The following is a 121,896-nucleotide window of genomic DNA, read 5'->3' on the forward strand; positions in this document are numbered from 1 at the left end:
CCACCAGCTCCTGGGTTCCCCTTGACATTTAGTCCAGTCGTGTCCGACTCTAGGGTGCAGTGCTCATCTCCGTCTCCAAGCCATAGAGCCAGTGTTTGTCCCAAGACAATCTTCCATGGTCGCGTGGCCAGCGCGACTAGACACAGAATGCCGTTACCTTCTCACCGAGGTGGTACCTATTTATCTACTTGCATTTACATGCTTTCAAACTCCGTCATGTGGATTCGATCTTACAACAGCTTTTCTCCCGACCTTGCAGCCCAGAGGCTTCTGCGGTTTAACCCACAGCACCAGCACGTCCCGGTGTGTCTATATACTTCTTATCTAAGGTTGTTACTGTGATCTTGTCTTCCTGTGAACTGCCAAGAGTGGCTTTGTAGCCTGACAGGCAGCACACAAATTAAATAAACACCAAAAAGTAGTGGGGGGCCAGGATGGATTATATTCATTCAAGAGGGGTTGAAGATGATAAACATGGAACAGGCAGCTTCTCATTCCTGCATGGCAGGCAAGTCCAGGCAGAGAAAGTTCCTCCTGAGCCCGGCTTCCCAGAGCTGAACAAGGCCACCCTGGTAAGGAAGCAACGGCTGCCCTCGGGCACTCTCCCTGGCCTTCTGCAGCTGGCATTCATGGCTCCTGGTTCCTTCCTTAGACAGCAGCAAAACATCTGGGGTCTTCGCAAGAGCTGTGGAGGAGGACTACATCTGAGGATCACGTTCAAAGTGAACGCCCATAAAAAAGGGGTGTCCTCCTGTAAATCTATCAAGAGGGACTTCCTGAAGCTTTTGTGGGTTGCCCAGAGCTCAGGGGGAAGTGACTTTTGTGGAGATGGCCATGGAATTCTAGGAGTTAAAAGCCCCCCCCCAGTAACTTTTTTTAAAAAGCTCCAGACTCATAGCAGCAACTGCTGCAGGACGCCTTTCATTGAAGCCCAACGGTTCAGCAGAATTCAATGGCCAACACAGGGTGAGTCGTTTTCTCATCCTTGAGCGAGAGGAAGAGAGATGGAGAGAGAGACTCTCTACTGCTTTAAAGCCAGTGACATGCCAGAGGTATGTATAGTAGAAGCGGCTTCATGCAAAGATGACTGTCACCACTGCTAGCCCTGTCGTTGGGCAGAGTGAGGCCGCCAATCTGGTTGTCGTGACTGGAAAGTAATAGCTCAGTGGTTTAGGTCTCTGGTTGGGAGTTCGATTCCCCACTTGTTCGTCCCGGGAGAAGAGCCAGCCTGGGTAGCCTTGGGCAAGCTGGACAGTCCCAGGGTGCCCCTAGTGGAAGGGAAGGGTAAACCACTTCTGAGTGTTCTCTACTTGGAAACTCAGAAAGGGATCACCATGAGTCAGAATGGACTTGACAGCATACAGTTATTATTAATATGAATAATATTTCATCTGCCTTGTATCCTGCCTGGAAAACCTTTATAACAATCTAAAAAGTTTTTAAATATGCCCTGCAACAGTTGTAAAAATTATCTCTCATTATATTGTAATATTACTAAGCTTTAGTTATTAAAAAAAAAGAGGTAAATATATGGTATTATTTAAGTACTTCTACCCTGCTTTTCTCCTTAAGAAGGACCCCAGGTGATTTGCATCATTCAAAGACAATATTTAAAGCAAGAAAAACAACAAATATACAAATACTCAAAAACATCAAACAAATACCACAGTAAAAGATGGTAAGCAGAAGCAACATCAAAAGACAGTCAAGGCAGTATGACCGAAGAATCTACTTAAGAACTTCATTAAGGCAACCAATAATTTGGGGAAAGCCTGCTTGTAGATAAAGGTCTTCACCTACTTGTGGAAGGACATATAAGATGGGGCCAGCCTGGCCTCCAGTGGGAGGGAGTTCCAGAGTCTAAGGGCAGCCACAGAGAAGGCCCTGCCCTAGTAGCTCGTATGTTACTAGTTACTGTCTAGTTAGAACGAGAAAGCCAGGCTGGCTCAGAACACTGAAGGCTTATCTCGCTCACAATTCTGTTCTCACACAGGATGCCTCTGGGAATCCCATGAGTGGGTCATAGTGCCTGATTAAATGTTATCTCTCTCTAATCCGTACTAAGAAGCACTTGTAAAGTGGATAAACACCACCAATGGACCCCCTCAGACCCTTGTTTCCCTGACATCTTCTGTACGATCATTTTTAGCAGCTAAAGAAATGTGCAGCTGCTGTTCAGTTGTTGTGGAAGATCCAGACATCTGTCTTCAAACCACCACCACCCCCCCACAGCTGTTGGGCTCAGTTGTTTCTGGGTATCGAAATGCGTCCCTTCCTAATAGTGCCTTCTGTGGCAAGGAAATAATATTTTCCTAGGGCTCGGAATGGCCAAAACGGGGTGCCGGGAATTGTACCCTTTCCCACCCATTAGAAGCGTTCCTCTCCTGCTTCTCCTATTCTGTGGCTTTGTAACACAGGGACGTTTTTTGGCCCCATGGCTGGCCGATCCCTCTCTTACTGTATGTGATGGTGCTGCAGGAATGAAGAGTCAAACGTTGGTCGTGGGGGCAAAGTTCCCCACACGGAGATTGAGCGCCGGCATGTGAGGCTCATCTGTAACAAACTCAGCCGTGGCTACTTTGAGCTCGTGACTGTCCGTCTGGGCAGAAGACTGGAAAAGTTACACATTTTCTCGGAAGTGCAAAACCGGTTTGCTTAAAATTGCAGAGGTTAGTTTGTATTCACACAAGAGCAAAAATTAGACATTATTTTAAAAAGAAGCCTGCATTAACAGAAGTATGGTCTCCAAATCCTGTGAGGTACTAGTTCCCTTCTGTTTGGCATTGGTTAGGAATCATCTTGAGCGTTGTGTCCAGTTCTGGACACTTCACATTAAAGAAGGATGCTAACAAACTGGAGCAAATTCATAGAAGAGCAACAAGGATGATTGGGGGACTGGAAAGCAAAATCTAGCAGGAAAGACTGAAAGATCTGCAGTCAAATATGTAAACCACTGAGCTATCAAGTCACTGGCAAATGCAAAGGGTTAAAAAGCAGAGTAATAAATACCTTAAATAAATAAATCCTCATCTCTCCTTTTCAGACCAGACAAACAAAAATAAGCAGAGGCAGAAATGTTTCCTTTTCTGAACTGCAGCTTCCAGAACGCTCCGCTCCTGCCAAACTGACCAGTGGCCTTACAAGCTAGGAGATTCTGGAGACAGTGTAACGAAAACAGAACCAAAATCTTTGAACTCTCAGGAAAATAGATGAATGTGGTCAACTCTCTTTAGCTGACCGTTGTGTCCAGTCACCCACTGGCTTTTAAAAAAATCACATAACATGTGGGGGGAAAGTCATCACTCCAGCTTAATTCTTGCAGACCAAGGCATAAGTAGCTGCAGGATCATTTCAAAAGTTGGTGATCCCAGGTTTTAAGGCTGCTCATATCTTTAAACACATCCTCACAGACAGATAAGATAACCTGGGAAGGAAACAATCTGTGAGGGCTTGGCTAGACAGTGAAATGGAAGCAGGCTGGATTGGGCTAAATCCATCAATTACGGTTGTGTAAAGGTGCAGTAGGCCATTTGTTGTGATCCTTGTATCAACATGGCATAAGCATCTCAAGCTGCCCTGTTTGGTCAGCCTCCCTTTAAAGGGAGAGAAAGAAAAATAATTCCCTTCTTTGCCCCCCTCCTGGGATGAAACTTTTAATTAAAAAAAATCTAAAAGATGCAGCGCATCATCATTTCCCTAACAGCCTTTAAAAAAAAAAAAACACTTTTGCTTCTTCCTCTCCCCCTCAAGGGAGGAGCAGAGGAAGCTCTTAATTTCCCAATATCATTAAGTGGCTATGCTGTTTGCACAAGTCACTTAATGATATTGGGAAAGTGGAAGCAGCAAGGACTGCTTTGGTGTGTTCCCAGTTTCGAGAGGGGGGCTAGGCCAGAACAGATCTATTCCAAAATATAAGCTCAAACGTCATGAGCAATGCAGAAAACTGAACTTCCAGAGTTCTGAAATTGCCTAGAGCCACCATCTCCAGCAGGAGAGAAACTCCAGGCTTCTCTGCTGTTGGTTTTCGTCTTGCCAGTCATTTTAACATCCTAGAGAGGAAAGGCCCTCCTCCAGTTGTTTTCTTTGCTCAGCTGTGGTTTCTCCACTATAAATATCTGAAGGTGGTTAGAAAGAGAGAGCAAGGAAGAGAGAGAGAGAGAACCCACTCTTCTGCCAGTGGGATAGAAATCATAGCCCAGGGGCAAAGACACATAATTACAGTTTTTCTCCTGATGAAAAGAGCAGTCAGTTGAACTCTTTAAATGACAGTGCGCAGAAAAGGCTATTACCAGATTATCACGCAACAGACTCCTTCCAACAGCAGTCCAGTTGTAGGGATGTTTCCATTTATCCGAATGTTGGAGCTCAGCAAATCGGGTTTCCTTTATTAAAGGACACGATAGCCTTTTGGGGACCCTTCACACGGGTTCCGTGGCTGGGATCTCTGCTCAGTATCCAAGCTCCCAGTCCTCATGGCGAAACCTCTCTGCCCTTCACCAGGTGTCAGCTTATACATATGGCTAGATGGGACCCATAGTCAGGGTCTAGGGTCCTGTTGACACCCAGAAGGTTACTCTCCAGCAGCTGGTGCTGAAATGGATGATGCCTCTGAAACAGCAGCGGCCACGCCTTTTCCTGCCCACTGCTCTAATTCATGGTCATTTGTGGTCACCTCCACTGTCTCTCCCCCACACACACACACCCACCCTAGGCTGGGGACGGCTATAATGCTTCTTTAGATGGAAGTTGCTATGGGTTGTCAAGTCATTTCCAACCTATAGCAAGCCATGAATCTATGCCCCCCCCAAAAGGTCCTCTGACTAACTGACCTGCTCAGATCTTGCAAACTCAATGCCATGGTTCCTCTATGGGTCAATTCATCTCACATTTGGTCTTCCTCTTTTCCTCCTGTCTTCCATTTTCCTAGCACCACTTTGTTTCTCAGAGAGTCAGTCTGTCTTATGTGGTGCTCAAAGTACAACAACATGAGTTGCAAGTCTGACTTGATCCAGCAGCCACTGAGTTGTTTCTAAACTGTCTGTGGTATCTCTAGGTTAATTAAGAAATTATTAAATAATTATCACACATCTTGCTTATGTGTTTGTGGAGGAAATGAAGAGTTTCTCAAGCCCTTTCTGCTTGGTCATCAGTAGATGGAACAATGAGATATAGACTCCATTTTGGAATATGCTCTTTGGATGTCTCTGGAAGTTGTCCTCTGAAAGGTAACTTTTCCAAACCTTGGAAAGACTATCTGGAGTGAGTTGCACTTGCCTTAGATTGTAGGAGACAGTTTATAGATTCTTTCAGGAAGTAATGTGTGTTTTCGTTGTTTGCTTGCTGTTGATCTGTTCCCAACTGGAAGTAATGAAATGTTTTTATTCTTTCTCCTACAAATGTCTCAGAGTGAGTTACTGAGACTGTAAGTGCCAGTTGATGAGAGAGGGATGGACTATCTCGTAACTTGAAGCTATTCTCCTGTGTGGATCTGTGCAGTTTTACTGGGCAGTGAAAGGAATTTAACTAAAAATTCAAAACTGTGTGACAGATTACACTATTTATCTATCTATTTTATTATTACCACTTTGTGGCCAAACATTAGCCATGGTGTTTTGTCCAAAAACCCGTTTTCTGCATAGAAAACCTTGTACACAGTTTCCATACAAAAAAACCACAGATCCTTGCAAATGTCATTACTAATGCAGTATACACCCACACACATCCTCAGAAAGTGCTGGTCTGTGTTTCTCGTACAGGAGCAAAAATCTGGCAGGGACTGCTCTATTTTCAATAGAGCGTTTTCAATATGTCAGAATGCCCTTCCTCCTTTCTTTTTGTTAAGAATAGGGACATTTGTGACTATTTACCAGGTATATTTATCAGAAAGTCTTTATGTCAGAGGAGGAGGAAATGGTACCAAAACAAGAGGCCTTTTTAAAAAAAAATCAGACTCGATTCACAAAGTGGTTCAGAAATAGAACTGGGCAGACTAGTGATTGAAGAAATATGAACATTAGAGACACTGAGGCTGTAACTGTTCTGTCAAACGGAACCGGAGTGATTTGGGTTTGCTGCACCTTGATTTGCAGCCTATTTTACACAATTTTGTTTGGATTAGGTGATCACAGGGGATCACCTAACCGAAGATTCTGCCCTCTCCAATTTCTGGCTCTCCTTTTATGGTTCATTGAAAAGCCAGTTGGCTGTCGAAAGTGTTGCTTAGCACTAGAGCAGTGGTTCCCAACCTTGGGTCCCTGGATGTTCTTGGACTACCATTCCCAGAAATCCTGGCCTGCACAGCCAGTAGTGAAGACTTCTGGGAGTTTTTTGTTCTTTAGTCATTAAGTCATGTCCGACTCTTCGTGGCCCCATAGACCAGAGCACGCCAGGCCCTCCTATCTTCCACTGCCTCCCAGAGTTGGGTCAAATTCATGTTGGTCACTTCGGTGACCCTGTCCAACCATCTCGTCCTCTGTTGTCCCCTTCTCCTCTTGCCTTCACCCTTTCCCAACATCAGGGTCTTTTCCAGGGAGTCTTCTCTTCTCATGAGATGGCCAAAGTATTGGAGCCTCAGTTTCAGGATCTGTCCTTCCAGTGAGCCCTCATGGGTTGATTTCCTTCAAAATGGATAGATTTGTTCTCTTTGCAGTCCAGGGGTCTCTCAAGAGTCTCCTCCAGCACCACAATTCAAAAGCAACTGGGAGTTTTAGTCCAAGAATATCTGGGGACCCAAGGTTGGGAATCACTGGACAAGGAAAAGGGGGCAGTTTTCCAGGTTTCTCCATGAAATACGTGTACACACAGAGAGACACACACAGAGAGACACACACACACAACTACCTACCTCCATGAAATATTTATATACACAGAGAGAGAGAGAGAGAGAGACAAGAGTGGAAATATAGTCTCCTGTAATTCATCAGAGTTGTTTCTATCTCATATCCATTTTTATGTCTTTTTAAAAACTGCACACAAGTGGTCTAGCGCTAAACTAGTATGTCAATATAGCTATAAGTTGATCTAGCACTAAAAACAGTACTTTGCTTCATAGAAAAAAAATCAGAGTGACTACGGAGAAAGATTGGGGGTTGGTTGTTCCCACAGTCCAAAACGTCATGCCCAGCCTATACCAACTACAGTCTCACACACACACCCCATTCTTTTGGATAATGAAGCAACTGATCACACAGGGGAAAATTCTGTTTGAATTCTTCTGGCTTCAAAAAAAAGTAGAAGCCCCTAGCAACAGAGAGAAGGGGGGGGAAACCGTCCGTAGTGCGAGCTAAAAGGGCTGGATTGATTCAAATTGACTTTTGTGTCATGTAATCATTTTTTAAAAAAAGAGGTAATTCATCCATTTTGCTCTCACAGCTAATCCTGCGGTATTTGACCATATAGGCTCAGCCTGAAACAGGTTGATTAATACACCCATCCTGGTCTTCAGTGGCTCATGGCGGAGTCTGGAAATGTTCCTTTTCCTGGGCAGCAGAGAATCTCCATTATGCCATTACGGCCACGGAAGTACAAATCCAAGAATAAATAAATAAACTTTTCCAACAGATAACGGAGAATTGAGGTTTGACTTTTTCTCTCGAACCCAACAAACTCTTCTGCTTGCCAGTTGTGGTGTCTGGAACTGCTGATGTGTCACTGGGGTGTTCCCTGGCTTTCTGCGGTGGTATTTGCTATTTGTATCTCTTTTCCATTAATCCTTCTGGATAGTTGCCTAGGACAGGAGTTAACAGAGCCAGCTGTAACCTTTTTTATTTTTAAAGTTCATCCATTGCCATCCACATCCACTTCCATGGAATAAAATAGACTTCAGTCAACATACTTGACTTCTCTGAATTGTAGATGAGGGCTAAGAATTCCCTTATTACCAGCTGGCCAGATCTATATTCTTTCTGTGTGTTTGTCTGTGTCGCATAAAGATTTAAGGACTTAAAGGGGGAAAAGACACCTGAGTGATATTTTATATTAAAAATTATCCAGGATACTAAAACATCAAGGGGAGTGTGAAGAACTTTAGATGGTAGGTGGGCAGATAAGCAGGGTGACAGGATCACAAATTATCAAATGAGCTTCAGTCTATGCAAGAGTCAATTAATCTACATCGGGGTGGGATCAGAACTTCGGACATATGCTGATGGTTGGTGGCAAATGAATGGAAAAGAGAAGCAACTCAGTAAAAACATAAATCAGGTATGCAGAGCAAGAAAGGCAAATCCACTACAAAGGGATGTTACAAAGGAGATGGAAAACTTTAAAATCCACAGATGTGGGATCAATCCACATGTCAGCTGATGTTAAGACATATGAGTACAGTGGGGTCTCTACTTAAGAACTTAATCCGTATTGGAAGGTGGTTCTCAAGTTGAAAAGTTCTTATGTTGAATCTGCATTTCCCATAGGAATGCATTGAAAACCATTTAATCTGTATCTGCTCTTTTCCGTCCATAGAAACTACAGTGGAACCTCTACTTAAGAACTTAATCCGTTTTGGAATGGTGTTCTTAAATTGAAATGTTCTTAAGTTGAAGCAAAATTTCCCATAGGAATGGACTGAAAACCAATTAATCCGTTCTGGCTGTTTTTTTGTTATGTAGAGGTGCGTTCGTACATTGAAGCATTAGTTCCCATAGGAACTAATGCAAAGCTGGTTAATATGTACTCTACCACTAGGGGGAGAAATTTTTTTTAACCTAAAATGACGTAAGGTTAAAAAAAAGAGCAGGAAAGGTTTTTTTTCCTGTTCTTATCTTGGATTTCTGTTCTCAAGTAGAAGCAAAATTTAGCAAATGGAGCTGTTCTTAAGTTGGATTGTTCTTAAGTAGAGACGTTCTTAAGTAGAGACCCCACTGTAGTCTGAATCGAAAGTTTTCCCCTCTCGTCTTTTTTAGATCTGCATGTAGATAGGTATTCTTAGGCTTCCTTCCTTCTCTTTCTCTGAACTGTCTTCCTGTTTCTGGTTCCTCTGCACTACTCACAGAAATGACTTGCACGAAGAGAAATTAGCACTCTGGGTTCAGGTATGTATATTTTCCTTCTGCACTACCCATAAATCAATTTCCTGCAACACAATGAATAAATCTTTTCTTTAGAAAAATTGCTTTCAGGCCCATCTCCAGGGTGAACACTCTTCCTTAACCATCAAAAGGTCAGCATCCTGCTGTTTTTCAGGGAGAGTCCTCCTTAGCATTTTCTACTTCTGCACATCTGGAGTCCTCCCCGAGAGAGCTGGCCACTCAGAGTTATCAGCCTGGGGACATTATGATCCCAGAAGAACAGGGTGGCCAGCCCCAGGAACCTTCTCTTAGCCTCCTTTGAGCCATTGACTCAACTAATACTTCCTTACTGAGTGATGGTTCTGAGCCTCCACCCACTCCTCTCTGGGTCCCTCCAACACTGAGCACCAAAGGAGTTTATTTAATTTGCTCAGAGGTTAGCAGGGGGCTCCTGGAGATATGCTCCGTGGCTTCCCTCCATGGGGATAATGATTCACTGCAATGCACTTTCTGCTCAAGATGGGCCTGGCTTTTGGCCTCTGATTGATCCACAGCCAGAAATTAATTATGACGAGAATCGGCTCAAATGATCAACTGTCATGTACTCCCTTCACTTCTTCCTTTGGACTCCCTCTCGCACAATGCATCTTTGGACCAAAGCATTGATCCAAGGAGGCAGAAAAGGAAAGATTTGCCCTTTCGTCATCTGCTGAAGACCTCTTCCCGTAAACTATCAGAAGGAATGAGGTGGGGTGAGCAGGACAATCAAATTACAATTCTATTGTACCATTTCAATTCAGTATGAAATAGATTACTCTTTAGTCTGTCAGGGCATTTCTTGACTGCCTTCTTTCATTTTGATGCCTTTTTTGTGCTTTTAACAGCAAAAGCGGCTCGTGGATTTTTCCAAATGAAAAATGGAATGTTTTAATAAATGGACAGTATAAGAAGGCATCCTGCTTTGCACACGATGAGTTGCTAATTTGTAGAGCTTGTGCAGAGCTTGTGACTGTTCGACAGAAATAACCACTCTGGAGACCAGTAACAAAGAGGAAACGGAGGGTGCGATCAGAGGGTGGGCAAAAAATCATTGTGTTGGGAGCGATCACCCTTAAAGCAGACCTTCTGTCTGTTGGGAAATGACTCCATCCGGCCCCCCCAAAAAATAATAGCCCAACAGCTGGACCACAAAAGTCCAGCATGGGCATGGATCAAAGTCAGGTTGGAGCACAATTCCTTGTACATTGGGCAATTACTGGGAACTAGTTTACACCACATGGGCGTGGTGGTGCTGCGGGTTAAACCACAGAAGCTTTTGTGCTGCAAGGTCGGAAGACCTGCAGTCATAAGATCGAATCCACATGTTGGAGTGAGCTCCCGCCGCTTGTCCCAGCTCCTGCCAACCTAGCAGTTCAAAAGCATGCAAATGCAAGTAGATAAATAGGTACCACTTTGGTGGGAAGGTAACGGCATTCCGTGTCTAGTCGCACTGGCCACGTGACCACGGAAACAGTCTATGGACAAACGCTGGCTCTACGGCTTGGAAAACGGGGATGAGCACCGCGCCCTAGAGGTGGACACGAGTCAACTAAATGTCAAGGGGAACCTTTACCTTTACCGAAATTACACTGGACTGCTCTCTAAGCAGTCCAGTATGTGATCTATTTCTTTGTGTAATCACACCTGGAGTGTTCACTAATGTAAGAGATCCATGGGTACAAGAGGGAAACAGTGGCTCTATTGGATTACAGAAGCCTCTAGAGCTGGCTCCCATATCTGCAGGCTTGTCTCTGTTGCTAACCTCAGAGAGAGAGAGAGAAAGAGAGAGAGGAAGGAAGAGCCTGGGAGTTGGGATCCGCATATAGATTTAGAAAAGACAAAATGGGAAGCCGGTCCCAGATTATCTGTCTGCTTTCCCATTCTTATTCAGATCGTTACATTATTAGTGTAACTCTAGTTCAACAGCAAGGATGTAGTATATTTCTCTTTAAATCTGTGGGGAAGCTCTTTCAGGGGACGGCATGCATTGGCCTCTGCTGAAACCCCCCAGAGCTCGGTCAATGTGTTTTTACCCCTATGTATGAATTGCCACAAACACATTTTGTACAAATCTGGGCTTTCTTTTAGATCTCCAGGCTGTTGGTTTTTTTCCCCTCCCTCCTGTGATGATGCATTTCCTTTCTTTTCAGTACTGTAGAAGGGACCACCAGATAGATATGCAAAGGGCCAAATCTTTACATTGACAGAGAGACAGAGCCCAAAGACTACCCGAATCTCAGTAATGTCATTGCTGGACATCTTCCATAGAACCAATGCATTTCCTTGACATAGGAGGAAACAAAGCAGGGTGCTTCATGCGCCGATGGAACCCGTGCATCGGTCAGTGCTAGATTTATGCACAAGCCAACTAAGCTAATGTTTACAGCCTCTGATGACAAAAGGGCTCTACAGTTAAATGGGCAAACACACAAAGGCAGTATTCTGTTGGGTTTACTGTGTCGGTCATCAGCCCGGGTGCATGATGGATACCACAAAGTGGCAAAAAGCACTGATAGGATTGCTATTTCCATCCAGATACTTGTGAGTGACAGTGTGGGTTCTCTTAGGATGGTGTCTCTTTGTAATAATGCCATGGGGCCCCTTGATAAAGTTCGCAGCACCGACATGTCCAGTTCTTCTATGTAGGGAACAAGCTTCAGAGCAAATGAAGACACACACACACCCCAAGTCCAGCATTTCAGACTTCTGTGAATGGCCAATCCAGAATTTTGGTCCAATTTCTTCTTGGACCACTGAGGCAACCAAGGTCTCTCTGAAGACCGGGGATGCCATCTTGAACCAAACTTTGGCCAAAATCTTGTTAGTGTAAATTTAATTTCATTCATTCATTCATTCATTCATTCATTCATTCATTCATTCATTCATTCATTCATTGCGGTGGAAGCCTGTGATGTCATCAGCACATTCTGCTAAAATTTATTTTCATTAAATGCTTCATATCCCCTCCCTTTTTGGTTCCAATGCCTTTAGGAGCTTCAGAAAGTGGGGTGAGGAAAACCTTTAATGGCCAGAAATCACCACCAGTGCTCCAGCAACACCGATCAGGCAGCTATTCTGGGCAAATAAAGGCTCTCCCGCCTCACATCTTGAGGCTCCCAAAGGCTTAGTCAGGGCAGAAGGGAACCTTAGGGAGCCTCGGAACTCCAAAACAGGAAACACTTAATTAAATCCAAATAAAATTTTAGCTGTGCAGCCTGAGGACCTAATCAGTTTATATTGCACAAAGTTTCATGAGCAGGATTTGAACCACTCTCTTCCTGGATTCAGCCAACCATCTTAAATCTCAGGGTCTTGAGCGGTATAGACAAAAGGAATCTCTGGGCCTGGTCAAGCAGCAACAAGAGGCTGGTTCCAAACGCCCAGCTGGGGTGCTAAATCAACCCCCTGCCTAGATGCTAGCTTGATGGGCTTAAAGAGAGATAATGAACATTTAACCCAGCTGCAAGAGAGGCAACGAGCAGGATAATAAGTGGCTCCCTTCCTGGGCACTTGAGAGAGAGAGGGAGAAGAACATTAAGTGCTGGTCTGGCTACAAACACCACCGTGCAACTGTCTGGTCTGATTGTTCGTCTGCAGACAATAAACCATCATGTGATGTTACTTAATGAGCTGCTTGGTGTGTGACAATTGCAGGCTAGTTCACCTCCCGCCTGGCCCAAGCTGATGCTTGCTCTTTCCTGGAACTGCTTGCTTTTGCATTTTGGACCCGCAGTAGGACCTGGGTTTATTTCTTCTGTCTCCTTCCACATCTTCACCCGTGGTGTCTTGGTGGGAAGCCTACCATACCGGTTTCTCTGTCCATGTAATTTTTCCCAGCGGCTCCTTTAGTAAGCGAGAGAACACCCCACCGAATAATCCATGTTAGGGGCACATTCTTTCGATGACTGTGGGTAATGGTGGTGGTGGCGGCTGAAATTAGAAAATGAATATGAGTGAATAAGTGAATTGCCCAGCTTCGAAGTCAGGCCAAGAAGGGAGCAAGCGTGGTCTTCTGGGTGAAACCAATGTTCTACTCTCGATTTCTTTTCCTTGGTCACATAGTAATGTGAAGTTCCTAGGATTTGCATCCAAACTTCCCTCTAAAAAAACTACTACTCTTCACCAAAACTGGCTTCCCTTTTGGAAATCTTTTTTTCCCAACCACCTTTCAAAATATAATTAAGAAATCCACTTCTCTGTTGGGTTCGGGGAGTGATGATTGAAAGCTTCCCATCGGGAACCTCTGAGCAGAGAAATTAATTCCCATGGGAAGCAACCTAGTGCTCAGTTCCTGGCCACAGAACAAAATGGGGGATAAAAATAAACAATGCTTGCAAAAGAGAGAAAAAGAAGAAAGTCATGGGAAGCCGCAGGAAAAAAAAGTCACTGTACTAAGTAAGGCAAGGCAATATTGTGGGGAACGTCCTGATAACACCAGTGGGCAGTCTGACCCCTTAAGGCCGTGGTTCCCAACTTTGGCTAAGCCAGGTGTTCTTGGACTGCAATTCCCAGAAATCCCGGCCAGCACAGCTAATGAAGGCTTCTGGGAGTTGCAAGAACATCTGGCTTACCCAAGGTTGGGAACCACTTCCTTAAGGAGAAGAAATGTTTTGTCTGGAAGAGCCCATATGTGCTTGCAAAGAGTCAAGGGGGAGGGTTGGGGACCCCCGTGAACTCCTTTGTGCATGCAAGCTTCCCACTAAGGAGCCAATAGCTCACAACATTTCACAGGAACGGATTTTTTCTTTTCTTTTTTTCCTGCTGCTGCTTTGCTCTCCTGTTCTTCAGTCATTTATTGAATCCTGTAAAGCTGTACCCAATCTGTGAAAGGCCGAAAAACAGCTCCTGGTAGACAAGGAAAAACCCAAGTTGTTACTTGGGGATACACTGCTTCTTTGGGCTCGAGTTTTACAAGGATGCACAAATTGCCTGGGCTCCTCGCCTACAAAGGGAGGTGCAACTGTACATGCTCGGACATATTTATGCCCCAAAATGCAGGTTTCCTGGAATTGGAACAAAGTGATTGTCTTTCACAATGGTCCAAACACTTTGGTGGCTGGTAGGGGTTCCATCCTGCCTGTTAGATGGGAAACATTACTCTCTTGGAACAACTGCTGGGGTGGAGTCATAATCGCCCCCTAAAAAAGGTACAGGATCAGAAAAGATAAAGGCCAGTGTTACCTTTTTACTCCTGTTCCAAAATGGATCTGTTTCCAAGATCAATTCAAAGTGTTTGTTTTAATTAATTTTCTGCATACTTCCTTTGGAGGAAGCCCCATCAGACACAGTAGAAATTAACTGAGTAAACATGTGTAGCATTATCCTGTTAACAAATGCCATCCATATTTATTCATTGCCACCCTATTTTTAAGGTTAGGAATATCCAATGTTGCGTATGTTAGGAATTTTAAAACAAGTAACTTATCATTTGGAATAGTTCCAACATTTCTGGAAAAGCTTTCTGAAACTCCTGAGCATCTAAGAATCAATGGGCAGGCATCATGTCTACTTGCATTCTGTATAAATTAGCAAAAGCAAATTAAAGGGTATGCTATCAAAGGTGATGATTTATTTGTTTAGTTTTATATTTATATCCTGCCCTAGATCAAAAGGTTGCAAAGCAGGTGAGAGACAAGAAAACCATTTAAAACATGAAAGATGTTTTTAAAATGTGCAAGAATATAAAACAACTTAAAAGAAGTTTAAAAGGTTAAAACCGTATTGCCGGCCCTACCATTAGGGAAGCCGAGGACACCAGGGAACAGATGCTACAGGGGAGAAGTGAGTCCAGAGCTATGACAAGATGTGAGAGGCCACAGTTGTATAAACTCTTCTGCTGACACCCCCCTAAGGTTCCTTGCTGCCTGTTGAAACATTACAGAATACCATTCTATAATGAGAGTTTATGAAAACGCTCATCACAGGATAGCATTCTGCACCATACCAACAGATGACGGGCAATTCAGCCATTAACCTAGTTGGCTTTCGTGTGGAATTGGTGGGTAGTATTAGGTAGCCAAATGTATGGGGTGGGATCTGTCAGACCTCACTTGGAGGCCAGCCTAAAAGCAGACCCTACAGGACAAATCATACAGCCTATACTGGTTTATAGCTGAGAAATGTTTTCCTGGTTCATCAGAGCTGACATTATCCCAGTAAAGAGTTAATTCCAGAATGCAACCAGACAAACACTGACAAGCATTTCCAAACTTCATCTGGGTTTCTTAAGTACAAGTATTTTCTTTCTTGCAATAATGCCAGCCAACTTCCAAACTCATAAATCTACAAGTTTTCTTTATCTACATTGCTTCTATGCTTTATATTCCAAACACAACAGTAAATGTATTAAAATATACATAACATTTGAAAAGTGACACACATGTTTTTTTCATCTTGCAAAAACCATCCTTACTATTATGTAAACAGGTTGGCATATATCTGGAAAACCACTTCTAGTTTGATGCCATCTCTGGTATCCCAGGAACAATATTCTGGGTAACCAGCTCCTGGAGACACGAGCCTGTACCATGGCTGACATATTATATCCTTGTGGTCTTGCGTGCAATCTTAATCCTTCTGTTTTATAGAAATGTTTCAGTTATTGACCTCATTCTTATCTGTCCATGGGTACTGCAAGCTCCTGTTCTAGATTTACTAGTGAAGACTTACTAAACCCTGTAAACAAGTGGTGAGCAATATGAACTGTCTAGCACCCTGGCTCCCCCAAACATTCCCACGAACCCCAAAATGTGACTTTCAAAAAGGAGAACAAAATGTCACCTTGTAACCTTTTGAAGGCACAGGGCCATTTTGGCATGTTTTGACCCCAGCCACCCATACATATTTTATTTTTTAAAAAAGATTATTTCAGCCACTAGATGGCGTAAGGGGTTAGTTCAATTAAAACTCCATTTTTTCTAAGAATGTTTTTTTGAGGGGGGAGGCAAAGGTCATGGGAATTGCACTCCAAGGTGTATGCAGCCCTCTGGAAGCTGCCTTCTTCTTGCTGTGATTTGCCCCAAGACATCTCTGACTGAGGGCAACCTTGAAAATGAGGTTCCTTCGGACTTTCCTGTCCTCTTGTAAACTCAGAGCTGTGGCTTCTTTTAGGGAGTCAATCCATCTCACATTTGGAAGTTGCCTACCCCAGTTATAAACACCTATCAGCTTTATACCAGTCCAGCCAGCATTGATTATCCTACAAATATCCAGAAAATTATAGTTAGGTGAAGGCACTGAGAATTCCAAAAGAGACAATTAACTTGCTTTATACTTCCCAAGCTTCCTGAAAGAGAGGGAATCCCACCATTGACAAACTTTCTAAAGAGAAGCAATAGCTGCTCCAGCTTTAGCCACTGGTAGAGAACATACCTTACATCTCTCACAGGTGTAATCTGGATGCTGAAAGGGAAACAGGAAAGGTAGTAATCTCCTTTATTGTTTAGATAGATCATCCTCCCACAGCTTTCTGATGTTCAGCCAATGCCAACAAAAGACCTGCAATGTCTGAAAGCAGGCAAAAATGCCCTTCAATGTGTTCTGATTAGTTACTTATTAGTTCACTCATCCGTTTCCATTTAGGTTTGGGCTGCTTTCCGTACTGTTCTGAAAGTTCCCTCTAAAGTCCACAAAAATATTCTGCGAGCTGCAGCCCACATAAAGGTAAAGGTAAAGGTTCCCCTTGACAATTTTTGTCCAGTCGTGTTCGACTCTAGGGGGGGGTGCTCATCCCCGTTTCCAAGCCATAGAGCCAGCGTTTGTCCGAAGACAATCTTCCGTGGTCACATGGCCAGCGCGACTTAGACACGGAACGCTGTTACCTTCCCACCGAGGTGGTCCCTATTTATCTACTTGCATTTGCATGCTTTCGAACCACTAGGTTGGCGGGAGCTGGGAAAAGCGACAGGTGCTCACTCCGTCGCGTGGATTCAATCTTACGACTGCTGGTCTTCTGACCCTGCAGCACAGGCTTCTGCGGTTTAGCCCACAGCGCCACCACGTCCCTTTCACAGCCCGCGTAGAACCATGCAAAATTGGCTTATTGTGTCCACATCCAAGGCAGTTTGTGGCAGGTGGCAGAAAATCCAAAAGGTGCCCCTTTCCTTACTAATTAACCTAGGGTTCAATTCACTGGATGCTGTTCTGCAAGAGCCCCTCCGAAATACGCAGGAGCCGAGCAGGAGCCCTTGCCCTAGACCAGGCACGGATTCTGCCCGGTGTATCCAGACTGTGTCCCAGAGATGTATGATAAACATATAAGGTGCCCTAGGCAGGCTCCCAGATGAAACCCTGTTGTGGTTACTGTTTTCTCCACCCTCCTGAACAGGTGAGAGAAGTCTTCTCTGCCTGCTTCTCAGCATCAATGAGTTCTTTGCTGGCATCGTATGCCTCTCAGGGTTATGACCTGGCAACCTAGTTCTGCCACTCTTAATTATGCCCAAATCTGCCACCAGAGGCAGCTGACTCCTGGGACCGCCCATCTGGGCTGCTGACAAGCAGGCAGTTTGCCTGATCAACTAACTCGCCAAGGTTCTTCCAGAAGGGTGGAGGAAAAGGTGGCTTTGGAGTTCACTGGGCATCGGTTCCCTCGACAAGACCCAGATTCCAGGAGGATCAGCAGATGAGTAGTCGTACTTAGATGGGCTTCTTAGTCCATGCTTTCAAACACTGTATGAATCAGGCCTTCTCCTTTGTCAACTGATTTTTCCCTTTTTTGGGGGGGGGGAGGAGACACTGCTGGATAACTCAGTGGTTGGCGGGGAGTTCGATTCCCCACTGGGCCTCTTTGAAAGGAGCGGGACACCATGATCCAAAGGGTCCCTGCCAGCTCTGCTGTTCTAAGAGGATGATGGTGATGAAAAAAAATGGCTGCGTACCAGATCAAAATTGCAGCATTAACTCGGCAGCCACTTTGGCAGTCTACCTCTCCCTAAACCTTGGCTACGGAGGGAGTAAGACAGACCGCATTCCTGCGAGGAATCATTTTACCTGCCGAGAAAGAAAAGGAGAGGATTTTCCACCTTCCTGCTTGGCCCTGTCTTTACTGGGGATCAAGGAAGAGAGCCTGTCCTGAAGTTTAGGGACAGCAGGGTGGGGCTGGCACTTGATAAACAACTCAAGGCAGGCTTCCAGTTCCTCCCAACCAACACTTGTATTGGGCAACATTCTTCCCCTCAACAGGCAGCTGTTTTTCTCCAAAGGTGAGCCACTACGCTCAGCAGGTTTGTCTGGCAGAAAGTCTCCAGGAATGATACAGGATGGATTGGAACATTGACGTTGGAACTCTTTGCCACTGGCCCAAAGGATGGGCAGCTAGGCTTTCAAGTTTTAATAACCCCCCCCCCAAGACCCACAGGCAACTGGATCTAAGGGGTGGCGTCTTGGAAGACAAGCCCATTTGCAGCGAGGGTAGTCCCACCTAAGCCTGCGCACAGGATCGCTTCCTGCCTAGCGCATCCCAATCCTCCTCATTCCTCCTGGCTCCCGCGAGCGCCTTCGGTGCTTTACCATAAGACAAAACCCCGCCCCAGAAACTGGCCGTCTAGACGTAGCGCACGCGATTCAGGGCACATACCGGAGAAAATCCCCTGGAATAGAGCTGGGCTTCCTTCTGAGCAAACCTTCCCCGGGGTCCACACCTATCAAGGTAGCAACCCATCCCTCCACAGATTTCCGAAGCTAAGCAGAAAGGATAGTACTGGGTGGTTGTGGAAGGGGAAACCGCCGGGGAATACCAGGAATCTCCCGGTCGGGCGACATACACGGACCGAGGGTCTGGTTCAGTATAAGGCAGTTTCCTTTAAAAAAAAAAAACAAATTAAAAGCCTACACAGGTTTGGGAAGGAGTCCTGCTGGGATCGGCAAGGCTTCCTCTCGAGTAAATAAGCAGATGTTCAGCTTGCACAGAGAGAGAGAGAGAGAGAGAGAGGGACGGAGATTTTCTTTTTGCCAAGCCCGGCTCGGTGCGGGCGCCCGTTTGCATCCAGCGAAGGCGCAGCACTGCGGTACGGGGGAAAGAGCGAGCGAGCGAGCGAGCGGAGAGACGGAGGCTGGAGCAGGCAGGGCGCCGAGGAGAGGGAGAGGGGAGGAGAGGAGGGGCCGCTGGGGAGGTGTGTGTGGGTGGGAGGGACTCCATCCGGCTCGCTCGCTCCTCTCCGGCGCCGGGGCTCAGGGAACGGCTCGCGTCCGGCACCGGCACCCGGAGCCAGAAGCGGGAGAGGCGCTCCGGAGCGAGTCCCCCGGCCGGCCAGCTAGCCACGCCGCCCGGATCCCGCGCCCCCTTCCCTTCCTCCCGCCGGACTTCGGCGCTCCGGCGCTCCGCCTGCCCGCCCGCCCGACTTCTTTTTTCCCCCTCTCTCTCTCCCTGCCCCCCCCCTCGGATCGCGGGGCGGCGTTTCAGGGCCCGCGACCGCCCGCCGATGGAGCCGAGCGGCTGAGCCCAAGCGAGGAGCGCCCGCCGGCCCGCCTATTGTTTGCCTGGGGGCCCCCGGCGGCGGCGGTGGCGGCGGCGGCGGAGCTGGTCTCTCGGGCTGCTCGGTGGGGCCGATCGCGCGCCCCGCGGGATTCGGAGGGGGCGATCTCCTTTCCCCCCCCCCATCACTGCCTCCTCCGCGGGAGAACAGGAGAGCGGTAAGTGGCCGCGGCGGGGCGCGTGGGGCTCCTTGGCGGCGCTTCGCTCCGGACCAGCCATGGCTGGAGAAAAGTTTCTCCCGCGGTTCCCCCCCCCCGCCTTCCCTCCGCCCGCCTCCCAGGGCCGAACTTTCTCCGGTTGAGGCCGGAGAGGCCGGGATCGGGGAGGGGAGAGGGTCCGGCGCCATCCTAACCTGCTGCGCTCCTTCCCTACCTACCCCCCACCCCCCCACCCCGGCGCGCAAAGACGCACTCGGTTCTTGGGGAAAGTTTTCGCCCAAGGGGCGGGAGCGCCTGGAAGTGGGAGCCAACCTGTCCGCCTTCCCGCGGCTTCCCAAGCGGAGGAGCCCGGTTCTCCATCGCCCCCGGCGTTCGGCGCCTGGCGGTGCAACCGCGAGTGCGGCTCCGGGGCCTCGGAAGCCGGCTCTCCCCGCCGCCCCCTTCTCCTCCCCGGGGATCGCCTGTTTCCTCCCGCCGGCTCCGGGGAGGCGAAGGCGCGCAAGGGTTCCCTCGCCTCTGGATCGCGGGCAGAGCAGCCGCGCAGGGCGGGGAGAGAGGAAGGGTTCGTGTCGGCGGTGGAGAAAGAGAGGGGAGCGGGCTGGCCTCGGTGATGGAGAAGGGGGACCCGATCCGTTCGGGGGGTCGCTCCGCGTCCTCTCCCCACCCCACCCCCCAGCCGTTGGAGGGATGGAGAAATGGCCGATCCTTCCAGAGTCTGCCCTTAGTGGCGTTTCTCAGAAGGGAGGGATGCTGGCCACGAGCCTGCTGGCTTTCGTCCTCGGGCAGTTTCTGCTTTTTGGCCCACCCCGGAGAGTGGCGGCTTGCGACGAGCGCTCTCCACATGCCCGGAGGCGCCCTTGATGAACATCCAAGCTGGGTGGATGTTTTGGGACTGGAGCCACTAGTAATTGGGGGAAACGGAAGGTCTGTGAGGATCCCTCGCAGCCCAGGGACCTCCTGGTCTCAAGCAGAGCCTTGTATGCCGGAGGCTGCGGGGAGGAGTGGAAGAAAATCTATTGAAACCTTGAGCATCTCAAAAATAATTAAAAAAAAGCAGAGAAAACCGCTGCACGTTCCTCCCTTTGTAATCCTTGCCTTCTCTCTGTCGTCAGAATTTGGAGATTCCTCGAGGCGAGAGACTTCTGTAAAATGACGTCTGTTGCTGACGTCATTTTGTGCAGGATGGAACAGGGGTAGCAGGGTATAAACCGTCCAAGCGGTTGGTGGTTATTCATCGCACCCCTGAGTGGTAGCGATTCTGGTTTTGCTAATTGAGAGCAATGAAGATGTGGTTTTTTCTGATGCTAAGGATGAGCAACTGGAAATGGTGGATGCATGTCCACATTCCGTTGTGCCAGGAGAAGCCAGCTGCCAACTGGGGGAGTTCAAAAAGAGCAGGCGCTGCAGCCATGAAACCGGGTGTCAGCCGGCCAACCAGCCATCTTCTGCCGGCGATAAGGAGATCTCTAGCCACTCCACCCTCCCAACCCTCCCCAGTTTCCTCCTGTAGCACAAACTGGGGACCAGCCTCAACAGGACTGTAAGGCGGAACAGAGTGGTGTGGGCGGCTTGTGTTAAGCCACAACCTGGACTTTGCTGTGCATTGCCACTAGTTAAAGTTTAATACAGTATATGTTTGTCCTGGAAGGATGGGGTGGCGTTGGGGGTGTGGATGTTGACCAGACCATGATAAGTTGGTGAGGGCAGGACAGGGGAGAGAGAGTCTCTGAAGTTGGTTGTAAGTTTGTTTGTTTTTTAAAAAAGATTTCCTTCCCCCAGTTATTGACTGAAATGATTGCTTTTGCAGAAATTTATAGTCAGGAAAAATTGTAAGAGAGAGAGAGAGAGAGCAAAAGAGAGAGAGAGCATGCATCTTGGCATTTAAAAGATCGAATGATTTGTTACAGCATTAGCCAAGAGATTTTGTTGCCTGGGGCAGATCACTGCTTGCATACCTCAGGTGCATGCTTCCAGACAAGCGATTCTGTCGCATGAAGCACAGAACCCTATAGGCACCTTTATCTGTCCTTGGCCATAAAAATGCAGCAATAACAAGTGAAAAGGCTAACCGCTGGTTTCCCATTGATGAAAATCAAAATCTGAAGCCACTGTCTCATTCTGCCCAACGGTAGGACCGGCCCTGCCTTAACATGGGTCAGAGTGAGCGTTGCTCTCTGTTGCTTTTTTTTTTTTTCAGATGTGTACAAACAGTCGGAAGGTTTTGCAGTGTAGGAAAGGAATGTGTCATTCAGAACTTAAATATGTGCAAGATGACAACAGGGTCGCTTTTTCCCTTACGTTGTGCTTAAAGCAAGCTCTGGCCCAGGAATGCTGATGTCCCCATAAATCACCATTGGGGTCCCAGTGGTTTCTTTGCTTCAAGAGATGCTACCCTTCTGGAACTGGCTATATGTACAGTTTGGTCACAGCCTGGTTGAGTGTGCATCTCCAAATGTGAGATAGTGTGGTTTAGTGGTTAGAACGGGGGCAGCAGTTTTCACAGAATGATGACATTAACTAGCTAAACTTTGTCTAGTCACTCCCTGTGAGTTTAGTTCTATCTCACAGGTGTGTTGCGAGAATGGAGTAGGAGGGGAAAATGGTGAACAACGGTTGACAGCCCGGTCTTGCCTCTTGTTCTGTCTTCGTAAAACGTAAAACTACGTTTTCTGGAGTTGAGTGGCATTTCGTGCCGGGCAGGCGGGTGTGGGGTTACAGCCTCAATATCGTTTGTGCTTCCTTGTATAACACCTTCCACATTGTTGCTTTCTACCTATTGAGTTGTTAGCAGATGAAATAAAGAAAATGAATCAGGAAACTTGACAAACGTTTGCAAAGGGTTCGCCTACGTTGATCTCTGTTAGGTAGAAAAGGTGTAAATGTTTGAAAGCAAGGAATGTGCTCCACGGATGACTTTTCCTTTTCTTGCTGGTTTTTAAAAATGCCAAACTCTGAACTGATTCACCAGCGTTGCTGGAAAGTTTGGCCTGTCCTCTCAGGAGTGAGTTTCATGTTCTGCTACTGGTCCTGCACTGGTTGAAATGGGGCAGGTGACACTGCTAGTTGCATCTGTTTATTTTGGAGGGCACGGTAGGTAGACATTTCTGATTGAGGTCGTATGGTGTTGGGGAAGAGAGTGAAAGAAGATACAAAGCCCAGCTAGATATGGAGCCTGAATTACGTCAGTACATTTTTTAAGGAAAAAAAAAAGTTCTTTGAGGTTGTAATTGGAAGTCCATGAAAAGTACATTTAGTCTTAGATCGATCCCACGTAAACATGTATCGGGTCTGTGTTGATGTCACTCAGAGTACTTAGACAGGCAGTCTGATACACGATGTAGCAAGGGAAGTAGGGTTTTATACAGCTATAATAGCTAGCGGAGGCTTAGCAGCAGTTGTCACATCCTGCATCAATTGAAAATTTGCTACAAGATGCCATTAAGCCAGGCAGAACCCTCCCTGGGTAATTCAGAGTTCTTTTTCTTTCATCAGCAGTGTAATTCCATCCAATAAAAGAGTATGGAGACCACCCATTTTCTATCTTTTCCTTTTCTTTAAAGTATTAAAGTATTTAAAGATTAAAGTAAGAACGCTTCTCTCGATAAACAGATGGTTTTTATTTTCCCAGACAGAAGCGACAGAACAGGCAGGATTGCAGAGTAGCTTGTGGACCAACCGGAGGAAGGCCGTACCCCAAAATCTCTGGGCCTGACCCCCTATTCACCAACCACCAAATGCTACTTTTTTTTCAATATAGCAACTAAGGACCCTGTTCTCAGTGGCAGAGGTAGCTCAGACTCCTCTCAGGGCAGGACTGGGCACCTCCTAGCCCTTGGAATATTACTGTTCCCATCGTCTCTCTCAGGGAATAAGCATGATGGGAACTGGAGTTGAACGCTCTCATCTGAGCCTCAACTTTTCCAACCTTGTCCCAAATGTTGTCGGAGTGGAGCTCAAATCAGTTCGACACAGCATCCCCAGTGGTGAGGAACATGGGAGTTGTAGTCTAAGCACATCGGGGGGGGATGCATTTTGCCCACCCCATGCATAAGTTAGAAATTGCCACATGGTGGTGCTAGGATTTGGCTGCATGTGTAACGTGTGTTCTTCTTGTTACAACAAAGGAATGAGGACCTCTCTGTATTTTGGGTAACTATTATGATGCCCTCCCTCCCTTCCCTCTGCTTTGCCATTGTTGTGCGATGCAAAGTTGTCTCAATATCACAGGAGGCATGTTGGACAGAAATAGGAGGAAGGGCCTTCATGCACTCATCCTGTACCCTGGAATTTCCCTCCAAGAAACAAGCAAAGGCATATTTATTCAGACAGATTCTGGATTTTTAAGCTGATTTGTTTGCTCAAGTTGGTTTTGGCTGCGAGATAGTGTTTCTTTTTTTTTAAAAAAATGCTGCGTTTTGAATTGATCTGCTATCATGTTTTTATTGTGTTTCCATTTTGTCTTGCATTTCGTTGCCAGCCACCTGGAGCACCATTTTGTAGTGGATAGCTTATTGAGTCTAGTGGGGCTTACTTCTGAGTAGAAATGCACAGGACTGCACTGTATTTGCAGAAGGTAGCAATGCTAATCTGTCAGAGCAAAATCATGTGGCTTAATCTACTCTAGGGCAGGAATGGGTTGGAGAAAGTAATCTCAGGGGACATGATATGTCCTAAACCCTGGTCAGACTTTTGCTAGCAGGACAGAAGCACTGGCAGAGCTGATGATTAGCTCTGTTGGTTGGAGGAATTTATTTTTTCCAGGAAAAACAGGGTGGGGGAACCTCCCTTGCAAACAACGGGAAGGAACGTGGTTATAACCAGAAGAGGCAGTCACTCTGTTGTACCTCCTGGAAAAAAAGAGCCAGGTAGCGTCATCATGGCCAAGCTGCATTGCTTAAGAATGCTTCCAGAAGGAGGGACTGGTAGACCTCTTCTGATCTCCCCCCCCCCCAAACCCTGGAAGTTGTAAATGTAAATTGGAATTGTCTTGATGGGAAAGCCAGTGTGGTGGATAGCTGGAGAGCTGGCTTCAGTTCCATGTTCAGCCATAGGAATTTGCAGGGTGTGGTGGCAATGCTAAACTACTCCTTGAGCATCTCACCTATTCAAGAACCCTCGTAAGGTTGCCGGAAGATAAATAATGATTTGAAAGTTGGAGAGCCCTGTTGCTTCCATAGTGGCTAGGAAGGGCCAGGAGAGGAACTCTGATATCTGCGCTCTCTTGGCCAGGCCATCCCCCAAGCACCATCAAGAACCTTGGGGAGTTGGGGGATTCTTCCTGTGGCTTTTTGGATTCTTTCCAAGGACTAAAATATTGGAACCAAAGTATCTCAGGAAAAGAGTGACTCCTAAATATGTGGAATTCAGCTGTCCTGATTCATACTCCATGGACTGATTCATGGGCAGAGGGTTGTAAAGGCTGCAAGAAGTGTTTTTTTCTGCCTCTTAGCATGCTGTTCATTGGTTTGGTGGGCCTCCTGGATTCTTCACTTCAAGTGGCTGATTCACACATGAATGTTCATTCCTTGGTGTGACCAGCTTCAGCATGTGACCTATCAATGAGTCATCTCAGGTCAAGCAACCCAGGAAAAAAAAAGTCATGCCATCTTCCATTATGTCAAAAGCAGTGCTTTTTGAATTGAATTGTTTCACATGGCCAGCACATTACAAACCAGTGCTTTGCACACCTCATGTAAGAAGAATGTATCTCTGGTGGTACAAGTAAGACAAAGGGAATCTTTGGACAATGTTTGCTCAAATTCTGTTGAATTTGAGAACTTAAGGGCTTCTTTTAACATGGTGGCATGGAAACTTTGCAGTTTTAGGCCAAGGTCTTTCTCATGACTGGGTCCCTGGTGTTGGACATTGAAACTGGCACCTTCAACATGTAGATGAGACGTCCAGATTCTGAGCTTTCCCCTGCCACGCTACCAAGAATCGTTCATTGCAATCCTATGGACCTTGGAGTTTGTTGCCTTGAGTTTAATTGGACTTGCTTCTGCATAAAACTGCCCAGAACTGAAATCTTCGTTTATGAGAGGGTGTAACTGTTTAAGTTTGCCGCAGCGAACACAAATTAGAATCTTGTTTAGATTTAGTGTTCGTGGATGGTGAGCTGGGCTGCAATGCACAAAAGCTCCTGCCAAGTAAAAGCACTTGATTTTCAAGACATCACAAGGCTCTTTGTTTCTTTGAGCACATTCCTAGTCCTTTTGGTCACAAAAGTAAGCTTGAAAATGTATGGCCGATGGCTGGTGAAAAGTCAAAAGCAGGAGTAGAAGATTATAGTGTCTGTCAATGTAAACTTGCTTCTTTATTGCAGTGTTCTTCAAAACATGTAAAGAATAGGTAGAATCATAAAATATTGGAGTTGGAAGGGTCCTATAAGGCCATCAAGTCCAACCCCCTGCTCAGTGCAGGAATCCAAATCAAAGCGGATCTGACAGATGGTTCTCCAATTTCCTCTTGAGTGCCTCCAGTGTTGGAGTGCTCACTTCATCTCTCCTGAGGTCATTATTCCATTCTTGTACTGCTCTAACAGTTAAGAAGTTTCTTTTCGCTGATAATCAATCTAGATCTGGTTTCCTTTCACTTCAGTGTCCTGCCCTCTGGCATGATTGAAAACAGATCCTGTCCCTCCACTCTATGACAGACTTTCAAAGTGGAAGTATTCTTAAGGTTGGCTGCCATCCCCATCTCATTTATCTGAGAATAAATACTCCATTGAAGTAATGGGGCTTACGTCTGAATTAATACATGCATATCCTGTATCTGTAAACACATTTGTTTTGTTTTTCTGATGCACTATTCTGGGTATAAGCAGCCAGGTATTATATGACTATTGCATAAATTCGTTTCAGATTGTGGAACGTATAAAACCAGTAATTTTTTTCTTTCAAACTGCTTGATTTAATTTTTCGAACTTTCTTTCTCCTGCATTTCATTTAATTTCTCTGCACTGTGACCAGTTTTTGCAAAATATTTATTCCATGGCTCTGGAACTCATAAGGGAAAAACTCACAAGTGCCCCCAGACCACAACCCTAGTCATACATTTGGAAGTAGGTCTTATTGCTTTCATTAGGACTTGTTTCAATCTTGAAGTGTTGGGAGTAAACCAAATGTTAATTGGCAATCCCCTTTATAAATGTTTGACCTCTCTGTACCATGAGAGTATTTCTGGGAACAGTTTATGAGACGTATCAGGTCTGTATAAATTGATTTCTTGTTCTTTTAAAATCCCAGTGGTTCCTTACCATGGGTCTCCAGATATTCTTAGACTACAACTCCCAGAAATCCTGGCCAGCACTGCTAGCGGTGGAGGCTTCTGGGACCCAAGGTTGGGAATCATTGCTTTAGATCCTTCTTTACTTAGTTCAGCTAGTCTTGATTTATTCGTTTCTAATGGTTTAAACTGGGAAATTGTTTTAATTTTGCTTGACCAGAGCCCAGATTTTCCTGGAATTTTTTGCACGTCTTCTTTGACTTTGTCCCATGTGACTTGGATTCAAGCTGAAGAGGGGGGTTCAAGAGTGAAGCCTGACATCCTTGTGAAAAGGGGCAGCTGTTTTTGCCTACCGCTCCCAGGACTTGTGTGTTAATTCGTATGTGCTTGAAATGTACAAAGGGCAGAGCAAAGCAGATCCAGTTCCTAGTGTAATTTGACTACTACAATCAGAAGTAGTGGAAGATGGGAATTTTTTTTAATGGATAGTGGTCTGAAAACCCCAGCGGTTCCCAGATAATGTAAAAGAATGTGAGACAATGCAAATATAAAGCATAGGCATTGTAGTGTCCTCCACATCTTCTGAATTGCATCCCCACAGTCTCTGGCTATTGGCTATGATGGTTTTGAGTTTATGGGAGTCATAGTCCAAACCATTAGGCGGGCACCATGTTGATTACTCAGAAGACTTCAGATGCTGAACAAAGAAAGCACACAATGAGCTTCAGAGAGAGAGAGAGAGAGAGAGAGAGAATGCATCATAGTGTGGGAAGAGGAAAAGTGAGGTTATAACAGAAGTGCGGGGAGAAAACAGAATAAATTATATAGTGCAGAGGAAAAAGGAGCTTAGCAGAGTGGGCTGGAAGAAAAACACTAAGTTAAATATATGACACAAGTGCTTTTGTCTGGCTTTTTCATGGAAGGCAAGGTTGGCCTCTCTGGATTTTTGAGTGACTCTCATTGGCCTTCATCAGTATAACCAATTAGGAGGGGTGATAAAATACATGGAAGGTCTTGCATTGCCCACTTCTGGTCTAGGGGTTAGGCTCTTGTTGAAGATATGAGATCCTACCATGTTGGCTTTCAACCTTCTGGGACTAAAACTCCCAGAAGCCTCCACTACTAGTTGTGCTGACCAGGACTTCTGGGAGTTGTAGTCCAAGAACATCTGAAGGCCCATGGTTGGGATCCAGTGGGGGACTGGCTAGCTGGGCTTCTTGAACGTTGGTGTGAGTAGTGCAGGAGCACATGCTTGACACAGAAAAGTTACTCTACTCCAGGGCTTCCCAACCTTGGGTCCACAGACGTTCCTGGACTACCACTCCCAGCACAGCTAGTGGTAAAGACTTCTGGGAGTTGCAGTCCAAGAATGTCTGAGGACTGAAGGATAGTACTGTACTCTCTTGAGTTGGAAAGACTCTGGCCTAGCAGTTCTGAGAAGGACCTTTTCCTTGAGATGGTCATCTAGTGATACAAATCAGCCATAAAGCAGTAATTTCCAGACTGGGATACTCTGCGATAATTACTTGCATTGACATAAGAAATAGAAATGAGAGGCTCCTGAGAATCTAAGGTCCTGCTTGTTTGGGAGGCTTGCCAGCTGTGCGTATTTTTTACTGGATGGCCCGGCTTGGGTGGAGATAGCTAACAGTGCTGTGTGTTTACACTGCAGGCAACAACATCATTTGGCTACTTCTGACGCAGAGATGCTGATCTGCAGAAGAGGCTATTTGTCGCATCGCTTGGGGAATCATCCTCATAGTTCCTTCCATTTTCTTTTCATGGCTGTTGAGTGAGTTGAGTCAACTCAAATATTATTTAGATGCCCTTCCTCCCAAATTCCTCAGCAGACCTGGGAAAGTAACTGGTCAAAGATAGAGTTCATGGCCAAGCAATGTTAGATCCTTCCCCATATTAAACAATTGCATTGTTTTTCCATTGTTATTCCACTGTTGCTTTCTTTTCTTCGATTCATGTGCCATCGAGGCCATTCTGATTTACAACGATCCTTTACAGGGTTTTTCAGAATACAGAGAAGTGGTTGACCCTTCCTTCCCTTCCACCGGGGGCGCCCTGGGACTGTGCAGCTGGCCCAAGGCTACCCAGGCTGGCTCTTCTCCCAAGAGGCACAAGTGGGGAATCAAACTCCCAACCTCTGGCTCAGCAGTCAGATGCTTAATCCACTGAGCTATCCAGCCAGCATTGATCAAGCCTTGTGGGTAAAAGTGGTGGTTTGAATAGGCTGAAATCTGAATATGTGTGTCCAGATGCGGGATGATGAGTTTTCTTTTTGGAATAGGGTGGGCTTGAGGTTGTGGCTTAGATGAGAGACAGATGTCCAGGGACTGGGTTTGCCAAAATGTTTGTTGGGTCTGCATTTTAATTTGAACTGACTTAATTCACACTTCTTGAATCGGTACGCCAACCGGAATGCTATTTTCATTTCACTTTCAGCATTTGTGTTACTATTCTTTGAACAAAGAGTGTGTACAATTCAGAAAATAGGCTACAAAAGACATTAAGGGAAATTGCTTTTTTTTAAAAAAAATGCCATATGTTTGGGGAAAATCGCATACAGCTGTATGTGTGTAAATTTTCATATAGAAAAAAAAATCTGGTGTGACTCAGGCAACTGTTATCAGAAGCGAACCAGATTCATCTAGCCCTACCAAAAAGTACTTAAGATCTTTTCAAGCCCATATGTAGAGCACTTTGAAGACATTTTTATTCTCTTGCTCTGTCTACATTTACACTACAAACATATGAGAACTGAATCTTCTGCTTGATCCTGCCTTCTCCCTCCACTTGTGCTTTGTTTCTTAGGAAGTCTGGCTACTTTAAGACTCTGAAATGTGTTGCACAGATAACTTTATTCAGAGGGACTTCTAATGCGCTGCTAATCCAAAACATATTTCTGTGAAGTTAAGAAGAAGAAAAATCCCATTTGAACAGCCTAAAGTTCTTTCTGTGTAAATAAGCTGAGAGTTAGGACGGTCAAACTGAGGTTTTCAAAGTGCTTCATCGACACCGTTTCTCTCGTTGCTGCAACAGCCTGATAAGGCAGCTCAAAAATATTGTCCCTATAAAGGCTTACTGGCCCCAGTGCATCGTTCTATCCACTGCACCACATGGAGCAGGGTGGATAAAAACCCATAATTTAAATGATTCAAATTGGTTTAAATCACAATTAATTTTTTTTAAAAAAATAATTTTTTAAATTTACCGCATTTTCCATGTATAAGACTATACTTTTTCTCTAAAATCTTTAGACTAAAAATTAAGGGTCGTCTTATACACAGAAGTAAGCTGGAGGGGAAATCAGGGATCAAAGCGATTCTGCAGTACTTTTATTTATTTATTTATTTATTTATTTATTTATTTATTTATTTATTTATTTATTTATTTATTTATTTATTTATTTATTTATATCCCACCCATCTGGTATATTCTACCACTCTTTTCTCCCTTTCCCCCTACACTTGCTAAGCCCCACTTAGATTTCTTAATTTTGGATTAGAAAAGTGGGGGTGTCTTATACATGGGGGCGTCTTATACATGGAAAAATACGGTATATTGTCAAAACAAATCTGATTTTCAAAATTTAAATCACAATTTCAGTCAATTTAAATCCAATCCACCCTGACAGGGAGCATCCCATATTAGCAGCTAGAAACCACCCAATACATTAGGTTTCAAGTGGAGAATTTCTCTGTCGCTTGTAATCTAATAATGCTAGTAGAGATGGGTATGATCTGCTGGTTTGACAGACGGCCAAAGAGGTGTTCTGAGGTTCAGGGCCTCAACCCCTCCAGCGAGTGCCCATTCGAAAGTACTGCCCTAGCTTCCCTGTCCCACCTCCTCCGGGCACTGCCACTTAAGTGGGTGCCCATCAGAGGGGGAGGGGGTGCTGAACCGCAGAAGAGTACCTGTTCAGCCATTCGCCCACCTGGCACAAACCGCCGAACTAGTGTTTCATTGCACGCACTGGCTTTCAAACATCTGGACATTGTAGATGATTCCGGAAAAATGTTCCCGATGGATCTCTCTTTGAAAAAAAAACTTTCATGAAGCTATGTATAAGAAAGAAGTATAACAAATAGTACTTAATTAGCATATATTAGATATGATACGAATATAGTCATGACGGAAAATGTGGAGATAGAAATGGCTAGACAATTCTATAAAGAAAATTATTAGTGTAAAATACAAAGTTGGTTGGTTAAATTGCCTCAAAATTATATACATTTGAAACCAGAATTGCTTTTATTAGGTATGTTATTAGAGGATTTTGAGAACATTGTATACTGTGAGAGCAATATTATGATAGTAGCCAATATGGTACACTAAAATATACATATGATTGGTTCAAATGTTTAAAAATGTATAGATTCTGAAGGGACAATTAAGAAGACACCAAGACTTAAAAGCAAAGAATTATAAGCAACCCATGTAACACGGTGTTTAACAAGCACAAATTGAATGTAGATATATTGAGAAATTAATAAAATGTTATATAAAAAAAACTTTCTGAGCTTTCATTTGCAAAAGCTGCGTCCTGCATCAAGGATAGTCCAACCTTTGGACCTCCAGCTGTCTTGAACGTCAGCTCTTAGAAGTCCTTTGTATCGGCATGCTAGCTGGAAATTGACGTCCTAGGGATCTGGAAGAGAAAAGGTTAGGAATCGTTGCCCTAGATCGTGCCTGTCCTTTCTTTGCTTGGTGGAAGATCTGAAGTTTGGGGTCAGCCATTTTTTTTCAGAGAAGCATTTCTGCCATGATTGAGCCACCTAAGCTTCAGTCACAGCTTTCACTCAATTTTTTTTTGGGGGGGGTGTCCTCCAGATACATTAGGATAGAACGCAGACCTCCCGAGACCAGCCTGGCCATACTGGTTGGGGATCATGGGAGTTACTATCTAACATTTCTGGAGGGCTTCGAGTTGAGGGAAGCTGTTCCAAAAGAAGCACACGCTTCCTAGGTTCCCATCTGAAAGCCCCTTGGTTTAGATGAAAATGGAGTCCGGGGGAAGAAGGCGATCTCCCGAAAATCCAGCAACAGAATGCTTGCGTTCAGGCTGGAAGAAATTTCTCCTTCTGTAGGGCGGATGTGCACCCGGTATGAAGTCTGTCGATTAATGAGCTTTATTGCTTATTTTAATGTTGGACCGCCCCCTCAGGTGGCTTTGGTCCAAAAGACGACTTCAGGAATCCCATAAATAAATACAATTAATTAGATCTCCTCTTGTTAAAACAGCCAGAGAGGGTGAGATGATTTGAAATGCGGACTTAAGCTTGAGCAGACAGATTAGGGTGGGCTGTGCCCCTTTCCCCAGCCCTCCTGAGTGAATGCTGAGGCAGAGGAGAAGGAAAAGAAAGGAATAGGGGACCTTTCCAAGTCTCCTTCTCTCCCCCCCCCCATCTCATACACACACACACACACTCCTTCCGTAATCTCAGGGGTGGCTGGCATGCATTGGTGCTCTCTATTGTCATCTTCCGAGAGGATTAAAATACATCAAGACAGTCCCTGACCGGAATAGAAAAGAAGACACAGTGTGGAAGCTGGATGCCGGCCAGAGAGCGAGGGAAGAGGTACTCCGTAATGTACAGCTTTTTTCTCCAAACGGATGGGGGGGGGGATTGTCCAGGGGCTAGCTCTGCAGTAAAACATCATATCTGGCTTGCCACCGTCGCCTGCTCCCCCACCTCCTAGTTCTGCTCCTCCGTCATGTCTCTGCTTGAAAATCAAAACTGAATCGAGACTTGGTTCAGAGATAACCCATTGTGGGGCCATTTGGGGATGTGGTTAATGACAACATTAAGCCTGCCTCAGGCTTAGCTTTGGGGCAGAGTCTGCGTAGAAATCCCCTCAGGCTAGCCCACCTGCCGTGAAGCTGAAGTTGGTTTCAGAACTTTCTACAGACAATTGCTCAACGGATTATGGTATGTTCCATGTCCAGGGATGAGACTTGATAAGATGGTTGCCCCAACATTTTTAGACCCTCGTTTTCTTTCTGGCCCAGCCAGTTGGATACGTAGAATGCCCAGTCAGACATCACATTAAACTATGATTTGTATAGTTATATGCAACTGTGGTTTCCATATATTATTGGATGGCAGCTCTGATCAGACCTAGGATGAGAGATCATGTCCAGTGGCAAAGAATCATGGGGGAGCTACTCAGTAGTATTTGGATGGCCATCGTTGCCTAATCCTGAGTTTATTGTGACGGGCAAGTCTTAAACCCACATAGCCTTGTTGCAGAGGTGGGAAGCATTCAGTATTGATTTTTTTAATTAACTAGGGTTCAGCGTTGCATTTGAGCGCTTATTAACTATGGTTAATTCAAAAAAGGCTAGCTTTATAAGCCATGGTTTGCAGTTGGGCTGTTTCCAAGAAGCAATTGTTATAATTAACCATTGTTTGTCAGATCTGAATGTAATGACAAGCTGTAGTTAAACACCTGTCATGTGCAATGAGGTTGCTTTAGAGCAACCCTAGTAGGTTTTCTTTCAGGTATATTCAGGGAGTGGTTTGCCATTGCAACCCACATCCCAGCAAGTTTCTGTGGCTGAGCTGAGATTTGAACCCAGATCCAGCACTCATTCCTCTGTTGGCAGTCACTTTAACAGAAACAGAAATTAAAGCATCCGTTAGTTTCCTCACAACTACATGAGACAGGAGTGGGGAGTGTTCCTTTTTTCCTGTCGTAATAAAACGATGATTTATTGGAATGTCGATACTTTGTATGGCAATCCACTGTGACAGGAATATATTTCATTGCTAGAGCAGTTTAAGTCAGCCCAGTATGTGGGGTTTTTTTAAATCTGAAGCAAAGAGAAAGAAGCTCTCTCTCTCATTTCCATGTGCAGAAAGCAAATTGGACAGAAACTTGAATCTCACTTCAGCACTGGTGGGTGGGAGCATCTTCCGTTACATCCAAAGCTGCACAGAAGGCAGGATTGACGGCTGTTGCTCTCCTACCAGTAAGCAGTGCCTGAGAAAGCTGCCTCACTGTGCCTTAAGGCAGGGCCGGCCCTAAGGCGCTTTTCTCTGGCCACTCAGCAGCTTAAAGCTGGCGCCAGGAAGCTGCATATACATGACGCTTCCCAAGCTGCTCTTTGAGAGTGAGGTGGGGGGGGTCACACGTTTGTTTTTGTGGGGTTTTGCTATTTTTTTTCTTTTTCTGTTTTCATTTTAAATTTGTGCGGGGCGATTCCTTTCAGGCTGTGCTTCTCCCTCCTTGGCCTGTGTGTTTGTCCCTGTCAAGAGGCTGCTGGCTGCATTTTGCATAGCGGGATGTTGACTTTTCTACATCTGTTTTAACCATAAATCGGTGTGGTTTCCTCCTCCTGTCTCCAGTGCAATTAAGTATGTTTTATTTAAGCAAATCATTTTTGGCCTGACCTGTTTGCCGGTATTTTTTTAGCAGTGGCCTGTGTGGTAATGCCTGAGGCCTCAGGCACTGCTTTCCATGCATTAGTTCAATGCTGCAGGTTTATTGATGCCAGCTCAGTCAGTTGGACACCTGGCTGCAGAGCCGGCGGTCAGGAGTTAAATTTACCCATTGTGCTTCCTAATGGAAAGAGCCAGCCTGTGTAGCCTTGCCCAAGGGTACCTACAGAAAAAAGGGACGGTAAACCACTTCTGAGTACTCTTTACCTGGAAAACCCTAGAAGGGGCTGCCTAAACCATAAAGAAGGCTGACCGCCAAAGAATTGATGCTTTAAGAGAACAAACCTATCCATTCTGAAGGAAATCAACCCTGAGTGCTCACTGGAAGGACAGATCCTGAAGCTGAGGATCCAATACTTTGGCCATCTCATGGGAAGAGAAGACTCCCTGGAAAAGACCCTGATGTTGGGAAAGTGTGAAGGCAAGAGGAGAAGGGGATGTCAGAGGATGAGATGGATGGACAGTATCATCGATGCTACCAGCATGAATTTGACCCAACTCCGGGAGGCAGTGGAAGACAGGAGGGCCTGGCGTGCTCTGGTCCACGGGGTCATGAAGAGTTGGACACAACTTAATGACTAAACAGCAACAAAACTTAGAATCGAATTGATGTCATAAAATTGTTTTACCTGCGCCCACACACCTGATGTCCTATGGTGATGATTTATCTCAAGAACTTCTGACACTGCAAATTGTTAGTGATTTTGGTGGTTTTTTTCCATGTCAGGTTCTCAGTGAGGGATAGTCACATGATAGCTAAGAGTCTGAGCCATGACTCAAGGTTCCAGTTTCGAATCCTTCCTCTGTCATAGGTCCATTAGCCATGAGGTGGGCGACTTTGGGACTCTTGAGGATCAATAAGCCATCCTTGAGACTCATTGGGGGTACAATAAGCCCCCCAAATGAGGGGCAGAGATGGAAGAGGGGGCAAAATGGCAGAAGTGTCTGGAAGGCACTTCCAGTTTGGTTAAAAGAAAAACCTTTTTAGGATGTTTCAAGGAGGCGCTATAACTTTTTTTTAACAGGAGAACTGCCAGTGGAAAAATCAGGGGGATGAGCTTTTGGTAGTGTTAAGCAGGGTCAATATGTCTTCTGTCAAATTGCAAACCCTATTTCCACCCAGTGTTTGCTGGAAAGGGGGTAGGAGTTTTTAAGCATAAGCCGCTTTCTTTTCTGCCCTCCAGCAACCCCTTGTTTCGCTGATGTTGACGTTTTGTAGGTGAACAGCATTTCCGGGGAAAATGCAAGAGGTGGGCTCTCGCCTCCCTATGGCCTTCTCTGAAGCGTTGGGTAGGTTTCCATGGAAACCAGGATACAGGATCTGGGTGAGCCTCCAGTGAGTCCGATCCAGCACAGCTTGTCTTATGGAAGGGGGTGAAAAACGGGTAAATGCTGTTGTCCCTTCTCTCTTTGGGAACTGATCTCTGGTCATGGAAGGTTGTGGGTGTGTGACGGTTGGTGGACACCGAAGACCAAAAGATAAAAATAAAAATCCATGTGATATTTATGGCATCTCTATATCCTCTCCTCTTGCCTCTTCGCCCTCATTTTTACCTCAGAATATTCTTAGACCGGTCCTTTTGTCCTGTGGTAATTGGTATATTTCTTATTGTAGGCTTCCTGTGGGCCTATTTAGAAGTCTTGTTTTTAGCATCGGATCGGATCAGATAGAAAAGAGCCAGGTGGTGAATTAAAGTTTCCATTGCCACTGAATCACCCAGCAGCCTCTCTCTCTTCCGTTTATTTTTCTCTTTCTTCCTAACCTCCCTCTGCGTGAAATATTCAGAGTTAATTCTGTAACCAAACAAAACCAAGCCTCAAGGCTGTTTGTGTTCTAGGTGCACAAAGCCACTTGGCAGTAGAAATCGGCTGGATTTATTTGTTTGCTATCCTTGGATTTCCCCCCCCCCATCTAGAAAAGAATCTGCAATGGGGTGTTTGTGGCAGCTGGAGCATGCAACAAAGCTGGCCCTGGGTTCAACCGGGACACTTTGGATCCAAAGGGAAAGTGGCCTCCATAAATTCTGTTCGGTCTAAAATATACTGTATTTTTCTGTGTATAAGACGCCCCCCACTTTTTTAACCCAAAATTAAGAAATCTAAGTGGGGCTTAGCAAATGTAGGGGGAAAGGGATCAAAGCCATCCAGGATCGCTTTGATCCCTGCTTTCCCCTCCACTTGTTTTTTCTCTCCTCTGCTTATTTCTGTGTATAAGACGACCCTCAATTTTTAGTCTAAAGATTTTAGTCAAAAGTATAGTTTTATACATGGAAAAATACGGTAGCTGCCAAAAGATCATCTGGTGCTAAATAGAACAGAGTATAACCAAGGTCCCTTTTTATTCCCATTAGTTACCCGTTTCCAGGTTCCTACAAGACCCTGTTTCTTACACGTATAAAGCCATAAATGGCTACCATTTAGCACACTGTTTAATAATTGACTTAATAATTTATGTCTCCTTGCTGTTAATCATTTTGAGTTCTGCAGGGCTTAGTGGAGTGAAGGTTGGCTGGGACCGAGATGAAAGGGACTTTTTTAGAAACTAAAATAAATAAGTAAACAGTTTAAGCTGGGAGGCAAGAAGGTGATTTGCCTTAATGTTTTATTTTATTAGCTTTGGTGTTATTTTTAAAGCATTTGTTATGAGTATTTTTGTGCTGCCCTTCACTCATATTCCAAGGGCAGTTTAAAGAAAAAGGAGAAAAGAAGTTAAAATGCAAATGGGAAGCAAAAAATGAACCTGCCAGCTCATAAAAGCACTATAAAAGCAATTGGCCGGACCAGTCGTGTGTGGGAGCAGGGTGTGTGTGGCTGACATTCGGAAATGAAAAGAGGGTTGTCTGACAATGAAAGGCTGGTAATTTAGGTGCCAGGTAGACTTGGTTGTGAGTTCTGTCCAGCAGAAATTACATATGCCATCTCAGAGCAGCTGCTTTCACTTGGATTTCTGCACATGGAGGTGGTGGTGGTGAGGAGCCTTGTGGTTAAACTGCAGTACTGCAGCTAAAACTCTGCTCACCACCCAGGTTTGATCCCAGGTAGCTCTCTCAAGGTTCACTCAACCTTCCATCTTTCCAAGTTTGGTAAATTGAGTACCGATCTTGCTATAGGAGAGGGCAGCAATGTGTACCCTGCATAATTAAACTGTAAACTACCCAGAGATTGCTTTAAGCATTGTGGGGTGATATATAATCAACACACTTTGCTTTTTGCTTTTGGTGCTAGTTCATAACTCACAACTTAATATGCCGAATGAGAGAATTATGGTGTTGTTATTCCTAGTAACTGATCCAGTCACCGCCCTTTATCAATCTTTCACTGGTCCATCATTATTCTCTGATGATGACAGAGGGGGAGTTGTGCTTTCCAGCTATGTGAGATGCTTGGTGGTGTTATATAATACAGTGGTGCCTCGCAAGATGAATTTAATTCGTTCCGCGGTTAATGTTGTCTTGCGAAAAATTCATCTTGCGAAATGCATTTTCCCATAGGAATGCATTGAAATCTAATTAATGCGTTCCTGTGGGCAAAAAAGAGTCAGAACAAAGCCTGGGGTTTACAAAGGGTTTATTAAGTGCTCTTTAAAGCCATACATATTGTGCAGATGATTTAAAACATGTCAGCTAAAAAACTTTAACTTTTTAAACATCACAGAAAAACATTTAAAAATCAGCAAACATGAGGCAGAAACAAAAAAACAGAAAACGTTCATCTTGCGAAGCACGGCCATAGGAACGTTTGTGTTGTGAGTCATCAACCCCCCATTGCCAAAACCATTTGTCTTGCAAGTTTTTTTGTCCTGCGAGGCATTTGTCTTGCAAGGCACCACTGTAATAATTCTGTTCAACCCCTTTTCTCCCCCTGACTTATGGTGACCCTTTTCAGGGTTTTCTAGGTGGAAAGTACTCAGAAGTGGTTTACCCTTCCCTTCTTCTGCGGCCACTTCTGGGGCTGTGCAGCTTGCCCAAGGCCACCCAGGCTGGCTCTTTCTGGGGTGCACAGTGGTGGAATCGAACTCCCAACCTCTGGCTTCCCAGCCAGATACCTAACTCACTGAGCTATTCAGCCAACTGTGATGTTATATAGAAATATAAAAAGATTGTGTAAATACCAAGAAGCTCTGCACCTTTATGCTCCTAAGGTTCAGAGGGAAGGCTGGGGAATCTGCCCTGCTCAAATTAGGATTAGGATTTAGCGATCTCTTTCCTCAAGTGCTTTCTTATTTTCACTGAAGATCAGACCCTAATCTTTAATATGTCTATAATAATATTAGCCTAGCTCATTGGAAGGATTGTTGTTATGTACAGCATGATGTATATAAAATGGTTTGAACACTATATGAGTTCTGTATAAAAGCAATCAATTGTTGCAATCAGAAAAGGAAGCATTTATTAAACTGGGGAGCATGTTGTCCCTCCCCCTCAATACTATCTCTTTTAAGTCTGTTGATGTGCCAGAAATGACCAGCCGAAGCAAGGAAACTGCTGCTGGTTTTCTTTGCATTTGTTTGTTTATGGATTTACTTATAAGGCTGCTGGACAGAATACGACTGATCCAATTCCTGCCTAAGGAACATGTGAATTTTAGTTTGCTAGCAAGGAGACATGCATGGGGTTTGCATCTGTGAGTGCCAAACTAGTCAATCACGCTGTGAATCTTCACTTAGAGTTTGCCTGTCCTGTTCAAAGGCGGGAGGCTGCCTGCATTTCCTCCATGATGACAGCAGAAGAGAAGGTCACTCATAGAATCCGTGCTTTCTGGAGGCCATAACCGAAACGCGCAGAAAGCATTCACTCAAGGGATTCACTTCTCTTCTCTCAGGAATCGTACCCTCCGAGGCCACCCTAAGGATATATCTGCACTAGAAACTTAAAACGGGTCTCATAATATCTCCAGCTATCTGTCTCGTTCTGTCTCACTTATCTTGAAAGCCGTGCTAGGGTCATTCTCACTCAGTTCCAAGTTGACAGTACATAACACGAACACTAATGGAAACTGGTTGCAGCTGGATGGATAGCTCAAAGGGCTGGAGCAGCAGGTTGCGGAGAAAAAGCTTGGGGGTTTGATTCCCCACTTGTGCCTCCCTGGAGAAGAGCCAGCCTAGGTAGCCTTGGGCAAGCTGCACAGTCCCAGGGCGCCCCCTGTGGAAGGGACAGGCAAAGCACCTCTGGGAACTTGAGACATGGAAAATTATGGTGAGTGTTGTCATAGATGAGAACTGACTATGAATAGTTAATCTTCCGCTCTACTGCGAGCAGCTGTGATGTGTGTGCGATGGGAAGATAACCAGGCTAACGTGAAGGACCGCTTTCCCCTTGCGCTTGTACTTTGTCACCCGTGCAACTTCGTAACAGATTAACCGTCTGATTGAATTTATTTCTGTATTAATGTTTGTGAATTTATTGAATGTGAATGGACCTCCCTTTTGAACTCTTTTGTCAGCCACCTTGGATCCCAGTTCTGGGAGGGAGGGAGCAGGTAACCTGGAGTAAATGAACAAAGAGAAGGAGTGAACAAAAGGGGTGCAGGGCTGCTGAGGTGTCTCGGGCTGGAAAGAATTATGCTCCGTCCAGCTGCAGTTCAGAGTTGTAAGGCTTAAAAAGAGAAAATGCAATTTGGAAGCAGCTGTAAATGTTTTCCAATACCTACCCTGTTTCCCCGAAAATAAGACCTAACCTGAAAATAAGCCCTAGTATGATTTTTTCAGGGTGCTCGTCATATAAGCCCTATCCCCCAAAATAAGCCCCAGTTCAGTGAAACCCTGCCCTCCACCCTTGTGCAGCAACCAGAAGATGACATGACTGCATCTGAATAAATGTAGATGGTTGTACATTAAAAAAAATTAAAACATCCCCTGAAAATAAGCCCTAATGCATTTTTGGAGCAAAAATTAATACTGTATAAGACCCTGTCTTATTTTTAGGAAAACACGGTATTTGAGTGTCTGTTCCCTTGGGGGGCCTTTTTCTGCATGAGGTGGTACAAAACCTACACATGACCTGAAGCATTGGTGGCTGGTCGTTTTTGGTCACTTCCTGTGTTCTCAGTGGAACTTTCTGAAAATGCCACGATTTATGGGAATTCCATATACTGACATGTGTGTTTACTTGGAACTTGACTGGTGCTCTGTCCGTGTGCCAGCGGGTGTGTCTTGTCTCATGGAGAGAGGAGAAGCTGAGTTGGCCTTTCTCCAAACCCAGCTCTAGGCCTTGAAAATCCCTCCTGAACAGTTGAAGCCTTTTTAATGAGGAGGATGTGCTGAGGGCCGGGAGGGAGGGGGTGGGAAAACAAACTGGAGGTGAACGGCAGGCAGGTTCCCACACACACGGGAAGTAAGCAAGAAACTGAAGGACGACTCTGTTTGCTTTCCAACCTTGAGAAATGAACGGTGGTGCTGTTTGGGTTTATATAAAGACTGTGTAAATACCAAGAAAAGCTGTACCTTTATGTTCCTACAAGCTTCCTTTCAGCAACCCACCATGTCTACAGAACAGGCAGGAAAACCAGAAAGGAAGTTTCAGGTTTTCAATCGTATTTCATGGAAGCACACCTTAAATATCTCACATACTATTTGGGTAGCCATAAGTCAGATGTGACTCCACCACATATAACACATAAGGCAGGTACTCTTTGGGAATCTTTGATTTCCGTCAAGAACAGGCTGGGTGGAGCATCTGCCTTACAAAGTTGTGCTCCGGGCTTTGACTCTTGAAAAACCAAGCTAGGTTTTGGGTCTGTAGAGTTGGATCTGCTCGTTGATTAGGTCACGAAAGGCCAACTGGTGCCCCCACGACTCCTTTGGTGGCCCTTACCATCAGTTGAAACGGCACAGTGGAAATGTCAGTGCTTTTTTTGCACTTCAAATTGCCAAGCCCCTGAAGAGGCCCACTCCACCATATCACAGATTCAAACTTGAAGGAGCCTTGATCGCCAGGAAGTCTTCCTTTAGATCCATTCCCGTCGATCACTCATGCGGGGAAACGAAACAAACCGGAGTAATCCTACCTGCAACAAAAAAAAGTAGAAGACCCCGCCAGGGATTCAAAAAGGTTCAGGGAGGACTTCTTTAGGGATGGCTTGGTTTGCTCCATCAATTACGTCATTTGACTGAACAATGAAACAAATGCCCATTTGATCAAACCCTGAAACTCCAAAAGATGTTTCTTGTCAACGCAGACAACACTTAGAGCAGTGGTACCCAACCTTGTGTCCCAAGATGTTCTTGGAAAACAACTCCCAAAAATCCTGGCCAGCACAGCTGGTGGTGAAGGCTTTTGGGAGCTTTCTCAAAAAGAACATCTGGGGACCCAAGGTTGGGAACCATTGACTTAGAGGCTGGTTGGGTTAATGGTCTCCTGTTTGGTACACAAAGCAGCTTCTTTTGTTGTTGTTGCTTCTGGATTGTGAAGACTGCAGGTGTGCTTCTGTTTGTCTGGATCAGTGTTTCCCAACCTGAGGGTCATAACCCCCAAGAGGATTGCAAAGTGTTTCCTGGGTGTGTGTGTCATGGGTTGTAGCTACAGTGGGGTCTTGACTTGAGAACTTAATCCATACTGGAAGGAGGTTCTCAAGTCAAAAAGTCTGTAAGTCAAGTCTCCATTGACCTACTGTGCATTGAAAACTGATTAATCCTGTAACAGGCCGTTTTTGTTCCATTTTGGTTTTTTTCTGGTCTGTAAGTCAAATCTCAGTCTGCAAGTCAAACCTAAATTTTGCGGCCAGAGAAGTCTGTAACTCAAAAAGTCTGTAAGTCAAGCCATCTGTAAGTCAAGGGTCCACTGTATTTATGTTGTAGCTCTTCTAAATAATGTATTCCTTGCAGGCTACTTGGCTGTTCTAAAAGGGGGTCACGACACAAGAAAGTTTGGGAACCACTGCTTTAGGTCTTCACACTACCGGTCTCTTAAATCCTTTGTAGGGGAGACTGCAGTCCTGTGCATACTTACTTGAGAGTAAATCCTATTGAGTTCCGCAGACCTCCTGCAGAGAGAGAGAGAGAGAGAGAGAGAGAGAGAGGATTGCAGTATAAACCCTTGTGGTTTGACTTAGCCTTCTCTCTTTTTCTTCCTCCTTGTTTTCTCCATGAATCTGTTCGGTGCAGAATTCGAAATGCTGGATTTGTTGGGGGGGGGAGGCGAGGAGGGGAAGGACATTTCCATCCCAAGCAGCACAGAACCTGCTCCTGCAGTTGTTCCTTGCACTGCCAGAAGGGCAGTCCTCGCCTCCCTCCTTTCTCCCACTCCAAAAACGCTCCGTTTGGCTTTGGCTGCAGAACTGCATGTTTTCCTGCTGACGCCAGCTAGCCGTCTTTCCAGTGACTCTTTTCTGTGCTGCTGAAAGGACAGACACCTCACCGCTGCCGACTCGTCCTTGGGATTCATGCTTGAAATATTAACCTGGCACTCATGGAAGTCCGGATGGGCTTCCCTGTGACTCTTCCCTGAGCCATCTTTGAGGTCTTTCAGGGGGAAAGAAAGCAGGGGGCAAGAAACCGCTCTCTAGCTTCTGCCCTCCCTACTTCGACCAGCTTTGCGAAACTTCCTCTCTCCTTCCCCTCAGCAGCTTTTCTTCTAGAAAAGGGCCGTTCCAGCAAGAAAAAAATGTTCCCCGCTAGCCGGTGCCCTGGCATGTGTGCTTAATAAACAAAACCACTTGGAGATGGGGCAGTCCTTTTCCCGAAAATATCAAAGGCTCTTCAGCCACGTATTCAGGCTTCTTAGCAAAATGTTTCAATATTTGGTCAGTTATTTTAAAAATGTTCTCTCCAGTCCAGGCAATCGCTCTCCAGCTCAGACTCTGCTGCCAGCGTTTGTTTAACTGTCTAGGTTGGCGCACAGAGGCCCGGCGCCATGGTTCTTGATAACCATGGGGCATTTTTGTCTTCAGTCCAGCTAAGAATAGCTTCTGACCTGGTGGTTTTCCCACCGTCTCTGTGCCCTTACAAGGATGGCAAGTTGGCTGCCTGAACCCTCCCTACCTCCCCGTATCAACCTGTTGCATCAGGCTGCCCGTACACAGAGGTGAGCTGCCAAGAGGTCACCCATAGCTACACCTGCCATCAGACTTAGGTCAGGTGGCATCTAGGGAGAAGGATTTTCAGTTATGCTACATGTTTTCGTGCTGTCAGGGCAGGGCTTTGGGGGGCACAAGTCCAGGACTTTGTTCAACAGAAGAACCAGGAGGGTCCCCCAAATTCACAAAAAGCTTAGCACATGCTGAATATGATTAGTAATACACCAAACTCCTTCCTTCCATTCCATTCCATTCTATTCCATTCCCCTCCCTCCCTTCCTTCCTTCCTTCCTTCCTTCCTTCCTTCCTTCCTTCCTTCCTTCCTTCCTTCCTTCCTTCCTTCCTTCCTTCCTTCCTTCCTTCCTCCCTCCCTCCCTCCCTCCCTCCCTCCCTCCCTCCCTTCCTTCCTTCCTTCCTTCCTTCCTTCCTTCCTTCCTTCCTTCCTTCCTTCCTTCCTTCCTTCATTTTAGGGAAGGAGGATCTTTCTACTCTCCCATATTTTAGAAACGGTTTGATGTGAGGTTTGTACTGCTTTGAAGTGCTGCTTTATTCCTTCGTGTTGGATTTCTTCCCCTTCCCTCGTGTTTTAAAAATCATTTCTAAACCTTTGAGCGACTTGGGACGCTTCAAAAGGAAGGTTGTTGCTACATTGAGGGGTAATAAAGAATAAAGCCAAGCACGGGGCCTTCCCGGTGGTGGCTCCTGCATTCTGTAGCTCTCTCGCCAAAGAAACTAGCTAGGCAAACTTTCAAAAGGCTGGCAAAGAGTTTTTCAGAAAAAGGGTCCTTTGGCGGAATGTCCTTCATTCTTCGCTTGAATGAATGCTGGAATATGTAGCACTGTGACAGGTTTATATTTATTTTAACTGCAGTTTCCTGGTTTCTAATTGTTATTCTGAGTAACTCTTGAAAATCTATTTTTAGTAGCCAAGGAACAATAATGCAGTAATGTGGCAAATTCTGTACCATAAAACAAACACACACAAATTCCTGTCTCTTGGCATGTCTGTTCCCTTTCTGCCCATCAGTTTCAACAGATCATTCTCATATTGATATAGTGCCTGTTTTAAAGACTATTGAATCACCTAACTAGCTAGCATGGTCTTTACTGCGCTCATAATAAGTAAGAAGGAACTTCCTGCTGGATTTCTTATTCAACTTTATTTGGCATTTCCATACAAGATGATTCTACAATCTCAGTGATTCCAACCTAGACAACTGGTGTTTTCTCACAGGTCTGCCATAAGCCGCAACATATACTGCTGATAGTTACATTTTCCAATACCTTTCTGAAGAATGTGGAACACTGAAGTCTCTTGACTTTCCATAGCAATTCTTGGGTTGAGAAAGACATTTAGCTGTTTTCTTTTTATAAGAGTCCAGCCTAGTAAAAGTTTATAATTAGAGAATTCCACGTTGTACTGAAACCTGGCATTGAATAAGGCTTGTTCCAAAAAACACTTCTGGGGTTCCACATTATCTCCATCCTAGAAGTATAATTTAGAGTTGTTCATATTGTCAAACTAGTCATAAGCAGAAATCCGTCCAGTTCGAGATTACCTGTAGATAATTCTACCTTCTTTTTTTGTCTTTCTTAAAATGTCAGAATAGATTTAACCTGTTGAGAAACCCACTGCTAGGACTATGTAACTTTCCTTGATTGCTTTTCTCTTTAAATATCCTGACCCTAATAATATATGGTGAATTATTAAATAGTAAAGGTATGCTGTTAATCTACAAGAGGCATAACCTTTGCACATGAATCGCCTCCAGTTAAGAAATCTGCGTAAGCATAGAATCAGTAGGCAACGAATCATGCCTATGGAACTTTCTTAACCTGAGTCAAAAGTTACACCTTTTATGGAATAGCGCAACAGGATTTCAGCCACTGAGTCTTTGTGCAGAGGAAATTAAATGCTCACCCTCTAACCTTCTGGATGACAGTTGTAAGGAAATTATTTTTTCATTATTTTAAAGAGTGGCGTTTCAAATGCTCAAAAGTTTGAATGATTCCAGTCTTAACTGTATCTCCAGGCCTTCCTCGGCCCTCTCTCCTTATTTGGGCAACATGTCTGTAGAAGTCCCCTGTTGCCCGCAGCAAAACTGCTGCCAGCTTGCACTGAGTCAATCTCTCATTCCTGTTTACTTTTCACTGTGGGCCTAAAGCATTCGATTTAATTGACGTGGATTTAGAATATTGACCCATTAACCAGTCTTGCTTTCACTGGATCCTATGCATTTGCGACAGTGTTCAAATTAACTCTTCCATCAAATGTTACACTTTTCCCCCCTTTGTTCTCGAATTTGTGACTGCTGGTTGAAAAGGAATGGCATGTTTTTTTGATCCACAGTTCCTGCTGTCAAGTGATCATCCTTTGGATTTATTTTTTTCTTACTTCGTCCAGCCTCCCTGCTTTATACGATATTCCCCCAACCCAGGTGGCTTTAAAAATTAAAGGACTGTGGCCAAGTTGAGATGCAAGCATAGGCTGTGTTTGGTGTTTCACACATAAGCCTCAGTGTCTGGCAGAGACCCGATTTTTCTTCTCTGGTTCAGAACAACAAAAAAAGAGGATCTGACACTGTCATGTCCTGTTTTAAAAGAATTGAATGTTTCATTAGGGCATTAATATGATTAGTTTAAGTTAGGGATGGAGAACCTCAGGCTCTGGAGACTGAATCTTGGCATCCTTAGATGGCCACATCAGAGTTGGAAAAAAGGGTTAATCAAGTCTATTATTTCTCATCTTGGTATATTGCTATTAATAAGTATATATCTCTGGAGACAGGAACCCAGTTCAAGAAGCACAAATGTTGATGATGCTGTCTGTTAGACTGAGTACTTGGGGAAAATATAACAATTAACCTAAATAATCTGTTCAGAAGCCTCCTAAAATTGTCACCCCTGATCCAACAACTTTCACACTCTATTTGCAAAACTTTTTTAAAGGGTTATGTTAATACATTGTCTCACAATATAGAGACAATGTATAATGTGTTCCTAATAACAGCTTTGATCTGTAACATACTTTGAGTTACAAATGTCAAAAAGCACTTTCACAATAAACATTTCTTAAAAACCCATTTTAAATTAAACCAAATCGCTTTTTTTTAAAAAAAAAAAATCATTTTTCCCATCCACTCTGTTTTCCACCAAAAAGCAATCTCACCAACCCTCCGTCATTAGAAAAGGCAGCAAATGCATGCAATAAACAAATAGTAACAAATGGCAAATTTAATAGACTGTTGTCTGTCCAGAAATGCAGAAAAGAAGAAGGATAATGTATTTAGATTCTACTCAGTAAGAAGCCCCCAGTGACTCCAGCTGATATTTTGAAAAAGACACATGGCAAACTGTCTTGTAAGTCTGTCAGCTTTGTTTCTATGGATAGTGGCTATGATGTTCTGAAGAAAAAGTGGCTGTTGATCCATAGAAATCTTTCCCACTTACGGAATATTCTCAAATGATTGCTCCATAATTTCTCTGTGAGTGTTCGGACTTGTTGAAGGATGCACACTAATCACTTAATAACGGAAATGTTGAACGATACCAAGTACAAATAAGACAATTGCTGATGAAACACTGCCGACAATTAACAGGAAGTAATGTTGTTCCATTGTGGAGGGATGACTATCAAAAATCAGAAAAACTGGACTAAGGCTGAGCTATTTTTCCGCATTCAATACCTTACGTATTACTTGTGCACCGATTTTTAGTTGACTATAGTTAGTGCCATAGATTAGGAAGTCACTGTTGCCAAAGACTTATTAGAATCAGTATTGTGGTGAAAATCTGAGAATCCAGTTTAGGGATTTATAGACTTTTCTCTCCCCCCCCCCCCCCGCCCCAGTCTCTGCCGTGTCCAGTATGATGATTCTATCATTCTTGGAGAATGTCTGTTAAACCAGTTTTAAGTCTGCAATGTGAAGTTGTCCTTTTGTGCTTGGAAGCATTCAAGGTGTGTCATGTTGTTCATGCGTAGTGTTGTCGTGCACGGTGAATAAACCATCTTGATGGTGAAGAAAATCATCAACACATTGGGGGCAGTGAAAAATTTAATTCCTCTTACATAAATCCTTTTCTCTCTCTTATTTTTTTAAATCCACAGTGTTTGAACCTCTGCGCTTGGGAGATCCAGTTTCTGAGGAACACCAAGGGAGAGACCCGTCTCCCATCTGTGAACAGGCATCCAAGCTCCAAGGCCTGATGGAGTCTGAGAGCTCAGTTGTCAACCAGTAGCAGGAGAACTGGGATGTTTATGTGGAAGTGTCTCATTCTTTGGGCTGTGCTGGTCACAGCCACGCTGTCTACCGCGAGACCAGCACAAACCCTGCCAGAGCAAGGTAGGGAGACCTCTGCTACTTTTTAATCCTATTGTGGGCTTCCATCTTCGTCTGAATTGTAGTCCCATGTCCTTGATGAATTGAAAGAAGGATACTGGAATAAATGTGTCTTCTTTTATACTGTGCTTATGTACAGGTGTGTTACGGCTAGGTGTACGCTCAGGAAACAATAGAGGAAAATTCAAAGGACATACCTAACTCAATTTAAAAGCTTTGGGTTGCAAGACATGGGAGTTGAAAGATGGCTCTGTGTGTGTTCCTCTTCTTTGATTGCCCGGTGTGTGTAAAATGGGATTTGGGCCTGCCGCTTCGGACTCAGTATCAAATTCTGAAAGAAATTATATATGATAACACCATCATCACTTTCATTTGCAGACGGTTGTCCGATGTACAAATGTGAATCGAATTTTTGCAAGGCGAGCTTGGGTGTAGTAGGCAGAACATGAAGACTTTTTCAATGTATTTTGAGCCAAAGAAGATGGGTTGTGAATACATGGTTTTGATCCGCCTTGCCTAAGCATGCCCTTGAAATGGTCCCATCTTATCTTGACTGGCTTCATTGCTTTTCAGAAGCCAGTTCAAGCAAGATGACCTACTGCGGGCTGGTGATATTTGGACATTGTAGTCATATGGTTGGGGTAGTAAATGCAGGTGGTTTTAGTCTCCTTGGTCAGAATGGTACCACATCAACTTAAAGCTTGACGTGGCATGCCTGTGGCCATGATGAGCAGCTAGAGCAAGAGCTTGAAATGAAGCAGATGGATGTTCCTCTCTTGTTGACCAGACAAGGACAAGCTTCAAGGAGACAACGACTAAAGAAGGAGCTCCTTTCAAAAACTGGAAGGAAGGCAGGTCCTGCTAAGTGTTTGGCAGCTGAAACACTGAGCTTGTTGTTGGTAGCTGTCTGACCCTGCGAGAAATGTGTTCCAACATGTCAAGCATGGTGGAGCTCTGCTGTCGAAACCATTAAAATAAGTGGAGAGCCTTTGGCTTTACAGATGTTTTGCCCCACGGCTCCCACCAAAGCACAGCCAACGGTAAAGAGTCCAGGGCACTCCGGGCTGTAGGTGCAAAGTGGCCAAGCTGGTATATTTTTACAGGCAAAGATTTCATCATAAGAATGCCTCTCGCCACTACTATTTTGTCTCAGGAATGAGATTGGGTGCCGACCTGCTTGGCCTAAAACTTGACAATGAAATATCTGGATTCTTGAGGTCCTAATTTAAGAATTCAAGGATGTTTAGAGTGCGGACTTCAAAAATGCAGATCAGCTCGGCCCATATAAATACAGGTAATCTCTTATGTGCCCTGAGTAGATCCAGAAGTGGGTTTATCACATACCTTGGTTATCTGGATTCTAATATGAAGATAGCTAAGTGTTCAAATTACTGCCTTGAGTAAATTACGGTTTGCCTCTGTCTGGTTTCGGTCTGTCGGTGAGTGCTATGCACGTCGGAGATTAACATTAAAAAGAAAAGAGAACCAAGATATGATTTGAAAAGGCCAAGTCATTCTTGCTTGGCCATGGAAACTCACTAAGGTCAGACGGCACGCATAATGTCACTCCTTAAATGTTTCATGTTCCTTGATAATCTTATTTGATTGCCATAAGACAAATGTGCACAAAGTAGTATGGGATTGTTCAAGGAGCTAAGCATTAGGGTCAGGCCCTCTCTCCCCACTTTCCCCCTTTCCTAATGGCACAGGATCACCAATGAGGTTTAGGGTTTTGATCCTCTCTTTCGATCTAACTTGGTGTTCTTGACTACTACGCAAATCAATGAACTTAACAAATTATTGTAAACGTATTAGACCTCTTGAGCCAGGTTGCCAAGTAGACGAGGGAGGTTTTGTCTTTGATTCCTCGTTCCGTCGAGCAAACCTGCTACTTAGGAATTCTACTTTCCTTGTATTAAAAAACAGCAACAATGTTTTTATTGATAACTCTCCCAAGTCAAAAGCTTTGGCTTAAGTCAAATGGCTTAGTCCCAACTAGAATGCCAAGTTCCAATGGGTCTGCTCTGGTTTGACGTAGCCGTTGGATTTTACAGAATTATTGCCTTTTACAGAAGCTGAACTTTGGAGGTAGTAAATCGATCCTCATTTTTTGTTAAAAAAAACACCATTTGCTTGCCTCACAAAGCCACCCTTTGTATGGGAAGAAACGCAGAGGAAACTTTGATTTGGCTCTGATCGTTGTCATCCTGCCATGTCAGGACATCGCTGGTGTTATTTCTGCCTCCCTAAGGTCTGTGGTGCCCCATCAGAGTCATCAGAGCAGGTCAAGTTGAGCTGTCTGGTAGCCAAAATGAGGCAGTCCTGGCAGCCTGGGAGGGAAAATCACATAATATTACACAGAAATGCATTAAAAAAACACCTTAGTGGAATGTAACATATTGCATTGAGCTATATGACTTCAGTTACAGGTTGGCTTGACCTTGTATTGTATAAAACGAACTCTGTTGGTGTGAAGGTATGGGAAGATGATACCGTTTTATTGTCCTTCTTTTGTTTCAGTAACGTTAATCCATTCTGTCATAATGTTCATGGAATTTATTTCTCCACTCTGGCCCTACCAGGACAATGGCAGGTTTCCATGTTCAGCTTAGGTCTCTGGCTGCAGAGCCAGAAGTTGGGAGTTCGATTCCCCCACTGGGCCTCCTTGACAGGGGCTGAGTTTGATCATCCATAGAGTCCCTTCCAGTTCTGCAGTTGGATGATGATGATGATGATGATGATTTATTTATTTATTTTATTTATATCCCACCTATCTAATCAATTAAGATTACTCTAGGTGGCTAGAGGAGGAGGAGGAGGAGGAGGAGGATGATGATGATGATGATGATGATGATGATGATGATGATGATGATGATGATGATGATGATGAAGAACATATTGTGCTGGCTGTCATTCTATTTGAAGACTATCCTCGTTAAAGCTCATGGTAAACGGGAAGGAGCCTTGCAAGACTAACATAAAAGCTGAGGACTAGCAAAGTTTTCAGGTTTTCTTTTAAAAAAAGGTGATTTTTTTTCTCAAGCTCTGGGAAGCCAGACTGATCTCTGCTCCCTTCTGTCTGTTTCAGCATTTGCCGAGGGCAAGCAGAGAAGGAGAAGCACCAGCTGGGCCGATGGCCAGGGCGCATCAGTTACTGATTTGCGTTTTGCTGTGATTAATTGCTAGGATGTGGTCAGGGGAGCTGGTGGTGTGGGGAGGGGGGAGCAGTTACTGAACAACCCGGAGGTCAGAGATCATGCATTACAGCTGGGGCCATGTTTTTACAACCCCTTTGCTCAAGAGAGAGAGGAGCAGAGGTATTGCTTTTATACTCTCGCGATGCTCAAGGGTGAACTCTTAGGAACAAAAAAAGGGTCCGTGGTGTGTCGCCTAGGCCAGCGGTGAGGGTGATGATAGAAGGGAGTCTGCCTTTAGAAACCAGACCCTGGGGAGGTTCTACAGCTAAGCTGTGCCCAAGCTTCACAGTGTGTATGGGGCGGGGCAAGGGGGCAAAAGTGTTCTTCAAAAACAGTAGCAAAAACACAGAATAAACAAGCTGGTAAGGGAGCATGTAAAGGAACATTTTCAAATGAATCTCAAGGAAAACACTCTAAAACACATGCATTTCCCATTTCTGGGGCAGATCCTCAGCTTGTGGAGTCCACTTCAGAAGACATTTTAAAGGCAGGGTGTCCTCTGAAGTGGGTGTCCTCATTTTGCTAACAAAAAGGCACTCCCTTTCTCCACTCCCCTCCTTTAAGATAATGAGAAAGGCTGCTTATTTTGCCCAAAACACAGAAGGATCAACCTAGGTCTTAGCCAGGCTTTTGTTTACTGAGAGTGTAGAGACTGTAAAATGATAGCTTGACACCTTTGCTTTCCTGCTGAATCGTTGATCACCATCTTGCCTGGAAAGGAACATGCCTTCAAGAACAATGGCCTTTCGGGTTGTTACTGTCATTGTTTTTGGAGGGGGCAGTTTTTCCCTCTTCCCTGTTCCCAAATTTTGTACCATCTGAGGCTGGAGAGGAATCCTGGAGAATTCCAAAGCTCACGCGTGTTTTCTAAGGTTTTAGAGCCTTGATTATGCCTCTGTCGATCCTTCACACTGCTACGTTTGTTCTATACAGCTGGAGTACATGAGCCCTACTTGCCTGCCCTAAATAAAAGTTACTTTTCAGAGTGTAAATCTGCAAAGGAAAGGTGGGTAAACCAGCCTGCAGGCCTTCCTGTCGAGAAAGTGCAGGGTGGCTGGATGTTCTTGATAGCTCATTGGTTTAGGTATCTGGCAGGAGAGCCAGAGGCCAGGAGTTTGATTCCCCTACTGCAGTGGTCCCCAACCTTGGGCCTCCAGATGTTCTTGGACTACAACTCCCAGAAGCCTTCACCACCGCCTCTACTGGCCAGGATTTCTGGGAGATGAAGTCCAAGAGCATCTGGAGGCCCAAGGTTGGGGACCACTTCCCTACGGTGCCTCCTTGACAGGGGCTGGACTCTGTCAAGTCGAGATACATGGCTCTCCGTCCCCTCCTTATCTTCACAACAACCCTGTGAGGTACCTAGATTAGGGTTATTTGAGAGAGTAACCAGCCCAAAGTCGTCCAGTGACTTTTAAGGCTCAAGTGTGGATTTGAGCTTGGATTTCTCACAGGTCTTGCACCTCATCACCCTCACCACATTGGCTTCCAGACAGGATAAACCTGAAGGAATGCTATTTGTCCTCACAAGCAGGGCAAAAAGCAACCCTGTGTTTGTGTCTCCTAACTGCTAACCTAGCTGCTGAAGTAGATCGAATACTGCTGTGGGGCTGATACAAGGCATGGAGGAAGGTTTACTCGGAGGGGAATCTATGGAGCCACCTCCGTAGTGGCATCTTTGCCCTGCTTTGGATTTATTCCAGACATGGAGCATCCTGGAGCACCTTTCATTCCGGCCTTCTCGCCCTAGACGATACAGATTCGAGAAAATACTAGCGGATCTCCCCAACATGCCTCTTTGAGTGTGTGAGAACCTTTCCACTTCTAAGGACAGGGCTGTTTATCTAAAGGCATGTGTTTCTGATATCAGTGTAGTCCTCTTCTTCTTGTGTTACCCCCCCCTTTAAAAAAACAACAAGAATACTCCTTTTCTTTTTCCTCCCTCTCTCTTCTTTTTTTAAAATCTTGGCACGGTTTCAGCAGGCTGCTGTTGGACCTCTGCCAGCTGGTTTCTGTGGCATAAGCATATGCCAGGTGGGGAGCTAGGACAGGGGTGTGTGTGTGTGTTATGTTTACTGTCATTGCATAGTAAATATTTCTCCTGGACTGGAAATTTGAGATGGTGCACAGGCTGGCTGGCTTTTGGTTGCTGATAAGCTTCTTCTCTACTTGGTTTTATCCCTAGATAACTGTATAGACGGAAGGACAATTTAGAGGGTTTTGCAGTTCTGAACCAATATGCAAACAAACCACACTTCTTCATATTTTGGAAGTTTAGACTGCACTTTTCCCATTAAAATGCATGCAAAATGTGTGTGTTACGGAATAGGGTGTAAAAAATAGATATGGGGGAATAACATATATGAAAAGGGGCATTTGCTTGGAAAATGCATGTATTAGCAAGCAATGTACTAAGGAGATGGACATGGAAATCATCATCATGTGCTGTCAAATCAATTCTGACTTACGGTGACCCTTTTCAGGATTTCTCAGGTAGACAATACTCAGAAGTGCTTTACCCTTCCTTTCCACTGGGGGCGCCCTGGGACTGTGCAGCTTGCCCAAGGCTACCCAGGCTGGCTCTTCTCCCAGGTGGAGTGGGGAAGAATTGAACTCCCAACCTCTGGTTCCACAGCCAGATACTGGAACCACTGAGCTATCGAGCCAGTTGGGCATGGAGAAAGATATATATTTTTGTTATTTTGAAAAATCTGACTTTTCTTGCAACTTGTTGAGAATGAGAATATTTTCACTTTTAAGGACAGTGGGAAACTGATCTGACAATGGAATGGGATGGATGTAAGATTGGAAAAACTGGAATGGAAGTGTCCGAAATTGACTTTTTTTCCTCCCTCCTAGATAACTCTGTTCCCCTATGTCTCCTACACTTGTTACAAACAATTAAAGCTTTTCAGCTATTTCCAAGCTTAAAGGATGCCCATAGATAGTAGCTGCCTTGCTTTGTGCCAAGCCAGAAAATCTTTGGGAAAGGGTTCAGTAGTAAAGAAGATGGCCTTTGTTTCTTCTTTCGAAGTTAAGATGCTGACTGTACGGGTTATGATGATCCTGTGCTGCCTCTGAGCTCAGAGACAGTATTCTGCTGGATATCAGTTGCTGGGAAGCTATCCTGGGAGATGTCTGCTGCCACATCTTCCTGCTTTCCGAGTGGAGCTGGTTACCCAGAGTAAGAGACAGACGACTAGATTAGTCGGATCTGGAAGCAGGGCTCTCGAGCCCTTGTAGGAAGCTGAAGTGCCACAGATGGAAGGAACTGCTCCAGCTTGAACCAGCTCCTAATATTTATACTAATCTGGACAGAGCTAGCCAGTGCTGGCCAGCCTGTGAGGCTACAGCGACTCGTCCAGCCGTGGTGGTGGCAGAGTCCCACTTTAGAGCCAGCGATTTGGGCTCAGCCCTTTCCCTGGGAAGCTGCCCTGCCTCTTTGCCATGACAGATGTCAGCTATCCAGAGGACCTGGAGACGTTTTCATTCCTGGAGATCGGGCGGTGCTGGCAAGACATGAGGGCCTTTCCAGTGTAGGCAGTGACCGATCTCATATCATGGCTGAATCTGGAAACTTCATACTTGTGAATCTGGTTGCAGGGGTCATCTCAGTCCTGCTGTGTAAGCTGTGATACTTTAAATAGTATAGATTTGCATATGGATTCTGTGTGTATGTTTATAGTCTGTCTGTCTGTCTGTCTGTCTAAGATTTCTTAATTTTGGATTAGCAAAATCGGGGGGGGGCGTCTTATACACAGAAAAATATGGTATATATCTGAGAGCTCCCAATGTGGCCCAGTGGACAGAGTGACTGACTAGGACTGTGGAGAACAGGGTTCAAATCCCCGCTTAGCCATACAGACAGACTGAGGTAGTGAAACTGGTAAAACCGCTTACTTTGAAAACCCTGTTAGTGTTGCTATAAGTCGATTCTGACTTCGCTGCATGTAACAACATCTCTCTCTCTCTCTCTCTCTCTCTCTCTCTGCATACATATTTTATGTAAAATTTGTATATAAAATCTGCTATAATAAAACAAGAAAGAGGTAATTGATATAATGCGTCAGCCATGTAGCTGAAAAAAGTCATAAAGAACTACAAGTACGTACACACACACACACACACACACAGAGAGAGAGAGAGAGAGAGAGAGAGAGAGAGATTCTCAGCACCTACAGACCATTCAAGTTATGGATGGTACTTTCCACCTTACATGTCTCTTTGGCTCAGTTCAGTCCCTTTGTGAAACACAAAACTGCCAAAGATCTGGAAATATCCTTACCATGAATGCAGGCAGAAGTCTATAAAAACTGATGTTGTTCAGGAGTGCAATATTTGTGGCTGTTCTCAACCACTCCTCTACTAGGCTTCTTTCCCTCTCTCTTTCCAAAACTTATGACTAGTACAAATTTTAGATACTGCTTTTCAGTCCAAAGGGCTTCAGAATAGTGAACAACACTTCAACATATATTAAATGCAAAATCCGGTAGGAGCACAAAAGACCAATCAAAACAACAGCATGAGAGAGAGCACATAATTAGGGGAAAGAATAAAAGGAGGCCTTCTGAAACTGAAGTAGCCCGTGATTCTACGCATGAGGCTTCTGACATAACACAGTTTTCCCTTGCCTGCACGTTGCAGTGCAAGGCCATCCTTGTGACAGACTGCCTTTCAGGAAAGTTTGCTGTTTCTGGATTATGTACAAGGACCACACTTTTATTTATTTTTTATTTTTTGCCAGCTATGAAAATTACCTCGAACAGCTGGCGCCCAGGGCACCATCGGCAACCGAGAATGGACACGGCTATTTTTAAGTTTCTCGAGGAGAGAGCCATGAGACTCTTCTAAGAAACAGTTCCCCCCGAAAAAACATTTGAAACCCCCCCTTTTTTTTTGGTATACTCAATCGGTTTTAGTGGAAGGTTGGAAAACTACCTCCAGCAAAGGGTTTGGCCATTAGCTGTTGTAGCCCCCCAACAAAGGAGCTTTTCACATCGGTATGCCTGCCGTTACCATTGGCGTTTCTGGACTGTTTTCAAAAATGTCCCCTTGTTAGGTCAACAAAAAAAAACTTGCATAGGAAGGGATAAATTAGTGCTAACTTTTACGACTGCACCACTCTTTCGATTGCAGGAACCGTGTTCGGGAAAATCCCAAGCTCCTGTGTTTCTGCACCAGAATTGCGGTTATAACTTACTCCCAGGTCTAGGTAGATCTCAAGGGATCGCGTGTGATGTGACGGTCACACATTTGCCCAAAATTTTTGGAAACTCTTGAGCGACAACGGGACTCCCATTGTGGCACTTTCTCGTGCATTAAACGGCTTCCCTTCATTCATGTTTGGCCGAGGCCAGAGTTTATCAACCAGATTCGTCTGGAACATATCCATGTTATGATTTTGAGAAGGGGGTTGTTTTGCAAGGTTGGGGGAAAAAGAGAAGAGGGGGCAGCCCCTCCATTCACCCGGCTGGACCAGCTCACCCACCGGAACATGGTTTTGCCTTGACGAGAAACAGAAGTGATGCTTTTTTTTGGGGGGGGGGGAATGCATATGTGTGAAGTGGGACATTTTGGGGAAGGAGGTGTGGGATTCAGCTGGATCAGGCACTCAGCAAGCCCTCCCCCCCCAAAAAAAAGAGATCATGGCTAGCCTTGAGGAAAGGCCAGAGGAGGAGGAGGAGGAGGTGGAGAGGGGGAGACTTCCCACCCACCCCCCTAAAAAAGGAGGCCAATCCCCAGAGGCCCAGTAAGCGCTTCCTGTTGGGATTAGCAGAGCTGTTGGGCATGTGTGTGCTTTTTTTCTTCAGGAAATACCTTTAGTAAGCCTTGGTAGGGTTTCCATGGCGACCGGCAAGGGGACCTGCTGATCTCAGCCATTCAGCCCTTTATTGTTGGCTGCATTATTGCAATCCGGCCCTGGCAAATAACAGCAGTTTGCACTGTTTTGTGAGGGCCTTGAATGCAGAAAGGGTGTGTGTGTGTGTGTGTGTGTGTGTGTGTTTTAACATTCAGATGGGCCTACCCTGGCAGAGGGCTATTTGCATGCAAAACCCCTTTCCCCATAAATGCTGGTATTGAAGCTCTGGCTGAATACCAAAAGACTAAAGGTTAATCTGTGCTGCTCCTTCTCTTCCCCCCCCCCACCACAAATTTTCCTGTCAATAACTGCTCTGCTGTGTCTCACTTCTTCTCTACCCCCCTCCCCCAATATATTGAGATGAGTTTTGGGCTAGTGGGTGAGGGGCTCTCGCTCTCTCTCCCTCTCTGGGATTTCTCTCCCACCCCCAGTTCCAGGGAAAGTTAGTGACAGCTCTAAAAACCTGTTGAGTTTGGCCATCTGGCCTGTCCTGGCCAGACGAAATTTGGGGGTTTAATTCCATTTCAGAGCTGCAGTTAAAAAAAAGAAGAAAAGAATCAGAACTGCAGCAGAGGACTTTCGGACGTTGCATCATGCCGTAATTTTCGAGCTTGCTTCGAAACCATTATGTAATGTTTCTGGCAGGCGCCGGCTCTCCCCGCACTCCACTCCTCTAGACTTCATCTGGTTCTGGACAGGCTCAGGGGTGCCCCCTCCCCAGCACGCTCGGAGTAGTCCCAGAGTGAGCGTTTCATGTTACACCCTCAAGCACCGGGTATTAAAAGACACTCTCTTGCAAATCCTTTGAGGGATGCAGCATGGAGGGGGGGTTGTCCGTGGACCCCATCAATCATCGTTGTTTCAGTTTCTCTGTCACTGAAAATATATGCGTGCATGTGGCTAGAGATTGCAGGCAATAATCTGCTCTTTTTTTGCCGTACAGGCTGCTTATAAAACATTAGTTTATGGAGACCGGTTGGGCTTCTGATCCATGCGGAACTTCAGAAGTTGCTCCTTGTAACAACATCTCCCTGAATCCCCTGCTCAGCAGGGACTTGGGATGTTGTAAACCGAACACAGAGCTTCTCCAGTCACTGGATCCGTGCATTGTTCTGGATTTGGTCGAGAGGGATAACAGGTTAGGATTTGCCTGGCCCGTAACAACATCTGAATAGGGACTGAGCACAATAGGAGACGCCCAAGAAGGCAGAGACCCCAGTGGGTTCGGACAAAATGTCCCCCTATTCCTGGACCCTGTTTCCTGGAGCACCTGCCAGATGCCACAATTGGATCTGAGCATATCTAAAAGAAAGCAAAAGGGTGGTGGGATCTTTAAGACGAAGAGATTTCAAGGAGCACTTTCCTGGATTAACCACTCCTTTCTCAGATAAAGGGATTTGAGGACCCACGGTGAATTGAGCTGATGCCGGGAAAGACCATAGCTCAAAAGCAAGGAATTAATAGCTTTCCATGTGTTGTGGGCCATCTTCCCCTGGTATCCCTCACCATTTTCTCTAATGGCGGATGGTGGCGCTGTGGGATGCTGATGGGAGCTCTCGGTCTGCAACGTCTGGAGGGCCAAGGATCCACTAGTCCATCATGGTAGACATCATGGCTTTACCCCACCCACCCAAACACAAACTTTTCCATCCCTAGCATCTTCAAGGTTGGAAGGTTCCTCTCTGAAAATTCAGAGAGTTTCTTCCGGTTGTGGTAAGACAACATGGCACCCTCCGGAAAGCTGGGGATGTTGGGAGATGTTGTAGAAGAACCCATCCAGAGAGCACCCAGTTTGGAAAGGCTGATGCAGACAAGAACTGAGCTAGAGTTGCCCATGGTTTGGCTCGATGTAAGAAAGCTTTCTGCCTTGACTTTTCTGCAGCTGAATTCCTGCATGTTGAAGAAGCCTGGAAGTATAATAGGGATATGCTCACTTCAGCTGGGTATTAGTTGAGCACAGCTAAAATGTACCGTATTTTTCGCACCATAAGACGCACTTTTCCCCCACAAAACAGGGGGGGTGGAAAGTCTGTGCGTCTTATGGAGCGAAGAAAACATTATATTTTCCTGTTTTCTTCTCCTAAAAAATTGGTGCATCTTATGGAAAGGTGTGTCTTATAGAGCGAAAAATACGGTAAGTTGCAGTAACTGTTGTTTACTGCATTTTTGGTGGTCGGTGCTTCAGTCGGCTTACATAAGCTCGGCTTCCAGCAGGCATTTGTGTTGGTCGGTAGCCTCAAAAAAGATCAAAGAGCTGGAGGCTCCAAACATTTCCATTGTTTTGTTGTATTTGCTCAATAACTGTTACAGCAGCCTTATGAAATTTTGATCTCTATGATTATCCCCAAAATAAAATGGTCAAAGCCACAAGTACATATCCTGTGAGCGGTCGTATTATTGCCTTAAAAGATGTAATTGTTTCAGCTGCTACAATATTTTCAGTTTGTTCATTGCAGGGGAGTATTTTATATTAATGTGCTCTCCACTCCTTTCTTAGTTTCTTTTCTTTTTTTAAAATTCTCAGCTTTGTGTAACATTAATCCTGTACATTGTGGCTATTAACAGAATTTTCTTAGGTTGGGGTTTTATCTTTCAGATTTGTCTTCCTTCTTTTTTGGTGGGTGTGGGGAGCTGTCCTGTCCTTCTGCTGTGTGGTGTTTCTTTAGCATTACTCCTGCAGAAAGCTAAAAGTACGCCTACAATCTTGTATACACTTGCCTGGAAGTCCCATTGGACATAATGAAACTTCCTTCTGTGTAAAAATACCTATCTTTGAGTGGTGTGTAGGGGTTTGCCTAAATTCCCCATTACGTTTCTCACATAGTTGTTGTTCTTTAGTCATTTAGTCGTGTCCGACTCTTTGTGACTCCATGGACCAGAGCATGCCAGGCCCTCCTGTCTTCCACTGCCTACCGGAGTTGGGTCAAATTCATGTTGGTTGCTTTGGTGACACTGTCCAACCATCTCATCCTCTGTCGACTAAATGACTGAACAACAGCAACAACCATCACTTTAACCCAGGTGTCTTAACCCACCCATTCTGGCTGGTACAAGTTGACTGATTTATCGGCATGGGAAGCCAGTCATTAATTCACTGTCCTCGCCCCCACCCCTACCATTAAAGCACCAGAAATGGATATTCTATCAGAAGTAGGCTCCACGATCACTGCAGATGGTGACAGCAGCCACGTAATCAAAAGACGCCTGCTTCTTGGGAGGAAAGCAATGACAAACCTAGACAGCATCTTAAAAAGCAGAGACATCACTTTGCCGACAAAGGTCCACATAGTCAAAGCAATGGTTTTTCCTGTAATGATGTACGGAAGTGAGAGCTGGACCCTAAAGAAGGCTGACTGCTGAAGAATTGATGCCTTTGAATTGTGGTGCTGGAGGAGACTCTTGAGAGACCCCTGGACTGCAAGGAGAACAAACCTATCAATTCTAAAGGAAATCAACCCTGAGTGCTCACTGGAAGGACAGATCCTTTGGCCATCTCATGAGAAGAGAAGACTCCCTGGAAAAGACCCTGATGTTGGAAAAGTGTGAAGGCAAGAGGAGAAGGGGACCTCAGAAGGCAAGATGGTTGGACAGTATCATCGAAGCGACCAACATGACTTTGACCAAACTCCGGGAGGCAGTGGAAGACAGGAGGGCCTGGCGTGCTCTGGTCCATGGGGTCATGAAGAGTCGGACACAACTTAACGACTAAACAAGTCATGCTGGCTGCTGTACAGGTGGGGGGGGGGAATGGGGAAGCATCCTGAGAGTGCCACTTTTCCTAGCTCCACAGCTTGGTCCTACAGACCTCCTACATTACAATGACATTCAGACAATGTAGCCCCATGCATATTTTAAGGGGAAGAAACAACACATACACAGGAGCTCTTGAAAGTCTCCAACCCCTACCCCCACCCTCCAAAAATACAACTCTGGGAATGAGAGGAGAGTCTTGTGATTTGCCCACTGTTATGGTAATTTCCTGGATGCAAACTGTTGGGTGATTAAAGACTGACGCTTTTTCTCCCTAGCCTGTCTCTTGAGTCTCACTATACAATAGGAGCAAACACAAAGGACCGCAAAGATCATCTGGCTTATTAAACATTTGTAAGAAACCGGGAGGGGGAGGGGGCCTGGTTCAAGAGCCGCCAGAGGGAGGACCTGCACTGCCCCCCACCCCACCCCTGTGTTGTCACCGGCCCGCAGGGAGGGCTGCTCCTGATCAGGAGCTGCACCTGGCCTCAGCCTTAAATTACAAAAGCGGGCGATGGGGTATGAAAGAGACATTTGAGCCTGACAGAGCCCAGCGATCAAACGGGGTTCCCCCTTTAATTAACATGCTCCAGCGAGAGCGGCAGCATCCATCATGGCTCGGGCCAGTCTCGAAGGAACAGAGGGAGTTTTTATGGTGTTTCAGGGAGTGGAGTTAGTGATCTGGGAGAACGTTCCTTGGTGCACGCTCACGACTCGTTTGCTCTTCTGCCGTTTGAGCCCAACTAAAAGCTTCTTGAAAAATTGGGTTCCGACCCAGCTTAGTTCTAGGTTTGTCAACACTTAGCAAAGAGGAGCCAAATCCATTATCTAGGCTTGTAGGTACCCAGGTATTTTTTGGATGGAGACTCCCAGAGGCCTTCACCGCTAGCTGTGCTGGACAGAATTTCTGGGAGTTGTAGTCCAAGAACACCTGGGTGACCCAAGGTTGGGAGCCACTGGTCTAGGCAACTCAAAGAGCAGTCCAAAGCTCCGAAGCTAACATAGGAATCCAGGTGGCTCCTACCCGCTTGCACCATTGTTGGAAAAAGTGGCAGCCCTAATGTGCTTTGCTTGGATTTGGTATTCATTTATTTTATGCATTTGTATACCGCTGACTTTGTGCTTTGCACCACTCTAAGTGCTTCACAGCAACGTACTGGTGGCAGCGATCCAATCACCCAGCATTAAATGTCTCGAACAAACAAACCATAGATATGAACCCACAATGACAACAACACTGGGAACACAGGTAGAATAGCTTCGGAGAGAATGCCCTTTGCGTTGTGGTTTGCTTGTTTGTTTGCAGAGTGGGTCCACCAAATCTATTTCGATTTGGATTCCTGCCTTGAGCAGGGGGTTGGACTTGATGACCTTACGGGACCCCTTCCAACTCCATGATTCTAGTATTCTTTTTCTTGCCGTAGGAACAAAAGACAGATATTTGGCAGGTACTCATGTTGGATATTCTGAAACGGGGAGAACACTCCCTGTTGGCTTTCTGCCCATCATGAAACTGAGACTTTATTGGATGAAAACGGCACTGGTGCCTTCAGCTTGGAGAACGGAAGCTGTTGTTGGTATCCTTCTTTGGTATAGCTTGCCTTCCTCACCCACCCCATTTCACATGTAGCCAGCTGTTTTGCTCAACAAATGGTAACATCATCGTCAAATATGCATTTTTGTCACATCTGCAACTGGTTGACTTACACATTCACACATACCACCTCATGGGAACTGTGAGCAGGCACAGAACAAATATTGGGAAAGTTACTTTTTCCGGATTGCCTTTCTAACAATCCCCGAGCCGGCATGGCCCCACTGGCTCAGAGGATTGTGGGAGTTGTAGTCCAGAAACATAATTGCTCCAACATTTTGACGCAGAGTGTGTGGTAGGTTGTCCGCCAGGTGATGCCCCGTCAGCCATATCCTGCATTTAACCCCTGCCGTCTCTCATCCAAAGGATCAGGTAGGGAGCGATGGGGAAGACCAGTTTTCGCCTGAGGCTGTGGATGGTCCATGCCAAGAGGAAATGGTTCCAGGGGAGAAGGCATGGAAGTCCAGCTGACTCAGCAAATTCTAGCTTCCAATGCAGGCACGGAACCCAGCAGATAAAAAAAATATCAGTTTTGCTTCTTGCCACTTCGAATGCAGTGCTTTTTAAAACAGTGTGCTCAGCTTCCAGTCGTCCTGCATGGAGTAATTAAGTTCAGAGAACCCTAGTGATGTATATATGCATGTTAATTGGGTCATGGTTTCCTTTAACCTCAACTTCCTTCTCTGTGCACTAAAACTAGGGAGGGTGTGTTTGGAACCACTAATCAATTTAAGACCCGTCAAAGCCGGCACCCCCTGGCTTAGATTGTGTTGTCTCCTCTTTCCTGGAAGGGCCAGCGAAGCTGGATATGGTCATTAGCCTGTGAATGCATTCTCTCCCAGTTCCCACCGTGCCTCTTTACCAGCCTGTGCACCGGGTTACCAAAGGCCAGCAGCCTGCCTTTGCCCTCTGACTCCCTTCTCTCATCAGCTGGTCTTGGGAGGGAAGCCCTGTCCATCACACAGAGAAAAGCATCTCTGCAGTTTTGAGTGCCCATTGGTCATGGACGGTTAATGCAGAATGTTGCCAGGAATGGAAGGCTTATTGACATGGAAGCCACATGACCCTGGCTGCGTTCGTAGGCGCCGGTGCCTCGTAGCGCTCAATCGCTCCCTCTCTTCTGGATCCTGGGAAGACCAGACGTGAAGGGCAGGTTTACAGGTGGAGAAGCATTTTACAGTATTTAGATGTTCAAGCAGTTGAGATTCCAGCGAGTTTGCTAAGAACACAGGCAGACAAGTTCTATACAGTACTTATATTTCTATACAGTCAACCTTTGACTTACGAACATCCCGACATACAAACTTTTCGATTTATGAACAGCTCCGTTGGCAAAAATTGGCATCAATATGCGAACAAATGAGGTTGAGGCTCCGTTCGCAAGTCAATGCCATTTTTTGCCAACGAAGCCGTTCGTAAATGGCTCCCTGCAAAAAGGCAGGGAGAAAGGGCTGGAAATTCGAATTTCCTGCCCTTTCTCCCTGCCTTTTTGACTCTGGAGCTCTCAAAGGGCTTTCCCCCCACCATCGGAGGAAGCCCTTTGAGAGCTCCGAAGCCAAAAAGGCAGAGAGAAAGGGCAGGAAATTTGAATTTCCAGCCCTTTCCCCCCTGCCTTTTTGCCTTTTGAAATGCTGGAACGGATTAATTCCATTCCCATGCATTTCAGTGGGAAATGGTCCTTCGACTTACGAACTTTTCGATGTACGAATGTCATTCCAAAACGAATTAAGTTTGTAAGTTGAGGTACAGCTCTATTTAGATGTTCAAGCAGTTGAGAGTCAAGAACACAGGCAGACCATTTCTATACTTCACGCAGGGGGCAGTTTCCACTGAAAATCAGCCCAGCCGCAGCCCTACTCATTCTTCCGTTTCATGATCATCTAAGTGGCATCTTCAAGGGCAGAAGCATACCAAGTTCTGGATGATAGTCGCCACTTTTAGGTGCTGCTCGTGAGTGCCCAGACACCTCCAGTGAATTTTTAGAAACAGAAATTTGGACTAGATGGGCTTTGGTCTGATCCTGTAAGGCAGCTTCTGTTAGGGATGCTTAAAGAAGGCAGTCTTGGTGAATCCTGATCCAAATCAGTTTTGGAAGCTGATGTCTACAAACACAGCTCTGGATTCAGTTGCTTCTTAGTCACTGATTGGCTCGAAGAGGTGAAATTGTTTTGTCGGATTGTCATAAAAGAAGCTAATTTTTATTGGTCCAGGGGAATGCCGCCTTAATGTTGTTAAAATAACTCCCAATAGTAACCATTTGTGGTTACTGGGCACCCAAAGCATGATCTTGTTTGGAGAAACAAGACCATTGGTGGTTTAAGGGTCAACAGCCTTGTGGATGGTTGGAGAAAGTTGGTCCTTCTGATGGAAGCTGCAGTCTATCTGTGTACAGTGTACAATGAGGAGAAGGAGCAAAGAAATGGTTCTATGTGGAGGCAGGCTGCCATTTGGGAAGAGCTGGTGGAATGGACAGTAGGGTTTTTTTTTTTTTTTGTTTTTTTTTTTGGAGAGACGGTCTGACAGAGACACTCCCAAACCAGAAGTCATTATATTTCAAATTTCAGATATAATCACCAGAGAAGGAAGGTTTGAAAGAGGGGGCGGGGCATGGGGATTGTTGTGTTTATTACGACATAGTATGGCTGCTCAATTGTAAAAAATAAAATAAAAGCAATTTTAAAGCGATAAAATAAAATCTATTTATTTACATATTGATTTAAAGTATTTTTACTCTGCCTTTCTCCTAAAAAAAGGACCCAGAGAGGCTTACGTCATTAGAAAAAAAAGTCAATACTGAAAGATAAGAACAGTAAGTTACTTGAATATTTAAAAAAGAATTAAATAAACATTATATTCAAAATATTAAAAACATTACTAAGATAGTTTTAACAAGACAAGTGCCTGGCTTGCAGTCTAAAGTTGGAGATCAAGAGAGAGCTTGAAAAGAGCGAGCAACTGGAAGAAGAGGCATGAATGAAGGTTTTCAAGGGATTAAGAGTGGTAGAAATCAAGTGATGCAGAGTTTTACCCAGGGCTGTACAGTAATTGGAAGTAATGGTAGGAAGTTAAGCATGGTTGGATAGCTCAGTGGTTTAATCATCTGGCTGCAGAGCCAGAGGTTGGGAGTTTAATTCCCCATTTGTGCTTCCTGGGAGAAGAGCCAGCCTAGGTAGCCTTGGGAAATCTGCACAGTCCCAGGGCGCTCCCCAGCGGAAGGGAAGGGTAAAGCACTTCTGAGTATTCTCTACCTAGAAATCCCTGAAAAGGGTTGCCGGAAATCAGAATTGACTTGACGGCACATGGATCGTGGTTTGCCCTGGGTGCTGGAAAGACAGGGAGCAGTTGTAGGCTTAGCAGTAAATGCCAGCTGTATAACAAAAGAAGAGTTAGGAACAGGGGGGAACCAAATGTGCATCTTATTTACATTGTTTTTCATTCAGACCTTGGATTTGAAACTGGCATGAAGGATGTTGGACAGAGTTAGATTCAGGCTGTGCCTTCTACATCCCAGAGCCCAGAATAGTCTCCTCTGGACAGCACCTGTGTGCTGCTGCCCCCTAATGGACGCCTTGTAAAGGGATAAGAAACATGTGTCCCTCCAGATGTTGCCATATTGCTGCTCCCATCATCCTTCACAGCCTGCCATGTTGGCTACTGGAGTCAGCATAAATATAAAAAGAGAAAACAAGTCAAAAGACAGATTTTAGAAGTGAATCAGAAGAGAGACCTGAAAGCACAGATGGGAAGGTTCAGAGAAATTGAAGAAGCTTTTTCACTACATCTGTCAGAAATCTCCACCCAGTAGGGTCACAGGGAGGTATATTCTGGGAGTAGAAGTCTTAAAAAAGGTAACTTTTCCACATCTCTGCTTAAGAAGGTTAGGACCGGGAGAGATGAGAAGGCAGGTTAGCAGGTTACCTTGCCTCTCCTTCTCAGAATAACCCTCTTATAATACTAGTTGCTAAAAAGGCAACAGGGAATGACAGCAGTGACTTAATGGCCAAGTCTAGATCCCGTGGGGCTTTCGGATTCAAATGGGCAGGCACCTTGAGCCTAATACATCGGACCTAACTGTAACAGAATGAAGAAACGTCTGGGTTATTGACATTGCAATTCAAGGGGATGCCAGAGTTGAAGATAAAGTATCGAAAACATTGACAAAATGCAGAGACCTGTTCACAGAAATAACTCACTTGTGTATGAAACACATGTTGGGGGCCTCATACTCATTGGGGCATTGGAAACAATGCTGAGGAATTTAATAAAATATTATAATCAGCTGCAGATCTCTAAAATTACATGGGCTGAAAAAACCAGCAATACTAGGAACAGTAAATATACTACACCAATATTTAACGGATACCTAGGTTTTTAGTTCACACTTGTATCTGTTATATAGTAGCAGTCAAAGATGGTGTCTTGTATTTGTTGTTGTTGTTGTTGTTGTTGTTGTTGTTGTTGTCGTTGTCGTTGTCGTTGTCGTTGTTGTTTGCTGTCATGTCAATTCTGACATGGTGACCCCTTTCTGGGTTTTCTTTTTTTTTAATTTTTATTTATCTAAAACATACATATAAACATAAAATACACAAATCAAAATACAATATAACTAACTGTGTGTTACATAACAGCACTGATGTTACCTGTCTGTCATGGGTTTGGAGGGAAAGTTCCATCCTATGGGGAGTGGAAGGCGGGACATCAGGAGGAGGGGCTGTACTGTATAAATATGTGAAGCGTGTGTGGAGAGTTTAGGAGATGCTGAGAGACACTGGGTTGTGACGAAGCAGCAGCTGGGAAGAAGAAGCTGTTGTGGGAGTCTGTGTGTCAGATAGGGTACTACTGTGTGTCAGAGTACCAACCTGATAGGTTCAGGTGTCTGTTGGTTAGCCAGAACTGATGGGTTCAGGGTCTGTGCTTTAAGTTAAGGGTTCTGGGTGAACCAAGCTGTATGTTTGTATGAGTGAGAATAAGCCACGTTACTTTATCCTATTCACCTGATTGTTTATTTACCCTGTGTGTGTTTAAATAAACCTTATTCTTTTTATTGTTTAAAAATCCATCCCTGGTCTGTGTGACTTCTTAAAGGGAATGGTTGGTGGCAGCTTAGTGTAACTGTGTGACATATCCCAGTAGGTCTGGGTTTGTCACATTGATTGGTGGCAGCTTAGTGTAACTGTGTGGCAGATCCCAGTAGGTCTGGGTTTGTCACATTGATTGGTGTCCAGCGTGTGGGATACGACTGGTCCAGTTGTCCAGTGGTCCAGCAAAGCCTTGGCAAGTGTGCCCAGAGCAAGGGGGGTCTAGTCAGGGACAGTCTGAGGCGCGTAGGTAATCTTCTAGGTGTACCTCACGGGGAGGTGCGCTAGTAGAAGAACGTGCCAACTGGGGAGACTTAGATTAAGGTGCTCTGAGGCAGCCTGGTTTTGGCGGGAAAAAGCTGAGGAAAAACTGCGTAGCAACAGCGAGCTAGCTTGCCAGCTGAGAGGCCCAGCAGAGGGGGGTAGGCTCTGACTCGATACTGTTGCAAGTTTAGTGCTGAAGAACAGCAGCAATCTCTAGGGAGAGCTGGTTCTGAGGCAAAAAGGAAAAAAAAGTGGTCGTTTTATTTTGAGGCTTGACCTTTTTAAAGCAGCCTGTTCTGAGGGGGGATTATGCCCTTGACTCGAAGCCAGATAGCAGACATGAGTGAAGTGAAAGACCCCCAGATTGACCAAGGTTCTGAGGATGAATTTGGCTCAGTGCAGGGTGACAGCACAGGAGAGCAGAACCCAGAACTCAGAAAATTGATCCTAGCCCAACAGCATGAACTGAGGGTGAGGGAAATGGAGGAAAGATTAGAGAGAGAGAAAATGGCATTTGAATTAGAGCGAGAGAGAGAGAGAATGGAGAGAGAAGAAAGAATGGAGAGAGAGAAAATGGCGTTTGAATTAAGAAAACTGGAACTGATGAACCAGAACAATAATAATAATAGGGATTCTGAGGGAGGCCAACTGTCTAAAGCTGACCTGAAGAAATTCCCTGTGTACCACAAGGGAGATTGTCCTGAGGTGTTCTTTTCCTTAGTGGAAAGAGCGTTTGTGGACTTCTCAGTGAGGGAGACTGAGAAGATGACCATCATGCGGTCTTTAATCAGTGGTAGCCTGGCTGAGGTTTATGCCGAGATGCCTGAGGAACTGATGAAAGATTTTGCAGAGTTTAAAAAACTGGTGTTTGCCAGACATGGGATAAATGCAGAACAGCTGAGACAAAGATTCAGGTCCCTCACAAAAAAGCCAGAGCAGACTTTTACCCAAGTGGGGGCCCAATTGGTGAGGCTGCTTGAGAAATGGCTATCGCAGGAGGGAACAGAGACCTATGAGCAGCTTAAAGACTTGATAGCACTGGAACAGTTCTATTCAGTCCTGCATGGGGAATTGAAATTCCAGGTGAGGGAAAGGAAACCGAAGTCTGTGGCAGCAGCCGCAGAGATCGCAGATTTTATTTCCCAAATAAGAAAGCCCTTGGGTGAGGGGAAATCTGTAGGTAAACCCAAAGAAACCTACAGCAAGTACTCTCAGGGACCAGGGAAAAGCCAGCAAGGGGGAGGGGCCCATGGTGAAGGGAAGCCCTCAGACATGAAACCAAGCCCTCAGAATTTGGAGGGAAAACCGAAACAAGAGGAGAGAGAATCCAAATACACTAGAAAATGCTATTTCTGTCAGGGAAAGGGTCATCTGATCTCAGAGTGTGAGAAATTGAAGCAGCTAAAAGGGATGGTGCCTCAGAATTCTAGTGGGACCAAGCCAAAAGCTGTGTTCTGTGTCCAGAAAGAGCAAGGCTCAGTGTCACAGAGGGAGCCTGTTGCCATGGCTACTCAGTCTGGAACAGCTACCTATGCTGATCAGGCTGAGGAAAATGGTCCTCTTGTGGAGGTAAAGCGCTGCTTGCTGATAAAAACAGATTCTCAGTTGTTTGAGACAGCAGGGGTGGACGTAGGAGTACTTGACCGTCAGTATAGGGGGCTGCGGGACACTTGTTCCCAGATAACCCTGTGCCATCCAGATATTATTCCTAGGGAGTTTATAATCCCAAATGAGAGCATGAAGGTGGCAGGGATTGAGGGGCAGATAATCTCTCTGCCAGTAGCAGAGGTACCTGTCAACTTTCAAGGCTGGAGGGGAGATTGGCGGCTAGCGATTTCATCGACTCTGCCAGCAGCCGTGCTCGTGGGAAATGACCTGGCTGAACATGTGAAACGGGTGCTAGTGATTACACGCTCACAAGCCACCACAGGGACAGTTCAGGGGGGTAATGATGAGCCAGAGACGGAAGCAGAGGGGAGTTCAGAAGCTGTGGTGGAAACCTTAACCACAGACAGCAGATTTGGACAGGAGCAAAAGGCAGACGCCACTCTCCAAAAGTGTTTTGAACAGGTGAATGACGCCCAGCTAACATCTGAAACCCCAGTGAGATTTCTGGAGAAAAAGGGGATTTTAGATAGAGAGACCCTGAGGAACATCTCAAAAGGGGGAGATGGGATCAGAAGTCAGCTGGTGGTACCTGAAAAGTATCGCCCCATGATCTTACAAAGGGGTCACTCTGACATGTCTGCTGCACACTTAGGGGTGAAAGGGCCCCTTGATTTGATCAAACAAAATTGGGAGCAGATCACCCAGGATGACCCACAAGACGTTGTGACATACATAGACACCTTGATGAATGACCTAAGGAGAAATCTAGAGCTGGCAGCAGAAAACCTGCAAGCTCAGAAGGTCAGACAGAAAACATGGTATGACCACAAAGCTAGAGAGAGGCACTTTGACCCAGGGGAGGAAGTGCTTTGGCTTAGGCCCTGCAGAGAGAACAAACTGCAGCTCAAATGGGCAGGACCATATAGGGTCATTTCCAAGATGTCAGACCTGAACTACCTTATAGAGCAGGAGGAGAACCAAGCAAGGAGGGTGGTTCATGTGAATGCCCTAAAACCCTACTACAGAGGGGAACAGAGGGTTTTATTCGCGATAAAAGCAGCAGAGAGTGAGGAAGCTGAATTACCCTTCTGGGAGGGTAGAGGGGAAGTAAAATACAACCCAGAGGAGGTAAAGATCAGTCCTGCACTCACCCAAGACCAGCAGCAAGAACTAAAAACGCTGCTTAGTAAATATCAACAGGTGTTTTCCAACAAGCCGGGGATAGTGAAGGGAGTGATGCATCGGATCCATACAGGGGATGCACCCCCGCAGGCAGTATCCCCATACCGAGTAACGGGACCCTATAGGGACAAGGTGCGGAAGGAGCTGGACGAGATGCTGAGGGAGAACATAATCGTCCCCTCTTCTAGTCCTTGGTCCTCTCCGATAGTCCTTGTGGACAAGCCTGATGGGAGCATAAGGTTTTGTGTCGATTACAGGAAATTAAACCGTGTAACCACTCCTGATGCCTACCCAATGCCCAGGCTAGACAACCTGATTGAAACCATAGGGGGTTGTCGGTTCATCTCATCATTGGACCTGGTAAAGGGATATTGGCAATTAAGAATTGATCCCAGGGATCAAGAAAAGACTGCCTTTTGCAGCCCTTTTGGTCTCTATGAGTTTCGAGTCCTGAGCTTTGGTCTCAGAAATGCACCAGCCACATTCCAGAGGCTAATGGACCAGACCTTGGCAGGGCTCAGTGACTTTACAGTGGCCTACATTGACGACATAGGGATCTTCAGTAATACCTGGGAAGATCACCTGATACACCTGGAGTTAGTGCTGCAGAGGTTAAGTGCAGCAGGGCTAACAGTAAAGGCCAGCAAGTGTCAGCTGGGTAGCCCAGAAATAAAATACTTGGGTCACATGGTAGGGGGAGGAGTGATAAAACCCCTGGAGGCCAAAATAGAAGCTGTTCGTGATTGGCCTAGACTCAACACCAAGAAAAAAGTCAAATCATTTCTTGGGTTGGTGGGCTACTACAGAAAGTTCATCCCGAGGTTTAGCAAGATTGCGGCTCCGCTGACCGATCTGACGAGGAAGAAGGCTGATGACCGCATCCCGTGGAACAGCGACTGTGAGGCGGCGTTCCAGAGGTTGAAAGAGGCGTTAATCAACTATCCTGTCCTGCGTGCTCCAGACTTCGACCGGGAGTTCATCATCTACACCGATGCGTCTAACAGCGGGGTAGGAGCAGTTCTGTGCCAGGAGGATGAGAATGGTGACCAACATCCAGTGTCCTACCTGAGTAGGAAACTTCAAAAAGGTGAGAGACATTTGGCAACCGTGGAGAAGGAGTGTTTGGCCATAGTCTACGCGATCCAGAAGGCCAAGCCTTACATCTGGGGAAGACATTTTATTCTGTGTACTGACCATTCACCATTGCAATGGTTAAAGACAATGAAAACCCACAATAGCAAACTTATGAGGTGGGCTTTAAACCTACAGGACTATGACTTTGAAGTGAAGGTGGTCAGAGGGTCAGTGAACTGTGTTGCTGACGCCTTATCAAGAAGACCTGAAGATTGAAGACGGCGAAAGAACATGGACTATGTGTATATAATGATGACAAAAAGTTAAATGTACCTGGTTTTGAATTGGTTTGTATGAATAAAGGTAAATTGATGTAATGTATATGGTAAATGTTTAAATGCATAATTGCTATGGTTAACTTAGAATGTAAGTAAGTATTATATGGTATGTATAACTGTTGTTGTGTATTTTATACAGGTTGTTTTTTGGTGAAAAGCACGTTAGCTTTCCCCCTACAAAACAACTTATAAAGAGGGGAGGTGTTACATAACAGCACTGATGTTACCTGTCTGTCATGGGTTTGGAGGGAAAGTTCCATCCTATGGGGAGTGGAAGGCGGGACATCAGGAGGAGGGGCTGTACTGTATAAATATGTGAAGCGTGTGTGGAGAGTTTAGGAGATGCTGAGAGACACTGGGTTGTGACGAAGCAGCAGCTGGGAAGAAGAAGCTGTTGTGGGAGTCTGTGTGTCAGATAGGGTACTACTGTGTGTCAGAGTACCAACCTGATAGGTTCAGGTGTCTGTTGGTTAGCCAGAACTGATGGGTTCAGGGTCTGTGCTTTAAGTTAAGGGTTCTGGGTGAACCAAGCTGTATGTTTGTATGAGTGAGAATAAGCCACGTTACTTTATCCTATTCACCTGATTGTTTATTTACCCTGTGTGTGTTTAAATAAACCTTATTCTTTTTATTGTTTAAAAATCCATCCCTGGTCTGTGTGACTTCTTAAAGGGAATGGTTGGTGGCAGCTTAGTGTAACTGTGTGACATATCCCAGTAGGTCTGGGTTTGTCACATTGATTGGTGGCAGCTTAGTGTAACTGTGTGGCAGATCCCAGTAGGTCTGGGTTTGTCACATTGTGTTCCCCACCACCGTAGACAGGACCTCTTGCTATAATCTTCTTCTTCCATCTATATTCTTCCTTTTCTTTTATTGTTCTCTTCTCCAGAACTGCATTGATTCTTGATTTGGAGCTTTCCCCTTTCCACTTGTTAATACATATTCCAAGAATCTGCCCCATATTTCATAAAAACTGTTCTTTTTCAACTCTCCTTTCTTAGCCTTTATATTACAAGTTAATTTATCATTTAGAGCTATACTCCATACCTTTCTGGGTTTTCTAGGTAGAGAATACACAGAAGTGGTTTCCCATTTTCTGGGGTGCCCTGGGACTGTGCAGCTGGCCCAAGGCTACCCAGGCTGGCTCTTCTCCCAGGAGGCACAAGTGGGGATTCGAACTGCCAGCCTCTGGCTCTGTAGCCAGGTGCGTTACTTACTGAGCTGTCCAGACAGGTACAAACAATAATAAGGAAATATATAAGGAAGGTGTGACCTCTCACTGTGGAACCAATGCAAACTAAGTTACATTCCAGTTAGGAAATGGTGTTATAACCCATTTATGGGCTGTGGGTGAGACAGAGCTAGCTTGTAAAAGGATCCATCTTTCCAGGTAATTGAAAAATAATATTTTCATTACCCTTCTTACACTACCAACTTTTAATTTTGAGTTTAGGTTCAAGCTGGGAGGTATCGGAGGAGGGAATGAAAACTTTAGGGCTTTTTCTCTGTTGAGGTGAATATTCTGTCTTTGAGAAGCCTTTGGTGGACAAGTGGACCATTTTTTAAATCAGCAAATGTAAGCATAGCTAAGTAGTCATTTTGACAGTAATTCTCCCACCGTCATAGCTCCTACTCTGCAGGTTATCTTCTGAGCAAGGATAAAACCAAGGTAATCTTGGCTCACAAAAGAAGACCAAGTTAAATTAGTTTTTTTCCCCTCCACCGTTCTAAAATTCAAGAGAGCTGTTCCTTTGTAATAAGCAAGCATACATGCTAGTCAGTAGCTATAACAATTAAAACTCTGGCTTACAACTAAACTGAGCTTATTTACCCCCGAGGAATAGAATCCAGAATATTTGGGGTTACACAGCATGTACGTACAGTACTTCAGAATTATAGCTACACAGAGATCAGACAGATGTGTGCTTCGTTGTGCTTATACACCATCAAGTCACTCCCAGCTTCTGGTTTCCTTCATAGAGATTTCAGGGGATGTCTGATAAATAAGGACATAAATATAAATATTATCCAACAGACAGCAACAGAGCATGGACAGAGTTCCTACTCCAGTCCTCTGAAGATGCTGGCCACAGAGACTGGTGAAACATCAGGAAGAACAACCTTCAGAACACGACCAAAGAGCCCGAAAAACCCACAACAACCATCTGTGGTTTTACCGTTGCTACCCTCTCCTGAGGCTCCAGTACTTTGGCCATCTCATGAGAAGAAAAGAGTCCTTGGAAAAAACCTTGATGTTAGGAAGGTGTGATGGCAAGAGGAGAAGGGGACGACCGAGGATGAGATGGCTGGACAGTGTCTGCGAAGCAACCAACATGAACCTGACACAACTCCGGGAGGCAGTAGAAGACAGGAGGGCCTGGCGTGCTCTGGTCCATGGGGTCACGAAGAGTCGGACACGACTAAACGACTAAACACAAACACCCTCTCCTGTAAGTCTCCATGGCTGAACAGGACTTGAACCCAGGTCTTTGGAGTCCTAGTCTGTCCTTCTACTGACTACATCCTACTGGTTTTTACAATACAATAGCTCCCTATTTATGACCAAGGGCAATAATTCAGGTCACTTACTGAGACTGACATCATATTTACCCTTGGTTAGAAGAGCACCTATTAGAGAAAATGGGATTTACAGTCTGGTCTTATTCCATGTTACTTAGAAACAAATGCCCAGAATTTCAAAAGTTGTTTGCTGGTGAAAAAAGCAGATGTCCACACTGTGTTTTGAAGAGTTGTAATTGCTCAGTAAGAGAGGTGAGATCTCAGTCTGACTTTTAACAGGCACTGCTGAAGAACTGGCGGAGTCTGTGGAAAGACTGACGAAGATGATGGCTTGTTTTTGTCTTTAATTGGGTGGAGATGTCCTTGCAATTTCACATATAAACCAGAGAGGAGGAAATACTTGGGACAAGGAGTGGAAGAATAAAAGAAGAAATTATCACAAACCCAGGGCAGGATGTAGTCCAGTAGCTTTTTCTTGGCCTTGAATCTGAGAATCCAAGATGCGTAGCTTTAGATCTTCAGTTTTTAACAAATACAGGGAGCCATTGTGGGCAGAAAAGAAATGAATGCACAATTCTGATTAGTAAAATAATAATAATAAGCATGTCTGTATTTATTAAATCTCAGCTCTGCCGTGACTTCAGTGGATGGTGTGGTGTAGTCTGTAGTATTTCAGCTTCAGTTCTATATCATCATCACCACCACCACCATCATCATCTTAGAACTGCAGAGCTGGAAGGGACCCTCTGGATCATCATGTTGAGCCACTGTGAAGGAGGCGCAGTGGGGAATCAAACTCCCAACCTCTGGGTCCATAACCAGAGACCGAAACCACTGCGCTATCTGTAAAGCAGTTGGGGTTATAAAGTGCTGTAAAGGACATTGTGACACATCTTAATGGACTGTTAAAGAAAAGACATCTGTATAGGCAAATATTAATCAGTATCTGAATGAACAAAATACAGGCACAGAGTTTATCATTAGAGTTTTGTCCTGAATCTTACACTCACGGGTAGGTGTTCAGCAACGTCAGCCTCAGCAGAGAGTTGCTGCTGGTGCTTTTATTTGGTTTGTGACAAGAAATGCAAACTTTGGTTTCTTAATGAGCAGCAATTTGCCACAGAGATGTCCTCTATTGAGTTTACCGGTGATGCAACTGATGGGGTTCTGGCCTTTGGTTATTAATTATGGGAATATCTTGATCCATGTAGGATTCCTAGCTCCAGTGCATGTGTTGCAATGTTGATCCACCCAAACAGCCTTTTGATCCGAGTTGTATGTCTTGGGAACTTAAAGGCTTATGGGCCTTGCAACCTGTTAGTTATGCTCATTTTTTGGCCCTCTTGGGCTTCAATATGATGTCAAAAGCAAAGCATGAGAACTTTATATATAATAATAATAATATAGTAATGTTTCCAGGATCTATTCAAAAGTGAGACGATAAGTGAAGGATTAAACAGTTTGGTAATTTAATGGACATTTAACAGATTTGACTTGGGAATTAAGAGGCACACTTGATACGTTACTGTATCAGGCAGGAAACAAAACAAAAATAAAATAAGAGAAAAATACATAGTGGCACCTTAAAGATAAACTGCTTTGATTTGGATTTCTGCATTGAGCGGGGAATTGGACTCAATGGCCTTAGAGGCCCCTTCCAACTCCATGATTCTATGATTCTATATTGAACTGCTGGATTGCTCAGTGGTTGAGGCACCCGGCTGTGGAGCCAGAGTTTGAGAGTTTGGTTCCCCACCGTGCCTCCTTGACAGGAGCTGGCCTCGATGATCCTTAAGATCCCTTCCATTCTGTGGTTCTAAGATTAATCTATTATACTTTAATGTAACAGTGAATGAAAAAAAAAGGAAATACTATATGTCCCCCGAATGTTCTTTTTGTGGCCAATCCGAGTGTTCATTATCATCCCCAAACCGCTGTTTGTCCACCTCGCTGCACGAGCTGCTTTAGAGAGAAGTTTTCAGCAGAGTGCTAAGTCACACCGTCTCCCCTTGTGCCGCAGGAACAGAGCCAGTGTGATTCCTAATGCAAGATTAATGCAGATTGCTTGGCGATTCTTTGTTTGAAGAGATGCGAAATAAATTCCGAGATGCTGCTTGGGGAAGAATTTCCACCCCTGCACCCACCTTTACAAGAAAATGTGCCTGGAATGATCAACAGCCATGCCATAAAACTTTGGGACTAACATAGATAATTTTTTTTTCTTAACAGTGCACAGCCTGAGGAAGATGGATTACCATAGAAAGCTAGATGTCTACTTGATTTTTTTTTCACCAGTGATTCAGTAAAGTATCAACAGCTTATAGAATCATGGAATAATGGAGTTGGAAGGGAGCAAGAGGGCCATCGAGCCCAACTTCCTCAGTGCAGGAATCCAAGTCAAAGCAGATCTGACAGGTGGCTGTCCAATTTTCTCTTGAAGGCCTCCAGCATTGGAGTGCTCACCACCTTTCGAGATCATTGGTTCCGTTGTCGTACTGCTCTAACAGTTAAAAGTAGCTTCTGAATTTGTATTGTTTTTTGTTTGTTTGTTTGTTTTGGAGGGACCACATGCCTTTTTTTCTGATTCCCGTCCCCATCCCCTGTAATCTCTCTGACCTTTCAGCCTCATGAAAGATGGAAACTTAGTATTTGGAAGCGGGTTGCCGGGGATCCAAGGAGAGAAGGAGAAACGGATTTTACAGGGGGAGCGGAAGCTGAGCCGATTCTTGCATTGCTCTCGATTCCTCTTCCTTCCTCAGCCCTTGTTTTTCTTTGTGGGTTGGAGAGGAACTGGCAGGGCTGAAAGCGAGCCGAGCCAGCCAAGCTGGAGAGCTCTGGGAGTAAAAGAAAAAGGATCTTTGTGTTCCCCCAAACAAATGTTTGGTTTTTCGGCAGCTGCTTTCCTTCTCTCTATAAATATATCATCCTGCTTGGAACCGTCGGGATGGCACCTCATAACAAGAGAGAGAGAGAGAGAGAGAGAGAGAGAGAGAGAGAGAGAGAGAGAGAGACTCCCCTGGGGGTGACCCTTCCTGCCAGCAAGGCTTTTCCGAACTTTTTGCTGCCACTTTTGCTGTGGCTCCAGCACGGGACGGTTTGAAGGGGCTGTATTGTCCGGAGATCCCAACACTTGAGATAACTGGAGTATGCAGGGCGGGCAGGAGGGTGGGTGATGGCGAAGAGGCCTCCGCTTCGCACTTTCTTTCTGCTGGAACAAATGAAATGGAAAAATCCAGCCTCGTCGGTTTCTCACCTTCACCGTCTCTTTCCTTCACATTCTGGGGACAGGGTGGGACGAAGTTTCCATGGGCCCCACCCTCCTCCTGCAACGGCTACAGTACCTCCCAAATAGGTTGATCGGGTCAAAGGCATGTTGGCAGATAATATCTGCAAAAGATTTTGAATGCTCAAAATGCTGTGCATGAGTGCACACCGGTTGATTGCTGTGTAAGCTAAGAAGGGGTCCCCAGCGTGGGGCCGTGGGTAGAGTGACCGAGCAGGACTCCGGAGACCTCGCTTGGAATCCATGGATGCTCACTGGGGTTGTCGAACTGGTAGAACCGCTCTTTCTATGCCTCGCTTGCCTTGAAAGCCCTGTTAGGGTCACCTTAAAAAAAATCCTGCATTTCAGGGAGGCCTTCCAAACTGACCCTGTTTGGTTTTGATTTTATGCTTCTCTTGCTCCTGTTGTATATAGAGATTTGCCTGCGGTGCCATATGTTTTCCAGATGAATGTTTTCATTTTTTTTTGTTTATTTGTAGTTTCATCTGTATATGGTTTATTTACTGTTGCAAACTGCCCAGAATAATGCATTGCGTTAATGGGGGCGGTACACAAATTAACAAAATAAATAAATAACAGCTGGTTCTGGCAGGACGGCGCATAGCCGACTAACATAACAGGACAAAATGTATAGTAGTTGGATATGAAAATGTTTGGAACATAAGCAGCTGGTTTGTTTGTAGAAGTACATATGCAGATTTATTTGGGGGGGGGGTGTTGGACTACAGTTCCCAAAATTCCCCAGACAACTCAGCTGCTAAAATTGCAAATCTGCTCCCCTTTGTTTGCCTGATTGCTTGGTGTGTTTCTCCCATTCTGGCCTCTCCTTTGGACTTCGGGTGTCAAGAACAATTAATACATCAACTGAGAAAGACATTCTCTGAATTAAACCTTCTCCTCGATGAGAGGGTTAACTTCTGTGGGAAAGACATCCTGTTCTCTGCTCTGCTTAGGATAGTAAAGGAAAGATGAGAAGTACAAATGAATATACAAAAGATTTTTATATGCCATGATATGCAGTATTTGCATCTCTACACACATGTGCATTGTTTTTCTGTTGGCCTGATAGCATCAGAGGATGTTTGCTTTTCCCCTTTTTCTGAGCCTACAGAGGAAGACTTAGCATAGGCACAGTGCTTGTGGCTGAATATTGTTAGCTTTCTTTCCTGTCTATCCCCTCCCACCGCACCCCACCCTTACAAGCTCTCTACTCCTGGAAACAAGACACTCCTTCTGCCTCTCTCCTCCTGGCCGGCCAGAGCCAGTCTCCATCCATGTGGCTGGTTTGCACCTGTCTTCGTGAAATCCGTTGTGAAATCTCTGAAAGTTACACCTTTAACCCTTTTGACTTTGGAAATCAGCCCTTCAGAGCTGAGCAAATCAGAAGGGAACATCTGAGGCTACCTTTCATTGGGTCAAGTGACTGGCCCAGGTCATCGTCCTTGTAATTCAATCGACCGTCACTCTCCGAGGGGCCTTTCATAGCAATCTTACCCGAGAGTGTTCCAGATAGAGATGCCAGGCAGATCTGGGAAACAGTTGCCTGCCTGTCGAGCATCAGCTTTGTCGGTGGGAGACTCCATAACAGGCTTTCTTTTTTGGGTGTGTGTGTGAATATTGTTGCGATTGCAACCTGGAGGCAAGCCAAATGGCAGCTTTGCTCCTTCCTCTTCCGAAACGCTCTCCTGGGTCAAATAATTTTGGTATGACATTCCATCACAATACGCTGACTGCCTTTTCCATAGGGGTTACTTAAAGCTGTATATATTCGAGGGCAGCGCAGAATCTGCAGCAGCCGTGCAGAATTCATTGTGCCCCTGAACCCCAAGTTCGTATTTATATTTAGATATATATAAATGGAAACCCCCAGTGCTACAGCTGAATCAAGATGGGTTACACTAGGGGTAGGGGAAAAACCTTAAAACCATTTTGCTTGCTGTGTCGTCCTTGGGCATTACATATAATCACTGTGGTGAATAAGTGTCAAACATAGACAACCAGGAAGAAAAATACAGGACTGTATTATCTGGATGATACCTCGTGTGGTGTAGTTGGTAGAGTGATGGACTCAACAGGTCTGGGTTCAAATCCCCACTCACTGGGAGTGTGTAATTGGTAAAATCACTCCATGACTATCGCATTTACCTTAAGAGCTCTTTTAGGGTTGCTGTAAGTCAGTTTCCTCTTGATGTCACTGAAGATAACATTATCTTGATATCTGGCAGTTAAGCATGAGATGTAAGTGGGGGGTGCTTTTAGTTACTTAAACCAAAACACCCAAACAGGCCTTCTTTCGGACTCTGTGCATCCCAAATACTCTTCATTCTGCCTAAGGGGTAGAGAGAATATTCTTACAGAACTTGTGTGTTGCCCACTCTGGTCATTAAGATATCTTTGGGGCCGAAAGCACCAGCATTCACGTCAAACAGCAATTTTGCTGATACATTCAAGGGATAAATCTGAAGTTGAAAGGAACAGTGATTCACTCAGCCCAGCAAGATCATGTTCTTATTTCATCCCTTCTCTCGTTCTGAGATAAATTGCCCTATAAACAATTACAGGGTGCTGGCTGACGGCTACTTCTCACTGTTGTATAAAGAAAAAAAGCCGATCATCCAACTTGTAGACATGGCAAACTGTGCGTTGCAGCCAAACTCCGAATGAATTCCTTCTTTGGAGGGTTCTGATTCTTTGAAACGGCAATGAGGTGATAAAACGGCAGGTGGAAAGGGAGGGTCACAGGGTTAAGTGTCTCCCCATGAGAACAATTCCAAGGACATGATGGAACTGTTTGCTCTGAAATTTAATTTTTGCTGCCCGTGGAATTCTTTTCAGGAGATGTTGAAATTGCAACCCTGCTCTTCCCTTTGTGGTACGGTCGAGAAGCAGATGGTCGGCAGTTTGTGTGAACTCTCCCCACGCAGGGGAATATTTTTAAACGCTGGTCCTGAGCAGTGCTCAAATAACACTCCGAGAATCCTTGTGGGGTGGCATTTAAAGGGTTCGACTAGGACTAGGACCGTGGATGGGTTGTTATTTCCTACCTTGACCCCTACCTCTGAGAGTGGTTGGGAGGAATGAAGCCATACATGCTTCCGCTGAGTTTTTGGAAGGAACATGGGATTCAGAAGGAAAAGCTTAACGGGAAAGACTGTAAGCATTGTGGGTTATGCAATGAAAGAAGGGAAGGCCTGCCACCCTCCTGCCATCGCTTTTAACCTTTGCCTCTTCTTCACCCTTGAAAAGGCTGAGTGCCAGCCGGCTTGTGAGCTGCTGAGCTTCAGGGAGGCGGAGGCAGCTCCTTGCCCGAGCTGAGTTCCCTACCTCGCCCGCGCCATTTGGCCGTCTTGCCCGTGGCCTCTCAATGCTTTGTGGCTTCAGTTGTTTTCTAACAGCATTTTTAAAAAATAATAATAATAATAAAGCGCTGAGTATATATAAAAGGCACTGGACTGATGGATGACATGAGAATCGCTGTTCCCCAGCGCTTGCTTCTTCTGCTCTTCCGAAAGACCCGCATGGCGGCCGAGGCCCGCGTCGTGCAGCTGTGTTTGCATGCTGCCACTAGGAATGCCTCTGCAACAGACCACTCACGCCTTGCTTTCCTTCCCCTCTTTCTCTCCCCTTCCTAACATTTCCAGTTCTGCCCAAAGCCAGCATTGAAGTGGAACCTTACCCAGCCCACCCTGGCGACCTCCTCCAGTTGCGCTGCCGGCTCCGGGATGATGTTCAGAGCATCAACTGGGTGCGAGATGGTGTCCAGCTGTCCGAGAACAACCGGACGCTCATCAAAGGGGAGGAGGTGGAGGTCAGGGACGCTGTGCCCGAGGACTCGGGGCTTTATGCCTGCGTGACCAACAGCCCCTCGGGAAGCGAGACCACCTATTTCTCCGTGAACATCTCAGGTTTGTAGCCGGGCGTTTTAGGGTGGTGCGATGTCAAGCCAGTTTTTTGGTACCTGGTCTGTCTGTGAGAAAATGCCGGATTCCTTTCACTGTCATAAAGAGAGTCCCAGTGTTTCTCTTGGGGTTTGTGGCGAAGCTGGGTTTTGAGTGAGGCCGGATTCTTCAAATGAGAGGTCCAGAGGAACACCTCCCACTCAGATCTGCTTGTGGGGGGTAGAGAGGGCACTTTTAACAAAAACTTGGAGGAAGCTTTATCAGGCTAAATCCAAAGAAACAATACAAAATAAAACGAAAGAAGACAAAAACAAGTAGCACTCTAAAGACTAACTACTATCTTTTAATGTGAGCTTTCATGGACCAGTCCACTTTGTCAGACATATGCGGGGGGGGGGGGATGAAATGCTGGATGCAAGAAGCTGTCTCTTCACTCTCATTTCACGTGTTCATCCTTCATGTGAAAATGGGCCAAGGCCCCAATAGCCCTTGTGATAGATGCAAATCATTGTCGTCATGGACAAACTGCAAAGAATTTAAATCCATGTGTGCAACTGCATGACATTTGAGGCTAGCTGGTGCTGAGCATCATCTCTGAGAGCTTCCCTTTCCTGTTGACCTGATGGTTACACTTACCCTTGGAACTGCATGCCACTGCAATCATGATAATGGGCAGGTTGGGGCGGGGTCTTTTGGGATCAGCGGGAAGTGGGAAAATAGACCCTGCCCTTTTCTCTGGTTGCCATTTGGTGACCAGACTGTTTGTCTGCCCTCTTTACGATCATGCCAACAGCAAATGTATGGCCTTACAGTTTCCCTGCAGTCCTGATGTTAAAGACCAAGGGACTTCATGGAATTGTTCCAGCTGGGTTGATTGTCCATAGATGATCCAGAAATTGGGGAACATGTTGACACACACGTTGAAATAGCACCATGAGTGCTCCAGATTGTAGTTGAAGAAAGAAGTGTTGCTTATCAAGGGTGTGACTCACCATGTTGAGATTAGAGGATATGGTGAGTCAGGAGAGAAGTGAACATGTGATTGATAACTCTACAATACCATCTCATAGTTCCTCTAGAAAAAAACATCCATGTATCCAGCACCAAAAACATCCAGCACCAAAAAAGTGCAGAATGCATTATTATTCTCAGTTTCATGAGAATTGTGTCTTTAATTTTTGGAAACAAGTTTCTAGTCCTTATACCCTTCCCCCCCCCCCGAAAATAAGACCTAACCTGAAAATAAGCCCTAGTCTGATTTTCAGGATGCTTGTAATATAAGCCCTACCCCAAAAATAAGCCCCAGTTAAGTGAAACCCCGCCCTCCACCACCATCAGAAGAAGAAGACATGACTATAAAATAAAACATCCCCTGAAAATAAGCCCTAATGCGTTTTTGGAGCAAAAAATTAATATAAGACCCTGTCTTATTTTCGGGGGAACATGGTAGCTACAAAAATGCAATGGAACACACAGCGCAATACCTGCCAAGAAGAGAAGAACTGAAGATTTCCAGTATCCTATGTAACCATTTTCTGTGTCTGGTCCATTTGTTGCAGAATAAATTATGGAAATTAAGGAATTAAACAGATTTGGTCAATTAGCCTAATGTGTGAGGTAGTGCATTCCACAACTGAATCATTCACATTATGATGATGAGGTTCCATCAAGACAATTTATCACAAAGATAAAACTTTCCCTGGCCTGTTCTACTTCTGGCTAAAAGTAGAGAAGATAATGCATCTCGTTGTATTCTTGTGTTGGACAAAAGGAAAATTCCCCGTACAATAAAACAGATACTCTCTTGGCATCCTGTCAGGGAAGGATGCCAGAATTGAAATGATGGTGTAAACTGTAGCACTGAATTTCCACTAATTCACAATCCCGGTTGCATGCCAGTTATGTGCCTTGGCATAAGACCAGAACTACAAATGGCATTTTGTAAATCAGCTGCTGCATTTTATACAGTCGCACTTATAATGGCACAAATCTCCCATAGGATTCTGGCCATTCAGGAAGATTATTCTAAGCTTATCATAGTGCCATTTCCAATTTTCTCTCTCTTTTTTTTTCCACATGGGGAGCCGTTCGAACTTTTATTTTATTTAGATGAAAAACATTATACAGTTGAACCTTGCATCTGAAGGGGTAATGATCCAGGCACGTTTCTATCATGTGATTCACTCTTGACCCTGATTCAGTCACTAATGATGAGTGAGGCTGTGTATCATTAGGGGGAGCATGTTAGCCAACATGTCTGTTGTCCTCTAAACCAGTGGTCTCCAACCTTGGGCCTCCAGGTGTTCTTGGACTGCAACTCCCAGAAGCCTTCACCACCACCTCCGCTGTCCAGGATTTCTGGGAGTCGAAGTCCAAGAACATCTGGAGGCCCAAGGTTGGGGACCACTGCTCTAAACCAGTGGTCCCCAACCTTGGGCCTCCAGGTGTTCTTGGACTACAACTCCCAGAAGCCTTCACCACCACCTCTGCTGGCCAGGATTTCTGGAAGTCCAAGAACATCTGGAGGCTCAAGGTTGGGAACCACTGCTCTAAACCATCCCTTCTCAGTCCGGGCCGTATGGCTCCCTGGGAGGCCCTGGCGCATTTGAAGGAGGCCACAGGTTCATGTTCTCGTGTTGTCTGAAGACAGCCAAAGGCTGTGCTTGTTTGGCAGGGTGGCCTGGAATCTGAGAAGAGCTTCTAAAAGGGTCATGGCCAAAAGGAGAATGGCTGCCTTAGACAATGGCTGCAGATCTGAAGTTGAGGATTCCTGCAGCCTTTGAAGGCTTTCTGTACGAGGTGGAGCCCTAAACAATCAAAAACCTGCCCCCTGGGGACATGGGCCAGCACGCTCCCCCTCCTCACACGTTGAATAGATGTGCGTCAATAGCAAGTGAACGGGGCTAAGAAGTGCGAAGTTCGAAACTCCCAAAGGACTGTGGTTAACCACAAGCATCCACAGATTTCAGCTGTCTTTGGTCAGCTGCCAAAATGTGTGCTTGGCCTTCCAAGGAAGAAAGGATGAGTCTTGATTGTGATGTGAGTCAATCCTTGGGAGGCCTTCAGAAGCCCAGAGCAGCTACGAGGACCGCCTCTCTCTGACCTCCTTCCTAGTTTCAGCTTTGCTGTGTTGATCCTGCGGGAGGCTCCGTAAACTGGGATGTGTTTGTGAGATTCCTTGTGAAATCATCAAGGTAACCAACCTTTCTAGAGGCTTTGGGCCTCATCAGCAATTGGGAAGGAACTCACCAGTGGCAAGTGCATTTGTGAACCTGTAGTCCCCAAGATAATCTACCCCTGAATCCTGTTTTCACTATCCTTCTAGTCTTTCGTTCCCAGTTACTGTTCTGCTGTGTGCCACAGAGTGTCAACAGGCAACTGGTCCTGTCATCCAGACCCAGTATTCCCAAAGAGAGTGTGTGTTGTGCCGTGTATGTGTGTCTGAAGGGAGTCACAGCTGTTTCACCGTATTACACACTAAAATGCTGTCAACTCAGATACTGTATGATACCGGCTTCTTTCCCCCTCCCCTCCTCAGATGCTCTCCCATCTGCTGAAGATGACGACGATGACGATGATTCCTCCTCGGAGGAGAAGGAGGCAGACAACTCCAAACCAAACCGTACGTTGTGAGAGTTCTCCGTTCCAGTCATTTCTCCTTGCACACCTCCCACCCAATCAGGAGCGTCACTTGGCAAACCCATTTGGGAGAAGGGATGTTTTTCCAACCACGTTCCTTTTCCTGTCCAGTTTCCTGCATGATTCTGCACATCTTTTATTTATAGACATTATATACTCCTTACTGCTACCGATTTTCAAAGCAGTGTCCACAAACAATAAAGTATAACAGGAAAGCCGGTCCTTAAAAATCTATATACTATATATATAGTAATCTTCCTTATCCACTGGAATAAAAAGAATGGTAGGCTAAATTACACCAGGAAGGCATCCATAACTGGATGGGTCTTCAGTAGAGATGGGCATGAACTGCTTGGTTCATGCTGATTTGTTTATTGGCTGAATTCGGTGTTTCAAAGCCCCGCCTTTGCTAGCAGGCTTCCTCTAGGCGCTGCCTTTGAGTGGGGCTTTGAAGTGCCAATCATGTGTTCGGCCAATAAACGAACTCGTGCGAACCATCAAAATGGCAGTTCGTGCCCATCTCTAGTCTTCAACAAATGCCTTCGAGTATGATTTATCAGTGCATGTCTTCTATCAGAAGGAAGACAGTCTGCTTAATGGCTCTACTGTGTTAAATGCCCTCCTTCAAGAAACCGTGCAGCTCACCTCAGGAACACGAGGAAGTCACCAGGAGGGACACATTGGACTGAATGGTTCATAAGGGAGACAGGCGGTTCATGGGTCTCTTATGTCCTTCAAGTGCCCGAAACTTGTGCAGTTGGGAGTCACTTTTAACGGTAACAACCCTTCACACTTCCGTACTTCAGATTTCAAATGTTAATTTTTCCCAGTTTTGAAGGGGGAGAAATCCAGCCAGTCCTAAAACAGATGGAGGGAAGGAAACTATAACAAAATTTCTCCTAGAAAGCAAAAAGGGCATTTTTTAAAAAATTCAAAAGGAAGTTGGGGGTGAAATCTGAGGTTTATTATGAGGTGCCCACCCTGGGTTAGCAGGAGGCTTTCTCATATCATATTCTACCTTGACATTAGAGACACTGCCTATCCTATTTGAATAAATATGAATGCAAGGAACCTTTCTGTCGCAGAATAATGAATAATCTCACTCTCACATGCTTCCACCAAGGGCTAGCAAGCACCTGGAGCAGACCAACAAGCCCACTGAAGTTGAGTTGTGCAATAAGTGTGCTTTTAAGTGTTGATTGTTAGCTAGTGCAGTGATTCCTGATCTTGGGTGCCCACTTGTTCTTGAACTGCAACTCCCAGAAACCCCGGGCAGACAGCTTCTGGGAGCTGCAGCCCAAGAACACCTGGGTTAGCCAAGGTTGGGAACCACTGGGTTAGTGGCTGTCACCAATCCCAGTTGTTCTAGACTATGGGAAGGTAGCTGACTTGGCAGAGGGTTGGTTCTCCCGTGTCACCTGATTCCCAAATCTTGGAAGAATCTGGCCATTTAAGTGCAAATGTCCTATAATGACCATCTCTGATCAGGGACCCCAGGCAGGGCAGGGCAAGGAGGGAGTAAGTGCCTGACCAGCAGGGCTCTCAGTTCAAATCCTGTTGTGCTGATTGTTTTTTCCCCCTTTATTTCTCACTTTTCTCCCAAAGTTGGAACTTAAAGTGGCCCACCTTGAAAGCCTCCTTAACGTTAAAGAAAGAGTGTGAATCAACTGTGAGAACAGAATTAAATTAAATAAATTTTAAAACACTGCTTTGAAAACATGCCTATAAGAAATGTGTAGTCATGAGCCCCATCTCTCAGCCGGTGGCCAGTTGACAACAGCCTGCCTTACTAAAAGCAGTTATTGCGTGTATATCCTTTTCTCCACACCCTGTGGTGAATATTGCACTGAAACCCATTTTCTTTCCGATCTCCTTCAGAAGCCATTCCGCCTTACTGGACCTACCCAGAGAAGATGGAAAAAAAGCTCCACGCAGTTCCTGCTGCCAAGACTGTAAAGTTTAGGTGCCCGTCCAGCGGAACGCCCACCCCTACATTGCGCTGGCTGAAGAACGGCAGGGAGTTCAAACCTGACCATCGTATCGGTGGATACAAGGTGGGCGTCTAAAAATACAAAATTATTCATTTACATAGTGCTTGGGTAAACTGTGGAACTCACTGCTACAAGAGGTAGTGATGGCTGCCAGCTTGGCTTTAAAGGAGGATTAAATTCATGGAAGACAGCGGAACGGGTGGTCGCTGGTCAGGATGCATGCCACTTCCAGGATCAGAGGGAGGTTGCCTCTTTAGATCATTAGATGGAGACCAGGAGAGAAAATGTGCATTCTTAGTGGGCTTACCATATGCAACTGGTTGGACGCTGTGTGAACAGAATGGTGGACCAGATGCATCTTTATTTAATACAGCACTGATCTTGTTATTCTTATAAGTCTCTATTGCAGTGGTTCCTCACCTTGGATCCCCAGGTGTTCTTGTACTACAACTCCCAGAAATCCTGGCCAGCTGGTGGGGAAGGCTTCTGGGAGTTATAGTCCAAGAACATCCATGGACTCAAGATTGGGAAGCACAGCTCTGTCATCTTTCAGTTAACCCCTGTAATGATCATTTAGAGAACAGAGAATTAAAAAGGGCAAAAAAAAGAGAGAATAAAAATATTAAAATGTTCGTGCTGTAGTTACATTTTCAAACTCTTGTTGGGCTGAGGTTCGATGTTTTGGGTTTTTTTTTCTCATTCCTTTCTTTCTTGTTCTTGCCTAACAACCGTCAGAAGCTTTCACATTAAAGCCAACTTGTTCACATTGCAGGAAATTCTTCAAAGTTTCCACCACAGGGTTTTGTTTGTTTGTTGTTGTTGTTGTTGTTGTTTGTTTGTTTTTGCCAGAGAGGCAAGCTGCTGTTTAGGAGAAATGGGTTGCCTCTTTAGCATATAGTGGAAACTTTTAAAAAATAGCAATTAAGAACCAGCTCTCCATCATTTGGGTTTAACGTTCAGAAGCTGGTTTCAGAAGATATCTGAAAATATAGCTGAGGCCTTGAACTGCAGTTTAAGCCTCCTGCCTCACTTGTAATGTTCTGTTAAATCCGAGCACTGATTTTCACTATGTTGTGTTTTTTGAGCACAAAAGATTTCTTTGTGACTGTAGTTCCCAACCTCAGGCCCTTAGATGCTTTTGGATTACAATCCCCTGTAATCCTGGCCAGCACAGCTGGTGGTGAAGGCTTCTGAGAGTTTTAATCCAAGAACATCTGGGGACCCAAAGTTGGGAACCACTGCTCTACGCCATTTTAAATTTGTCTTATCAGTGAATGCATTAACTTTGGAGGATAGGTTGACAGATACCATGGACTCCCAAAACACAAAATACCGTATTTTTCCATGTATAAGATGCCCCCATGTATAAGACCCCCACACACTTTTATAACCCAAAATTAAGAAATCTAAGTGGGGCTTAGCAAGTGGAGGGGAAAGCAGGGATCAAAGCCCTGCAAGATCACTTTGATCCCTGCTTTCCCCTCCACTTGTTTTTATTCTCTCCCTCAGTTTATTTCCATGTATAAGATGACCCTCACTTTTTAGTCTAAAGATTTTAGACAAAAGTATAGTCTTATACACGGAAAAATACGGCAAGTGGGTGCAGAGCGGAATTGAGCCAGAACACTCTAAAGAAGTGACAATGACTAAATTGAGCCTATTACACTTTGGACACACCATGAGGAGGCAAGACTCACCTGGAAAGGCAACAGTGCTGGGAAAAGCTGAAGCCAGCCAGAAAAGAAGAAGACCAAATATGAGATTGGTTGACTCCATGAAAGAAGCCACAACCTTCTTTTTGCAAGATCTGAGCAGGCCTACAAGTGACCGGACCTTTTGAAGGTCACCAGTGAATCCACATGAGACTGGTTTTAATGCTTGGCTGCTTGACTTTTTGAGAAGGGCGAGAAAAAGTTTGTGGGGATGGGCAAAATGTCAGCTGGTGTGTGTGTGTGTGTGTGTGTGTGTGTGAGAGAGAGAGAGAGAGAGATTGTTGTATAAGATTTAATCCATTAGCTGGTTGTTTTAAAAGCAGATGACTAATCCACCCAGAGTTTTGTCATCATTCAAAGGTCTAATGCTGGCTAGGGACGGTCAGATCTACTTGGAACCTCGTCAAAGCCCACTGGAGGCGTTCGGCTGTACATGTGACAAGGCAGAAGCCCATTCTGGCACTTGCGAGCGAGTGCTTCTGGCTCGCCTAGGATGCCTCATCCGTTCGCCTCCAGTTAGAACAACTTGTTTCCATCCAGAGTGACTCACTGGCTCAGCGTGGCTTCTACGCCTCCCATCGTGAGCGGAGCCTAGCCCCTTGTGTTAATAATAAAACTCCTGTAGCAACCGCCACCGATACAGACAAGAGCCATCCTGTTCTATGTTGCTTTTTCCTTTTTAATCTTCTGGCCTCGCCAAACAAGCTTCGTCTTAGGAATCAATAGCGGCTTTGATGAATCCGATGGTCCCTGTCATTCTTTTCCCCCCACCCCCTGGCTTGAAGCTGTCAAACAGCGGCTCCTTGTCACCTCCTCCAATATATGCCTCTTGGCTCTTCCTAACAATTAGTCGTGCTGCGGTTGCTTCTTGTTTCTCTCTGGCTGTCCTTCGGCAGCTCTTTCGTTGCTGCTGGAAGAGGCCTGAAATCTTGGCAGACAATCTTGATTGCAACTGCCGTGGGCGGTGTGATGCACCCCTTTGACTTTAGGGGGGGCTGTTCAGGCTTTGGCTGAGGAAACGCCGGCCCTGCTATGAGGCAGAATGGAGCAATGGCACCAAGCTATACATGCTATGGGGAAGGGAGCAGTGATGATGGCTTGGCTGCTCCTCCCAAGCCCCCCTGGGCAGTTCCCTTCCTGAAAATGCAGTGGTACCTCGACTTACGAACTTAATCCATATTGGAACGGCGTTCGTACGTCGAAAAGTTCATAAGTCGAGGCAAAGTTTCCCATAGGAATGCATTGGAAACCATTTACTCCGTTCCAGCTGTTTTTCGTTCTTATGCCGAGGCGCTGTTCACAAGTAGAGGCATTAGTTTCCATTGGAACTAATGCAAAGCCGGTTAATCCGTCCTCTACCGCTAGGGGGAGAATTTTTTTTCTTTTTTCTTCTTTTGACCTAAGATGAACTTAGGTCAAAAAAAAGGGCAGGAAAGGGGTTTTTTTGTTTTGTTTGTAAGTTGAGGCTCTGTTCGCAAGTCGAAGCAACATTTTGCGAACGGAGCCATTCGTAACTCAAAATGTTCGTAAGCGGAGACGTTCGTAAGTCGAGGTACCACTGTATAGAGTTCTGTGTGTCACATTGTAATTAATGGGGACTGGCAAAACATCAATTGAGGGGGACATGAGAGAGGGCCTTCTCTATGGTGGCTCCCAGGCTATGGAGTGCTCTCCCTCAGATGGTCAGGTTGTTGGCCTCCTCACTTTTATCCTTCCACCAACAGCTAAAGACCCACTTTAACAGGCAGGCTCTTAACAATTTTAACAGTCATGATTGAGCCCCTGAATGCCATTTTTAATTAAGATAAAATTTAATGCTTAACATGTTTTTAATGATTCGATGTATTTTAATTAGTCTTAGAGTTTAGTTATTTTTTTAACGTGTATCTTACAGTGTTTTTAATTCTTCAGACACCTTACCGGGTGAAAGGCAGCCTATAAATAAGATAAATAAATAAAATAAAATATTTATTGTGCAGCCTGGGTGGCCTTGGGCAAGCTGCGCAGTCCCAGGTCACCCCAGAAGAAGGGAATGGGAAACCGCTTCTGAGTACTCTGTATCTAGGAGACCCTAAAGGGTAGATGTAAACTAGCCTGCTGCTTCTGGGTCTGGCTGAGGATAACTATCCCTTCCAGCTCTGAAGTTCTAGAATTATCATTAGAGATGGGCATGAACTGGTGGTTCGTGCTGGTTCGTTTAGTGACTGAACTTTGGTGCTTTAAAGCCCCGCCTCCTCAGGCAGGCACCCAATCAGAGACAAGTGCCCGGAGCAGGTGGGACAGGGAAGCCAAATCTCCAAGCGAGCGCCTGCCAGACGAGGCAGGGCTTCGAAGTGCGGAACACCTCTTCAGTTGACAAACGAAACGGCACAAATCCCTGAACTCATTGTTTGTACCTATCTCGAAGTACTATTATTTTTATATTACACTGTTACATTATTATATTTTTTATTTTACTTATTTATTTTGGGTTTTTTTTAAACTTGGCTCTTATCACCTCTTACACTAAATCTTGTGTGGGCTTTGTGTTTTCGCTACTGCTGTTTTTAGTTGTTCTGATTTACAAGGCTGTGTTTTCCATTGGTACTGTTTTATAAGATGCCTTGTAAAAATTTTGCAAAGCAGGAAAACGAACACAGAACATGCATGCATGCACCCATGCACAATCGATGGAAGTGCCCAAATCCCACCCCATGAGCCAGCTTTGGTGCTGGTGCAAATGAATCCACACACGACACATATACTGCGCAGCTCCCTGTGGTTAGCTTGGGCTATAGTGAGCCTTCCTTTATGTGGGAGAGGAGTCAGTTCCTGTGCTGGCGCAGAGTTCTCGTCCCACTCGTCGTCCGTAATATCAGTTTCCAGATGTTGCTGGCTCTGTGGTCAGCTCAGCAGCTGGCAGCAATTACTCCCTCGGTGGAGCAAATAGGGGAAACATGACCTCAAATGGCAATTGTGTGCAGTCCAGAAAATATAGCATAAGAACTGTCAAGGCCTTTGGCCTGCCTTGGAGAAGGGTGTGTGTGTGGGGGGGGGGACAGTTTTACCTCTGCCACCACCACTTCCCTCGATCAGAGCTAACCTTACTGAGCTGTCTGCATCATCTTTTTTCCCCCAAAGGTTCGTCATGCGACTTGGAGCATCATCATGGATTCGGTCGTGCCGTCTGATAAAGGCAACTACACCTGCATTGTGGAGAACAAATACGGAACGATCAACCACACGTACCAGCTTGACGTCGTTGGTAAGGAGACCTGGACACCAGAGATGAAAAACGTTCTGCTCGTTTTGTGGAATCTCTCTGAATCCTGCTATCCTTTTGTCTGTGTTCCTTCTAGCCTGGCAGGCCATGCCGTCTTTTTCCTGTGCATTTTCCCACTAATACGTGTGTGGGTGTGGGTGTTTGCTTTTACCCCCCCACACACACACACTGAGAGCAGTGTATTTCTGCTTGTTTTTCACTTGTACACGTTTTAGCCATTTGTGTCCTTTTTTTAAAAAAAATGCATGTGTGGTTTTCTGAATATTTACTTGAAAAAGAACTGCAAGTCTTCTTAGGGTAAACATTTCGAAGACATTGTGTCTTGGGATAAGCCTGCAGAAGGGCAAAATGGGGGGGCTCTGTCAAGCTTTTTGGGGAGGGGTGGTGTCTTTGTGTTGTGATGGGACATTTCACCAAATGCTTAAGTGCCTTGAATAAATATAACAGAAAAGGAGGGTACTGATATATGAAAATAAAATAAAATAAAATTTTGCCCCATTGATGTCCTGGAAAAAGAGAGGTACTTTTCTTCCAGCGATTTAGGTGCCTGGATGCAGAGACAGAAGCTGAAAGCTGGATTCCCCCTCTTGTGCCTCCTGTGAGTAAAGCCAGCCTGGGTGGCCTTGGGCAAGCTGCACAGACCCACGGCGCCCTCAGTGGAAGGAAATGGTAAAGCACTTCTGAGTATTCTCTGTGAAACCCTGAAAAGGGTCGCCATAAGTCAGAATTGACTTAATGACACATGGTGATGATGATGATTATATACTCTAAGCTTCTCTGTCTTGCTGTTTGAATTTTTTTTAACCTATGATTGGTGATAACAAAACATGGGTACTCAGACGTCTAAATGAGATGGACCTTGACGTCATTCAACAAAAAGATCCTTATGTTCTCATAGTAGAGTTGTTCATTATCGCTCCTTGGAAGATGCTTGGTTTGTGTGACAGAGGTTGTCGTAAGTAGCCCTATGTATGGGGTTGACTGTGTGGAAAGGGAAGGGGGAAATAGCCAGGCAGATGTTGGTTTTTTCGATCTGTAATTAATTAATTACCTGTTTGGCTGGATTGACACTGTCCTGAGGGGTGCACTTTTGCACTGTCCCCCCCCACACTGGTTTCTCTCCATGGGACGGATTCAAGAAGCTATCTTTGCAACCCAAAATGTGAGGTTTTGTTTCATTGTTCATGTTAGACTTATGATCATTTAGGGAGCTAGAGAGAAACACTCATTCCTCCTTAACCACCCTCCCCAATTAATCTCCTTATTAGCCTTAATTCCCAACCCAGGCAGACTGGGCTCTGCTGTTCCACTTGTGGAGTTGCTCTAAATGCCACTAAATGAACCATTAAGAATGTAGTTTAATTTGATTACACTGAGCAAACTGAAGGGAATCGTCGGCAGTGGGGAACAAAGAAGTTTGTTAATGCTCGCTCAGTACAGTGGCAGGCTCTTTGTTAATCAGCTAAGCCCTCATTAGGTTTGTTTGACCTTTGACCTCCAGTGAATAGGTAGCCATGTTTACCACCTTCTCTACCCCCCTGAACCCCATTCCCCATTCCAAGGCAAAAATTTCACCTGTCCAGTTCTCACTCACTTCTATCAGTATTTTAAAAAGAGAGAAAAATCATGGGTGTTTTGAAGTTTGGTAAGGGGGACCCATTCAGCAGAACCAGTACCCCAGAATGTGGAAATAGAGAAGTTATTTCTGGGGGGTTGCTTCTTGTAGACCCAAAGCATGGTGGCTTGCAATAACATCATGTGCTGGTCAACTACCTGGACACTCTTCTGTATGTAGACCTTGAAGGCTTCTTAAAGGAGAGAACAGCATCAGTCCATGTGACTGGTCATCAGTAAGAAATTAAAGAATTGGCCAAAACTGGTAAAAACACTTGAACCCAGGTGTTTTCCCATTCCTGATAAACCAAGCAGTTTCTTCTACCCACCATATGTCTAAGTTCTGCTCAATATTGTGGTTAGCATCAGATGGTCAGAGAGCCTAATCTGGAGAAGACTATGGTGACAAGGTCTTGGATTGCTTTAAGGCAATAGTTCCCAACCTTGAGTCTCCAGATGTTCTCGGAGTGCAGTTTCTAGAAATCTTGGACTACAAGTTCTAGAAATCCCAGAACTGCTCGTGGTGAAGGCTTCTGGGAGTTTTAGTCCAAGGACACTTGGGGACCCAAAGTTGGGAAGCACCGCTCTTAAGGAGACCTATGTCTTACTGGGAAAAAAGGGATAGCAATTGCCTAAAATAGTGTCTGCTGGTTTATAGGTGAAGATGGGACTTTAGAAGTTACGTTTAAGGTTAAAACAGAGTTACAGTGCATCTCACCTAAATGGATGATACAGTAGCCAGGTGACCTGCATGTCTGCTGATTCTGTTGTCCAGGAGCTGCTAAGTTTAGATAGGCAGCGTCAAGGTTTCGCCTTTCTCTCCTTCTGGTTCTTCATCTTTCAGTCAGATTTAGACTGGAGAGCCTTTCCAATGGAGGACATCTTCAAAGGGACTGTAACAGAAGCTAAGTGGGCACCCTAGACCAGTGGTTCTCAACCATGGGTCCCCACCTACTCTTAAACTAGGTCTCCCGGGAGCCTTTACCCGCTCCTTGTGCTGGCCAGGATTTCTGGAAGTTGTCGTCCAAGAACATCTGGGGACCCAAGGTTGGAAACCACTGCCCTAGATAGACCGACAAAGCTTTCGAACAAGCAACGCTTATCTTGTACCTTTGTTCTGATGAAAAGCTAGGCCTTTAGTCATTCCCCCGCTTCATCGGATAGGAAGACAAAAGGACATAGAGATCATTGTTAAGAAATGCAAGCTCTCACATCCTGGACATATAATTCGTCACTATAGATATAATATACCGCAGTGCATTGCTGAAGAGGAGATCAAGGGTAAACTTGGAAGAGGTAGAAGATGGTTTTTCCTGGATGAGTAACATCAAAGACTTGGCTGAGCCTTAATAGAGAACAACTAATCCACACAGCAAGAGATAATGCTGGAAACATGCCATGATGGTAGCCAGTCTCAGCCACTGAGACAGCACCCGGAGAGAGATTTCCATGCTTCAGATGTTCCTCATCCAAATTCTGGGAAGGGTTGAAGGAGCTAGAGTACAGGAAAGTTGAAGGTGGAGAGTGGAGAGAAAGCAGTTTGTAAGGGAATGGGTTAAAACCTTCTCTCTTCTATACAGATTACCCCGTCCTGAGAATATGGTGCCAAAGAGAAACAGCAGGAAGACTTCCTACTATGCATCTCCCAAGGAAAACTGCCAGGCTGCTGGGTGCCGTTTTCGGTTCTGGCCCCGTTTGTCATGGAGGTCACATGCCTCTGTAGTGCCGGCTGAGCTAGAAAGGATCATCGAGCCATCAATGAGGGAGAAATGTTAGGAGATCCTCATCATGGGCTTCAGTCTGAGTGGGCTTCCCCGGAGTCGTGTGCAGAACACCCGCAGTTTGGCTCTTTGCCGTTCTGCTTATCCCACTTCTTAACTGTCCTTTCCGCTAAACGGTCCCTCTTCAGAGACAGGGGACCCTCCCCGTACCATTTCACTTCTACAGGGCTGCAGCAAAATCAGTCTTAATGAACGTGTTTGCAAAAGACCTCCAGATTATTTTCGCCTTTCCATGCATTCAGAGAGCAGCCAGGGGTCAGTGGGAAAAGCACGTATATATATCTCACGCAATCCACTCCACGTTTCCAGTCAAAATGTCTTCGGGTAGCCGATCCTTTCCAACATCCATATTATTTTGGGGGATGGAACCTTCATGAGGTGATATAAAGTGGTGCATTTAAGCAACAGTTCTGCTAAGGAAGAAGACTGTAGCTCAGGGGTGGAACACCTGCTTTGAATTCAGAGGGTCCTGTGTTCAAGTCCCAGCATCCCCAGGGAAATGCTGCCAAGAACCCTACCAAGGACCCTAAGAAGCTGCAGCCAAACCAACATTATCAAACCAGTCTCTGCAGAAGCCTCTTAGGACTTCTCCAGCTCCTCCTGTGTAAAGTAGCTTTTGGTTACCCATATGCTGCTGCCTCTTTGCTCCTCTGTACTCCCATTCCATTCCAAGCATCAGAGAGTTGCTTTTTTAGGGCATTGTAATACAGCCTTTGAAGAAATAATGGACATTTCCATGAGCATTTTTCAAAGCCGTGTAAGGAGTGCTGTGTTTGTCTTTTCATTCTTATTGGCTGTGAGCGACCGGGATATTTTTTTACGTCAAATGGAGTTAACGTTGATTTGACTCTTCTGCAGTCTCGACCCCTTTACCTGGGTCAATGGAGCCCAGGTGGCAAAGGCTTCTTCGGGCAATACCTGCAAAGAGTCTGGGTGCATGTAAGGATTCTTTGGTGCAAATTAATTGCCCACTAGAGAACTTTTAATTGCCGCACCACACATCACAGGATGGGAGAAGGACAGATAATTTCTGCTTTTTTATTGCTTACAGAGAGCTGAAGTAGACATTCTTATCCGTGCTGGCTTTTTAAATACATGGGACTCCAGAGTCTAGAATTCTTATACATTTAATTAACTTGTCCAATTTTCTCTTGAATGCCTCCAGCGCTGGAGCACCCACCACCTGCCAAGATCATTGGGTCCCATTGTTGTACTACTCTAACAGTTAAGAAGGTTTTTTTATTGATATTCAATCTAAATCTGGCTCCCTGTAGCTTGAGCCCATGATTACATGTCCTGCCCTCTGACATGTTTGAGAACAGATCCTGCCCCTCCTCTGTTCTCCAAAGGTTTAAATCTATCTCCAGATATAGATATCTGAAATAAAAGTGTGATCCATATATTCTCACCATTGATAGAGTGAAAACAAGATCCTTTGACATGTCATGGTTTTCAAACAAGCCATGGGGCTTTTCCCTCTTCTAGGCATGTTGGAAGTTACTTGATGGTGTGACCATTATCTTGAAATTGTCCCTTTTTGTCTTTTCAGTTGTCGGGTCGAATTGTTTTATTTGTCCATCTCCTATGTATCATGAACGTTATACGTCGCCAGATGCTCGGCGACTTGAGGTTTCAGTCCGTTTTGTTGGGTTGTGTTTTGGAAAAAGAGATTAAGCAGAATGTTTTTTTAAGAAGTGCAATCTTGCGTGCGAGGCATTGGCCTGTTTTTGAAGTGCCGTGGCGGCCGTCTCCAGCGCAGACCCCAGAATTAGGCCTCCGACAGCCCTGGGAGGGGACGGGAAACACGGCACAGCCTCTTTCTGACTGGATCAGATGAGGACTGTGAAGCGCTGCAGAAAGTCCGTGCTCTAATCTGAGGCAGCGAGAGCCTTTGGCAGCCAAAGAGCTGGTCCTGTGATATTTACCTCAGGAAGCTAAATATGATTTTTAGGATACAGGGGGGCTTTGCTCATCAAGGATTCTTAGCCGAAAGGATTAGATGGGGAAGCTTTCCCTTCGTATTTTTAATACGTGACTGGCTGGGATGAAGGGTGGGGGGTGGGGGGGAGAACTTGCTTCCACCTTCTTGCAATGAAAGGTTGGGGGAAGAGCATCTTAATCCCCGCATTGTGACATCGCAAGTTAAGACGTGAGGGTTGTAGGCTGGCTGCAAGCTTTCCTTTTCATGCCTGCCTAATTCTCTTTGTTTCTCGGAACCTGGGGTTCGGGTTCCGATCTTGAGCTGTTCACGTTCGTTAGATTGCTCCATGACTCCCTTTTTCCTAACAGGTCTCATTTACTGAGCCTCAATTTTAATAAAAGCATAGCTCCTTCATTTGCTTCTTGCACAATACCTGTTTTGCACAAGTAATGTGTGTGAAGAATGCCAAGGTGCCCCTAGCAAGTGTATATATCATCACCATCATCATCATCATCATCATCATCATCATCATCATCATCATCATCATCATCATCATCATCATCATGATGTGCCCTCAAGTCAGTTCTGACTTACGGTGACCCTTTTCAGAGTTTTCCAGGGAGAGAATATTCAGAAATGTATTTCCCTTCCACTGGGGGCGCCCTGGGACTGTGCAGCTTGCCCAAGGCTACCCAGGCTGGCACAGGAGGCACACATGGGGAATCGAACTCCCAACCTCTGGCTGTGCAGCCAGATACCTAAACCACTGAGCTATCCAGCTGTCTAGTCTGCAAGTGTACATACAGGAATGTTAGGTGGGCTTATGCCCGCCAATATAGCCGGAGCTGCGACATGGCTTCTGAAGTTCCTTTGGGTGCTCAAATTCAACATTTGTCCGATTTTTCAATATTTGATCTTACTGGCTTTATCTGTTTTGTAAACGGCTTTGTCATAACCCCCTGTCCCCCCCTTTTTTAAAAATCACATTGCCAGGCAACATGTGGATGTATCAAAGGAGCTCATGGAGATGCATGTCTCCATGCTTGGTGGCACCTATCTGATGCCCTCTTTTCTTCCAGAGAGATCTCCACACCGCCCTATCCTACAGGCCGGGCTGCCAGCAAACAAGACCGTTTCCTTGGGTAGCAACGTGGAATTTGTTTGCAAGGTCTACAGTGATCCTCAGCCGCATATCCAGTGGCTAAAGCACATTGAGGTCAATGGGAGCAAGATTGGGCCGAATAACTTGCCTTATGTGCAGGTCTTGAAGGTAAGGGCTGCTGCCTTGGATGTTGTGATGTTTTTGTTAACACAGATTAATTGCCGCTCTTTCGAGTGTGATATTTCCAATGTGTGGGAGCAGGTCTTATTGGTTTAGGACCGGGAGAGAAATCCATTTAGAGCCAATTTGCCCTGGCAGACTAGCCACGTGGCACCAAATTGGCTCTGTCTGGGATTTGATGTTCTCCACCCTGTTGTGGAGTTGTTACGGTGAATTGTGGGAAAGCAAGAAGGTTTTCCTCTCCAGTGGTCCTCTCCCAAACAGTTCTGCAGAGACACTACACTAAAGGAGTGAACAGGAGGTAGATCAAGACTGACAGAATTGACATTGACCAGCCACAGTCCCTACCTTTGGGACTGCCTTTGAGTTGGGTATATTAGAAGTAGTACAAGTGGCACAGCGCTATAAGGAGAAGTTGGGAGCACACAGAATGATGAACTTGGAAATGGCCTTTAAGGCGACCAAGTCTAACCCCTACATATCTTGACTGGTGGCTGTCTAATTTTCTCTTGAATGCCTCTAGCACTCAAGAGAATTGAGCTCTCATCACTTCCCAAGGTTATTGGTTCTATTGTCATACTGCTCTAACAGTCAGGAAGACTTTCCTGATATTCAAATTCTGGCTTCCTGTAATTTAAGCCTATCATCACATGTCCTGCATTCTGGGATGATCATTAACAACATCTTGAGATTAAGCAGAGGACGTGTGGTTTTGCTGGTTATGGGTTGATGCTTTTCATTCAAAGAGTGAGGAAGTGTCATTGCCAAACTCAGTGGCTGAAATCCCATTGCATAGTGTAGGAAGCCACACTAGGTTAGACCCATTGAATCAGTGGTAACCTACTCCTTTGTGAGTAGGTCCATTGATTCAAACGGAACACTTTAGCTGTGACTTACTACAGGTAAGAAACGAGAACAGTCCTAAAATAGACTTATTAAATCCCTGTTGAGTCAATGGGCCAGCTCTAGTGTGACTTACTACTCTAAGCAATAGGATTTCAGCAATTCTTGTGTCCTCTGCAGATCTAAATCTCCATGGTTCTAAATTCGGACACAGCAGAACCCAATATAGATACCGAAAGGTCATCAGTGCCTTTTAATGTTCTTTCATAGGTGTGTTTAGAGAGGTGCTGAAGCCTTTCAAGAAGATAGGTCGAGAGGAAGACTTGAGGGTTCCCTATTGTTAAATCAGCAATAGAGATGGAGGTATTCACAAATAAGAATATTCCCCACACAGGTGGCATTAATGAGGCTCCAGCCCCATGGGTCCGGACAGTCTACTCACCGATCCGCCACAGATGGCGTGATTCTACCAATGGCTCTGCAGCACACGATCCGTTCGCCACTCCTGGCAGGAGGCAGGAGGACAAGCCTCAATGCCAGGTTGAAGATTGGCAACCGGGTGACACATTGTGGAGCTATTGATAGAATTGCACTGTCCACATCAGATCAGTGAGCGAACCATCCAGCCCCATGGGGCTGGTCCTTCGTTAACGCCACCCATGCAGGGATATTCGTATTAGTATACGAATACCACCCCCCAGGGACGTGGTGGCACTGCGGGCTAAACCGCAGAAGCCTGTGCTGCAGGGTCAGAAGACCAAGCAGTCGTAAGATCGAATCCACGCAATGGAGTGAGCTCCTGTCGCTTGTCCCAGCTCCCGCCAACCTAGTGGTTCGAAAGCATGCAAATGCAAGTAGATAAATAGGGACCACCTCGGTGGGAAGGTAGCAGCGTTCCGTGTCTAAGTCGCACTGGCCATGTGACCACGGAAGATTGTCTTCGGACAAAACGCTGGCTCTATGGCTTGGAAACGGGGATGAGCACCGCCCCCTAGAGTCGAACACGACTGGACAAAAATTGTCAAGGGGAACCTTTACCTTTACCTTGATACGAATACCCCATCTCTAATCAGCAAGCCAGGCCAAAAGACACAGGGTTAAGGCAGAGGAGTTTCTGTCTGAGTGATAATCTATTATTCCTACATTAAAAAGGTAAAGTGCTAGACATAAATACCTAAATGGAAGCTAACTGTTACATTAACATATTGATAAAGGTGGAAAACACGATGAATGGTAGAAACGGGGCTAGATTTATAATTGTTTTTAATAACAATTTTTAATAATAAAATGTCTAAATGGCATGTTTGTTCTGTGTCCCAAAATGGAGAAGATATAGAGATAGATGTCTTTTTAATAATAGGGCAGGGTAAAGTTCATCAGCTTCTCTTGCAGATATTAATTGCCACACAGCCAGTACACCAGACTCTCCCAACACAATGTTTTCAAGATGCTTTGGACAAGAGCTCCCATCATCCTTTGGCAGTATGGCAATAGCCGTGCCAGCAGGGGACAATGGGAACAGCCTGACATTTCTTAGAGCATGCAGTTGGCAAAACAGGGCTTTATGCTAGCGGAGCTCTTCACTAGCTATTAGCATGATTTTACAGCTGAGAGAGGAGCTTGTATCTGGTGCCTGCAGAAATGCAGATGGCTGTGGGTATGCCTCGAGGGGTGGGACGTGGGGAGGGGGCTGGGGGGGCAGAGGCCTTGAGCTCCCCCTCCTTGGCCTCTGAATGAGGGCAGGGGGGGAGACACTGACGTGATGGCCGGGGGGGGCTGATCTCGGAGCTGCGATGCCCCTCCACCGGGCTGCTAAGTGATCCCTGTTGTTATTGGTGTCGTTCTAGCACTCGGGAATTAATAGCTCCGATGCGGAGGTGCTGACCCTGTATAATGTCACAGAGGCGGAGAGCGGGGAGTATGTTTGTAAGGTTTCCAATTATATTGGTGAGGCTAACCAGTCTGCGTGGCTGACGGTCACCAGACCCGTGGCTGAAGGTAAACGAGAAGAACACCACTTTCGGGGGCGCTTGCTTGGACCTAAGTGGTGGAAAAACCAAACTCCTGTGGATCTCCTGTTTCTTCTCTTGTTTCTGGTGTCGTAAGCCATGGAAAAATCCTTGGATTGGGGCTGATCAGTTCCGTTTCATGTCCTTTTTCTCACTTTTTCCTAATGCAGCGTTCTTTTAATCCTTCCTTCCTTTAAAAGTATCCCAGTACAGTGGCGCCTCGCTAGACAGTTATCCCGCATGACAGTTTTTTTTGCTAGACATTGACTTTTTGTGATTGCTATAGGTATTTGCAAAACAGTGGTTCCTATGGGGGAATTTCGCTGGACAATGTTTGGTCCCTGTTTCGCAAACCAAATTCCACTACACGACAATTTGCTTTTCGCTAGACAATGATTTTGCTAAACAGCGATTTCAGTGGAATGGATTATCATCGTCTAGCAAGGCACCACTATATTGGACAAAACAGAGAAATTATCCCCGAATTTCTTTTCCTCCAAGTTCTTTTCTTTTTCACACTGCTTTCCGTATAATTTTCATGCTACAGCGGCCAGAGAAACACTTTTAATTCCCCGGTTTGTAACCAGTCACTTAAGTGGATTTAAATATCATCGAAACTTAAATATGGGTTTCCTTTTTGAGAAAAACCAAAACAGCGTCAAAGGGCACGCTTGTGACTTTTAACTATTCAGCCCTGCCCATTTAAGATGGCCCAGCGGTGACTCACCGATTAATCTGCTCATTAAACTCATTAAAATAATATCATAATTTTAGAACTGCAGATCTGGAAGGAAGTTATGAATCAGGGAATCCAGCCCTGGCCAAAGAGGCATCGTGGGGAATCGAACTCCCAACCTCTGGCTCCACAGCCAGATGCTAAACCACGGAGCTCTCCAGCAATGGGCAAGGGCTCATTTCTGTACTTCAGACTTTGAGTGCTTGGAGTGTTTGGCAGCCTCCCTTACGAAGCAAAACGGCTGTGTCTCTTGTGTGTGAGAGTGTGAGCGTCCCTATATATGAAGCTGCCTCGCCTTTCTCTTCTCTGAATAGCTTAACCTTCCTTTACTCAGGTGGATGTCTCTGTTTCATATAGTTCCATCTCCACCTATCTCTCTCTCTGCTCGTTCCTGTCTCATGAAACTGAGCTGGTCTTTTCCCTGTTCAAGGTTAGTTTTTCCATGTGGCCCATCACCAGCATGTTCAGATGGGCAGGGAAATTCAGTTTGGTGAAGGGTTGTCGTTGGTTTTAACATCCTCTGTTTAGGCCTGCCTGGATCGGAGGTTGTCCTAAGGCTCTCTGTTAAAATAGGCCTGCCGTGGTGTCTGTTGCTCCTTAGGAGGTCTCGGGGGGCATGTCATCCCCTTCCCTCCTCCTCCTCTTGCACCTTGGTTCCTGAAGGGGTCTTACGTTTGCTCGTTCTATTTCTCCCCTCCCTTTTATTTTCTCCTTTTCCTTCTTGCTTCCATTTTTTCCCCCTTTCTAGACGGCTGGTGTTAACACAACTGACAAAGAAATGGAAGTCCTTCACTTAAGAAATGTCTCTTTTGAGGATGCTGGGCAGTATACATGTTTGGCGGGTAACTCAATTGGGATCTCCCACCACTCTGCATGGTTGACGGTTCTAGAAGGTATATACGGGTCCTGTTCCTTTCTCTTGAGTCCTTGCTCTACCTCCCTTCTCCGTTTTGGTGACGAGCGTGTCGTGGTTTGCAAGAGCCATCCAGCCTTCTCAGAGGCAAGGAGGAGAGAAGAACAGAGGGTCCCTCATAAATTGATTCCCTCTTGGGAAGGAAGAGCTGTTTTTGCCACCTAACTGATGGGCAACTGGGCAGGAGAAAAGGTGGCAATCTGAACTCAGACTAGGAGCTCGTTTGGCCAACCCATGATGTCCCTCCTCTGCCAAACTGAGGTCGTCTGAAGTCCACATCGGGCAGCTCTTGCAGGCCAAGCCACTGGGGATTTCCAGCTTGGATTGGGTCCAGTTTTTTTTCCATAGGTCGGCTCCATTTTCTTTGACCCTGCCTGTCATACTCCCTCTGTGCTTTCCCTTCCGGCTCGCATCAGAGAAGCGTGGAAGCTCTCCTCATACCTCTTGGTGCTCGAGCTGTATCCTCATTGTGCCCTACAGGACTCAAAAAGTTTTAATCCTGATAGATAGGTGTGGGTGGCTTTAGGAAGACTACCCATACTCCACACAGATTAGAGGCAGTGCCAGATGTACAGTCCTGGGTTGTTTCATGATCGCAGCTTACAAAATGGGAGATGGATTTCCACATGCATCCTAGCTCTTCTCTGATTCCCACCAAAAATAAAGCAAGGTATGCTGCTTATATACCGCCCCATAGTACTTAAAAAGCCCTCTCCGGGCTGTTTACAATTTAATTATGCAGACAACACATTGTCCCCAGGTAAACTGGGTTAATTTACCAATCTCAGAAGGATGGAAGGCTGAGTCTAACTCAAGCCTCAGTCCATTAGGATCAGACTCAAGTCGTGAACAGAGTCTTCCCCGCAGCAAGGCAGTTTAACCACCGGGCCACGAGGCTCATAACGTGTGGGTTTTAAAAATAGGATACAAAACCAGTGAATGGACTGCAGTCACTATACCTTGTGTACTATTTGAGCAGGTTTACCTGATTATGCTTAATATCATGGCGTGCAACCCCTTCTCTTTTTTTTCCTAGAGAATTTTCTGTGTTGGGTGTAAAGGGATATCCACAAGCTTGTGCTTGGGAAAAGTCCTACACGTTGAATGGCCTCTTTGAAAAAAGTCCAAAAACTCGGCTTATTGTGAAAGTCAAAAGATCCTCATTTGAGACTGAGGTCCACTCTGAGGCCCCACTTTGCCCACTGTGGGTGGGAGATTCATGGACCAATTCAGATCTGAGCCATAGGCCTCTGAGCAGGTGCTTCGAAATAGAAGTGAGAACCTTTTGACCCTCCAAGAGCTTTGGCCTCCCATCAGCTCTAACTAGCATCATCATGCAAAATATCAGGATGGTCCAAGGTTTCTTGCACCTTTTCTTAAAGGATGCAATGCCCATTGAGTATGAAGTTAGGAAAACCGTTCAGGATGGGGGCTAGCCAATGACCATGCCTTACATCAGAGATTGCATCTCAATCTGGCGTGTAAAGATCTTTCATTGTTTTTTAAAAATGATTTCATTTTGGGTTCATGGTGCTTACGGAGGAAGTTCACCTCTTCCACCTTGCACCATTTCCCTCATTTAAATCAGTTTTCCTCTCCCAGCTGCCGTTCATCACCAGGGTGTGGCATATACAGATATATCTTTTTAAAGCAATCAATCAATCAATCAATCAATCAATCAATCAATAAATCTGATGTTGACAGATCTCTTAGGCCATTATGCCTACAGTAGTTGGCCCTTTCTTTTCGATTGTGATCTACCACGTCTTTGTGGGAAGCGCTAGATTGACCTTTCTCAACCTGGCAACCCCCAGAGGCAGAAAGATCACAACCTTCATCATTCCTGTTAGTATATTTGGAGTATGCTGGGTTGGGGGTGGGGGAGGCTGGATAGCAGTCTGTTCTGGGAGCCAGATTCCAGACCCTTCTGGTGGATGCCAGATGGTGATCCAAAGATGACTTGAGTCTTGGAGAGACAACCAGTGCTCCTCCTTTGCTTTGCCCATCTTTGGAGGCCATGTAGGAGATGGGAAGAATGCACAAAAGCATTGGCGCCCCAATGGGGACTGGCTACAGTGGTGCCCCGCAAGACAATGTTAATCCGTTCCATTGAAATCGCTGTCTTGTGAAAACATCGTCTTACGAAATGCGATTCCCCATTGGAATGCATTGAAATCCGTTTAATGCATTCCAATGGAGAAAATAGTTGTCATTTTACAAAAATCGCCCATAGGGAAGCTATTATGTGAAGCGCCGATCAGCTGTTAAAATCGCTGTCTTGTGAAGCATCGGTCCCAAAAACACCCATTTTGCGAAGCACCGATCAGTTGTTAAAATCGTCATCTTGCGAAGCATCGGTCCCGAAAAAAAAGTCTTATGAAGCACAGACCGAAACATTGTCCAGTGAAAATCGCCCATAGGAAACACTGTTTTGCGAAGTGCAATGGCGATCGCAAAAACTCATCGTCATGCGGATTCATCATTTTGCGAGGTCATCGTCTAGCGGGGCACCACTGTATGTCCTTCCCTAGCTGCTTGGGGGCACCTCCAGCTGCCAAAGGGAGTGAGGACAAGACAGGCAGGGCACCTGACTTTCCTTAGAAGGGCAAACCCACTTTTTTTCACCTTGTTCTTGTTGTTTTGACCTCATTACTGTATACATATTGCCATTTGGGTCTCTTTTGCGCTCACGCTGTCTTTCCTCCAACCCAGCCATCGAAGACAAACCAGCCATGATGACTTCCCCTCTTTACTTGGAGATCATCATTTACTGCACAGGGGGTTTCCTCATCTCTTGCATGGTCGTGACCGTCATCATATACAAGATGAAGAGCACGACGAAGAAGACGGACTTCAACAGCCAGCTGGCGGTGCATAAGCTGGCCAAAAGCATCCCCTTGCGCAGACAGGTAACAGAAAGTAGATAGGGGGTTTGATTGCACCCTACTGCCCCCAACCCTCAACCCTACAAGAGGGCCCTGCCTGCCTCTCTAGCCCAGCTCATGGTGTTAAAATCCCAGACAGATTTCTGTGTGAATGCCTTCTGGCTTTGGGGAAAGGGAGAGGGTCTTGGGCCTAGCGAGGCTGTTTGGGTCACGATGGCAACAGAGATTATAGCTGCGCACACCCAAGCCTTCAAGACTTAACTGCTGTGTTCGAGTGTGAGCTTTCGTGGACAAGTCCACCTCTTCAGATGTGAGAGTGGGACGGCCGTGATGGGTGGTTTGCCCTGCATTCGCAGAGAGTTGGGTTCAGGGTACAGCCAGACATTGGGCTGCTTCTTTAATCCTTTGGTTGTCGAACTGGGAGCCCAGCTCTGCTGGTACGAGAAGGCAAGGTCACTCTCGAGACAGGTAGAAGAGGCCGCCCTGTCTAGCTTTTGGAGACAGGAGTGGAGAACGCCTCTCCTGGCTGGCGCAGGGTGTATGTGCTTAAGAGGACACAAAAGCATAAACAACAGGAGCTTTTGTTTCTTGGCATTGTTTTGCATTTTGGCAATACACATTCTAGCCATCCACAGTGCAGTCAGTATTGTTACTATAACTATTTGCACACTGCACTTTGAATAAGCAGGATGCTGCTCTTACGGTCTTGACCTTTCTCAGGTCAATGAACTTAATGCACTAAAAACAAAACCACGTTAGGTGCCAAGGAAAACTGAATCCTTCCAGAATCCTTCACAAGTAATGCAGATTTAACCAATGTGTATTTATCCCCCATCAACCACTGGGAAGGTTGTCGTTGGTTTTTCAGGCTGTGTGGCCGTATTCTGGAGGTTTTTCTTCCTAACGTTTCACCAGTCTATGTGGCTGGGATCTTCAGTGGACAGGAGGTAGAACTCTGTGTTCTGGTGTAGTGTGTGGGATAGTTTTGCAGCTGTGGGATCAGCTTTTTTTGTCCTTTTTAGGTGATCAGGGTGTTTTTTGTTATGGATGTATTGTTGTGATAAGGGGGAGATGATCTGTGATTGATGGGTGTCGTTAGCTAGTCTATAGTATACAGTGATCACCAGTCCTTATGGCTGGAAATCCTATCCACTGGGAATCCTATCCAGCCCTGCTTCTAATTTATGGAATTAAAACAAGTGTTGTCTGCATATGTTCAGGCAATATTTTACAGATGTAAATAGCTACAAGTTCCCCAGATAGTCCACCCCTTTCTCATTAACTGGCACTTAAGGTCTCCATAACTCACTCTGAGACATTTGCAGGAGAAAGAATAAAAAAAACATTTCTTTACTTATAGTTGCTTGAAGTTGCAAACTTGGGTATGCTGCTTTCTTTACTGCATTCATACTTAGCAACCAACTGAACAGAGCAACAGCAAACAAAAAATCGCCACCAACCAAGGAAAGAGAGGGAAAGAAACGCACACTAGAGAGGCAGGGCTCTGAATTCAAAGGATGGAAGGAACGCTTGGTTAGCGCTGAATAGATAATTACCTCAGCCTGGAAAAGTTCCTCCCAGTCACTGAAATTACGGTCAGCATGCGAGGTTGCAAGCAAAACTCCAACAAGCTGGAGGCAGGGTGGGGATGGGAGTCCAGCCACGTAGCCCAGGTAGTTCTGCGGAAATACAATGGTAAGCCTTTAGTGGGTCAAGGGTGGTGTTCCCAGGAAGAAAGATGCCAACCGCAGGGAGGCAGGCAGCCCTTCCCTCTCTCCGAGCCACCCTCGTTTGTTCCTGTGATCTTTTCCGAAGGTAACCCCACACATCCTTCTCTTTTTGGCTGCAGGTGTCGGCCGACTCCAGCTCCTCCATGAACTCGGGCGTGATGCTCATGCGTCCCTCCCGGCTATCTTCCAGTGGGACCCCAATGCTGGCGGGGGTCTCTGAGTACGAATTGCCAGAAGACCCCCGCTGGGAGCTGCCCAGGGACAGGTAACGGATGCCGTTCTTGGCCTTTTCTGAGTGGCTTCGTTTCTCGTCTGTGTCCCCCAAAGTCAGAGGAGAAATGCTTTGGGCTTTTTGGGCTTTTTTTTCTGCAAGACAGCATGTTTAGGGGGTTATTATAGATGTTTTGTTTTCTTTGGTTTTGTCTTTGGAAATATTTTTTTTTAAGATGACCTTTTAAAAATGCTGTCCCAGGTTTAAAAACATCCACATGCTTAGAAAACGCAGCACTGGTGAGAAAGGTAGTATCAAACATTTTGTCAGGGGACAGTGGTTTCCTGTGACTGTTTTTAGTAGTGCAGTCCTTTAATGCTGCTAGTAAAGGTAAAGGTTCCCCTTGACATTTTTAGTCAGTCGTGTTCGACTCTAGAGGGTGGTGTTCATCCCCGTTTCCAAGCCGTAGAGCCAGCGTTTGTCCGAAGACAGTTTCCATTGTCCAGCGTGATTTAGACCCGGAACGCTGTTCACCTTCCCACCGAGGTGGTCCCTGTTTATCTACTCGCATTTACATGCTTTCGAACTGCTAGGTTGGCGAGGAGCTGGGACAAAGCGACAGGAGCTCACTCCGTCGCGTGGATTCGATCTTACGGCTGTTGGTCTTCTGACCCTGCAGCACACAAAGGCTTCTGCGGTTAATTCTGCTAGTTTGTGTTAAGTGTTAATTCCGTTATGTGTTGTTAAGTCGTTCTTCCCCCAATTTTAAGTACGGTCGGTATCTCAAGAATCCATGGCTAAAGCCCAAACTTCTACTGTGATTGCTTCAGTAATCTAAACAACTCAGACATCTCCACTCTCCAAAGCATGATAGTGATCAGATGGCGACAGCCATAAAAACACGACACATTGCGTGTTAAGAGTAGAATTCTGACCCAGCCCCAGTCAATCAGGCTGTGATTGTCGAACTACTGAGTGATTTTTTTTTGTTGGGTCTGCAGCCAACATGATTAGACACACAGGGATGGGAAAAGCTTTGAATCGCCTCCGCTTAAACAGAACATTGCAACAGAATTGGCATCTTCATTGACATGAATGCTCCCATCTCTGTAATTGCAACCTGCCTGCCTTCCTCCCTTCTAGGCTGATTCTAGGCAAACCCTTGGGGGAAGGCTGCTTCGGACAGGTGGTCCTTGCTGAAGCCATCGGGCTCGACAAAGACAAGCCGAACCGAGTAACTAAAGTGGCCGTGAAAATGCTCAAGTGTAAGTAATCCCGTCGAAAAGGGCTTCTCTTCCATGTCCCTCCTAAATTCAAAAGAGTGGCCTTCCCCGTTTGCTGCTGGTTCGCTGTTGAGAGACAAACAGTGTCAGGGGCCTTGAGTCTGTGGTGTCAGTGTAATTGTCCATTCTGGTCGGGACCAACGTTAGATCCAACTAGAGTGGAACTGTTGGAATCGGCACAAGTTTCTGCTTCTCTCCCCGTCAGCAGCTACGTTAAAAATGCATTCTGTGCTGTTTCTCTTCTGCTCTGCTATGGGAGTCTCAACCTTCTAAGAGGTTAGGAGTTCTATTCCCCATTTGTGCCTCTTGGGAGAAGAGCCAGCCTGGGTGGCCTTGGGCAAACTGCACACAGTCCCAAGGTTGCCCCTAGAGGAAGGGAAGGGTAATGCACTTCTGTGTATTCTCTGCCTAGAAAACCCTGAAAATGGTCACCATAACTCAGAGTTGACTTGACAGCATATTATATAAGCTGGCTCAATAGCTCAGTGCTTTAGATATCTGGCTGCAGTGCCGGAGGTTGAGAGTTTGATTCCCCCTGTGCCTCCTGGGAGCAAAACCAGCCTGTGTAGCCTTGGGCAAGTTGTGCAGTCTTAAGATGCTCCCAGAAGAAAGGAAGGGTAAAACACTTCTGAGTACTCTCTACCAAGAAAACCCTGAAAAGGTCACCATAAGTCAGAATTGGCTTGACGGCACACACTTAGTATTATTAATCCTGACTCACCAGGAGTTGTCTGTTTTTCCCCCTTCTTCCAGCTGATGCCACAGAGAAGGATCTATCTGATCTGATCTCTGAAATGGAGATGATGAAGATGATCGGCAAGCACAAGAACATTATCAACCTCCTTGGAGCTTGTACTCAAGACGGTAAGGATTTGGCACACCTGCTTATACGGTGGTGACTGTAGCTCAGTGGTAGAGCATTTGCTTTGCATGTGGAAGACCAAAATACAATTCCTGATGTCTTCAGCTAAAAGGGTCTGTTAGCAGGTAATGTGAAAAAGCTTTATCTCCCGGAGACCCTGGAAAACTGCTGCCAGTGACTATGGGCAATCTTGAGCTAGTGAGGTAGCAGCTTCTTGCATTTTAATGCTACCTGTGCAATCATAAGCAGGAAGGAAGGAAACGGGGCACTACAGCATCTCTTGTTATTCCCAAAGTGCTTAGAAAAGCAAAAACAGTGAAAGAAGTGTTTGTGTGATATAGCCTGTCTGGTGAAGTTCCCACTTCATCGAGCCCAGATTCACCCTGTGCCATGACTACATCGATTTGTACTTTTTGTAAAGCTCTCCTGAAAAATTGGATGGCTTTCTGTGTGCACAAAGATCTGTGTACACTGATTTGTGTGCACAAGGTTTTTTGTGTGCTACTGTGCCTAACTATGCATTTGACATGTTTTCCTCCAAGCTATGCTGTACTGCAGTGGTGCCAACCTTGAGTAACCCAAGTGTTCTCGGACTGCAGCTCCCAGAAACCGCCGACAACACAGCTGGTGGTGAAGACTTCTGGAAGTTGCAACCCGAAAACTCCTGGGGTTATCCAAGATTGGGGGCCACTGCTGTATTGAGGCACTTTCCTATAATGTAGGCATTTTTAATAAATCCATGCTGCACAATTTGGAGACTTGTAGAAATCAAAGGCTAATTGTATTTCGGTTCAGGAAATGCAGAATAGGGTTCATTGAAATGTGAGCAAAGCAGAATTCTTTCCCATCTTTTTCGTGACAAACATGAGCCCTATGCAGGGTGCTTCTCCCTTGACTTCATAGAAGGCCCAGCAGAGGTGGTGCCATAGAGCTAAGGCCATGAAGGTAGGCGAAGCCAAATTCCAAGGTCAAATGGAAGAAGTTCTACATGGGTGGCCAGCTCAAGACACACACAGTGGCACTCATTTGTAGTACAGTGGTGCCTCACACAGCGAGGTTAGTCCGTTCCAGATTAACCCTCGCTGTGTGAAACATCACTGTACGGAAAGAAAAAACCCATTGGAATGCATTAAACTTAGTTTAATGCATTCCAATCAGCTGATTTACTCACCGTACAGCGATGTTCCTCTATGGTCGGTAGCCGTTTTTGCGCCCTCCCCTCGCTTAACGAGGGCGCGAAAACGCTGCGCGCGGCCATTTTGGGGCTTCCGGCGGCCATTTTGTAGCCGCGGAACAGCTGATCAGCGGGTCGCAAAGCGAAGGTCGGTAAGCAAACCGCTTACCGACCTTCGCTCTGCGATTTTCGCCCATTGGGGCCGTCACTCTGCGATTGCATTAGCGATCGAAAAACATCCCCGTAGAGCGAATTCATCGCTCTACGGGGCGCTCGTTGTGCGAGGCACCACTGTATTGAATACCAATTCTGTAGTCGAGTACCAATTGTCTCTACTGCCTGGCAGGGGACAGCACCCAAAATGGGCCCCATTCAGTTAGGTACTGGAAATGCCCAGACAGACTGTACTAGGACGAAGACTGCACTGTTTTCTGAAGTAAGGCCCTGCTTTGTTCTCTTTATCAGGTCCACTCTATGTGATCGTGGAATATGCTTCCAAAGGGAACCTGAGGGAATATCTACAGGCTCGGCGGCCCCCAGGCATGGAATACTGCTACAATCCCACCCACCTCCCGGAGGAGCAGCTGTCCTTCAAAGACCTGGTGTCCTGCGCGTACCAAGTTGCCAGGGGCATGGAATACCTTGCCTCCAAAAAGGTGAGAAATCCCAACGGGAAGGAAACGTAAAGAATAGCCAGAAATCTTAATAAAGGGAACAAACTGTCCAGAGAAAAGTATGAGAGCTGTCCAAAATACGTCTGGAACCCCGCGGGACTTCATGTCAGGTTTCCAGCTAATTGACAAGAGGTCAATTGAGCAGTCAGGCATGTGACAAAGCATGCAACTATGAGAAGTGCTGCCAGTTAGTCACAATTAGCTGCGGTAAAGTTACACAGACCTTAGGCAAACACTAGTAGAATTCTGGGCAATGTATATAATTTAAGGAACTTATCTAACACAGGTTTTTGTAAAAATTAAAAACCCAGCATATTATGATTCTAGTAACTTCTCCACATCTACCGGTACAAAGAAAGCAGGAAGGCTCTGCTGACATTTGGATGCTGCATTTTCTTATAACACGCATGTTTTTTTTAAAAAAAAAAAACCCAATTCCTTTGCTATGGGCACATGTAATTAGACTTGCCACTCTAAGCAAGTTTTTGCTATTGTTATCGTCAATTAGATATTATTATTAACTTTTATTATTGCTATTAATCATAACGAGCCTGTGCGGATTTCTGTGGAAATGCAGACTAAAATGCAAATGTGGTAGTTAGGGATAGAAGTCAGAAGACTCTTGGCATTCAAAATCTGAGGCCACAGCACCAGTTCTGTGTGGTAGGGGCAGGCAACACATGTAGCTCACGGGCCACCGGGCCTGCCCCTGCTGTACAGAATTGTTTGGGTTTAATAGTATGTGTTTAATAGTATTGAGATTATCTTGGTATGGATTGTTGCTTTTTTGGTGTGGTGCCCACTATTCATGTATTTACGGTACTTGTATCCTGCTTGATGCAGTGAAATCTCTATGCTTCATTCATTTACCCCCTTTTTAAAGCATTTCATCCCTGTTGCTCGCCAAGAAAGGATCTCATGTAAGGCTTCTTTGGGCTGATTTGTTCTTTAAGGTCCCTGAACAGACTGTGTCTCTTCCACAGTGTATCCACCGAGATTTGGCTGCCAGGAATGTTCTGGTGACTGATGACAACGTGATGAAGATCGCCGATTTTGGCCTGGCTCGAGATATCCATCACATAGATTATTACAAGAAGACAACAAATGTGAGTGGCAAGCCCAATGGAGGGAATCTCATTATGCTGAGCTCCGACCATCAGGGGCCCAGGCTGTGCAATGTTCTACTAAGATCATCGCATGGTGGACCGACAGGGATGGAAATTTTGGTGTAAGCTTTCTGTAGATTTGCATCTTCCAGCACCAAGAGAATAGGCTGCCTAAAAATTATACCTTTAGCGCTCTTACCTCCCCAGAAAGTGTGCAGGGTACATGTAATTATGTCTGTGGCAAATAAAGTTAGATTCCTGGCATCAGGAAGTTGTGCTGCTTAAGAAGATGTGTGTTGATGAGCTTAATTTCCATACTCTGCTTCGCTTCGACCCATCACAGAGAGTGGGAAGAAACACCGGTGGGTGCAAAACTCAGCACACGGAATTGTCCTCGTTTCCCAGTGTGGTGATGAATAGTTTCTGTTTCAAAATGGAGCATTCTGCAGCACCTTTTTATTAGCAGATACAAATAAATTGCGACACCCATGCTGATACATGTCCCCCCGTCTTCATCAGTGTAAGTTTTGTGATCGATGAAGCCAAGGTGTAGTAAAACGAGGAAACTTGCCTTTATCTTGCCTCTTTTCTGGAGGAGAAGCTCCAAAGGTGTGTAAAGGGAGTTACCTCCCCAGACGGCCTGCCATCCAGAGATGGACTACACTCAGGCCTCCTTACCTTTGTGCAACCCAGGTAACTTCATGCCACATGGCAGATCACCCTGTAAATGATGGGGTGTCTTCTCTCAGATCCGTGGGTTCTGCAGAACTAGCCTTTCATACATGAATGTGGTAAGAGCAGCAGGAGGGAACAATAAACATCTTCCGGTCTGCATCATTGATTGGCACTAGATGCTTTGTTGAGTTATGCACCACAGCCTCAGAGCAATCATGCCATACAAGTGCACCTCATCCCCAAAACCACAGAATACAGACCTTGTAAGTCAGTTTGGGGAACCTGTAAAGAAGTGCCCTCTGTTCCTCTCTGAACTGAAACCAGGCTGACACCTATTCGGACAATATACACAGAGGTAGATCTAAATTATTCTGCACACATTCTGCCCAGGGAGGATTGAAGACAGAGCTAAAGCTGTTCTTTCGGCAGCAGTTTTAAACTGCTCATTGAACAAGGATACGTGGTGCCAAAGAACAACGTGCTTTAATTCAATTTGATGGGTACATGACTGGCTTTAAGCAAGCCTGCGCCATGGTGTTGTATTTTTAAGTTGATTAGTGATTATTGCAGGTTTCTCCTACCAGCCCATCAAAACTCTCCAGCTAGTATAGCAGCTGAAGTGTCTAGGATTTCAGCAGATTCCTTTTTAAAATAGTAAAGGTGCTTTACAAGAACGTGCTATGTAACTTCTTACGTCCTGAAATGAATAGACTGTATTTTCAAGAGTAAGTACTGTTGTGTGCTTTTATATGACCTTCGTCTTATTGCTTTCTTCTGTCTGAGGGTCTTCAAAAAGCAACTCTTTCTGGTTCTAAAGTGTGCCTGTAGAAAGGCACCTGTGGAGCTGCTGGCTAGCTCAGTAGTTTCGGCCTCTGGCTGTAGAGCCTGAGATTGGGGGTTCGATTCCCCGCTGGGCCTCCTTGACAGGGTCTAGACTCAATGATCCATCGGGTAACTTCCAGCTCTGCAGTTCTTAGATGACGATGAACACATCACTCTTAAGAGACTTGAGCATGTTCAACAAGCTGCATAGTGCTAGGGAAAACCAAACACCCTCTGAGGTCCCTACCCAGTTTGACCTGCAGGACGTTTTCCTTCCTAAGTTAAAAATGAGAAATCTTCATTAAGCATAATCAGTGCATTCTAACACTGGTTTCGTGGGACAAGCTTGCAACAGATGGGGAGCCTTTAAGCGATCAGCTGCATCCAGATGTTCCCCCACCTCTTTGTTTTTATTTCCTATTACGTTACCTTTTGCATTCTTCCCACCCAGCCCCTTGGGGCTACCCCTTTCCTCCACAGCTTTGGATTGATGCCGTGGTCTTCCTTGCATTGTAGGGTCGCTTGCCGGTCAAGTGGATGGCCCCCGAGGCTCTGTTCGACAGGATATACACCCATCAGAGCGATGTGTGAGTATCTACGGCTGCTTCATAGCAGGGCGGCTTCGGCAAGTGCATCCGTTCAGCCGTCTAGCCTCCACGGCCTCTCATCCCGCCCCATTAGACGTCGCACGGACTTCTTTTCCAGCCCGGCTACCATTCTGAGACTGGCAATGCCAAGACTGAAGCCTGTGCCCTGTTGTTCAGCAAAGGGCCCTCCGGCCCCCAGCGGCCACCTGCTTCGCCCACTGATGGGGTCCATCTCTGGATGGGAGTCTCGGGAAGCGTGGAAGGGTCCAGAGAAAGAGCACTGCCCGGAGTTGCTTTACCAGTATCTAAGATGATGGTGATGACAGTAATTAAAGTCATCTGCTGATTTGTCCTCCCCAAACCCAATGTATGTCTCCTTCTGCTTATTGGTGTGTTTGCTGGTTTATTCTTTACTGCTTTCTGCCCCCTCCTCCCCCTCTGTGTGCAAATGGCAGCCCCTTCAGCCTCCTGGCATCTCCAATTAAGCCTGGTATCATGGATATTATCCCCAGTGGTGAAATAGACCAGATGTGATTCATCTTAGCTTAATGAAATGCTAATTAGTATAAGCAGGGACAGTATGTTGAGCCTGCGCTATCGGTAAGCGGGGTTTGTCTGACGCCTACGGCCAGCTCCATCCTTATTACCCGTCTTGGGTCATCCGCTGTTCTGTGAGTTTCACGCTCTGGTGCTTTTAAGCTCGTTGTGGGCAGGATCTGCACTTTCCCTTCCACAAGAACTTAAACAAAACAAAACAAAGCAAAAAACCAAAAGCTTATTGGAGCAGCTCATGAAGGAAGGAGAAAATCTATCCAGAACCCCAAGGTGACTTGATAGTTTATTGTGGAATAGAAAGCACCATGGCATAAGAGAGGGCAGGACTGTCCCCCTCATTTCAGTCTTGTAAGCTCCTCCTAAGAAAGTCGCTGGCTGCTCTTCTAAACAAGAGCTGGCTCTCCTGACCCAGACGATCCTCAGCAGGGACGGTATAATCACAGTCAGGAAACTGCTTAGCCGTTGTTCTTGCTTCTCAGCATTTTAGGTTACAACCTTTTGTGGCTTCCATTTTTATCTTTTAGGCGCAAAGAGAGACACACACAGCCCAGAGTGGTGCACAACATGGATAGTATGAAACTGTTCTCTTTAATTCCTAATAAACTGCCCAGAGTGACCTTGGCAGTGAGATGGGCAGGATAAAAGTTGAAGGAAGGAAGGAAGGAAGGAAGGAAGGAAGGAAGGAAGGAAGGAAGGAAGGAAGGAAGGAAGGAAGGAAGGAAGGAAGGAAGGAAGGAAGGAAGGAAGGAAGGAAGGAAGGAAGGGCTAGGAATTGGTTCTCTGAGGAGAGATGGGGGCAAAGAGAAAGAATATGAAGTTGACTGGAAAGGCAGGGAATTTTAAAATACAGATTTAAAAATTAGGATGACCTCTACCAAGTGGAGAACGTGTCATTCTGATGAAGAGGAGGGGAGGAATGCAGTGAGTTGTTTAAGGAGGCGAGATATGCTCCTGCCTTTCCCCCCACCCCTTGTGTTTTTAAGAGGGGAGGTTGATGCTAGAACCGTCATTCCCCAACCTTGGGTAACCCCAGTGTTCTTGGACTGCAACTCCCAGAAACCCTGGCTAGCACAGCTGGTGATGAAGGCTTCTGGGAGTTATAGGTCAAGAACACCTGTGTTACCCAAGATTGAGAGCCACTGTGTGCTAGATGAGCTGAGGAAGTCATGCTTATAAGCTACCCCATAGTGCTAAAAGCTCTCTCTGGGTAGTATATGATTTCTGCAAGCTCCACATTTCACCTCCACCAGCAACCTAGGTACAGTGGTGCCTCGCTTAACGGGCACCCCGTTTAATGACAAAACCGCATAGTGACGAAGATTTTGCGATCGTTTTTGCGATTGCATTGCGATGTTCCCTATGGGGGGAAATCGCTTTGCGATGATTGGTACCCTGTTTCACTTACCGATCATCGCAAAGCGATGATTTTTTAACAGCTGATCGGTGGTTCCAGAATGGCCACTGGGTAAACAAAATGTCCCCCCGCTGTGTTTTCGTGCCGATTCCTCACTTACCGGGCAGCGAAAATGGTGGCCGTATGGAGGATTTTCGCTTTAAGGTGAGTTTTAAGCCCATAGGAACACATTGAAGGGGTTTCAATGCATTCCTATGGGCTTTTTAAAATCGCATAGCGACGAAATTGCTTTGCAGCTATTTTTGCTGCACCGATTATCGTCGCTATGCGAGGCACCACTGTACTAAATTTAGTGACCCTGGAGGGATGAAAGACTGAGTCAACCTCGAGCCAGCTAGCTCAGCCCATTGGGATCAAACTCAAGTTGTGAGCAGAGTCTTGACTGCAGGACTGCAGTTTAACCACTGCACCACAAGAAAGAATACACACACCGTATATTTAAGTATCTCCTGCACAGTGCTGTATCAGATGTCAGAGCCCTGTCCATCTGCATGGGCATCTCTTTTTTTGCGTGGCTTAACATGTCCTGTCTTTGCTCTTGCACCAGATGGTCCTTCGGTGTTCTGCTGTGGGAGATCTTCACTTTGGGTGGATCGCCGTACCCGGGAGTCCCCGTGGAAGAGCTTTTCAAGCTGCTGAAAGAGGGGCATCGGATGGACAAGCCCAGCAATTGCACCAACGAACTGTGAGTGTCGGCGCCTCTTGCAGGAGTGGAAGGCAGGGTCGTGGCTCTAGACTTCAAATGCATGTGGTTTGATCAGCATCCAGATTCAACCATTCAGAGTTGACATCCTGCCCAAGAACGTCATAAGTAAACACAAGAGAGCTCCCCGCCCTTGATGCTCAGCAAACAGATGGTCTTTATTTTCCTAGCCTTTTGCCAAATGGGATGTTGGTTGTTAACAAACCCTCCCAGAGCCTCGGGGCTACGACGGCGAAGGTCCTGCTTCCCTTTATGTTTGGACCTCCCACTGCGAGGGCGTGTGAAGCCGGGTGACCTGTGCTTTGTGCCCAAGGGCCGGCCTCTTTCTAACATGAGTTCTTCTGGGATGATTTCATCGCCAAGATGGAGAGAGAGAGAGAGAGAGAGAGAGACCGAGAGCCCATGTTCAAAGCTCTGTCGAGCTCGGCAGCCCGGCGGGACAGAGCAGAACCCCTGCTGACTGGCAGATGCCGATTACAGTGACTGGCAGCAGTTCAGCATTATTTTCCCAGCCTTGCTCAAAGCTGTGCGTGATAATCAACCAAGACTCCTTTCCTCTGTATTTGTGTGTTTCTCAGCAGGAGAGTATCCCAAACTGACCCAGGGGTAAGGTTGCCGCATCGGGAACTCGCATCGTCTTTTGTACTGAACAAACCAACCTCCACCCCTTCCCCTTGTTGTTCTGCCCAGTTCCGCCAATGGCTGTCGTCAAGGGGTCCCCTCCCTTCCCCCCCCCAGTTCATGAGAAGGATCGGTGCTCAGTCCTGAGAAACAGCTCATGCAACACGCAAACTAGCGAGCATCTCCATAAGCTCCCATAAGGACACTGTGGGCATTGTGGTGTCCGTGGTTGGCCTAGGCAGAAACCCAACGGTCAAGAAGGCTAGATACCTGTTTCGGGTTACATTCCTGTCTCGTGTACTGTATAGCCTTTAATAATTATTCTGAAAGTTGGTAGCAAAACTTTTACTAGTCTTTAGTGTCTTGGAAAGTCTTGGTTAATTAAGCCTGTTGGTTGTTTGTACATCTGTCTACTGTCACGAATTGACAGTGGTTGGGTTTTTTTTGTAATTTCTAAAAAGTATATAGGAACTGCTGGCTGGATAGCTCAGTGGTTTAGGTACCTGGCTGCGGACACAACGGTTGGGAGTTCAGTTCCCCACCGTGCAAATGGCGAGCTGAGAAAGTAAACGGATGGCGACCCCTTGAAAACAGAAGAGGGGCAGGGTCATGTCATTACAATGTACGAAAACAAGCAGGGCTGTAATATATGCAAGGGACAAAACGCTGGACTTGAATCTGGGGCTCATGAATGGCAATGGAGATTCTTGGTCTTCTTTCCAATTCATGCTTTTGATACATCTTTTGTCCTCCTCTATTCTTCCCTTTTTCCTTCTGTTTGGAAACCCTAACTGGAGTGTTGCCTGCGGACATGAGCTCATTCCACGTTCTCTCTTTCCAGATACATGATGATGCGAGACTGCTGGCATGCCGTCCCCTCCCAGAGACCCACATTTAAACAACTGGTAGAAGACCTAGATAGAATCTTGGCCATGACCTCTAACCAGGTAAAAGTCACAGAAAATCCAAGCTCCAAAGACCAAAAAATCTGAATAAGGGGGATTCTTCTGTCTTCATCTCAGATCTCTCTTTGTTTCTGATTAAGTTATGGATCCAGCTTCTAGGTTCTCAGTCTTGGAATAGCGTGGACTTGAAATCAGTGGGTTCAGATCCTGCAGAGTCATCTTTTTGGCTTTGTCTCCTAGAGGTTGACGAAGTGGAGATTCCAGTGTGACACATTGGGTCGAGATATCCATTAGGGCAACCGTTCCCAACCTCATGTCCTCAGGTGTTCTTGGACTAAAACAGAAGCCTTCCCTCCTAGCTGTGCTGGTCAGGATTTCCGAGAGCTGTCATCCAAAAACATCTGGGGACGCAAGGTTGGAACCACTGCATTAGAATCAACTCCATTTTGGCTCCCTCCTTTTCTGAGGTCCGCTAGTCTTTGGACTTTGGGTAGATTTGTATGGAAGGTCATTTTGATGGTCAGAGTTATTTTCTGGTCTATAACTCCCAGATCCCAGAGTTTTGGGAGCCGTAGCTCAACAGGTGTCCTTTCTTTCTGATCCATCTTCTCTCTGGAGCTCTTTTGATAATAATTTCCTTCAGATGACTTTCTCTCCATGACTTCCCATTTCCTAGCCTGGAGCAGGCCAGCTGTTACTCAAGCTTCCACTCTGTACCCGATTCCTCACGATTCTTTCACTCTCCTAGGAATACCTGGATCTCTCCATTCCACTGGACCAGTATTCTCCCAGTTTTCCAGACACCCGCAGCTCGACCTGTTCTTCAGGAGAGGACTCTGTGTTTTCCCATGACCCCCTTCCCGACGAACTTTGCCTGCCGAAGCACCCGCCTCAGCTTGCCAACGGCGGACTGAAACGCCGCTGATGCTGCCCCTTCTGTGGGACTTTTGTGAGCCCTTTGTGCATACAAGTGTGGGGTGTATGTGTCCATGAATGAAATGAATGTGCGTGCATAGGGATGCGCACTTCCTTTCCAGCTGGACTGGTGGTGGAGCGCCAGTATTGACGGGCTGCAGAGATGCCAGTCTGAGTAACCAAACTCGCCAACCGCCACCCTTCTCTCCACTGCTTGCCATTCTTGCAAGCCCTCCGCCTCCAGAAGACGGGTTTGTAAGGCCAACCGCACATTGAATTCAATAACTTCCTGAGGATTAAAGTTGAGCTGTTCTGTTCCCCCTTCCCACTGCCTCTCCTCTTTTCCTTTTGGCCCGTGTGACCCTCGACAAAAAAAGAAAACTGGAGGCTGGTCCCTAGACAGCAACACCCGGTCACATCCCCAGGAAGGATCCTGAGAAGAACAACATTCCTGTGAACAGGGAACACTTTTCCCCTTCTCTTGTCTTACTTGCACCAGAAGGAAGCCGACCTGTGAGAACTCAATAAGCTAAAACAGCAGAGCCGAGGTGTAACGCCTGCAGCACCTGGACGTTCCAGATCCACCTGCAGAGTGGAATGTCTTAATCCAGGTGTGCAGTCACGTTGGTTGTTCTTGGTGTGCGGTCCCAATCCCCGAACCCACGCTGTGACAGCTTCCTCATTCCAGTACTCTTACAGCACAGTCCTAGGCTTCTCCGCTCGGGAGTAAACCCCTCTGTTTTCGGGCGGGTGGGGGCTTACTCCTGGGGAAGGTGCCTAGGATTGTGGCCTTAATTCATGCTTTCCTGACCAAAACCCAGCAACCACCAGGTACGGCAACCCCTCTTCAGAGCACCGACGCGAAAGGAGGGCAGCCCGAGGACATCCATGCTCCGGAGATCAAACTAAAAAAAAAAATCTCATGTACATAGCTGCAAAATGTATAAATATTAATTATATATTTACATGTCTTTTTTTAAAAAAAATTGGTTGTTACCAGAGATAATATCACTTGGGTAGTCAGTTTCTAGTGGCTGGTAGGTATCAGTTGCTATATAAAAAAAGAAAATCCCCAACAAATCATATATTTTGCTACTTTTGCTGTTTTTTGTTTTTGTTTTTAAATTATGTTCTAAAACTTATTTCGGTTTAGGTACGTCAATAAAAATTGCTGCTGCTTCCGTTTTCCATGGGGCTATATTAAACAGTGGTGTGTGTCCATTCACTACTGATGTCTTTGCTGAGACGTTCAGCCGTGGAATAACCTTCTCTCCAGTTCCCAGCATCTCCGCCAGCTTCTGCTGTGCCCCCCTCTTTAGCCACGCACCGTACCCCTTTTTGGGGGGGGAGGGGGAGGGGAGAGGGGGTCTAGCTGGAAAGCCTTCCATTCAGCACACGGCTGCAAGAAACAGGCACACAACTTGTTTCGACAGATTTCGAAATCCCTGGCAGGTTGGCCAGACGGGGTGGATAGCCAGCCCAGTCCAGCCTTAGCCCAGCTCTCTCTGTGCTTTGCAGGGAGGAGCGGCCCATGGCCTTTAGGGACTGGGGGACTCATCCTGCAGGAGCAGGTGATCCACAGCTGACCTTGCTTTGGCCGCCAAGGACTCAGAGCCAAAAAAACGTTCAAGCACTGAGGGTGGTCCTTTGGACAAGTAAACCTTGCCTGTTCTTGGTGCGTCACCGAAGGGGGACTCGGAGTGTGCCTTAAAAGAAGCCAC

At 45.6% G+C, this 121,896-nt stretch overlaps 1 protein-coding gene across 7 annotated transcripts; it reads left to right on the top strand.

Moving 5' to 3' along the window:
- Nucleotides 1-18,611: 18,611 nt before the first annotated feature.
- Nucleotides 18,612-121,380, top strand: FGFR1 (fibroblast growth factor receptor 1). Of its 7 annotated transcripts, none has more exons than XM_078379656.1 (18): nucleotides 18,612-18,690; nucleotides 47,472-47,706; nucleotides 81,093-81,356; nucleotides 84,889-84,972; nucleotides 86,868-87,043; nucleotides 91,813-91,936; nucleotides 98,350-98,540; nucleotides 101,243-101,393; nucleotides 105,766-105,968; nucleotides 107,788-107,933; nucleotides 109,023-109,144; nucleotides 109,916-110,026; nucleotides 111,664-111,854; nucleotides 112,856-112,978; nucleotides 114,992-115,062; nucleotides 117,579-117,716; nucleotides 119,197-119,302; nucleotides 120,009-121,380. In XM_078379656.1, the coding sequence occupies exons 2-18, from the start codon at nucleotides 47,616-47,618 to the stop codon at nucleotides 120,183-120,185; spliced, it is 2,469 nt and encodes an 822-aa protein (XP_078235782.1). In that variant the 5' UTR covers nucleotides 18,612-18,690; nucleotides 47,472-47,615; the 3' UTR covers nucleotides 120,186-121,380. The 7 variants fall into 7 exon arrangements, with proteins under 7 accessions (XP_078235782.1, XP_072834969.2, XP_072834971.2 ...); XM_072978868.2 differs by lacking the exon at nucleotides 18,612-18,690 and adding an exon at nucleotides 19,534-19,673; XM_072978870.2 differs by lacking the exon at nucleotides 18,612-18,690 and adding an exon at nucleotides 19,534-19,673 and having other exon boundaries at nucleotides 105,766-105,962.
- Nucleotides 121,381-121,896: the final 516 nt, after the last annotated feature.

This window comes from Pogona vitticeps, chromosome 8 (assembly GCF_051106095.1).
Source record: "Pogona vitticeps strain Pit_001003342236 chromosome 8, PviZW2.1, whole genome shotgun sequence".
Lineage (NCBI taxonomy): Eukaryota > Metazoa > Chordata > Lepidosauria > Squamata > Agamidae > Pogona > Pogona vitticeps.

Coding starts and splice junctions, on each gene's coding strand:
- FGFR1 (XM_078379656.1), top strand. CDS start 47,616: ATGTTTATGTGGAAGTGTCTCATTCTTTGGGCTGTGCTGGTCACAGCC. Junction 47,707..81,092: donor ACAAACCCTGCCAGAGCAAG/GTAGGGAGACCT, acceptor TAACATTTCCAG/TTCTGCCCAAAGCCAGCATT. Junction 107,934..109,022: donor TGGGAGCTGCCCAGGGACAG/GTAACGGATGCC, acceptor CCTCCCTTCTAG/GCTGATTCTAGGCAAACCCT.